The 144,179-nt window shown below is 39.5% G+C and overlaps 4 protein-coding genes and 1 long non-coding RNA gene across 7 annotated transcripts; 3 read left to right on the top strand and 2 right to left on the bottom strand.

Annotated features, from left to right (window-relative positions):
• The first annotated feature begins 47,676 nt into the window (after positions 1-47,676).
• Positions 47,677-64,964, top strand: LOC584771 (serine/threonine-protein phosphatase 6 regulatory ankyrin repeat subunit A). 2 transcript variants are annotated; one of them, XM_030974182.1, is made up of 9 exons: positions 47,677-47,821; positions 56,347-56,504; positions 56,956-57,157; positions 57,716-57,880; positions 58,432-58,613; positions 59,480-59,552; positions 60,385-60,549; positions 62,544-62,688; positions 63,841-64,964. In XM_030974182.1, exons 2-9 carry the CDS (start codon positions 56,355-56,357, stop codon positions 63,950-63,952), a joined length of 1,194 nt encoding a protein of 397 aa, XP_030830042.1. In that variant the 5' UTR covers positions 47,677-47,821; positions 56,347-56,354; the 3' UTR covers positions 63,953-64,964. The 2 variants fall into 2 exon arrangements, with proteins under 2 accessions (XP_030830042.1, XP_789713.2); XM_784620.4 differs by lacking the exon at positions 47,677-47,821 and adding an exon at positions 55,489-55,770.
• Positions 64,965-80,631: 15,667 nt separating this feature from the next.
• On the top strand, positions 80,632-101,604 carry LOC584747 (MFS-type transporter SLC18B1). Its single transcript, XM_011664493.2, has 13 exons — positions 80,632-81,142; positions 88,787-89,242; positions 89,819-89,914; positions 90,299-90,372; positions 91,193-91,340; positions 94,628-94,696; positions 95,537-95,630; positions 96,848-97,083; positions 97,467-97,558; positions 98,099-98,194; positions 98,565-98,639; positions 99,384-99,530; positions 100,433-101,604. Exons 2-13 carry the CDS (start codon positions 88,808-88,810, stop codon positions 100,551-100,553), a joined length of 1,683 nt encoding a protein of 560 aa, XP_011662795.2. The 5' UTR covers positions 80,632-81,142; positions 88,787-88,807; the 3' UTR covers positions 100,554-101,604.
• A 1,729-nt stretch (positions 101,605-103,333) lies between these two features.
• On the bottom strand, positions 103,334-121,661 carry LOC584724 (short transient receptor potential channel 3). 2 transcript variants are annotated; one of them, XM_784576.5, is made up of 13 exons: positions 120,933-121,661; positions 119,029-119,369; positions 117,979-118,156; positions 116,839-117,059; positions 115,051-115,269; positions 113,460-113,624; positions 112,558-112,822; positions 111,720-111,959; positions 110,398-110,653; positions 108,647-108,857; positions 107,972-108,172; positions 106,621-106,741; positions 103,334-105,725 (listed from the first exon to the last, which is right to left on the bottom strand). In XM_784576.5, the coding sequence occupies exons 2-13, from the start codon at positions 119,353-119,355 to the stop codon at positions 105,433-105,435; spliced, it is 2,697 nt and encodes an 898-aa protein (XP_789669.4). In that variant the 5' UTR covers positions 119,356-119,369; positions 120,933-121,661; the 3' UTR covers positions 103,334-105,432. The 2 variants fall into 2 exon arrangements, with proteins under 2 accessions (XP_789669.4, XP_011662796.2); XM_011664494.2 differs by having other exon boundaries at positions 121,164-121,661.
• A 3,218-nt stretch (positions 121,662-124,879) lies between these two features.
• Positions 124,880-129,859, bottom strand: LOC105437649. The gene is made up of 3 exons (XM_030974896.1): positions 129,518-129,859; positions 128,143-128,348; positions 124,880-125,520 (listed from the first exon to the last, which is right to left on the bottom strand). Exons 1-3 carry the CDS (start codon positions 129,787-129,789, stop codon positions 125,075-125,077), a joined length of 924 nt encoding a protein of 307 aa, XP_030830756.1. The 5' UTR covers positions 129,790-129,859; the 3' UTR covers positions 124,880-125,074.
• Positions 129,860-132,825: 2,966 nt separating this feature from the next.
• Positions 132,826-143,689, top strand: LOC576324. Its single transcript, XR_970671.2, has 4 exons — positions 132,826-133,016; positions 140,025-140,096; positions 141,517-141,586; positions 142,380-143,689. It is a non-coding gene; the product is annotated as a ubiquinol-cytochrome-c reductase complex assembly factor 2 (long non-coding RNA).
• Positions 143,690-144,179: the final 490 nt, after the last annotated feature.

Raw genomic sequence — 144,179 nt, 5'->3', positions numbered from 1 at the left:
CTCGGGAGGATAGTCCCCAAAGTCTAAGACATTTTTTGGCCCGATCTGAATTGTTCAAGCCATCCGTAGAGCAGCCCTTCCTCAGGCATTGTGATCGAGTTTAGTTTTTCAAAACATCAATTATTCTGTTTATTACCGTTAATTAGGGAATGCCCTTTCGCGTCGTCAGTTTCCTGACCAGTGAGTCGTCATCTGGCCCTGAAATTTCTACTTAATGCTCGGGAGGATAGCCCCCACAGTCTAAGACAACTTTTGGCCCGATCTGAATTGTTCAAGCCATCCGTAGAGCAGCCCTTCTTAAGGCATTCTGATCGAGTTTCGTTTTTCAAAATATCAATTATTCTGTTTATTACAGTTAATTAGGGAATGCCCCTTCGCGGCGTCAGTTTCCTGGTCAGTGAGTAGTCATTTTGCCCTGAAATTTCTAACTTATGCTCGGGAGGATAGCTCCCACAGTCTCAGACAACTTTTGGCCCGATCTGAATTGTTCAAGCCATCCGTAGAGTAGACCTTCCTAAAGCATTCCGATCGAATAACGTTTTTTCAAAAACTCAATATGCTGATTAGTACAATTAATTGGGGAATGCCCCTACGCGGCGTCAACTTTCCTTGGCCAGTGAGAAGTCATCTGGCCCTGAAATTTCTACCTTATGCTCGGGAGGATAGTCCCTAAAGTCTAAGACAACTTTTGGCCCGATCTGAATTGTTCAAGCCATCCGTAGAGCAGCCCTCCCTAAGGCATTCCGATCGAGTTACGTTTTTTTCAAAAACTCAAATCTTCTGATTAGTACAATTAATAATTAGGGAATGCCCCTACGTGGCGTCAGTTTCCTGGCCATCTTGCCCTGAAATTTCTACCTTATGCTCGGAAGGATATCCCAAAAGTCTAAGACAACTTTTGGCCCGATCTGAATTGTTCACGCCATCGGTAGAGCAGCCCTTCTTAAGGCATTCTGATCGAGTTTAGTTTTTCAAAATATCAATTATTCTGTTTATTACAGTTAATTAGGGAATGCCCCTTCGCGGCGTCAGTTTCCTGGTCAGAGAGTAGTCATTTGGCTCTGAAATTTCTAACTTATGCTCGGGAGGATAGCTCCCACAGTCTAAGACATTTTTTGGCCCGATCTGAATTGTTCAAGCCATCCGTAGAGCAGCCTTTCCTCAGGCATTCTGATCGAGTTAAGTTTTTCAAAACATCAATTATTCTGATTATTACAATTAATTAGGGAATGCCCCTTCGCGGCGTCAGTTTCCTGGTCAGTGAGTAGTCATTTTGCCCTGAAATTTCTACCTTATGCTCGGGAGGATAGTCCCCAAAGTCTATGACAACTTTTGGCCCTATCTGAATTGTTCGAGCCATCCCTAGCGCCCCTCTTACAATTGCATTCCGATCGAGTTTCGTTTTTTCAAAAGATCAATTATTCTGATTAGTACAATTAATAATTAGGCAATGCCCCTACGCGGCTCAGTTTCCTCGCCATTGAGTAGTCATCTGGCCCTGAAATTTCTACCTTATACTCGGGAGGATAGTCCCCAAAGTCAAAGACATTTTTTGGCCCGATCTGAATTGTTCAAGCCATCCGTAGAGCAGCCCTTCCTCAGGCATTGTGATCGAGTTTAGTTTTTCAAAACATCAATTATTCTGCTTATTACAGTTAATTAGGGAATGCCCTTTCGCGTCGTCAGTTTCCTGACCAGTGAGTAGTCATCTGGCCCTGAAATTTCTACTTAATGCTCGGGAGGATAGCTCCCACAGTCTAAGACAACTTTTGGCCCGATCTGAATTGTTCAAGCCATCCGTAGAGCAGCCATTCCTAAGGCATTCTGATCGAGTTTCGTTTTTTCAAAATATCAATTATTCTGTTTATTACAATTAATTAGGGAATGCCCCTTCGCGGCGTCAGTTTCCTGGTCAGTGAGTAGTCATTTTGTCCTGAATTTTCTAACTTATGCTCGGGAGGATAGTCCCAAAAGTCTAAGACAACTTTTGGCCCGATCTGAATTGTTCAAGCCATCCCTAGAGCAGACCTTCCTAAGGCATTCCGATCGAGTTACGTTTTTACAAAAACTAAATTATTCTGATTAGTACATTTAATAATTAGGCAATGCCCCTACGCGGCCTCAGTTTCCTGGCCATTGAGTAGTCATCTGGCCCTGAAAATTCTACCTTATGCTCGGGAGGATAGTCCCCAAAGTCTAAGACAACTTTTGGCACGATCTGAATTGTTCAAGCCATCTGTAGAGCAGCCCTTCCTAAGGACATTCCGATCGAGTTACATTATTTCAAAAACTCAATATGCTGATTAGTACAATTAATTGGGGAATGCCCCTACGCGGCGTCAATTTTCCTTGGCCAGTGAGTCGTCATCTGGCCCTGAAATTTCTACCTCATGCTCAGGAGGATAGCCCCCACAGTCTAAGACAACTTTCTGCCCGATTTGAATTGTTCAAGTCATCCGTAGAGCAGCCCTTCCAAAGGCATTCCGATCGAGTAACTTTTTTTCAAAAGATCAATTATTCTGATTAGTACAATTAATAATTAGGGAATGCCCCTACGCGGCGTCAGTTTCCTGACCATTGAGTAGTCATCTGGCCCTGAAATTTCTACCTTATGCTCGGGAGGATAGCCCCCAAAGTCTATAACAACTATTGGCCCGATCTGAATTGTTCGAGCCATCCCTAGCGCCGCCCTTACAATTGCATTCCGATCGAGTTTCGTTTTTTTCAAAAGATCAATCATTCTGATTAGTACAATTAATAATTAGGGAATGCCCCTACGCGGCGTCAGTTTCCTGGCCATTGAGTAGTCATCTGGCCCTGAAATTTCTACCTTATGCTCGGGAGGATAGTCCCCAAAGTCTAAGACATTTTTTGGCCCGATCTGAATTGTTCAAGCCATCCGTAGAGCAGCCCTTCCTCAGGCATTGTGATCGAGTTTAGTTTTTCAAAACATCAATTATTCTGTTTATTACCGTTAATTAGGGAATGCCCTTTCGCGTCGTCAGTTTCCTGACCAGTGAGTCGTCATCTGGCCCTGAAATTTCTACTTAATGCTCGGGAGGATAGCCCCCACAGTCTAAGACAACTTTTGGCCCGATCTGAATTGTTCACGCCATCCATAGAGCAGCCCTTCTTAAGGCATTCTGATCGAGTTTCGTTTTTCAAAATATCAATTATTCTGTTTATTACAGTTAATTAGGGAATGCCCCTTCGCGGCGTCAGTTTCCTGGTCAGTGAGTAGTCATTTTGCCCTGAAATTTCTAACTTATGCTGGGAGGATAGCTCCCACAGTCTCAAACAACTTTTGGCCCGATCTGAATTGTTCAAGCCATCCGTAGAGTAAACCTTCCTAAAGCATTCCGATCGAATAACGTTTTTTCAAAAACTCAATTTGCTGATTAGTACAATTAATTGGGGAATGCCCCTACGCGGCGTCAACTTTCCTTGGCCAGTGAGAAGTCATCTGGCCCTCAAATTTCTACCTTATGCTCGGGAGGATAGTCCCTAAAGTCTAAGACAACTTTTGGCCTGATCTGAATTGTTCAAGCCATCCCTAGAGCAGACCTTCCTAAGGCATTCCGATCGAGTTACGTTTTTACAAAAACTAAATTATTCTGATTAGTACATTTAATAATTAGGCAATGCCCCTACGCGGCCTCAGTTTCCTGGCCATTGAGTAGTCATCTGGCCCTGAAAATTCTACCTTATGCTCGGGAGGATAGTCCCCAATGTCTAAGACAACTTTTGGCCCGATCTGAATTGTTCAAGCCATCTGTAGAGCAGCCCTTCCTAAGGACATTCCGATCGAGTTACATTTTTTCAAAAACTCAATATGCTGATTAGTACAATTAATTGGGGAATGCCCCTACGCGGCGTCAATTTTCCTTGGCCAGTGAGTCGTCATCTGGCCCTGAAATTTCTACCTCATGCTCAGGAGGATAGCCCCCACAGTCTAAGACAATTTTCGGCCCGATTTGAATTGTTCAAGTCATCCGTAGAGCAGCCCTTCCAAAGGCATTCCGATCGAGTAACTTTTTTTCAAAAGATCAATTATTCTGATTAGTACAATTAATAATTAGGGAATGCCCCTACGCGGCGTCAGTTTCCTGACCATTGAGTAGTCATCTGGCCCTGAAATTTCTACCTTATGCTCGGGAGGATAGCCCCCAAAGTCTATAACAACTATTGGCCCGATCTGAATTGTTCGAGCCATCCCTAGCGCCGCCCTTACAATTGCATTCCGATCGAGTTTCGTTTTTTCAAAAGATCAATCATTCTGATTAGTACAATTAATAATTAGGGAATGCCCCTACGCGGCGTCAGTTTCCTGGCCATTGAGTAGTCATCTGGCCCTGAAATTTCTACCTTATGCTCGGGAGGATAGTCCCCAAAGTCTAAGACATTTTTTGGCCCGATCTGAATTGTTCAAGCCATCCGTAGAGCAGCCCTTCCTCAGGCATTGTGATCGAGTTTAGTTTTTCAAAACATCAATTATTCTGTTTATTACCGTTAATTAGGGAATGCCCTTTCGCGTCGTCAGTTTCCTGACCAGTGAGTCGTCATCTGGCCCTGAAATTTCTACTCAATGCTCGGGAGGATAGCCCCCACAGTCTAAGACAACTTTTGGCCCGATCTGAATTGTTCACGCCATCCATAGAGCAGCCCTTCTTAAGGCATTCTGATCGAGTTTCGTTTTTCAAAATATCAATTATTCTGTTTATTACAGTTAATTAGGGAATGCCCCTTCGCGGCGTCAGTTTCCTGGTCAGTGAGTAGTCATTTTGCCCTGAAATTTCTAACTTATGCTGGGAGGATAGCTCCCACAGTCTCAAACAACTTTTGGCCCGATCTGAATTGTTCAAGCCATCCGTAGAGTAAACCTTCCTAAAGCATTCCGATCGAATAACGTTTTTTCAAAAACTCAATTTGCTGATTAGTACAATTAATTGGGGAATGCCCCTACGCGGCGTCAACTTTCCTTGGCCAGTGAGAAGTCATCTGGCCCTCAAATTTCTACCTTATGCTCGGGAGGATAGTCCCTAAAGTCTAAGACAACTTTTGGCCTGATCTGAATTGTTCAAGCCATCCCTAGAGCAGACCTTCCTAAGGCATTCCGATCGAGTTACGTTTTTACAAAAACTAAATTATTCTGATTAGTACATTTAATAATTAGGCAATGCCCCTACGCGGCCTCAGTTTCCTGGCCATTGAGTAGTCATCTGGCCCTGAAAATTCTACCTTATGCTCGGGAGGATAGTCCCCAATGTCTAAGACAACTTTTGGCCCGATCTGAATTGTTCAAGCCATCTGTAGAGCAGCCCTTCCTAAGGACATTCCGATCGAGTTACATTATTTCAAAAACTCAATATGCTGATTAGTACAATTAATTGGGGAATGCCCCTACGCGGCGTCAATTTTCCTTGGCCAGTGAGTCGTCATCTGGCCCTGAAATTTCTACCTCATGCTCAGGAGGATAGCCCCCACAGTCTAAGACAATTTTCGGCCCGATTTGAATTGTTCAAGTCATCCGTAGAGCAGCCCTTCCAAAGGCATTCCGATCGAGTAACTTTTTTTCAAAAGATCAATTATTCTGATTAGTACAATTAATAATTAGGGAATGCCCCTACGCGGCGTCAGTTTCCTGACCATTGAGTAGTCATCTGGCCCTGAAATTTCTACCTTATGCTCGGGAGGATAGCCCCCAAAGTCTATAACAACTATTGGCCCGATCTGAATTGTTCGAGCCATCCCTAGCGCCGCCCTTACAATTGCATTCCGATCGAGTTTCGTTTTTTCAAAAGATCAATCATTCTGATTAGTACAATTAATAATTAGGGAATGCCCCTACGCGGCGTCAGTTTCCTGGCCATTGAGTAGTCATCTGGCCCTGAAATTTCTACCTTATGCTCGGGAGGATAGTCCCCAAAGTCTAAGACATTTTTTGGCCCGATCTGAATTGTTCAAGCCATCCGTAGAGCAGCCCTTCCTCAGGCATTGTGATCGAGTTTAGTTTTTCAAAACATCAATTATTCTGTTTATTACCGTTAATTAGGGAATGCCCTTTCGCGTCGTCAGTTTCCTGACCAGTGAGTCGTCATCTGGCCCTGAAATTTCTACTTAATGCTCGGGAGGATAGCCCCCACAGTCTAAGACAACTTTTGGCCCGATCTGAATTGTTCACGCCATCCGTAGAGCAGCCCTTCTTAAGGCATTCTGATCGAGTTTCGTTTTTCAAAATATCAATTATTCTGTTTATTACAGTTAATTAGGGAATGCCCCTTCGCGGCGTCAGTTTCCTGGTCAGTGAGTAGTCATTTTGCCCTGAAATTTCTAACTTATGCTCGGGAGGATAGCTCCCACAGTCTCAGACAACTTTTGGCCCGATCTGAATTGTTCAAGCCATCCGTAGAGTAGACCTTCCTAAAGCATTCCGATCGAATAACGTTTTTTCAAAAACTCAATATGCTGATTAGTACAATTAATTGGGGAATGCCCCTACGCGGCGTCAACTTTCCTTGGCCAGTGAGAAGTCATCTGGCCCTGAAATTTCTACCTTATGCTCGGGAGGATAGTCCCTAAAGTCTAAGACAACTTTTGGCCCGATCTGAATTGTTCAAGCCATCCGTAGAGCAGCCCTCCCTAAGGCATTCCGATCGAGTTACGTTTTTTTCAAAAACTCAAATCTTCTGATTAGTACAATTAATAATTAGGGAATGCCCCTACGTGGCGTCAGTTTCCTGGCCATCTTGCCCTGAAATTTCTACCTTATGCTCGGAAGGATATCCCAAAAGTCTAAGACAACTTTTGGCCCGATCTGAATTGTTCACGCCATCGGTAGAGCAGCCCTTCTTAAGGCATTCTGATCGAGTTTAGTTTTTCAAAATATCAATTATTCTGTTTATTACAGTTAATTAGGGAATGCCCCTTCGCGGCGTCAGTTTCCTGGTCAGAGAGTAGTCATTTGGCTCTGAAATTTTTAACTTATGCTCGGGAGGATAGCTCCCACAGTCTCAGACAACTTTTGGCCCGATCTGAATTGTTCAAGCCATCCGTAGAGTAGACCTTCCTAAAGCATTCCGATCGAGTTACGTTTTTACAAAAACTAAATTATTCTGATTAGTACAATTAATAATTAGGCAATGCCCCTACGCGGCCTCAGTTTCCTGGCCATTGAGTAGTCATCTGGCCCTGAAAATTCTACCTGATGCTCGGGAGGATAGTCCCCTAAGTCTATGCCAACTTTTGGCCCGATCTGAATTGTTCAAGCCATCCGTAGAGCATCCCTTCCTAAGGACATTCCGATCGAGTAATGTTTTTTCAAAAACTCAATATGCTGATTAGTACAATTAATTGGGGAATGCCCCTACGCGGCGTCAATTTTTCTTGGCCAGTGAGAAGTCATCTGGCCCTGAAATTTCTACCTCATGCTCAGGAGGATAGCCCCCACAGTCTAAGACAACTTTCGGCCCGATTTGAATTGTTCAAGTCATCCTTAGCGCCGCCCTTCCAAAGGCATTCCGATCGAGTTACGTTTTTTCAAAAACTCAAATATTCTGATTAGTACAATTACTAATTAGGGAATGCCCCTACGCGGCGTCAGTTTCCAGGCCATTGAGTAGTCATCTTCTGAATTTTCTACCTTATGCTCGGGAGGATAGTCCCCAAAGTCTATGACAACTTTTGGCCCGATCTGAATTGTTCGAGCCATTCCTAGCGCCGCCCTTACAATTGCATTCCGATCGAGTTTCGTTTTTTCAAAAGATCAATCATTTTGATTAGTACAATTAATTGGGGAATGCCCCTACGCGGCGTCAGTTTCCTGGCCATTGAGTAGTCATCTGGCCCTTAAATTTCTACCTTATGCTCGGGAGGATAGTCCCCAAAGTCTAAGACATTTTTTGGCCCGATCTGAATTGTTCAAGCCATCCGTAGAGCAGCCCTTCCTCAGGCATTCTGATCGAGTTAAGTTTTTCAAAACATCAATTATTCTGCTTATTACAGTTAATTAGGGAATGCCCTTTCGCGTCGTCAGTTTCCTGACCAGTGAGTCGTCATCTGGCCCTGAAATTTCTACTTAATGCTCGGGAGGATAGCCCCCACAGTCTAAGACATTTTTTAGCCCGATCTGAATTGTTCAAGCCATCCGTAGAGCAGCCTTTCCTCAGGCATTCTGATCGAGTTAAGTTTTTCAAAACATCAATTATTCTGCTTATTACAATTAATTAGGGAATGCCCCTTCGCGGCGTCAGTTTCCTGGTCAGTGAGTAGTCATTTTGCCCTGAAATTTCTACCTTATGCTCGGGAGGATAGTCCCCAAAGTCTATGACAACTTTTGGCCCTATCTGAATTGTTCGAGCCATCCCTAGCGCCCCTCTTACAATTGCATTCCGATCGAGTTTCGTTTTTTCAAAAGATCAATCATTCTGATTAGTACAATTAATAATTAGGCAATGCCCCTACGCGGCCTCAGTTTCCTGGCCATTGAGTAGTCATCTGGCCCTGAAATTTCTACCTTATACTCGGGAGGATAGTCCCCAAAGTCTAAGACATTTTTTGGCCCGATCTGAATTGTTCAAGCCATCCGTAGAGCAGCCCTTCCTCAGGCATTCTGATCGAGTTTAGTTTTTCAAAACATCAATTATTCTGCTTATTACAGTTAATTAGGGAATGCCCTTTCGCGTCGTCAGTTTCCTGACCAGTGAGTAGTCATCTGGCCCTGAAATTTCTACTTAATGCTTGGGAGGATAGCTCCCACAGTCTAAGACAACTTTTGGCCCGATCTGAATTGTTCAAGCCATCCGTAGAGCAGCCCTTCCTAAGGCATTCTGATCGAGTTTCGTTTTTCAAAATATCAATTATTCTGTTTGTTACAATTTATTAGGGAATGCCCCTTCGCGGCGTCAGTTTCCTGGTCAGTGAGTAGTCATTTTGTCCTGAAATTTCTACCTTATACTCGGGAGGATAGTCCCCAAAGTCTAAGACATTTTTTGCCCGATCTGAATTGTTCACGCCATCCGTAGAGCAGCCCTTCCTCAGGCATTCTGATCGAGTTTAGTTTTTCAAAACATCAATTATTCTGCTTATTACAATTAATTAGGGAATGCCCCTTCGCGGCGTCAGTTTCCTGGTCAGTGAGTAGTCATTTGCCCTGAAATTTCTACCTCATGCTCGGGAGGATAGTCCCCAAAGTCTATGACAACTTTTGGCCCTATCTGAATTGTTCGAGCCATCCCTAGCGCCCCTCTTACAATTGCATTCCGATCGAGTTTCGTTTTTTCAAAAGATCAATCATTCTGATTAGTACAATTAATAATTAGGCAATGCCCCTACGCGGCCTCAGTTTCCTGGCCATTGAGTAGTCATCTGGCCCTGAAATTTCTACCTTATGCTCGGGAGGATAGTCCCCAAAGTCTAAGACATTTTTTGGCCCGATCTGAATTGTTCAAGCCATCCGTAGAGCAGCCCTTCCTCAGGCATTGTGATCGAGTTTAGTTTTTCAAAACATCAATTATTCTGCTTATTACAGTTAATTAGGGAATGCCCTTTCGCGTCGTCAGTTTCCTGACCAGTGAGTAGTCATCTGGCCCTGAAATTTCTACTTAATGCTTGGGAGGATAGCTCCCACAGTCTAAGACAACTTTTGGCCCGATCTGAATTGTTCAAGCCATCCGTAGAGCAGCCCTTCCTAAGGCATTCTGATCGAGTTTCGTTTTTTCAAAATATCAATTATTCTGTTTGTTACAATTTATTAGGGAATGCCCCTTCGCGGCGTCAGTTTCCTGGTCAGTGAGTAGTCATTTTGTCCTGAAATTTCTACCTTATACTCGGGAGGATAGTCCCCAAAGTCTAAGACATTTTTTGCCCGATCTGAATTGTTCAAGCCATCCGTAGAGCAGCCCTTCCTCAGGCATTCTGATCGAGTTTAGTTTTTCAAAACATCAATTATTCTGCTTATTACAGTTAATTAGGGAATGCCCTTTCGCGTCGTCAGTTTCCTGACCAGTGAGTAGTCATCTGGCCCTGAAATTTCTACTTAATGCTTGGGAGGATAGCTCCCACAGTCTAAGACAACTTTCGGCCCGATCTGAATTGTTCAAGCCATCCGTAGAGCAGCCCTTCGTAAGGCATTCTGATCGAGTTTAGTTTTTCAAAATATCAATTATTCTGTTTATTACAGTTAATTAGGGAATGCCCCTTCGCGGCGTCAGTTTCCTGGTCAGAGAGTAGTCATTTGGCTCTGAAATTTCTAACTTATGCTCGGGAGGATAGCTCCCACAGTCTCAGACAACTTTTGGCCCGATCTGAATTGTTCAAGCCATCCGTAGAGTAGACCTTCCTAAAGCATTCCGATCGAGTTACGTTTTTACAAAAACTAAATTATTCTGATTAGTACAATTAATAATTAGGCAATGCCCCTACGCGGCCTCAGTTTCCTGGCCATTGAGTAGTCATCTGGCCCTGAAAATTCTACCTGATGCTCGGGAGGATAGTCCCCTAAGTCTATGCCAACTTTTGGCCCGATCTGAATTGTTCAAGCCATCCGTAGAGCATCCCTTCCTAAGGACATTCCGATCGAGTAATGTTTTTTCAAAAACTCAATATGCTGATTAGTACAATTAATTGGGGAATGCCCCTACGCGGCGTCAATTTTTCTTGGCCAGTGAGAAGTCATCTGGCCCTGAAATTTCTACCTCATGCTCAGGAGGATAGCCCCCACAGTCTAAGACAACTTTCGGCCCGATTTGAATTGTTCAAGTCATCCTTAGCGCCGCCCTTCCAAAGGCATTCCGATCGAGTTACGTTTTTTCAAAAACTCAAATATTCTGATTAGTACAATTACTAATTAGGGAATGCCCCTACGCGGCGTCAGTTTCCAGGCCATTGAGTAGTCATCTTCTGAATTTTCTACCTTATGCTCGGGAGGATAGTCCCCAAAGTCTATGACAACTTTTGGCCCGATCTGAATTGTTCGAGCCATTCCTAGCGCCGCCCTTACAATTGCATTCCGATCGAGTTTCGTTTTTTCAAAAGATCAATCATTTTGATTAGTACAATTAATTGGGGAATGCCCCTACGCGGCGTCAGTTTCCTGGCCATTGAGTAGTCATCTGGCCCTTAAATTTCTACCTTATGCTCGGGAGGATAGTCCCCAAAGTCTAAGACATTTTTTGGCCCGATCTGAATTGTTCAAGCCATCCGTAGAGCAGCCCTTCCTCAGGCATTCTGATCGAGTTAAGTTTTTCAAAACATCAATTATTCTGCTTATTACAGTTAATTAGGGAATGCCCTTTCGCGTCGTCAGTTTCCTGACCAGTGAGTCGTCATCTGGCCCTGAAATTTCTACTTAATGCTCGGGAGGATAGCCCCCACAGTCTAAGACATTTTTTAGCCCGATCTGAATTGTTCAAGCCATCCGTAGAGCAGCCTTTCCTCAGGCATTCTGATCGAGTTAAGTTTTTCAAAACATCAATTATTCTGCTTATTACAATTAATTAGGGAATGCCCCTTCGCGGCGTCAGTTTCCTGGTCAGTGAGTAGTCATTTTGCCCTGAAATTTCTACCTTATGCTCGGGAGGATAGTCCCCAAAGTCTATGACAACTTTTGGCCCTATCTGAATTGTTCGAGCCATCCCTAGCGCCCCTCTTACAATTGCATTCCGATCGAGTTTCGTTTTTTCAAAAGATCAATCATTCTGATTAGTACAATTAATAATTAGGCAATGCCCCTACGCGGCCTCAGTTTCCTGGCCATTGAGTAGTCATCTGGCCCTGAAATTTCTACCTTATACTCGGGAGGATAGTCCCCAAAGTCTAAGACATTTTTTGGCCCGATCTGAATTGTTCAAGCCATCCGTAGAGCAGCCCTTCCTCAGGCATTGTGATCGAGTTTAGTTTTTCAAAACATCAATTATTCTGCTTATTACAGTTAATTAGGGAATGCCCTTTCGCGTCGTCAGTTTCCTGACCAGTAGTAGTCATCTGGCCCTGAAATTTCTACTTAATGCTTGGGAGGATAGCTCCCACAGTCTAAGACAACTTTTGGCCCGATCTGAATTGTTCAAGCCATCCGTAGAGCAGCCCTTCCTAAGGCATTCTGATCGAGTTTCGTTTTTCAAAATATCAATTATTCTGTTTGTTACAATTTATTAGGGAATGCCCCTTCGCGGCGTCAGTTTCCTGGTCAGTGAGTAGTCATTTTGTCCTGAAATTTCTACCTTATACTCGGGAGGATAGTCCCCAAAGTCTAAGACATTTTTTGCCCGATCTGAATTGTTCACGCCATCCGTAGAGCAGCCCTTCCTCAGGCATTCTGATCGAGTTTAGTTTTTCAAAACATCAATTATTCTGCTTATTACAGTTAATTAGGGAATGCCCTTTCGCGTCGTCAGTTTCCTGACCAGTGAGTAGTCATCTGGCCCTGAAATTTCTACTTAATGCTTGGGAGGATAGCTCCCACAGTCTAAGACAACTTTCGGCCCGATCTGAATTGTTCAAGCCATCCGTAGAGCAGCCCTTCGTAAGGCATTCTGATCGAGTTTCGTTTTTCAAAATATCAATTATTCTGCTTATTACAATTAATTAGGGAATGCCCCTTCGCGGCGTCAGTTTCCTGGTCAGTGAGTAGTCATTTTGTCCTGAAATTTCTAACTTTTGCTCGGGAGGATAGTCCCAAAAATCTAAGACAACTTTTGGCCCGATCTGAATTGTTCAAGCCATCCCTAGAGCAGACCTTCCTAAGGCATTCCGATCGAGTTACGTTTTTACAAAAACTAAATTATTCTGATTAGTACATTTAATAATTAGGCAATGCCCCTACGCGGCCTCAGTTTCCTGGCCATTGAGTAGTCATCTGGCCCTGAAAATTCTACCTTATACTCGGGAGGATAGTCCCCAAAGTCTAAGACATTTTTTGGCCCGATCTGAATTGTTCAAGCCATCCGTAGAGCAGCCCTTCCTCAGGCATTGTGATCGAGTTTAGTTTTTCAAAACATCAATTATTCTGCTTATTACAGTTAATTAGGGAATGCCCTTTCGCGTCGTCAGTTTCCTGACCAGTGAGTAGTCATCTGGCCCTGAAATTTCTACTTAATGCTTGGGAGGATAGCTCCCACAGTCTAAGACAACTTTTGGCCCGATCTGAATTGTTCAAGCCATCCGTAGAGCAGCCATTCCTAAGGCATTCTGATCGAGTTTCGTTTTTCAAAATATCAATTATTCTGTTTATTACAATTAATTAGGGAATGCCCCTTCGCGGCGTCAGTTTCCTGGTCAGTGAGTAGTCATTTTGTCCTGAATTTTCTAACTTATGCTCGGGAGGATAGTCCCAAAAATCTAAGACAACTTTTGGCCCGATCTGAATTGTTCAAGCCATCCCTAGAGCAGACCTTCCTAAGGCATTCCGATCGAGTTACGTTTTTACAAAAACTAAATTATTCTGATTAGTACATTAATAATTAGGCAATGCCCCTACGCGGCCTCAGTTTCCTGGCCATTGAGTAGTCATCTGGCCCTGAAAATTCTACCTTATGCTCGGGAGGATAGTCCCCAAAGTCTAAGACAACTTTTGGCCCGATCTGAATTGTTCAAGCCATCTGTAGAGCAGCCCTTCCTAAGGACATTCCGATCGAGTTACATTATTTCAAAAACTCAATATGCTGATTAGTACAATTAATTGGGGAATGCCCCTACGCGGCGTCAATTTTCCTGGCCAGTGAGTCGTCATCTGGCCCTGAAATTTCTACCTCATGCTCAGGAGGATAGCCCCCACAGTCTAAGACAACTTTCTGCCCGATCTGAATTGTTCAAGCCATCCGTAGAGCAGCCCTTCCAAAGGCATTCCGATCGAGTAACTTTTTTTCAAAAGATCAATTATTCTGATTAGTACAATAATAATTAGGGAATGCCCCTACGCGGCGTCAGTTTCCTGACCATTGAGTAGTCATCTGGCCCTGAAATTTCTACCTTATGCTCGGGAGGATAGCCCCAAAGTCTATAACAACTTTTGGCCCGATCTGAATTGTTCGAGCCATCCCTAGCGCCGCCCTTACAATTGCATTCCGATCGAGTTTCGTTTTTTCAAAAGATCAATCATTCTGATTAGTACAATTAATAATTAGGGAATGCCCCTACGCGGCGTCAGTTTCCTGGCCATTGAGTAGTCATCTGGCCCTGAAATTTCTACCTTATGCTCGGGAGGATAGTCCCCAAAGTCTAAGACATTTTTTGGCCCGATCTGAATTGTTCAAGCCATCCGTAGAGCAGCCCTTCCTCAGGCATTGTGATCGAGTTTAGTTTTTCAAAACATCAATTATTCTGTTTATTACCGTTAATTAGGGAATGCCCTTTCGCGTCGTCAGTTTCCTGACCAGTGAGTCGTCATCTGGCCCTGAAATTTCTACTTAATGCTCGGGAGGATAGCCCCCACAGTCTAAGACAACTTTTGGCCCGATCTGAATTGTTCAAGCCATCCGTAGAGCAGCCCTTCCTAAGGCATTCTGATCGAGTTTCGTTTTTCAAAATATCAATTATTCTGTTTATTACAGTTAATTAGGGAATGCCCCTTCGCGGCGTCAGTTTCCTGGTCAGTGAGTAGTCATTTTGCCCTGAAATTTCTAACTTATGCTCGGGAGGATAGTCCCAAAGTCTAAGACAACTTTTGGCCCGATCTGAATTGTTCAAGCCATCCCTAGAGCAGACCTTCCTAAGGCATTCCGATCGAGTTACGTTTTTTCAAAAACTCAATTATTCTGATTAGTACATTTAATAATTAGGCAATGCCCCTACGCGGCCTCAGTTTCCTGGCCATTGAGTAGTCATCTGGCCCTGAAATTTCTACCTTATGCTCGGGAGGATAGTCCCCAAGTCTAAGACAACTTTTGGCCCGATCTGAATTGTTCAAGCCATCCGTAGAGCAGCCCTTCCTAAGGCATTCCGATCGAGTTACATTTTTCAAAACTCAATATTCTGATTAGTACAATTAATTGGGGAATGCCCCTACGCGGCGTCAGTTTCCTGGCCAGTGAGTCGTCATCTGGCCCTGAAATTTCTACCTCATGCTCAGGAGGATAGCCCCCACAGTCTAAGACAACTTTTGGCCCGATCTGAATTGTTCAAGCCATCCGTAGAGCAGCCCTTCCAAAGGCATTCCGATCGAGTAACTTTTTTTCAAAAGATCAATTATTCTGATTAGTACAATTAATAATTAGGGAATGCCCCTACGCGGCGTCAGTTTCCTGACCATTGAGTAGTCATCTGGCCCTGAAATTTCTACCTTATGCTCGGGAGGATAGCCCCCAAAGTCTATAACAACTTTGGCCCGATCTGAATTGTTCGAGCCATCCCTAGCGCCGCCCTTACAATTGCATTCCGATCGAGTTTCGTTTTTTCAAAAGATCAATCATTCTGATTAGTACAATTAATAATTAGGGAATGCCCCTACGCGGCGTCAGTTTCCTGGCCATTGAGTAGTCATCTGGCCCTGAAATTTCTACCTTATGCTCGGGAGGATAGTCCCCAAAGTCTAAGACATTTTTTGGCCCGATCTGAATTGTTCAAGCCATCCGTAGAGCAGCCCTTCCTCAGGCATTGTGATCGAGTTTAGTTTTTCAAAACATCAATTATTCTGTTTATTACCGTTAATTAGGGAATGCCCTTTCGCGGCGTCAGTTTCCTGACCAGTGAGTCGTCATCTGGCCCTGAAATTTCTACTTAATGCTCGGGAGGATAGCCCCCACAGTCTAAGACAACTTTTGGCCCGATCTGAATTGTTCACGCCATCCGTAGAGCAGCCCTTCTTAAGGCATTCTGATCGAGTTTCGTTTTTCAAAATATCAATTATTCTGTTTATTACAGTTAATTAGGGAATGCCCCTTCGCGGCGTCAGTTTCCTGGTCAGTGAGTAGTCATTTTGCCCTGAAATTTCTAACTTATGCTGGGGAGGATAGCTCCCACAGTCTCAAACAACTTTTGGCCCGATCTGAATTGTTCAAGCCATCCGTAGAGCAAACCTTCCTAAAGCATTCCGATCGAATAACGTTTTTTCAAAAACTCAATTTGCTGATTAGTACAATTAATTGGGGAATGCCCCTACGCGGCGTCAACTTTCCTGGCCAGTGAGAAGTCATCTGGCCCTGAAATTTCTACCTTATGCTCGGGAGGATAGTCCCTAAAGTCTAAGACAACTTTTGGCCCGATCTGAATTGTTCAAGCCATCCCTAGAGCAGACCTTCCTAAGGCATTCCGATCGAGTTACGTTTTTCAAAAACTAAATTATTCTGATTAGTACATTTAATAATTAGGCAATGCCCCTACGCGGCCTCAGTTTCCTGGCCATTGAGTAGTCATCTGGCCCTGAAATTTCTACCTTATGCTCGGGAGGATAGTCCCCAAGTCTAAGACAACTTTTGGCCCGATCTGAATTGTTCAAGCCATCTGTAGAGCAGCCCTTCCTAAGGACATTCCGATCGAGTTACATTTTTCAAAAACTCAATATGCTGATTAGTACAATTAATTGGGGAATGCCCCTACGCGGCGTCAATTTTCCTTGGCCAGTGAGTCGTCATCTGGCCCTGAAATTTCTACCTCATGCTCAGGAGGATAGCCCCCACAGTCTAAGACAATTTTCGGCCCGATTTGAATTGTTCAAGTCATCCGTAGAGCAGCCCTTCCAAAGGCATTCCGATCGAGTAACTTTTTTTCAAAAGATCAATTATTCTGATTAGTACAATTAATAATTAGGGAATGCCCCTACGCGGCGTCAGTTTCCTGACCATTGAGTAGTCATCTGGCCCTGAAATTTCTACCTTATGCTCGGGAGGATAGCCCCCAAAGTCTATAACAACTTTTGGCCCGATCTGAATTGTTCGAGCCATCCCTAGCGCCGCCCTTACAATTGCATTCCGATCGAGTTTCGTTTTTTCAAAAGATCAATCATTCTGATTAGTACAATTAATAATTAGGGAATGCCCCTACGCGGCGTCAGTTTCCTGGCCATTGAGTAGTCATCTGGCCCTGAAATTTCTACCTTATGCTCGGGAGGATAGTCCCCAAAGTCTAAGACATTTTTTGGCCCGATCTGAATTGTTCAAGCCATCCGTAGAGCAGCCCTTCCTCAGGCATTGTGATCGAGTTTAGTTTTTCAAAACATCAATTATTCTGTTTATTACCGTTAATTAGGGAATGCCCTTTCGCGTCGTCAGTTTCCTGACCAGTGAGTCGTCATCTGGCCCTGAAATTTCTACTTAATGCTCGGGAGGATAGCCCCCACAGTCTAAGACAACTTTTGGCCCGATCTGAATTGTTCAAGCCATCCGTAGAGCAGCCCTTCTTAAGGCATTCTGATCGAGTTTCGTTTTTCAAAATATCAATTATTCTGTTTATTACAGTTAATTAGGGAATGCCCCTTCGCGGCGTCAGTTTCCTGGTCAGTGAGTAGTCATTTTGCCCTGAAATTTCTAACTTATGCTGGGAGGATAGCTCCCACAGTCTAAACAACTTTTGGCCCGATCTGAATTGTTCAAGCCATCCGTAGAGTAAACCTTCCTAAAGCATTCCGATCGAGTAACGTTTTTTCAAAAACTCAATTTGCTGATTAGTACAATTAATTGGGGAATGCCCCTACGCGGCGTCAGTTTCCTGGCCAGTGAGTAGTCATCTGGCCCTGAAATTTCTACCTTATGCTCGGGAGGATAGTCCCCAAAGTCTAAGACAACTTTTGGCCCGATCTGAATTGTTCAAGCCATCCCTAGAGCAGACCTTCCTAAGGCATTCCGATCGAGTTACGTTTTTCAAAAACTAAATTATTCTGATTAGTACATTTAATAATTAGGGAATGCCCCTACGCGGCTCAGTTTCCTGGCCATTGAGTAGTCATCTGGCCCTGAAATTTCTACCTTATGCTCGGGAGGATAGTCCCCAATGTCTAAGACAACTTTTGGCCCGATCTGAATTGTTCAAGCCATCCGTAGAGCAGCCCTTCCTAAGGCATTCCGATCGAGTTACGTTTTTCAAAAACTCAATATTCTGATTAGTACAATTAATTGGGGAATGCCCCTACGCGGCGTCAGTTTTCCTGGCCAGTGAGTCGTCATCTGGCCCTGAAATTTCTACCTCATGCTCAGGAGGATAGCCCCCACAGTCTAAGACAATTTTCGGCCCGATTTGAATTGTTCAAGCCATCCGTAGAGCAGCCCTTCCAAAGGCATTCCGATCGAGTAACTTTTTTTCAAAAGATCAATTATTCTGATTAGTACAATTAATAATTAGGGAATGCCCCTACGCGGCGTCAGTTTCCTGACCATTGAGTAGTCATCTGGCCCTGAAATTTCTACCTTATGCTCGGGAGGATAGCCCCCAAAGTCTATAACAACTTTTGGCCCGATCTGAATTGTTCAAGCCATCCCTAGCGCCGCCCTTACAATTGCATTCCGATCGAGTTTCGTTTTTTCAAAAGATCAATCATTCTGATTAGTACAATTAATAATTAGGGAATGCCCCTACGCGGCGTCAGTTTCCTGGCCATTGAGTAGTCATCTGGCCCTGAAATTTCTACCTTATGCTCGGGAGGATAGTCCCCAAAGTCTAAGACATTTTTGGCCCGATCTGAATTGTTCAAGCCATCCGTAGAGCAGCCCTTCCTCAGGCATTCTGATCGAGTTTAGTTTTTCAAAACATCAATTATTCTGTTTATTACAGTTAATTAGGGAATGCCCTTCGCGTCGTCAGTTTCCTGACCAGTGAGTAGTCATCTGGCCCTGAAATTTCTACTTATGCTCGGGAGGATAGCCCCCACAGTCTAAGACAACTTTTGGCCCGATCTGAATTGTTCACGCCATCCGTAGAGCAGCCCTTCTTAAGGCATTCTGATCGAGTTTCGTTTTTCAAAATATCAATTATTCTGTTTATTACAGTTAATTAGGGAATGCCCCTTCGCGGCGTCAGTTTCCTGGTCAGTGAGTAGTCATTTTGCCCTGAAATTTCTAACTTATGCTCGGGAGGATAGCTCCCACAGTCTAAGACAACTTTTGGCCCGATCTGAATTGTTCAAGCCATCCGTAGAGCAACCTTCCTAAAGCATTCCGATCGAATAACGTTTTTTCAAAAACTCAATTTGCTGATTAGTACAATTAATTGGGGAATGCCCCTACGCGGCGTCAACTTTCCTGGCCAGTGAGAAGTCATCTGGCCCTGAAATTTCTACCTTATGCTCGGGAGGATAGTCCCCAAAGTCTAAGACAACTTTTGGCCCGATCTGAATTGTTCAAGCCATCCGTAGAGCAGCCCTTCCTAAGGCATTCCGATCGAGTTACGTTTTTTCAAAAACTCAAATTATTCTGATTAGTACATTTAATAATTAGGGAATGCCCCTACGCGGCGTCAGTTTCCTGGCCATTGAGTAGTCATCTGGCCCTGAAATTTCTACCTTATGCTCGGGAGGATAGTCCCCAAAGTCTAAGACAACTTTTGGCCCGATCTGAATTGTTCAAGCCATCCGTAGAGCAGCCCTTCCTAAGGCATTCCGATCGAGTTACGTTTTTCAAAAATCAATATTCTGATTAGTACAATTAATTAGGGAATGCCCCTACGCGGCGTCAGTTTCCTGGTCAGTGAGTAGTCATCTGGCCCTGAAATTTCTACCTTATGCTCGGGAGGATAGCCCCCACAGTCTAAGACAACTTTTGGCCCGATCTGAATTGTTCAAGCCATCCGTAGAGCAGCCCTTCCAAAGGCATTCCGATCGAGTTACGTTTTTTCAAAAACTCAATTATTCTGATTAGTACAATTAATAATTAGGGAATGCCCCTACGCGGCGTCAGTTTCCTGGCCATTGAGTAGTCATCTGGCCCTGAAATTTCTACCTTATGCTCGGGAGGATAGTCCCCAAAGTCTAAACAACTTTTGGCCCGATCTGAATTGTTCAAGCCATCCGTAGAGCAGCCCTTCCTAAGGCATTCCGATCGAGTTTCGTTTTTTCAAAAATCAATATTCTGATTAGTACAATTAATTAGGGAATGCCCCTACGCGGCGTCAGTTTCCTGGCCAGTGAGTAGTCATCTGGCCCTGAAATTTCTACCTTATGCTCGGGAGGATAGTCCCCAAAGTCTAAGACAACTTTTGGCCCGATCTGAATTGTTCAAGCCATCCGTAGAGCAGCCCTTCCAAAGGCATTCTGATCGAGTTAGTTTTTCAAAACATCAATTATTCTGTTTATTACAATTTAATTAGGGAATGCCCCTACGCGGCGTCAGTTTCCTGACCATTGAGTAGTCATCTGGCCCTGAAATTTCTACCTTATGCTCGGGAGGATAGCCCCCACAGTCTAAGACAACTTTTGGCCCGATCTGAATTGTTCAAGCCATCCGTAGAGCAGCCCTTCAAGGCATTCCGATCGAGTTTCGTTTTTTCAAAAGATCAATTATTCTGATTAGTACAATTAATTAGGGAATGCCCCTACGCGGCGTCAGTTTCCTGGCCATTGAGTAGTCATCTGGCCCTGAAATTTCTAACTTATGCTCGGGAGGATAGTCCCCAAAGTCTAAGACAACTTTTGGCCCGATCTGAATTGTTCAAGCCATCCGTAGAGCAGCCCTTCCTAAGCATTCCGATCGAGTAACGTTTTTTCAAAAACTCAATATTCTGATTAGTACAATTAATTAGGGAATGCCCCTACGCGGCGTCAGTTTCCTGGCCAGTGAGAAGTCATCTGGCCCTGAAATTTCTACCTTATGCTCGGGAGGATAGCCCCCAAGTCTAAGACAACTTTTGGCCCGATCTGAATTGTTCAAGCCATCCGTAGAGCAGCCCTTCCTAAGGCATTCCGATCGAGTTACGTTTTTTTCAAAACTCAAATATTCTGATTAGTACAATTAATAATTAGGGAATGCCCCTACGCGGCGTCAGTTTCCTGGCCATCTTGCCCTGAAATTTCTACCTTATGCTCGGGAGGATATCCCAAAGTCTAAGACAACTTTTGGCCCGATCTGAATTGTTCAAGCCATCCGTAGAGCAGCCCTTCTTAAGGCATTCTGATCGAGTTTAGTTTTTCAAAATATCAATTATTCTGTTTATTACAGTTAATTAGGGAATGCCCCTTCGCGGCGTCAGTTTCCTGGTCAGTGAGTAGTCATTTGGCTCTGAAATTTCTAACTTATGCTCGGGAGGATAGTCCCACAGTCTAAGACAACTTTTGGCCCGATCTGAATTGTTCAAGCCATCCGTAGAGCAGACCTTCCTAAGCATTCCGATCGAGTTACGTTTTTACAAAAACTAAATTATTCTGATTAGTACAATTAATAATTAGGCAATGCCCCTACGCGGCCTCAGTTTCCTGGCCATTGAGTAGTCATCTGGCCCTGAAAATTCTACCTTATGCTCGGGAGGATAGTCCCCAAGTCTAAGACAACTTTTGGCCCGATCTGAATTGTTCAAGCCATCCGTAGAGCAGCCCTTCCTAAGGACATTCCGATCGAGTAATGTTTTTTCAAAAACTCAATATGCTGATTAGTACAATTAATTGGGGAATGCCCCTACGCGGCGTCAATTTTTCTTGGCCAGTGAGAGTCATCTGGCCCTGAAATTTCTACCTCATGCTCAGGAGGATAGCCCCCACAGTCTAAGACAACTTTCGGCCCGATTTGAATTGTTCAAGTCATCCTTAGCGCCGCCCTTCCAAAGGCATTCCGATCGAGTTACGTTTTTTCAAAAACTCAAATATTCTGATTAGTACAATTACTAATTAGGGAATGCCCCTACGCGGCGTCAGTTTCCTGGCCATTGAGTAGTCATCTGGCCCTGAATTTTCTACCTTATGCTCGGGAGGATAGTCCCCAAAGTCTATGACAACTTTTGGCCCGATCTGAATTGTTCGAGCCATCCTAGCGCCGCCCTTACAATTGCATTCCGATCGAGTTTCGTTTTTTCAAAAGATCAATCATTCTGATTAGTACAATTAATTGGGGAATGCCCCTACGCGGCGTCAGTTTCCTGGCCATTGAGTAGTCATCTGGCCCTGAAATTTCTACCTTATGCTCGGGAGGATAGTCCCCAAAGTCTAAGACATTTTTTGGCCCGATCTGAATTGTTCAAGCCATCCGTAGAGCAGCCCTTCCTCAGGCATTCTGATCGAGTTAAGTTTTTCAAAACATCAATTATTCTGCTTATTACAGTTAATTAGGGAATGCCCTTTCGCGTCGTCAGTTTCCTGACCAGTGAGTCGTCATCTGGCCCTGAAATTTCTACTTAATGCTCGGGAGGATAGCCCCCACAGTCTAAGACAACTTTTGGCCCGATCTGAATTGTTCACGCCATCCATAGAGCAGCCCTTCTTAAGGCATTCTGATCGAGTTTCGTTTTTCAAAATATCAATTATTCTGTTTATTACAGTTAATTAGGGAATGCCCCTTCGCGGCGTCAGTTTCCTGGTCAGTGAGTAGTCATTTTGCCCTGAAATTTCTAACTTATGCTGGGGAGGATAGCTCCCACAGTCTCAAACAACTTTTGGCCCGATCTGAATTGTTCAAGCCATCCGTAGAGTAAACCTTCCTAAAGCATTCCGATCGAATAACGTTTTTTCAAAAACTCAATTTGCTGATTAGTACAATTAATTGGGGAATGCCCCTACGCGGCGTCAACTTTCCTTGGCCAGTGAGAAGTCATCTGGCCCTCAAATTTCTACCTTATGCTCGGGAGGATAGTCCCTAAAGTCTAAGACAACTTTTGGCCTGATCTGAATTGTTCAAGCCATCCCTAGAGCAGACCTTCCTAAGGCATTCCGATCGAGTTACGTTTTTACAAAAACTAAATTATTCTGATTAGTACATTTAATAATTAGGCAATGCCCCTACGCGGCTCAGTTTCCTGGCCATTGAGTAGTCATCTGGCCCTGAAAATTCTACCTTATGCTCGGGAGGATAGTCCCCAATGTCTAAGACAACTTTTGGCCCGATCTGAATTGTTCAAGCCATCTGTAGAGCAGCCCTTCCTAAGGACATTCCGATCGAGTTACATTATTTCAAAAACTCAATATGCTGATTAGTACAATTAATTGGGGAATGCCCCTACGCGGCGTCAATTTTCCTTGGCCAGTGAGTCGTCATCTGGCCCTGAAATTTCTACCTCATGCTCAGGAGGATAGCCCCCACAGTCTAAGACAATTTTCGGCCCGATTTGAATTGTTCAAGTCATCCGTAGAGCAGCCCTTCCAAAGGCATTCCGATCGAGTAACTTTTTTTCAAAAGATCAATTATTCTGATTAGTACAATTAATAATTAGGGAATGCCCCTACGCGGCGTCAGTTTCCTGACCATTGAGTAGTCATCTGGCCCTGAAATTTCTACCTTATGCTCGGGAGGATAGCCCCCAAAGTCTATAACAACTATTGGCCCGATCTGAATTGTTCGAGCCATCCCTAGCGCCGCCCTTACAATTGCATTCCGATCGAGTTTCGTTTTTTCAAAAGATCAATCATTCTGATTAGTACAATTAATAATTAGGGAATGCCCCTACGCGGCGTCAGTTTCCTGGCCATTGAGTAGTCATCTGGCCCTGAAATTTCTACCTTATGCTCGGGAGGATAGTCCCCAAAGTCTAAGACATTTTTTGGCCCGATCTGAATTGTTCAAGCCATCCGTAGAGCAGCCCTTCCTCAGGCATTGTGATCGAGTTTAGTTTTTCAAAACATCAATTATTCTGTTTATTACCGTTAATTAGGGAATGCCCTTTCGCGTCGTCAGTTTCCTGACCAGTGAGTCGTCATCTGGCCCTGAAATTTCTACTTAATGCTCGGGAGGATAGCCCCCACAGTCTAAGACAACTTTTGGCCCGATCTGAATTGTTCACGCCATCCGTAGAGCAGCCCTTCTTAAGGCATTCTGATCGAGTTTCGTTTTTCAAAATATCAATTATTCTGTTTATTACAGTTAATTAGGGAATGCCCCTTCGCGGCGTCAGTTTCCTGGTCAGTGAGTAGTCATTTTGCCCTGAAATTTCTAACTTATGCTCGGGAGGATAGCTCCCACAGTCTCAGACAACTTTTGGCCCGATCTGAATTGTTCAAGCCATCCGTAGAGTAGACCTTCCTAAAGCATTCCGATCGAATAACGTTTTTTCAAAAACTCAATATGCTGATTAGTACAATTAATTGGGGAATGCCCCTACGCGGCGTCAACTTTCCTTGGCCAGTGAGAAGTCATCTGGCCCTGAAATTTCTACCTTATGCTCGGGAGGATAGTCCCTAAAGTCTAAGACAACTTTTGGCCCGATCTGAATTGTTCAAGCCATCCGTAGAGCAGCCCTCCCTAAGGCATTCCGATCGAGTTACGTTTTTTTCAAAAACTCAAATCTTCTGATTAGTACAATTAATAATTAGGGAATGCCCCTACGTGGCGTCAGTTTCCTGGCCATCTTGCCCTGAAATTTCTACCTTATGCTCGGAAGGATATCCCCAAAGTCTAAGACAACTTTTGGCCCGATCTGAATTGTTCACGCCATCGGTAGAGCAGCCCTTCTTAAGGCATTCTGATCGAGTTTAGTTTTTCAAAATATCAATTATTCTGTTTATTACAGTTAATTAGGGAATGCCCCTTCGCGGCGTCAGTTTCCTGGTCAGAGAGTAGTCATTTGGCTCTGAAATTTTAACTTATGCTCGGGAGGATAGCTCCCACAGTCTCAGACAACTTTTGGCCCGATCTGAATTGTTCAAGCCATCCGTAGAGTAGACCTTCCTAAAGCATTCCGATCGAGTTACGTTTTTACAAAAACTAAATTATTCTGATTAGTACAATTAATAATTAGGCAATGCCCCTACGCGGCCTCAGTTTCCTGGCCATTGAGTAGTCATCTGGCCCTGAAAATTCTACCTGATGCTCGGGAGGATAGTCCCCTAAGTCTATGCCAACTTTTGGCCCGATCTGAATTGTTCAAGCCATCCGTAGAGCATCCCTTCCTAAGGACATTCCGATCGAGTAATGTTTTTTCAAAAACTCAATATGCTGATTAGTACAATTAATTGGGAATGCCCCTACGCGGCGTCAATTTTTCTTGGCCAGTGAGAAGTCATCTGGCCCTGAAATTTCTACCTCATGCTCAGGAGGATAGCCCCCACAGTCTAAGACAACTTTCGGCCCGATTTGAATTGTTCAAGTCATCCTTAGCGCCGCCCTTCCAAAGGCATTCCGATCGAGTTACGTTTTTTCAAAAACTCAAATATTCTGATTAGTACAATTACTAATTAGGGAATGCCCCTACGCGGCGTCAGTTTCCAGGCCATTGAGTAGTCATCTTCTGAATTTTCTACCTTATGCTCGGGAGGATAGTCCCCAAAGTCTATGACAACTTTTGGCCCGATCTGAATTGTTCGAGCCATTCCTAGCGCCGCCCTTACAATTGCATTCCGATCGAGTTTCGTTTTTTCAAAAGATCAATCATTTTGATTAGTACAATTAATTGGGGAATGCCCCTACGCGGCGTCAGTTTCCTGGCCATTGAGTAGTCATCTGGCCCTTAAATTTCTACCTTATGCTCGGGAGGATAGTCCCCAAAGTCTAAGACATTTTTTGGCCCGATCTGAATTGTTCAAGCCATCCGTAGAGCAGCCCTTCCTCAGGCATTCTGATCGAGTTAAGTTTTTCAAAACATCAATTATTCTGCTTATTACAGTTAATTAGGGAATGCCCTTTCGCGTCGTCAGTTTCCTGACCAGTGAGTCGTCATCTGGCCCTGAAATTTCTACTTAATGCTCGGGAGGATAGCCCCCACAGTCTAAGACATTTTTTAGCCCGATCTGAATTGTTCAAGCCATCCGTAGAGCAGCCTTTCCTCAGGCATTCTGATCGAGTTAAGTTTTTCAAAACATCAATTATTCTGCTTATTACAATTAATTAGGGAATGCCCCTTCGCGGCGTCAGTTTCCTGGTCAGTGAGTAGTCATTTTGCCCTGAAATTTCTACCTTATGCTCGGGAGGATAGTCCCCAAAGTCTATGACAACTTTTGGCCCTATCTGAATTGTTCGAGCCATCCCTAGCGCCCCTCTTACAATTGCATTCCGATCGAGTTTCGTTTTTTCAAAAGATCAATCATTCTGATTAGTACAATTAATAATTAGGCAATGCCCCTACGCGGCCTCAGTTTCCTGGCCATTGAGTAGTCATCTGGCCCTGAAATTTCTACCTTATACTCGGGAGGATAGTCCCCAAAGTCTAAGACATTTTTTGGCCCGATCTGAATTGTTCAAGCCATCCGTAGAGCAGCCCTTCCTCAGGCATTCTGATCGAGTTTAGTTTTTCAAAACATCAATTATTCTGCTTATTACAGTTAATTAGGGAATGCCCTTTCGCGTCGTCAGTTTCCTGACCAGTGAGTAGTCATCTGGCCCTGAAATTTCTACTTAATGCTTGGGAGGATAGCTCCCACAGTCTAAGACAACTTTTGGCCCGATCTGAATTGTTCAAGCCATCCGTAGAGCAGCCCTTCCTAAGGCATTCTGATCGAGTTTCGTTTTTCAAAATATCAATTATTCTGTTTGTTACAATTTATTAGGGAATGCCCCTTCGCGGCGTCAGTTTCCTGGTCAGTGAGTAGTCATTTTGTCCTGAAATTTCTACCTTATACTCGGGAGGATAGTCCCCAAAGTCTAAGACATTTTTTGCCCGATCTGAATTGTTCACGCCATCCGTAGAGCAGCCCTTCCTCAGGCATTCTGATCGAGTTTAGTTTTTCAAAACATCAATTATTCTGCTTATTACAATTAATTAGGGAATGCCCCTTCGCGGCGTCAGTTTCCTGGTCAGTGAGTAGTCATTTTGCCCTGAAATTTCTACCTCATGCTCGGGAGGATAGTCCCCAAAGTCTATGACAACTTTTGGCCCGATCTGAATTGTTCGAGCCATCCCTAGCGCCCCTCTTACAATTGCATTCCGATCGAGTTTCGTTTTTTCAAAAGATCAATCATTCTGATTAGTACAATTAATAATTAGGCAATGCCCCTACGCGGCCTCAGTTTCCTGGCCATTGAGTAGTCATCTGGCCCTGAAATTTCTACCTTATACTCGGGAGGATAGTCCCCAAAGTCTAAGACATTTTTTGGCCCGATCTGAATTGTTCAAGCCATCCGTAGAGCAGCCCTTCCTCAGGCATTGTGATCGAGTTTAGTTTTTCAAAACATCAATTATTCTGCTTATTACAGTTAATTAGGGAATGCCCTTTCGCGTCGTCAGTTTCCTGACCAGTGAGTAGTCATCTGGCCCTGAAATTTCTACTTAATGCTGGGAGGATAGCTCCCACAGTCTAAGACAACTTTTGGCCCGATCTGAATTGTTCAAGCCATCCGTAGAGCAGCCCTTCCTAAGGCATTCTGATCGAGTTTCGTTTTTCAAAATATCAATTATTCTGTTTGTTACAATTTATTAGGGAATGCCCCTTCGCGGCGTCAGTTTCCTGGTCAGTGAGTAGTCATTTTGTCCTGAAATTTCTACCTTATGCTCGGGAGGATAGTCCCCAAAGTCTAAGACATTTTTTGCCCGATCTGAATTGTTCACGCCATCCGTAGAGCAGCCCTTCCTCAGGCATTCTGATCGAGTTTAGTTTTTCAAAACATCAATTATTCTGCTTATTACAGTTAATTAGGGAATGCCCTTTCGCGTCGTCAGTTTCCTGACCAGTGAGTAGTCATCTGGCCCTGAAATTTCTACTTAATGCTTGGGAGGATAGCTCCCACAGTCTAAGACAACTTTCGGCCCGATCTGAATTGTTCAAGCCATCCGTAGAGCAGCCCTTCGTAAGGCATTCTGATCGAGTTTAGTTTTTCAAAATATCAATTATTCTGTTTATTACAGTTAATTAGGGAATGCCCCTTCGCGGCGTCAGTTTCCTGGTCAGAGAGTAGTCATTTGGCTCTGAAATTTCTAACTTATGCTCGGGAGGATAGCTCCCACAGTCTCAGACAACTTTTGGCCCGATCTGAATTGTTCAAGCCATCCGTAGAGTAGACCTTCCTAAAGCATTCCGATCGAGTTACGTTTTTACAAAAACTAAATTATTCTGATTAGTACAATTAATAATTAGGCAATGCCCCTACGCGGCCTCAGTTTCCTGGCCATTGAGTAGTCATCTGGCCCTGAAAATTCTACCTGATGCTCGGGAGGATAGTCCCCTAAGTCTATGCCAACTTTTGGCCCGATCTGAATTGTTCAAGCCATCCGTAGAGCATCCCTTCCTAAGGACATTCCGATCGAGTAATGTTTTTTCAAAAACTCAATATGCTGATTAGTACAATTAATTGGGGAATGCCCCTACGCGGCGTCAATTTTTCTTGGCCAGTGAGAAGTCATCTGGCCCTGAAATTTCTACCTCATGCTCAGGAGGATAGCCCCCACAGTCTAAGACAACTTTCGGCCCGATTTGAATTGTTCAAGTCATCCTTAGCGCCGCCCTTCCAAAGGCATTCCGATCGAGTTACGTTTTTTCAAAAACTCAAATATTCTGATTAGTACAATTACTAATTAGGGAATGCCCCTACGCGGCGTCAGTTTCCAGGCCATTGAGTAGTCATCTTCTGAATTTTCTACCTTATGCTCGGGAGGATAGTCCCCAAAGTCTATGACAACTTTTGGCCCGATCTGAATTGTTCGAGCCATTCCTAGCGCCGCCCTTACAATTGCATTCCGATCGAGTTTCGTTTTTTCAAAAGATCAATCATTTTGATTAGTACAATTAATTGGGGAATGCCCCTACGCGGCGTCAGTTTCCTGGCCATTGAGTAGTCATCTGGCCCTTAAATTTCTACCTTATGCTCGGGAGGATAGTCCCCAAAGTCTAAGACATTTTTTGGCCCGATCTGAATTGTTCAAGCCATCCGTAGAGCAGCCCTTCCTCAGGCATTCTGATCGAGTTAAGTTTTTCAAAACATCAATTATTCTGCTTATTACAGTTAATTAGGGAATGCCCTTTCGCGTCGTCAGTTTCCTGACCAGTGAGTCGTCATCTGGCCCTGAAATTTCTACTTAATGCTCGGGAGGATAGCCCCCACAGTCTAAGACATTTTTTAGCCCGATCTGAATTGTTCAAGCCATCCGTAGAGCAGCCTTTCCTCAGGCATTCTGATCGAGTTAAGTTTTTCAAAACATCAATTATTCTGCTTATTACAATTAATTAGGGAATGCCCCTTCGCGGCGTCAGTTTCCTGGTCAGTGAGTAGTCATTTTGCCCTGAAATTTCTACCTTATGCTCGGGAGGATAGTCCCCAAAGTCTATGACAACTTTTGGCCCTATCTGAATTGTTCGAGCCATCCCTAGCGCCCCTCTTACAATTGCATTCCGATCGAGTTTCGTTTTTTCAAAAGATCAATCATTCTGATTAGTACAATTAATAATTAGGCAATGCCCCTACGCGGCCTCAGTTTCCTGGCCATTGAGTAGTCATCTGGCCCTGAAATTTCTACCTTATACTCGGGAGGATAGTCCCCAAAGTCTAAGACATTTTTTGGCCCGATCTGAATTGTTCAAGCCATCCGTAGAGCAGCCCTTCCTCAGGCATTGTGATCGAGTTTAGTTTTTCAAAACATCAATTATTCTGCTTATTACAGTTAATTAGGGAATGCCCTTTCGCGTCGTCAGTTTCCTGACCAGTAGGTAGTCATCTGGCCCTGAAATTTCTACTTAATGCTTGGGAGGATAGCTCCCACAGTCTAAGACAACTTTTGGCCCGATCTGAATTGTTCAAGCCATCCGTAGAGCAGCCCTTCCTAAGGCATTCTGATCGAGTTTCGTTTTTCAAAATATCAATTATTCTGTTTGTTACAATTTATTAGGGAATGCCCCTTCGCGGCGTCAGTTTCCTGGTCAGTGAGTAGTCATTTTGTCCTGAAATTTCTACCTTATACTCGGGAGGATAGTCCCCAAAGTCTAAGACATTTTTTGCCCGATCTGAATTGTTCACGCCATCCGTAGAGCAGCCCTTCCTCAGGCATTCTGATCGAGTTTAGTTTTTCAAAACATCAATTATTCTGCTTATTACAGTTAATTAGGGAATGCCCTTTCGCGTCGTCAGTTTCCTGACCAGTGAGTCGTCATCTGGCCCTGAAATTTCTACTTAATGCTTGGGAGGATAGCTCCCACAGTCTAAGACAACTTTCGGCCCGATCTGAATTGTTCAAGCCATCCGTAGAGCAGCCCTTCGTAAGGCATTCTGATCGAGTTTAGTTTTTCAAATATCAATTATTCTGTTTATTACAATTAATTAGGGAATGCCCCTTCGCGGCGTCAGTTTCCTGGTCAGAGAGTAGTCATTTGGCTCTGAAATTTCTAACTTATGCTCGGGAGGATAGCTCCCACAGTCTCAGACAACTTTTGGCCCGATCTGAATTGTTCAAGCCATCCGTAGAGTAGACCTTCCTAAAGCATTCCGATCGAGTTACGTTTTTACAAAAACTAAATTATTCTGATTAGTACAATTAATAATTAGGCAATGCCCCTACGCGGCCTCAGTTTCCTGGCCATTGAGTAGTCATCTGGCCCTGAAAATTCTACCTTATGCTCGGGAGGATAGTCCCCTAAGTCTAAGACAACTTTTGGCCCGATCTGAATTGTTCAAGCCATCCGTAGAGCATCCCTTCCTAAGGCATTCCGATCGAGTAATGTTTTTTCAAAAACTCAATATTCTGATTAGTACAATTAATTGGGAATGCCCCTACGCGGCGTCAATTTTTCTTGGCCAGTGAGAAGTCATCTGGCCCTGAAATTTCTACCTCATGCTCAGGAGGATAGCCCCCACAGTCTAAGACAACTTTCGGCCCGATTGAATTGTTCAAGTCATCCTTAGCGCCGCCCTTCCAAAGGCATTCCGATCGAGTTACGTTTTTTCAAAAACTCAAATATTCTGATTAGTACAATTACTAATTAGGGAATGCCCCTACGCGGCGTCAGTTTCCTGGCCATTGAGTAGTCATCTTCTGAATTTTCTACCTTATGCTCGGGAGGATAGTCCCCAAAGTCTATGACAACTTTTGGCCCGATCTGAATTGTTCGAGCCATTCCTAGCGCCGCCCTTACAATTGCATTCCGATCGAGTTTCGTTTTTTCAAAAGATCAATCATTTTGATTAGTACAATTAATTGGGGAATGCCCCTACGCGGCGTCAGTTTCCTGGCCATTGAGTAGTCATCTGGCCCTTAAATTTCTACCTTATGCTCGGGAGGATAGTCCCCAAAGTCTAAGACATTTTTTGGCCCGATCTGAATTGTTCAAGCCATCCGTAGAGCAGCCCTTCCTCAGGCATTCTGATCGAGTTAAGTTTTTCAAAACATCAATTATTCTGCTTATTACAGTTAATTAGGGAATGCCCTTTCGCGTCGTCAGTTTCCTGACCAGTGAGTCGTCATCTGGCCCTGAAATTTCTACTTAATGCTCGGGAGGATAGCCCCCACAGTCTAAGACATTTTTTGGCCCGATCTGAATTGTTCAAGCCATCCGTAGAGCAGCCTTTCCTCAGGCATTCTGATCGAGTTAAGTTTTTCAAAACATCAATTATTCTGCTTATTACAATTAATTAGGGAATGCCCCTTCGCGGCGTCAGTTTCCTGGTCAGTGAGTAGTCATTTTGCCCTGAAATTTCTACCTTATGCTCGGGAGGATAGTCCCCAAAGTCTATGACAACTTTTGGCCCGATCTGAATTGTTCGAGCCATCCCTAGCGCCCCTCTTACAATTGCATTCCGATCGAGTTTCGTTTTTTCAAAAGATCAATCATTCTGATTAGTACAATTAATAATTAGGCAATGCCCCTACGCGGCGTCAGTTTCCTGGCCATTGAGTAGTCATCTGGCCCTGAAATTTCTACCTTATGCTCGGGAGGATAGTCCCCAAAGTCTAAGACATTTTTTGGCCCGATCTGAATTGTTCAAGCCATCCGTAGAGCAGCCCTTCCTCAGGCATTGTGATCGAGTTTAGTTTTTCAAAACATCAATTATTCTGCTTATTACAGTTAATTAGGGAATGCCCTTTCGCGTCGTCAGTTTCCTGACCAGTGAGTAGTCATCTGGCCCTGAAATTTCTACTTAATGCTCGGGAGGATAGCTCCCACAGTCTAAGACAACTTTTGGCCCGATCTGAATTGTTCAAGCCATCCGTAGAGCAGCCCTTCCTAAGGCATTCTGATCGAGTTTCGTTTTTCAAAATATCAATTATTCTGTTTGTTACAATTTATTAGGGAATGCCCCTTCGCGGCGTCAGTTTCCTGGTCAGTGAGTAGTCATTTTGTCCTGAAATTTCTACCTTATGCTCGGGAGGATAGTCCCCAAAGTCTAAGACATTTTTTGCCCGATCTGAATTGTTCAAGCCATCCGTAGAGCAGCCCTTCCTCAGGCATTCTGATCGAGTTTAGTTTTTCAAAACATCAATTATTCTGCTTATTACAGTTAATTAGGGAATGCCCTTTCGCGTCGTCAGTTTCCTGACCAGTGAGTCGTCATCTGGCCCTGAAATTTCTACTTAATGCTCGGGAGGATAGCTCCCACAGTCTAAGACAACTTTCGGCCCGATCTGAATTGTTCAAGCCATCCGTAGAGCAGCCCTTCGTAAGGCATTCTGATCGAGTTTCGTTTTTCAAAATATCAATTATTCTGCTTATTACAATTAATTAGGGAATGCCCCTTCGCGGCGTCAGTTTCCTGGTCAGTGAGTAGTCATTTTGTCCTGAAATTTCTAACTTTTGCTCGGGAGGATAGTCCCAAAATCTAAGACAACTTTTGGCCCGATCTGAATTGTTCAAGCCATCCCTAGAGCAGACCTTCCTAAGGCATTCCGATCGAGTTACGTTTTTACAAAAACTAAATTATTCTGATTAGTACATTTAATAATTAGGCAATGCCCCTACGCGGCCTCAGTTTCCTGGCCATTGAGTAGTCATCTGGCCCTGAAAATTCTACCTTATGCTCGGGAGGATAGTCCCCAAAGTCTAAGACATTTTTTGGCCCGATCTGAATTGTTCAAGCCATCCGTAGAGCAGCCCTTCCTCAGGCATTGTGATCGAGTTTAGTTTTTCAAAACATCAATTATTCTGATTATTACAGTTAATTAGGGAATGCCCTTTCGCGTCGTCAGTTTCCTGACCAGTGAGTAGTCATCTGGCCCTGAAATTTCTACTTAATGCTCGGGAGGATAGCTCCCACAGTCTAAGACAACTTTTGGCCCGATCTGAATTGTTCAAGCCATCCGTAGAGCAGCCCTTCCTAAGGCATTCTGATCGAGTTTCGTTTTTCAAAATATCAATTATTCTGTTTATTACAATTAATTAGGGAATGCCCCTTCGCGGCGTCAGTTTCCTGGTCAGTGAGTAGTCATTTTGTCCTGAAATTTCTAACTTTTGCTCGGGAGGATAGTCCCAAAATCTAAGACAACTTTTTGCCCGATCTGAATTGTTCAAGCCATCCCTAGAGCAGACCTTCCTAAGGCATTCCGATCGAGTTACGTTTTTACAAAAACTAAATTATTCTGATTAGTACATTTAATAATTAGGCAATGCCCCTACGCGGCCTCAGTTTCCTGGCCATTGAGTAGTCATCTGGCCCTGAAAATTCTACCTTATGCTCGGGAGGATAGTCCCCAAAGTCTAAGACAACTTTTGGCCCGATCTGAATTGTTCAAGCCATGTAGAGCAGCCCTTCCTAAGGACATTCCGATCGAGTTACATTTTTCAAAAACTCAATATTCTGATTAGTACAATTAATTGGGGAATGCCCCTACGCGGCGTCAATTTTCCTTGGCCAGTGAGTCGTCATCTGGCCCTGAAATTTCTACCTCATGCTCAGGAGGATAGCCCCCACAGTCTAAGACAACTTTTGGCCCGATCTGAATTGTTTAAGCCATCCGTAGAGCAGCCCTTCCAAAGGCATTCCGATCGAGTAACTTTTTTTCAAAAGATCAATTATTCTGATTAGTACAATTAATAATTAGGGAATGCCCCTACGCGGCGTCAGTTTCCTGACCATTGAGTAGTCATCTGGCCCTGAAATTTCTACCTTATGCTCGGGAGGATAGCCCCCAAAGTCTAAGACAATCTTGGCACGATCTGAATTGTTCGAGCCATCCCTAGCGCCTCCCTTACAAAGGCATTCCGATCGAGTTTCGTTTTTTCAAAACATCAATTATTCTGCTTATTACAGTTAATTAGGGAATGCCCCTACGCGGCGTCAGTTTCCAGGCCATTGAGTAGTCATCTTCTGAATTTTCTACCTTATGCTCGGGAGGATAGTCCCCAAAGTCTATGACAACTTTTGGCCCGATCTGAATTGTTCGAGCCATTCCTAGCGCCGCCCTTACAATTGCATTCCGATCGAGTTTCGTTTTTTCAAAAGATCAATCATTTTGATTAGTACAATTAATTGGGGAATGCCCCTACGCGGCGTCAGTTTCCTGGCCATTGAGTAGTCATCTGGCCCTTAAATTTCTACCTTATGCTCGGGAGGATAGTCCCCAAAGTCTAAGACATTTTTTGGCCCGATCTGAATTGTTCAAGCCATCCGTAGAGCAGCCCTTCCTCAGGCATTCTGATCGAGTTAAGTTTTTCAAAACATCAATTATTCTGCTTATTACAGTTAATTAGGGAATGCCCTTTCGCGTCGTCAGTTTCCTGACCAGTGAGTCGTCATCTGGCCCTGAAATTTCTACTTAATGCTCGGGAGGATAGCCCCCACAGTCTAAGACATTTTTTAGCCCGATCTGAATTGTTCAAGCCATCCGTAGAGCAGCCTTTCCTCAGGCATTCTGATCGAGTTAAGTTTTTCAAAACATCAATTATTCTGCTTATTACAATTAATTAGGGAATGCCCCTTCGCGGCGTCAGTTTCCTGGTCAGTGAGTAGTCATTTTGCCCTGAAATTTCTACCTTATGCTCGGGAGGATAGTCCCCAAAGTCTATGACAACTTTTGGCCCTATCTGAATTGTTCGAGCCATCCCTAGCGCCCCTCTTACAATTGCATTCCGATCGAGTTTCGTTTTTTCAAAAGATCAATCATTCTGATTAGTACAATTAATAATTAGGCAATGCCCCTACGCGGCCTCAGTTTCCTGGCCATTGAGTAGTCATCTGGCCCTGAAATTTCTACCTTATACTCGGGAGGATAGTCCCCAAAGTCTAAGACATTTTTTGGCCCGATCTGAATTGTTCAAGCCATCCGTAGAGCAGCCCTTCCTCAGGCATTGTGATCGAGTTTAGTTTTTCAAAACATCAATTATTCTGCTTATTACAGTTAATTAGGGAATGCCCTTTCGCGTCGTCAGTTTCCTGACCAGTAGGTAGTCATCTGGCCCTGAAATTTCTACTTAATGCTTGGGAGGATAGCTCCCACAGTCTAAGACAACTTTTGGCCCGATCTGAATTGTTCAAGCCATCCGTAGAGCAGCCCTTCCTAAGGCATTCTGATCGAGTTTCGTTTTTCAAAATATCAATTATTCTGTTTGTTACAATTTATTAGGGAATGCCCCTTCGCGGCGTCAGTTTCCTGGTCAGTGAGTAGTCATTTTGTCCTGAAATTTCTACCTTATACTCGGGAGGATAGTCCCCAAAGTCTAAGACATTTTTTGCCCGATCTGAATTGTTCACGCCATCCTTAGAGCAGCCCTTCCTCAGGCATTCTGATCGAGTTTAGTTTTTCAAAACATCAATTATTCTGCTTATTACAGTTAATTAGGGAATGCCCTTTCGCGTCGTCAGTTTCCTGACCAGTGAGTCGTCATCTGGCCCTGAAATTTCTACTTAATGCTTGGGAGGATAGCTCCCACAGTCTAAGACAACTTTCGGCCCGATCTGAATTGTTCAAGCCATCCGTAGAGCAGCCCTTCGTAAGGCATTCTGATCGAGTTTCGTTTTTCAAAATATCAATTATTCTGCTTATTACAATTAATTAGGGAATGCCCCTTCGCGGCGTCAGTTTCCTGGTCAGTGAGTAGTCATTTTGTCCTGAAATTTCTAACTTTTGCTCGGGAGGATAGTCCCAAAAATCTAAGACAACTTTTGGCCCGATCTGAATTGTTCAAGCCATCCCTAGAGCAGACCTTCCTAAGGCATTCCGATCGAGTTACGTTTTTACAAAAACTAAATTATTCTGATTAGTACATTTAATAATTAGGCAATGCCCCTACGCGGCCTCAGTTTCCTGGCCATTGAGTAGTCATCTGGCCCTGAAAATTCTACCTTATACTCGGGAGGATAGTCCCCAAAGTCTAAGACATTTTTTGGCCCGATCTGAATTGTTCAAGCCATCCGTAGAGCAGCCCTTCCTCAGGCATTGTGATCGAGTTTAGTTTTTCAAAACATCAATTATTCTGCTTATTACAGTTAATTAGGGAATGCCCTTTCGCGTCGTCAGTTTCCTGACCAGTGAGTAGTCATCTGGCCCTGAAATTTCTACTTAATGCTTGGGAGGATAGCTCCCACAGTCTAAGACAACTTTTGGCCCGATCTGAATTGTTCAAGCCATCCGTAGAGCAGCCATTCCTAAGGCATTCTGATCGAGTTTCGTTTTTCAAAATATCAATTATTCTGTTTATTACAATTAATTAGGGAATGCCCCTTCGCGGCGTCAGTTTCCTGGTCAGTGAGTAGTCATTTTGTCCTGAAATTTCTAACTTTTGCTCGGGAGGATAGTCCCAAAAATCTAAGACAACTTTTTGCCCGATCTGAATTGTTCAAGCCATCCCTAGAGCAGACCTTCCTAAGGCATTCCGATCGAGTTACGTTTTTACAAAAACTAAATTATTCTGATTAGTACATTTAATAATTAGGCAATGCCCCTACGCGGCCTCAGTTTCCTGGCCATTGAGTAGTCATCTGGCCCTGAAAATTCTACCTTATGCTCGGGAGGATAGTCCCCAAAGTCTAAGACAACTTTTGGCCCGATCTGAATTGTTCAAGCCATCTGTAGAGCAGCCCTTCCTAAGGACATTCCGATCGAGTTACATTATTTCAAAAACTCAATATGCTGATTAGTACAATTAATTGGGGAATGCCCCTACGCGGCGTCAATTTTCCTTGCCAGTGAGTCGTCATCTGGCCCTGAAATTTCTACCTCATGCTCAGGAGGATAGCCCCCACAGTCTAAGACAACTTTCGGCCCGATTTGAATTGTTTAAGTCATCCGTAGAGCAGCCCTTCCAAAGGCATTCCGATCGAGTAACTTTTTTTCAAAAGATCAATTATTCTGATTAGTACAATTAATAATTAGGGAATGCCCCTACGCGGCGTCAGTTTCCTGACCATTGAGTAGTCATCTGGCCCTGAAATTTCTACCTTATGCTCGGGAGGATAGCCCCCAAAGTCTAAGACTAATCTTGGCACGAACTGAATTGTTCGAGCCATCCCTAGCGCCTCCCTTACAAAGGCATTCCGATCGAGTTTCGTTTTTTCAAAACATCAATTATTCTGCTTATTACAGTTAATTAGGGAATGCCCTTTCGCGTCGTCAGTTTCCTGACCAGTGAGTAGTCATCTGGCCCTGAAATTTCTACTTAATGCTTGGGAGGATAGCTCCCACAGTCTAAGACAACTTTTGGCCCGATCTGAATTGTTCAAGCCATCCGTAGAGCAGCCATTCCTAAGGCATTCTGATCGAGTTTCGTTTTTCAAAATATTAATTATTCTGTTTATTACAATTAATTAGGGAATGCCCCTTCGCGGCGTCAGTTTCCTGGTCAGTGAGTAGTCATTTTGTCCTGAAATTTCTAACTTTTGCTCGGGAGGATAGTCCCAAAAATCTAAGACAACTTTTGGCCCGATCTGAATTGTTCAAGCCATCCCTAGAGCAGACCTTCCTAAGGCATTCCGATCGAGTTACGTTTTTACAAAAACTAAATTATTCTGATTAGTACATTTAATTATTAGGCAATGCCCCTACGCGGCCTCAGTTTCCTGGCCATTGAGTAGTCATCTGGCCCTGAAATTTCTACCTTATGCTCGGGAGGATAGTCCCCAAAGTCTAAGACAACTTTTGGCCCGATCTGAATTGTTCAAGCCATCTGTAGAGCAGCCCTTCCTAAGGACATTCCGATCGAGTTACATTATTTCAAAAACTCAATATGCTGATTAGTACAATTAATTGGGGAATGCCCCTACGCGGCGTCAATTTTCCTTGGCCAGTGAGTCGTCATCTGGCCCTGAAATTTCTACCTCATGCTCAGGAGGATAGCCCCCACAGTCTAAGACAACTTTCGGCCCGATTTGAATTGTTCAAGTCATCCGTAGAGCAGCCCTTCCAAAGGCATTCCGATCGAGTAACTTTTTTTCAAAAGATCAATTATTCTGATTAGTACAATTAATAATTAGGGAATGCCCCTACGCGGCGTCAGTTTCCTGACCATTGAGTAGTCATCTGGCCCTGAAATTTCTACCTTATGCTCGGGAGGATAGCCCCCAAAGTCTAAGACTAATCTTGGCACGAACTGAATTGTTCGAGCCATCCCTAGCGCCTCCCTTACAAAGGCATTCCGATCGAGTTTCGTTTTTTAAAAAAATCAATCATTCTGATTAGTACAATTAATTGGGGAATGCCCCTACGCGGCGTCATTTTTCCTTGGCCAGTGAGTAGTCATCTGGCCCTGAAATTTCTACTTAATGCTTGGGAGGATAGCTCTCACAATCTAAGACAACTGTTGGCCCGATCTGAATTGTTCAAGCCATCCGTAGAGCAGCCCTTCCAAAGGCATTCCGATCAAGTTATGTTTTTTTCAAAAACTCTAGTATTCTGGTTAGTACAATTAATAATTAGGCAATGCCCCTACGCGGCGTCAATTTCCTGGCCATTGAGTAGTCATCTGGCCCTCAAATTTCTACCTTATGCTCGGGAGGATATCCCCAAAGTCTAAGACAACTTTTGGCCCGATCTGAATTGTTCACGCCATCCTTAGCGCAGCCCTTCCTAAGGCATTCTGATCGAGTTTCGTTTTTCAAAATATCAATTATTCTGTTTATTACAGTTAATTAGGGAATGCCCCTTCGCGGTGTCAGTTTCCTGGTCAGTGAGTAGTCATTTTCCCCTGAAATTTCTAACTTATGCTCGGGAGGATAGTCCCCAAAGTCTAAGACAACTTTTGGCCCGATCTGAATTGTTCAAGCTGTGGGACGCGTGTTCCACGGTTCAAATCATAGCCAACGAAAACGAAGAAGTTGAGACGCCATGGTGAAGTGCAATGAAGTTTATTTCGTTTATAAATAAAAACGGAAAACCCCTGCATTGTACAGAAAAATACAACAAAAGCATCATAAGTACCATAATCACATTTTAAAAATCATGCAAGTCATCATATGGATTGTGATTAAATTTCTGTAGACAAATGCAGTACAGTTCAGTTCAGTTCATATACATTGAAATGCAATTAAGAAACCAAGAAATAAAATACATAGTATTCAATATATCTGTAAATGCATGTATAGATATCAAATAGTCTTGACTACAATAAATTGCATACACAACTTAAATAATCCTACGCAACTCACCCTAGACTAAAATAATGTCACACGGGTAAGAAAAATCATACGTCATCGTCAATTGTAGCTTTGTAGCGTGGTGGTGATAAAGCAACCTCAACTTACGCCTCAGCGGCTAAAGTAGGAAAAAACATGAAACGTCAATTATATACTATGGACTTTTACATTTAAATCAGTATTTGTTGTAAAAATCCCCATGATAAATAAACCGAGTCTGATACTTACAGACTACTCATCAATCCCGTAAATAACAGAAGAATACATTTAACATGCCTCGGTACGTTTCTACCGTACAGTGAATAAAACATCTCATTACATAATATACAATTAATGAACAGACTCTTATATTACGGCATCATAAACACTGGTAGCAAAGTAAAACTCAATAGCATCAAATATATTCAATTATCTCTACATACCTGTTTAAATGGTGCAACACAAACAGGCTACATTGACGGCAAAGCTTAAGCGTGTCGGAGTAAAATGGAGACAACCAGCTTCGCTTAAAGCAAGTGAACGAATGTCCGCTATATAAAATACCCATCAGGGCCTTGCCTGACATAGCGCGCATTCGTAAGGACTACTTTTCGAGCATGAATGCACATCCTTCTGAACTAAGTATAATAATCAAGTTTAGGATAGAACAATAACACATACATGAGAAAATATCATAATTTCATTACGGTCCACTTAACTTTACCTACAAACAATTTATAGATAAATAATCAAGGGACTACTTTGTCCTTAACGTAAGTACACAGACCCACGTGACCATTAAAGTAATGAGGCTTCGGGTCTGACACGTATGTTTTAAATCAGACACACCCAATATGCTGTACGGTGTTCTTAAATAAAAAAAAAAAACAAGTTTTGAAATGGTAAGAACGAGTTTGGTCACTACAAAGCCATCCGTAGAGCAGACCTTCCTAAGGCATTCCGATCGAGTTACGTTTTTACAAAAACTAAATTATTCTGATTAGTACAATCAATAATTAGGCAATGCCCCTACGCGGCCTCAGTTTCCTGGCCATTGAGTAGTCATCTGGCCCTGAAAATTCTACCTTATGCTTGGGAGGATAGTGCCCAAAGTCTAAGACAACTTTTGGCCCGATCTGAATTGTTCAAGCCATCCGTAGAGCAGCCCTTCCTAAGGACATTCCGATCGAGTAACGTTTTTTTCAAAAACTCAATATGCTGATTAGTACAATTAATTGGGGAATGCCCCTACGCGGCGTCAATTTTCCTTGGCCAGTGAGAAGTCATCTGGCCCTGAAATTTTTACCTCATGCTCAGGAGGATAGCCCCCACAGTCTAAGACAACTTTCGGCCCGATTTGAATTGTTCAAGTCATCCGTAGGGCAACCCTTCCTAAGGCATTCTGATCGAGTTTAGTTTTTCAAAACATCAATTATTCCGTTTATTACAGTTAATTAGGGAATGCCCTTTCGCGTCGTCAGTTTCCTGACCAGTGAGTCGTCATCTGGCCCTGACATTTCTACTTAATGCTCGGGAGGATAGCCCCCCTACAGTCTAAGACAACTTTTGGCCCGATCTGAATTGTTCAAGCCATCCGCAGCGCCGCCCTTCCTAAGGACATTCCGATGGAGTAACTTTTATTCAAAAGATCAATTATTCTGATAAGTACAATTAATTAGGGAATGCCCCTACGCGGCGTCAGTTTCCTGTTTAGTGAGTAGTCATTTGGCCCTGAAATTTCTCCCTTATGCTCGGGAGGATAGCCCCCACAGTCTAAGACAAATTTTGGCACGATCTGAATTGTTCGAGCCATCCCTAGCGCCGCCTTTCCAAAGGCATTCCGATCGAGTTTCGTTTTTTCAAAAGATCAATCATTCTGAGTAGTACAATTAATTGGGTAATGCCCCCTACGCGGCGTCAGTTTCCTGGCCATTGAGTAGTCATCTGGCCCTGAAATTTCTACCTTATGCTCGGGAGGATATCCCAAAAGTCTAAGACAACTTTTGGCCCGATCTGAATTGTTCACGCCATCCGTAGAGCAGCCCTTCGTAAGGCATTCTGATCGAGTTTCGTTTTTCAAAATATCAATTATTCTGTTTATTACAGTTAATTAGGGAATGCCCCTTCGCGGCGTCAGTTTCCTGGTCAGTGAGTAGTCATTTTGCCCTGAAATTTCTACCTTATGCTCGGGAGGATAGTCCCCAAAGTCTATGACAACTTTTGGCCCGATCTGAATTGTTCGAGCCATCCCTAGCGCCGCTCTTACAATTGCATTCCGATCGAGTTTCGTTTTTTCAAAAGATCAATCATTCTGATTAGTACAATTAATAATTAGGCAATGCCCCTACGCGGCCTCAGTTTCCTGGCCATTGAGTAGTCATCTGGCCCTGAAATTTCTACCTTATGCTCGGGAGGATAGTCCCCAAAGTCTAAGACAACTTTTGGCCCGATCTGAACTGTTCAAGCCATACGTAGAGCAGCCCTTCCTGAGGCATTCTGATCGAGTTTATTTTTTCAAAACATCAATTATTCTGTTTATTACAGTTAATTAGGGAATGCCCCTTCGCGTCGTCAGTTTCCTGACCAGTGAGTCGTCATCTGGCCCTGAAATGTCTACTTAATGCTCGGGAGGATAGCCCCCACAGTCTAAGACAACTTTTGGCCCGATCTGAATTGTTCAAGCCATCCGCAGCGCCGCCCTTCCTAAAGACATTCCGATGGAGTAACTTTTATTCAAAAGATCAATTATGAGGTATATAATAATCTACATTTCATGTGAGTTTAAGCGCATTTAAGGCAAACGGGAATTAACAGCGAATGTATTAAAGCCCTACCCCTTTCTATATACTCTAGACGTTATATGCCCGAAACGTTTAGGTTTGTTCTGGACATTGGTTGATATGCACTCAAATAAGACCTTTTTAACGTCGGCTGCTTAAAAAATTTGGACCCTGTATTCGATCAGGTATATAATAAATCTACATTTCATGTTAGTTTCAGCGAATTTAAGGCAAATTGGAATTAGCGGCGAATGTATTAAAGCCCGAAACCCCATTCACCGATATGTTCTCCACGTTATTCGCTATGAACGAAAATATTTGTTCTGAACGTTGGTTGATTTGCGCTCAAATAAAACCTTTTTAATGTCGGCTGCTAGAATTTTTGCACGCCGTTTTCGATGAGGTATATAATAATATACATTTCATGTGAGTTTAAGCACATTTAAAGCAAATGGGTATTAGCAACGAATGTATTAACCCCCAACCCCTTCTATATACTGTAGACGTTATATGCGCCAAACGTTTAGGTTTGTTCTGGACATTGGTTGATTTGCGCTCAAATAAAACCTTTTAAATGTCGGCTGCTAGAAATTTTGCACCCCGTATTCGATGAGGTATATAATAATCTACATTTCAGATGAGTTTCAGCACATTTAAAGCAAATTGGAATTAACAACGAATGTATTAACCCCCAACCCCTTTTATATACTGTAGACGTTATATGCGCCAAACGTTTAGGTTTGTTCTGGACATTGGTTGATTTGCGCTCAAATAAAACCCTTTTCAATGTCGGCTGCTAGAATTTGTGCTCCCCGTATTTGATGAGGTATATTATAATCTACATTTCATGTGAGTTTAAGCACATTTAAAGCAAATGGGAAATTAGCAATGCATGTATTAACCTCCCACCTCCTTCTATATATTCTAGATGTTATATGCGCCAAACGTTTAGGTTTGTTCTGGACATTGGTTGATATGCACTCAAATAAGACCTTTTTACTGTCGGCTGCTAGAATATTTGCACCCCGTATTCGATGAGGTATATAAAAATCTACATTTCATGTGATTTTCAGCAAAATTAAGGCAAATGGGAATTAACAACGAATGTATTACAGCCCTAACCCCTTCTATATACTCTAGACGTTATATGCGCCAAACGTTTAGGTTTGTTCTGGACATTGGTTGATATGCACTCAAATAAGACCTTTTTAACGTTAGTTGCTTGAAAATTTGGACCCCGTATTCTATGAGGTACATAATAATCTACATTTCAGATGCGTGTCAGCACATTTAAAGCAAATAAGAAATTAGTAACGAATGTTCTAACCCCCTACCCCCCTTTATATACTCTAGACCTTATATGCGCCAAACGTTTAGGTTTGTTCTGGACGTTGGTTGATATGCGCTCAAATAAGACGTTTTTTTATGTCGGCACCTAGAATTTGTGCACCCCGTATTCGATGAGGTATGTTATAATCTACATTTCATGGGCATTGAAGCACATTTAAAGCAAGTTGGAATTATCGGCGTATGTATTAAAGCCCGAAACCCAATTCACCGATCTACTCTCCACGTTATTCGCTAAGAACGAAAATATTTTTTCTGAACAGTGGTTGATATGCGCTCAAATAAAACTTTTTCAGTGTCGGCTGCTAAAATTTGTGCACCCCGTATTCGATGAGGTATATAATAATCTACATTTCATGTGAGTTTAAGCGCATTTAAAGCAAATGGGAAATTAGCAACGAATATATTAACCCCCCACCCCTTTCTACACTGTATATACTCTAGACGTTATATGCGCGAAACGTTTAGGTTTGTTCTGGACATTGGTTGATATGAACTCAAATAAGACCTTTTTAACGTCAGCTGCTTAAAAAATTTGGACCCTGTATTCGATCAGGTATATAATAAATTTACATTTCATGTGAGTTTCAGCACATTTAAAGCAAATGGGAATTAGCAAAGAATGTATTAACCTCCACCCCCTTCTTTATACTCTAGACGTTATATGCGCCAAACGTTTAGGTTTGTTCTGGACATTGGTTGATATGCGCTCAAAAAAAAACCCTTTTTAACGTCGGCTGCTAGAATATTTGCACCCCGTATTCGATGAGGTATATAATAATCTACATTTCATGTGATTTTCAGCGAATTTAAGGCAAATTGGAATTAGCGGCGAATGTATTAAAGCCCGAAACCCCATTCACCGATATGCTCTCCACGTTATTCGCTATGAACGAAAATATTAGTTCTGGACAGTGGTTGATTATTATGCGCTCAAATAAAACCTTTTTCAATGTCGGCTGCTAGAATTTGTGCTCCCCGTATTCGATGAGGTATATAATAATCTACATTTCATGTGAGTTTAAGCACATTTAAAGCAAATGGGAAATTAGCAACGCATGTATTAACCCCCACCTCCTTCTATATACTCTAGACGTTATAGGCGCCAAACGTTTAGGTTTGTTCTGGACATTGGTTGATTTGCGCTCAAATAAACCTTTTTAATGTCGGCTGCTAGAAATTTTGCACCCCGCATTCGATGAGGTATATAATAATCTACATTTCAGATGAGTTTCAGCACATTTAAAGCTAATGGGAAATCAGCAACGAATGTATTAACCCCCACCCCCTTCTTTATACTCTAGACGTTATATGCGCCAAACTTTTAGGTTTGTTCTGGCATTGGTTGATATGCACTCAAATAAGACCTTTTTAATGTCGGCTGCTAGAATATTTGCACCCCGTATTCGATCAGATATATAATAATCTACATTTCATGAGATTTTCAGCAAAATTAAGGCAAATGGGAATTAACAGCGAATGTATTAAAAGACCAAAACCCCATGAACTCCACGTCTCGGTTTTTACTTGCACGTCCACCGTTTTATTGTAAATAATAGACATCATTCACAGTTTTGAATTACTTCATGCACTGTCACTATGCAAGCACGTTGCACGGACATCCCAGTTTAGCTGTATGATAGCTGCCATCGGGATTATCTCTACAAGTAACAAGTAATATCAACCATTATATACCTCACTTAAGAAATCCAGCCATCTGATTGGTCGAATTGCATTCATAAACTTCAACTGTTCCTGTAAAATTCCCGGTAACCATGCATAAAACATTTAATATTTTTAATAACCATGGTTATTAAAAAAATAGGTCAGCCTCCATGGTTACCCCATAGGTTTACATGTTAAAAAATGGTTTGAGCGATCGAGGATACCGTATGTGTGCGAAGGATTGGTCGGTAATTTCAATACAATTGAATCTCGATCGATCTTACCGACAATTTTATCTTGCATTGTTGACATGAAGACGAAAATAAACTTCCAAAAAACAAAAACAACATCTGCCGATAGATCTTGATCTAAGTTCGTGCCAATATGCATTGCAAAAGTAAAAGAAGGGTGCTTTTGCGAAGCATTCATCACGCCGAAGCCGGTTTCAATCCATTTTAATGTATATATTGTACAAAACTGCCAAGCCTGTGAACAGTGCGCGATGGCCGAGTGGTGTAAGGCGTTGGTGTAAGAATCATCACTCATTGTACGCAAGAGTTCGACTCTCACCTTCGACAAAAAAAAAAGTATTTTTTATTTTTTATTTTTTAGTCTATTTTTTTTCGGCATATAAAAGTATTAATGACTGCTTTAATATTCGAGAAATAGTTGTTTTCATACGCTCTCGGGAAGGTTACAATTGGGCTATTCCCCTCGGCAAGCCTCGGGGAATAGCACAATTCTAACCTTCCCTTGAGCGTAATAAAACAACTATTTCTCTCAAAGCAGTCATTAATACTATAATGTCCAGAACAAACCTTAACGAATAGCGCATACACCTTTCAGAGTATAGGGGGGGGGGGGGGTAATACATTCGCCGGCAATTCCCATTTGTTTTAAATGAGCTGAAACTCACATAAAATGTAGATCATTATAATACCTCATCGAATGCGGGGTGCACAAATTGTAGCAGCCGACGTTAAAAAGGTCTAATTTTAGCGAATATCAACCAATGTCCAGAACAAACCTTAACGAAAAGCGCACATATATATTTCAAAGTATATAAGGAGGGGGGGGGGGGGGTAATACATTCGCCGCCAATTCCTATTTGCTTTAAATGAACTGAAACTCACATGAAATGTAGATTATTATATACCTCATCGAATGCGAGGTGCACAAATGGAAGCAGCCGACATTAAAAAGGTTTAATTTGAGCGAATACTGGGCCATTGTCAAGAACAAAACTGAGCATAACGCATACTTCGTAGGTTAGGCTATTTGGTGTGCATATTTTTGTGTGTATGTGTGTGTGTCTAGGAGGGGTTGACCAATAAAATATAAATTTTAATTTTAATGATAAACATAATTATAAAGATAATAATAAGCAGAAGGGTAATATATTTCTAAATTTTGTTAATTTGGACCTTTCTTATGCTTTTTTCTCACTTTAATGTTGTGATAATTTGCATAGTTTTGATTTAATGGTTTGAAATAATCATTTTATCCATCTTAATTCTCAAAATAATAAATTGTTATCACTTAAAATTTAAGGAGAAAAACAATGACTAGACCGAAGACTACTCCTATCCGTGTCTCCTTGCAGAGACTACGGTTAGCAGCCAAACGGGGTGCGTTCATATTGTTCAACACAGCGTCCGTATGCGATATCGATATCAGTTTGGCTGCTCAATAAAGGAAGTCTGGGGGAAATGTGGAGATAGACTTAATTTACCAATTCTGAAGAAATTATCCTGGAAAGAAATTCATATAGGAATAGATGAAACTACTTTTAAAACAGAGCAATTATTGAACCACATTTTAATTTTGATTAAATATATGATTTTCCACAGTAGAGAGAAGGGAAACCCTCCAAAAGCAAAAGAAATAGAATATAGATTGTTGGAAAATAGAAATGAAGAGAAAAACTTTCAATGGAAAGAGACACACTTTCAATTCATTTAAGGAAATGGGAAGCTTTGGAAAGTTTAGAATAAATGTTTTCAGTTTTTTTTCTCTCAATATACAACTTTCTGACCCTCCTCCCTTCTCTCTTTTTGTTTGTTTTTTTTTTGTTGTTGTTGTTGTCCCCTCTACTTTTGTTTGTTTGTTCGTTCTATGTTAGTGTGTGTTTTGTATACTGTTGTACATGTTATGTGTTTAAATGTTGTGTGGGGTGGGGGGGGGTAGTAGGTGTTTTGTAGCTTTTTCTCTTTTTGTATATATATATATATAATTTTTTTGTCTCCAAAGGAAAATGAAGAGGTGTATCTTTTGTATGTAAATGTGAAAGATCATTGGTAAATTTATAAAGACCTATGTTAAATTATTTTTGTTATTTTGTATCCAATGTTATAAATGTACAATTTTGCTTTGAGAGAAATGAATAAAAACCTATGAAAAAAAAAAAAAAGGGCTCCTAGCTTCTGCTTGGTAACGTACCCTGACCTTTTAGTGGTCGCGAACTAGCGGTCGCCAAATTCAGCGCAGCGGAAACGCGTACGTAACAACAACGCAACAAGTTTTGTTGCAATTAACTGGACACTTAAAGATGCGATTTTTGAATAAGAGATAGTTCCTAAAGCGGTAAGTGTACCCAATATAAATGCGTGTAATAAGTAGATTGTGAAGCATAAGGTAGTTATTACAGTTAGATACGAATCAGTTGGTTTCACAGCCGTCTCTCACTTCGTCTTCAGACTTCAGTCGTGTCAGCTCAGCTCAGTCCCAAGTATGAACTATGATGTTAGTTAAACTTACTCATCCTCCCCCATCATGATCATAACCCAGGGGGGTCACTCCCAACATGACTGGCTACGCACCAGCGTCCAGAAAAAGCTGCGAAAGGGTGTCTTTTTCAGCTATACGGCGGCGTCAACGTTTTCCTTAAAAAGGGGTGTTTTTCAAATACTGATAGTAGACTACAAAAAAAAAAAAGGGGGGGGGGCGCTTGTTCAGAAACCTATCCAAAATTTGACCCGTAACTCCGGCGTGGAGATAAAATATAGACTCTAGGTCTACCCAAAATGAAGCAAATATTCATTAAAATAAATGTCCAAATAAAGATCATGAGTTAAAAGCTGTTATGTTTGTTACCTGTTTCGTGTCAATTTTCTTTTTATTTTTGGAGTATTTTTCGTAACCCTGTAAGTTGGGGCTCTGATCGGATCGGAAGATCGGAGCAACACCCTCGCACCTTTGATCGGTACAAAAAAAATCAGTGATTTTTTTTTTTTTTATGACGAAAATTTTGCCTCTGCATGTTTTGCCTCTGCTCTTAGAGTTAGACCAATATTATTAATTTCAAAGTCATGAAAAGGCACTAAATTTCAACAAACATGGTCTAGACCATCTACAACAACTCTAAATGACAAAATAATCCCAGCCATGAATTTTTTTGAGCATTTGATAGCCAAAAACTTGAAAATTTTCGGCATTAAAAAAAAAAAATAAAAAAAATATCTGCCAATTTTTTTTTCCGATCATTTTAATTGATCGGCGATCGGAAATTATTATCCGATCACCCCTGATCGGATCGGTATCGGCGGCCGATCCGATGATGATAGTTTACAGGGTTAATTTTTCGGAAAAACAATGATATTAGTGTACACTTTTTCACAGGTTTCATGGCAAACCGCTGCACAATACAAGTATGATGGTGGGTTGCAGGGGCGGGCGCCTGTGTGAAGTTCTACCGTAATGTCTAAGATCCTCATTATGGTAGATAACTTCACACAGGGACGCGCGCGCCCGCAACCCACCATCGGCATGCACTTGTATTGTACAGTGGTTTGCCGTGAAACGTGAGAAAAAGAGTATACTAATATCATCATTTTTCCGAAAAATACTCCAAAAATAACGAGAAAACTGACACGAGACAGGTAATAAACATAACAAATTTTATCTCATGATCTTTATTCGGACATTTAATGAATATTTACTTCATTTTGGGTAGGTCTATGTACTTTTAGTAGGGTATCTCAACGCCGGAATTACAGGTCAAATTTTGGATAGGTTTCTGAACAAGCGCCAAAAAGGGTACCTTTTCAGGAACACAGGTTTCGGCGTTTTCTTTAAAAAGGGTAGATCAGTTCAGAAAAAGTGTGATACGCCATTAGGGTCCATTTCAGATGTTGATGGACACAGGTGGGTAGCATTTATGTATGGGAGTGACCCCCCTGGGGATCATAATAGGGTTTTTTTCCACACACTTATCCAGCAGCCCTATTCTACATGTAAGTTCAAGAAGCTCCTCACCAAATATGTCCAGACGTTGTGTGTCCGGACAGGTTGTGTATCTCGACTGTTGTTTAAAACAGCAATTTGAAGAAGTTTACAAGCAATATCAAACTAAGATTCTTATGATGGTAATCATTCAGTGTTAATAAGACTAAGACTAGACTAGAGTAAGATACAGGGAAAAAATACACAGGGGCTCGGGGCGAATTAGCCCTCGAAATGCCAAAAAGAGCCCCCGAAAGTCATACAAGAGCCCCAAAAAATTTGCATAGAGTTCAATGCAAAACTAATTAAAGAGTGTTATTTTCATGCAAGCAAGCTTGTAAAGTAGCCCCCAAAATTTGTAAAGTATTTTTTCCCTGGTAAGATAAGAGATTGAGAATACGTTGGAGTCCTTGGACAATATATTTATATTATAGCATTGTCAAAAAAGCCTTCTCTTTTGCCTTCGATCAGACTCGGAGTGAACAAACATGAATCAAATGGTACTAACCAATAACCATCATGAAGATTTGTCCTAACATAAAGGACAAATATTCAGTGCTAATTGAATATGTTTCTGTTTAACCTGAAAGCAAAAGAGAAGGTTTTATTTTATTTGTGTTAAGTGTTCAGACATCCGACCCCATCATTTAATCTACCACCCCCCCCCCCCCATTACATTAGGCCTAGGGTCTAGACCAGGGCTCAAATTAATTTTTTGTCCACGGGGGCTCTTCCCCCCAAAAAAGAGCCCCCGTGAGAAGGCTCACGGGGGCTCTTTTTTTATACAAATATCCATTGAATTGGTACCTATGATACTCCTCAATTATTTGCTATTTCATCATTATCATTTCAATCAGCATTTTCCCTCTTACAAATTTACAAGCTACATAGCTGTTACTGGCCTGTGTATATAATATATACGCATACAACACTGATCTTTATGATGTCTTTAACGTGACATATCTTCTTCTCCCCTGGCAAACGAGAAAGAAAACAAGGTCATTAAAAGTGATTAGGCGACAAATAATGATTGTGATTCAAATTGATGCGAATATTTGTTTGAATAAGCACTGCTATTCACCCGAATCTTCTTTGTAAAAACAACTTTTACAAATCTCAGCCATGCTTACTGAGTTGAGACGTTCCATTCAATGTAAAATACTCAATAAAGAATACACTTCTCCTAATCTGAAAGTGATCTTACAACACAGTGGCAGATTTGCATGGCTGAGATTTGTAAAAGTCGTTTTTACAAAGAAGATTCTGGTGAAAAGCATTGCTCATTCAAAAAAATCCTTGCATAAATTTGAATTACAATGATTATTTGTCGCTTGATCCTTTTATTAAATAACCTTCTTTTCTTTTTTGTTTGCAGGGGGAAAAGAAGCAATGTCACGTTAAGAAATCATAAAGATCAGTTGTATTATGCGTATATACATTATGATACCAGAACAAATATTGATTATCAGAATGTCATTTTGGAATACCTCTACACAAATACCACATTGTCTTTTAGCCCGTATCAGTATTAGTATGATCCAATATAAAGCTATTATTCTTTATTTAATTCAGTATAATGCTTTTCCTCAAAAATAGTTTTGCCATTTTGTTAGGGTTGAGACGCTAAGAAATGGTTTCAAATGTACATTACATGAACCCTGAACCATTGCAAAATGATGGTGGTTCTCTCTCTCTCTCTCTCTCTTTACTTTAATCATGCATTATCATTTATCAACTACATATAAAGCAGCAACCAAAAACTTAGGGTTATCTGAGATAGGTGAAAGTAAGAGTTAAAAAGAAAGTCATGCTAAAACGGCACTTCACTTGCCCCCCCCCCCCCCATGAAAAAAATTAAAATAGATTAGTAGTCCTCCTCTCCAGCATCCCCCCCCCCCTCCCGCTTTAATATCACATTTTCACTTGGCAGCCCAAGGGGGCCGGGTGGGAGGAGGGGGTTAAACCCCTAAACCCCCCCCCCCCCCCCCCCCCCCCGTAGATCTGCCCATGTTACCATATCATTCCAGGACATCTTCGTCTTCCTCTTCTTCTCAATAGGGACTTTTAGATTTGCGTGGACGTGGACGTGTTACGTCCTTTTAAGGCACTGGCAGTCACATGTGACGTCCTTATAAGCACTGTATGGCACTGCCTTAAAAGGAGGTCACACGTTTCAGTCCACGTTCCCATCGTGCAAATCTAAAAGTCCCTAATATTGATTTACTGGTCAAGGTTCATTATTTGCTAGTCATTTGAAATCACCAGATTTCAGCGGGTTAACACTTTCACAACGAAAAACTTCTCCATGACCATGTTTCTGCCCTTGCGCGATCGCCTCCAGCTCCAGCAGACATAGCGCGGCAGCGTGCACACGTACCGCTACTAAGGGCGCAGTAGGCCTATAACCACTGCTGACGGCGGCATTGCACTGTGAACTGAATCGGTAATAATAGGCCTACTCATCAAACAAGTAATCTTGCACGCTAATCTAAGTTCCATTTCATTTGAAAATTGAAACTCAATATTGTGTTAAAGTTATAACAGAAAAGATAATCTTTATTTTATAATTCCACCCGGCGATTTTTAATTTTGCAATCGCCCCCGTGAGCAACCTGACGGGGGCGATTATGTAGCTCACGGGGGCGAATCGCCCACCGCCCCCGTGTATTTTGAGCGCTGGTCTAAGACCTTGTTTTAAATCTCAAATACTGGAAGAAAGCTGAGTTAGCAGTTGAGCTTCCAGGCTGCTGCCCTACAACATGCAACATTTGGAAGAAATTGGTTAAGAACAAAAATTAGTCTACAACAAAATTATGGATTCTACACTTAAACAGATCTCTGCCAAGTGGAGGAATTCATTAAGAAGAAGTAGAGGATGGAGTGGAGGGTTGTGTATTTTGCCAAAGGAGATCTATCTACAAAAGGGGTATCGCAATGGGTGCAATAATTGTACTATAGGTACAGAGTTTATGAACTTGCACTTCATTATTATTATTATTTTTTTTTTTTTGGGGGGGGGGGGGGGTAGAAAAATCAAAATCAAATTTTCAATGAATTTTACTAATTGTACCCGGCACTGGAATTCACATGATTACGCAGTAAATGGTTTAAAATCTTGAAAATCTTTTGCAACCTATTCAAAATATTTATTCACTGCATCAATACATCTACATGTATGCCATGGATATGAAGCCAAAATACTTTCCCTGGCAATGTTTCTTCAAATATACACAATCTGATGCATTTTAAAGAAGGACATGTCTATCATCATCGTCACTATATAACAATATTAAACCAGCAATGTCAGATTGATTTGTTCATGAGAGTAGAATCTATTGACGAACAAACTGAATTCCTGGAACATGTCTTTGCTTCCATTTTGTTTTTGTCTTTCAGTCCTTTGGTCCTGTCCATCACATAAATATTCATTTCTTCTTTATTCAAACTTCTCTTAATATTACACATCTAAAACTGTTTGTATTGAATGCATGATAATATCATAGCATAATTGATATCATATGAAACTTTAAGTGGAAGAATTGATCTTTGACAATTCACATGAATAACAGTAATTTACTTTGGCAGGATCAATTAGTGAGTTATTAATGGGAAAGTTCAGGATTTGAATTTTTTCCTTTAAACAAAAACAAGTTAATATATTTAAGTACTATTTAACATTTGTAAATGTATAAGAAGCAAAAAGTACAAAGAGAAGAAGAAAAAAAGAAGAAACACAAAAAAGTAGAAGAAGAAAATTATTTGCATGCTGTTTTGAAAGCTATTGTAATTTTTCTTGAATGTAATCAATTTTTTTCTATTATTATTTATTGATAATTTCATGAATTTCCGAGGATGTTTTATCTCACATTTTAAGCCAAAAAATACATAGATTACTTTCACCACCATGTCAAATGTTAAGTGGTACCTTTGAGTTATCTTATATCATGTAATGAAGAAAAAAAAAGAGAAACACACACAAACAATCCCCTAAAACAAAATAAATCAGTACAGTATATTATAGAGTATTTGTACTGAGGTATCATTTACTGGCAAAAGTAAAGAAGAAAAAAAGTAAAATAAAGAAACTAGAAACTTTTAAAACTTTGATCTGCAAAAAAATATATTGTATTTATTATGTACATATAGGAGATAAGGAAATTTATGACATGTCTAGGTGCCTGGATTTGAAAAAAAAACCCAAGTTCAGGTGATGAGAAAGATGCACTAATTTTCTTACTTTACACACCCAGTGTCAATCAGTACAGCTGTTGAAACAACAATGTAACAGGAAACTTCTCTATGACAACTATTTCTTTTTTTAAAGTTTGATTTTGATTACAAATCTTTGTTTTCTGCTGAAAAATGAAATACAAAAACTACTCACAAGACCAATGCAGAACACCCCACCATCAGCTAGACAGAAAGTAGAAGTGAACAAAATGGTTTACAAACTTTCTAAAATGCCTAGAACTCATACAAATGTCCTGATTATTCAGAGCATTTGTTGACATGTCTATGCTCTGCTCTCTCCAGCTTGCTCCACTGATTTGAGAATCCAAATCAAGGCTGACTTTTAAGGATTCCTGTTCAAGTTCACTCGACCATGCCAGGGACCTGCGTTCCCACCCTTTTGTTGCCAAACTGGGTTGCCATGACATCATAGTAAGCTATCTCCATATCTGTAGGTCCTCCATAATAAGGGAAATGAGCCATCTTTTGAAGTACAGTCAACTGACTTCAAAAGAGGTGAGATCTCTAGAGAAGATAAGAAGTGTTTTGTTTGACTGGTGGCTTAAATTGAGTTTGTCCTCGTGTATATACCTGTTGCTGAGGGACTTCCATACTTGTCTGCTATTTATTAGCCAGAGCGTTTCATATGTTGTAGAATCCAACCAGCAAATATTGATTTTTGTGATGATGAACAATACCTTCATGGTTTACTGGACTTGTGGTAGATTCTTAAAACAAAGGAGCAACATTTGATTGTCTTGATATAATCAATAATGTAGCTGGAACAGACAGGACAGGACTTCTGGTTGATAGAACAAGAGGACTGTAAAAGATCCCTTCCGCTTCAAGGAGAAAAAGGGAATAGTGACGATGACAGTATTTGGGGATGACAGGACCTGGTTTAACTTCCATCTTGCATGCATGATTACCTGTTGACACATTTAGTTGGATTGTTTTGAGCAAGAGTAATGTTCCACGGAAGGATTCCGTAATGATCACCTATACATGTATGAACTGATAGCAACCAACCGCAGCAATTAATGGATGGATATTTAGTTGAGATCTGACCTTGTTTCAGTTCCAGTTGCAGTTCATTGACAGTTGCTTGATTGAAGATGAATTTGATTGGCAAGCTTTATTGTTTATCGTTCATTATCTTCAATTTAGATATTCTATGTATATAGCTTTAACTTTGTGAGAAAAGTGACAAAGGGATAGTTGGCTACTTTACAGCATCAACAGTTATAATATATCACGCTTCATGTACCGGGTATTGCATTTCCAAAACAAAAACGATACCTCTATCTAAACTGTCATAAATTTTATGGTGCCAGCAGTGCAGGGTTCAATTTTTATTACTGAATTCAGAAATGCTTTATCTACAAAATCTGATATGGAAATTTGAATAACAGTTCAGGCTTCCACATAGGCAATTACCTACATGCTTGACTTACCCTTCATTGGATTGGGGCGAGATTACATACCTTTGTGTTTTGTAATCACTTTGCTCATCCCATGAACAGACAGTGTTGTGATCCAGGATATATGTGCTGCTATAGTATAGACCAGATTCTGGTCGTTTTGAATATTTTACCTTTGAGTGCTTGCCTGCACTCACCCAACGAATGGATATAGTGCTACCAGGGAACAGAGAATTTTTATTCAGAATTCAAAAAGGGAACTCTTCAAGGTACTTATGTGCAACATACACGGATTGAGCTTTTAATAGACCAATTCTGTGAACAACACAAACAAATTGGAATTTGTTAAAGAAGGGATCAGTCTCTTAATTGTCACAGTGATGGAAAAAAAGAGGTTGTCGAAAGTCCAGTCTTTCCTGGAGCGAGAAAAGACGATGACCTATCACGAAAAGATGACCCTCCTGGAAACCTCGCGGGTGTCTTCTTCAGAGGTCATAGATCATCGACCTTTTGGTCTTAACAGTGGCTTAATGGTGCACGTAAAAGCCAATGTGTCATTCAGTAATGATGTCCAAGATCAAGCTCCAGTGAGGACAAGAACAATGACCCAGGGGTCAAAGTTCACAACTTCTAGTCTTGATGCTCATGCTTCTGTCGCAGGTCAGTTTTCTCAAGGATAGATGGAGCTAAACAGAAGAGAGAGAGAGAGAGAGAGAGAGAGAGAGAGAGAGAGAGGCACAGAGATTAAGACAGATTTGAAGGGAAAAAATGATAAAGGGAGAAAAAGTTTTTTTTTTTGAAAGACAAGATATGAAAGTTGAGAGAGAGATAGATCAATAGATCAAGAAAGAGAGAGGGGTTCATGGAAGAGAGGGGAGAGATTAAGAAAGGAATGTCCAGAAACTGTCTTATTATTAAACATAAGCATAATTGTCTAAACGTCCATTGAAAGAAAGAGGAAAGAAATGTGGAGAAAAAAATAAAAGGGGACAAACCCAGGTCTACATTGTTCACTGGGTGTTGTTCTAACTTCACATATGCAGTCTTAGGTCTTTGGAGCCAATAATAATTCATTTCAAAGTAAAAGTATGAACACCCATAAAGTACTTTAATCGACTCGTTTATCTCATTCCCATAGGAATTAATACAGGGACCAACGCTTCCCCGTAGACAATGGGATAACTTTTAAACACATGTACAGAATGTCTTGATTGCAAACTGAATTATCAATTTCAGATACAACAATGGATTTGGTAGAGGCAGCTGCTAAAGGTGACACTGAGATGGTTCGGAAGGCTGTATCCAAGAATCCTTATGGGTCAAAGGGCAATGACCAGGCAATGCAGAAAGCTGTGCAGTACGGCCAGACTGAAGCTCTCCAAGAGCTCCTTAATGTAAGTCTTAAAGACAGCATGATTGGTAATGATAGCATGATGATGGAAATATTGAAAATAGATGTAAATCTTGTGTGAATGACTTCAATAGGTGTATTAAAAAAAGAAAATAATGATTACACAAATGATAATGATCATCCAGGTGATATATATTGTCCATACAATGAACGTGTAGGTAAGTATATATCTTTGACTTAAATCTTTTTCATATTCCTCTTATCATGCCTGTACATATGTTCCTTAATAATGGGGTGGGAGGGGGGGGGGGTCTTTGCTCATTTAACAAAATATATTTATGTCCCTTGTAAAGGTATAAGTTATTCTATGATGAAAATGTCAAGTCTTGTCATCAATACCTTATTATTTCATATGTATTTTGTGATATTGAATGGAATTCCATAATAAAGCTGCTTAAAGCCATCCTTACTTATTTTAAAATATATTGATGCAGGCCGGAGTAGACCCAGACATCAAAGTTCAAGGGGGACGCACCATGCTCCATGAGGCCTGTGTAGGAGGGCACAATGAAGTCCTGAAGCTCTTGCTGATCCATGTAACAGACATGGATGCCACAAACAGCCTCGGCCAGACGGCTTGTCATACAGCTGCTTACCATGGGGAACTGGGCTGTATGAAAGTCTTGGAAGAAGCAGGTAAAATAATAATATGCAAAATGTTTATTTATGATTAGTGTGAGATGGGGTGAGGAAACAACGGATTTGTGTACATTTTCAACTTCTTAGAAAAGAAAGGCCGGATTTTAACCAAACTTGGTAGGGATCATCCTTAGGCAAGGGAGATTGAAAGTTGTTCAAATGGGGCATATGTCCTACAAGGGGGCATGGAGGCAGCCTGGGGGCAGTGCTCCCCTCAGTGGCAGTAATTGCACAGTTTCCTATTCTTTTTGAAAAACCATGGCTGTATTGATCTAACCAAAATTTGTAGGATCACCTGCAGGAAAGGGAGATCTAAAGTTATCTAAAGCCTTCAAAATCCAACATTCAAACAGCAATGCGACCAAGGCAAACTAAAAAATGTGCGGACGCGAGAATCTTGAAACTGTCAAAATTGTAAAAATACTGTGCACATGAAAAAGGTCTGTGTGTTGTGTTATTAATAATGACTGCATATCTTTAGCAACAGAATGTGTCCTCCAGTAACCATCAAGACATAAGAAATCCTTATTTTACCTCCTGTCACTTTGTGATTAGGAGCTGACTGTAGCTTGCAGGACAGTAAGGGGTGCTCTCCGTGCCATCTAGCAGCCCAGCACAATCACCCCTCCATCCTCAACTTCCTGCTCTCCAAAGGAATGGACATAGAGGGCGCTGATGATAACGGACGCAGGCCACAGCATGTAGCAGCTAGACATGGAGGTAAGGATTGAATCAAACTGTTGCAATGTTAGGGGTATCTGGGGTATTTTTTTACTTTCAGCAGATGATTTGGTAATTGATTGAAGCAGTAAAGAAGAAAATCAACAGCTATTAATTGCTAAAGATATTTTAAAGTTTAAGAGCTTGGCATTTATCACCACAGTGAATCCATGCAACATAGCGTTGGTCCTTTTTTCACATCTTTGTGGTGGTTATCTCTTAATTTTGCAATGCGCTGCCAAGCCATGGAATCATAACATATTAGAAGTCAATTCACATGTACGAGGCATTGTTAAACTGCACTATTTAACATTATTCAAATGAAAATGAATACATGAAAAATATTTGAATAAGTTTGAAGCAGAGACATTATCTATAGCTGTACGTCCCATGGAAAATTTAAGGACAAGAATATGGCCAATGGACTTCTGCACATTTCATTTTTTGAGGGAAATATTTACTTTCCCTTTGTTTCCTTCACTTTAGAACTGCCAATCACACATTAGGTTGATCATAGTCTCTACATGAAAACTTTTCTTTCTTTATATTAGCATTGGAATGCCTGGTGCTGTTTCTTCAAAGTGACTGTGATACGACGGTAGAGGATGGGTCAGGCTTCACGGCGGGTCACCATGCTGCTGCCAAAGATCATCTTGATTGCCTGAGGTTTCTTGTAAAGCATGGTAGCGACAAAGAGGTCAGAGAGAACCATGGAAGAACATTAGCTCATCTGGTATATATCTTTGGATTCTTCTCTTTGGATGGGTATCACAGTATCCTACTCACATTAAAGATAAAGACCAGTTATGGTCATGCGATTGCATTGTGAAAGAAACGTTGTGGAATCGATCAGAAAAGGTTGATCATCTAAGTATTGGTGTGTACTGCAAGGTTCTGGAATCATCAAAATGATAAGAAATTTGGCCCAGTTTTCGTAAAGTTACAAGCACTGTACACAGAAAGATGTATATGGGACTACGCACACATGCGCGACACGTGCATTTATCTCTCACAGTCCAATAGATAAACTAATTTATTAAATATATCAATTAGTAGGCAGTTTCCCGGCAAAATTGTTATCATCATCTATTAGTCAAAACATATTCTTTCACATGATTGGTAATAAAGAGCTTCCATTTCATTTTTTTAAATTGGGGCGTTTCCAATACTGGTCTTTACCTTTGAACCCTGGCAATCATTACATTTGCTTTGGGCAAGATCAAAGATAAGATTAACATAGCTGGAGCTTAATCATTGATCTGAATTGATGTATTGTGAAGCTTGAATAAGACTGAGCTTAACTCCAGTATTTGATTTAAATTATAAGTCAAAGAAAGGTGGAGGCTTGAAACTAAATGTAAGAACCAAACCTATTAGTTTGCCTGTTGATTAAATTTATTCAAATTTCATTTATGTACATTTTTTAAAGAAATATTTATACAGGGCCCCTCTTTATAAGCTTTGCTTTCTTATGGGTCCTTCCAATATATTTTTTGTATGTATTTATTACATATTTATTGGGTTGTTAATGGAAAAATATATTGCAAAATATTGAAATTATTTAATTTTGAATAAATTCTTTCTTTTGTCATTGTGCAGGCAGCAGCCAGTGGGTCTATGACATGTCTTCACTGGCTTTTAGAGAAAGGCAGTGATGTCAATGTTCAAGATAGTAAGTAACATCTGGGCCTTGTTTCGTGAAACTTGTTAAATATCAGTAACAAGACACAATAACTGTTATAAGCTACAGAAATCCTTCCATTTGGTGGCTACAAGCAGATTTGTCATAGATCTGTTGCAGATGTAATTGATGACAAGTTTTTATGAAACGGGCCACAGGACTCTCCCCAATCTGTTGTGATGTTGGTTCATATCAGTGGTTTTATCATAATGGCATTAATGTCAGTTCTATAAAAATGCACACACACACATGCACACAAATTCTATATTTGAATGTACATCTTATATTATGCCTCGATCCACCCAGTGCCTGAGGCATTAGTATTTCATATAAAAAAAGTCACATTGCAACAAATTGCATGTACATTTATTTGTCTGTCATTGTCATTTGTTTGCATTTACAACGGAATGGCAATTAGACTAGCAGCTGTTTGAATATTTCAAAAAGTTCTTTTACTTTTGATGATACATGTATATAAAACCGATTCCAGAGAAATCATTATTATTGTATGTTTGGATTGTTCTTTGACATTCATGCACAGTTTACGTTAATGCTTAAGTAGATGTGATGATTTCCCCCAAATTGACCTCATGAGGAGGCGCGATAGCTCAGTTGGTAGAGCAGTGGTCTCGTAATCTGGCAAACCGGGTTCGAAACCAAGGCGATGTGCTAGTGCCCTTTGGTCAGGCATTAATCCTCATTACCAGGTCCCTCTGAGAGTACCTAAAGCCGTCAGCCGTCTGGTTGCTTACTAACGAGCATTCATGCTTTCTTAGCAGTCAGATAAAATAACCACCACTACTACTATTATTTATCCACCTAGAACTTGGCAGCACCCCCGTTCACCTTGCAGCTGCCGGGGGACATCACCTCTGCTTCAACTGTTGCCTTCAGCATGGAGGTAATCTCAACATCTTGAATGATAAGAAGGAGACTCCCATAGACACAGCCAGAAGGTTTGGACATCCAGTCAAGATGAACCAAGCAGGTAGGATCATGCATGGAAGAAGGACAATTACTGGTTTCATAAGTACCTCAAGCCTTTGAGATGAAAAAAGTACTTCTTCTCACAAAATGTATTATTACAACTTTGCTTGCCATATAGGTCGATATAAACTCATTTCCACTGGGATTTCTAGCTTTCTTCCCTTGGAGAATTGAATTGAGTTTATTAAACCATATTAAATGTAAAAGCAAAACATACATTAGAAAATAGAATACATAAAACATACAAAATCAAATTTACAATTTCTCAGACAATGTTTAATTATATTCCGTTCTTGTATAGCACACAACACACTATGATATAACATCCCTATGCGCTTCCAAAGAGCTTTGGAAATTATTAAACTAGGTTTAGCTCCGGCAGCAGTTATCAATGCACAGTGCATTTCAAGGTATTATCCTACCAGTCATCCATTTACCACACTTGGATGGAGTGGGGCAAATGTAGATTAACGTCTTGCCAAAGGACTAAGATATGTCTTAGAACGTGTCTTATTAGAGCAATTACCAAATTTGTTAACTGATGACTTCAAGGAAGTATGCCGAGTGTATCTCACTCTTCTCTATCCTTTTCCTTTCCTAATTCTCTCCATTACAGCGCATAGGGATATATTTGGGATATGCACTATATAAGTATGGTACATTATTAGGTGGTCTGTTGTCAACAGACCACCTATTGATTTCGTCAGAATTTTCTTTCTTTATTTCTTTATTTCTTTATTCTTTATTTTTATTTATTTCTTCACTTTTTTGTGACCAGGATAATTCAAGATCAGTTTAGTCAATTTCTTTAAATTTTGGCACAGTCATAGATTATTGTCATGAGACGTGACAGTAACATTTTCAAGGTCATCAAGTCTTCATGACGTCATTCAGGCGCCATTTTGTGAAATCACATTATCCATCATATCTCTATGATGCATCAGCAAAGGTCATTCATATTCATATCACATTTACTTCAGTTTAAGGGTCAACAGGTCATGTCATCAAAGGTCACATAAAGGTCATGACGCGCGGGTACGCGTGCGTTAAAATTTAAAAATGCTCAAAATCACTTAACTATTAAACGAATCAGGTCATTTTAAGCATTTGAAAAATTTGCTCTCGCGCAGTTTTGCTTGCGCGTTTGGCATTTTGCAACATAGAATCGCCGAATTTTTTTCTGTCATCATATTTGGCACATTTTTCCAAGCATTTTGATACCTTCTTCACCTTTTTCTGACCATTAATAACGGAATGAGAGTCCGTTTAAGATACATGTCCGTGCGTGCGAGCTCTTGTAATACATACCATATATGGGCAAAAACATGCCTATACAAAATCCATTGTAGCTCTTTAAGATGCCCGTTGGCCCCTAATTTTATTTTCATATTTGGATAGAGTATGAATCGTAGATATGACTTCATGTCTCATTTGACCCTCAATGAACTCGTCACCATCACCATTACTATCATGATCATCATCATGTTCATCATGATCATCATCATCATCATGTTCATCATGATCATGATCATCATCATGTTCATCATGATCATGATCATCATGATGATCATTGTTTACATGTCTATATAACTTCTCCCATTCTCAAATCTATCATAAGAAGTGAAGACAGACCACCTAATACGTCCCCATGACGAATTAAATTTCTAGTTATTATTATTATTATTATTATTATTTAGAATTAGTTCTATTCCCTGAGCTTGTTCTCCTCCCACCTCAAGCCATCTCAGCCAGCCATTCATCATTAGTTCTCTTCTCCTTCATCTCCTTCTCTTTCCCTCAATATTTCCTGTCAGTGCAAGAGAAGACAGTCATCTCTAATTTCATGTAGAGCCTTCTTACAATGCAGAAAAGTAGCATTTCTCCTAATAGAAATCTCCTGAATGATAGGTTCATGTAAAATCAAATGAATTGAGGATATATGTGAATGCATGTATGAAACTATTTCCTTTTCACCTTCATTTTTACACATTCCAGTGAACAATGAGATCCGCTGTACCCACTGTAATGATAACTATGAGCTCTCATGTTGGGAGGAATCTCACCAACCAAACGTCGTTCAGAGAGCCATCAATTCCTCCAAGACCGCCATCTTCTCCTCTCCTATGCCAAACAACAAGAAGTAAGTATGGCCTTTGGACCTTTGCGCCATCAACCTTTCTTATTTTGCATAGTGTACTTAAATGTTAATCAATGTAGAGGTATTGTAGTCTAGTGGTAAGGTCACCGAACTGTGGATCAGTGGTTCGAGTCCTGCTGCAGCACTAATGTCCCTTGGCAAGGGATTAATCTACGTTTGCCACTCTCGACCCATGGGATGTAAATGTGTACCTGACATTAATAATTTCCTTGAAATACTAGAGTGCCATAATGGCAGCTATGCTAAAGCTAGTGAAAACAATTATGAAGCGACAGGAGTGTTAAGTCTGACAGACATGAGCACTATACAAGACTCCCACTATTATTATTATTATTATTTTAACCTGCTGTGCCAGGTAACAGTTAAATATAAGGATGACCTTTGACCTGTCTTGAATTGTAAATTTCCTTGAAATGCTAGAGCGCCATAATGGCAGCTATGCGAAAGCTAGTGGAAACAATTATGAAGCGACAGGAGTGTTAAGTCTGACAGACATGAGCACTATACAAGACTCCCACTATTATTATTATTATTATTTTAACCTGCTGTGCCAGCTAACAGTTAAAATGTAAGTATGACCTTTGACCTGTCTTGAATTGTATATTCTCCTGAAGTCATAATCTCTTCATATTTCCTGTGCCAATTAAATAGCAATAGGTGATTATATTTGTCACATTAATTTTTTTCATCTCTTGTGACCATTTACAAGAAAAAATATGACCCTTACTTTTTTTGCCCAATGGTATCAGTTCTGATTTGTTTCATTCTAAACAGCTTCATCAGGATAAATGTACACTAATGAGTAAAAGTGAGATGTATTTATACACAAGGCTTTTGGAGTACTCTAATTAACCATTAAAACAAATTTGAGTTCTATTGATATAACCTAGCCGCCTTTCACATTTTATTAAAACATCATCAGATGATATTTCTTAAATACGGATCACAACGTTCATCTTTAACATTGAAGTGTGCAAGATTAATGTACATAGCTACTATTTCTGATCTTTGTTTGCTAAATGTCAGATTACCTTTTGGTCATCATACATTTCAGCATGCAAATGTTACAATGTTCTTTTCTTTCTGTCCATTTCTTGAAATGTCTTTTCTCTCTGTGTTCTATTAATTTTCCAGGAAAGAGACAAAGAAAGTTACCCCAAGAAAGGAACCCACCGTTCCTGGAAGGGGGAAACTCCCTAATCGAGATCTGGCTGTCAGGTACTTTGGGAGAGAGGAAGGAACCTAGCTCAAACCCACTCATTTTGTGCACAGGTCTGGACAGAATACTTCAAACTAGTCACAGAATGTTTGAGTGTGGCTTTGTACTAGTTCTGAGCAATATTTGTGCTGGTAATTGTCTTTACATATTGAATTGAGGTACATGGAACTTAGCGACATTTTGTGGCTCATAAAACCTTCTTTTAAATAAAAGGATGCATCTAGCCATTGAACACTTATTCATGTATTTGGATCTACATGTAACTAGTCTTGGCAGGCATTTATTTGATAATATGATGCAAACGCCAGTTAACCCATTGGCTACTGGATTATTTCATTCCCATAGGCTTAATACAGGGACTTCTTGGTTTCAGTAGGAAATGGGTTAATGACTGCTCTGTTTAGAAAGTCAGAAACAGAGAGAAGATGAATGTTAATGTGCCAGATGCATTCCTTTGCTTAAAAATCCAGTTTGATGAGCCTTTTACTTTGCTATGCAACCTAAAGAAAACTTCACCTTGAAAATGCAAACCACCATATCTTTTTGACAGTTTCAGTATTATATAGCCTAACTTGAGGAAGCAGGGATATAAATTAGTTCTAGATATTTAGATCATCTTAGTTCTGCCTCAACAATATTATTTTGATTTTTAACACATCTAAGCATTCTTGGTGCATCGGTTTGTGGACATCACTTGGCAAAGCTACCTTGGGTCATGGAAGAACAATTTTCTTTGTTGATATATTATCTCACATGCCGTGAACAGTTATAAAAATAAGCTAAATCTGTCGAACAAGTAAAAAACAAAAAGAACAAAAGAACAAAATAACACAGTATTCCTCACGACCATACCAGTGATGCATCACTAATATTTGATGTGCTTGGTTGTATAAGATGATATTGATAGTTTGTAGGAATAAACTTCATGTAGGAGAGTTGAATAATCAGATGAGCTAAATAACAAAACTATCCCCAGTATTACTTTTCAATCATTGAGTTTCTGGTTGGGTCTCAAAGCAAGTCAAGAATCACGAAAAAACATTGAAAAAAAAACATTGTGATCAGTTTCTATGAGGTTGGGTATGTATTCAACAAAAAGGCATATTTCCAACATTCTAAGTGCTATATATGAAGAAGGCACTAATGTCCTTTCCCAAGACATTAATATACATTTGCCACACTCAACCCAGGTAATGTAAATGGGTACCTGGCAGGAATTATATCCTTGAAATGCTAGAGCGCCGCAATGGCAGCCAGGGTAATAATTGTGGAGCACCAGGATTCCTGTCAAGTCTGACAGATATGAGCGCTATACAAAAACCCACTACTATTATTATTAAGAGAAAAAAACTATAGAACAAAACTACACACTATCCATTGTGGCCTTACAAGTGATACTATTTTTTGGAAGGGAGCAGTTTTATTAATTCATATTTGGACATGATAGTTTATGAAATATATGGTTTTTGATACAACTTTAAACAAAAAGTTGTACCACCTATATTTTTATGTATTCATACTTGTACTTTCATCTTGGGAGGTGGAAGGACCAAAGCTTGACATGTCCTGTAACTGTTGAACATCTTGATTCACAACCTCAATAAGAAAGTTTAAGATCATAGTTATAATGCATGTATATAGAAAGAAAGGAAATAAAATAAATATATTTTATGTATGTAAATAAAGAAATAAAATTAAATGTATGGGTGAAAGAGAGAGTGACTCATTTTTATTTGTCTGCAAGATGTAAAAAATAATGAAGGTACATGGATGAGCGTTACTGTGATTACACAAATGAAATAGGGATGAGATGAGAGAAGAGAGAGAGAGAGGGGAGGGGATGGGCAGAAGGGGGGCATTAACATATATATTTAGAACCATGAAACGGACAACCTATCACATGTATTGTACAATAGTTTAAAACTACATAGAAATATACAAGTTGAAATCTGATCAAGATATGAAAACACCAGAAAGTGATATAAAAATCCTTCCAAACAAACCATCTGTAAGTTTGATAGATATGTTAATATTGTGCAGAGTGGAGTGAAATGTAAAACATTCTTCAACAACGGTAAATGTAAAGAATACATCGTGTAATGTTTCCCAGTAACTCACCTTTTCTCAATAAACAAGCGAACAGATACAGGCTTAAAATGATTCTAGACTCGGTAAGGTATTTATAACGTATTGACATATTCACTATTCTCAAAGACTCCAGGTACCTACTCTACCTCCATAATACTAATCATGATGGAGAGTGGTTTAATAAGTATAAATGGATCTACTGCTTCATGCGAAAAAGCTCGATCGCCATTAATGTGTTCATATCAGTATAAGCGTGACAGATAAGAGTTTGTGCATGTAGACTATATTCATGTAGGCCATTTATATTAGGCTGCATGCACACTGTAGAGATGTCTATCTAAAGGCCCGTTTTTTTAAACTGAAATTTAAACCCGTCGCTGGGTTTAGGATTTTGTTCAAATCAGGGTTAACAAAGGAGGTTAGTCTGAAGTCAAAGTTTTCCTTTTGTAAAATGTGATTTTAGATCAAAGGATAAACGGAATAGGCCATTTTCAAAAAGTAATCAAATTCAATGCATTTTTTTTTGTTAAGTGCCTCGTTATAAATTACTTTGTTCACCTGTCGTGAATAAGTGTATTTCAAAAGTCAGAATGCGAATTGCATACATTACGAGTTGTTAGGTAGGACAAGCCATCAGGGGCGTACGCAGGGGGGGGGGGGGGGGGTTTTGGGGGTTCAAACCCCCCCCCTTTGGTTTTTATGCCTCCGCCACCGAAGGTGGTGCCGGAGGCATCATGTTTTCGGGTTGTCCGTCCGTACGTCCGTCCGTCCGTACGTCCGTCCCGTTTGACTGTTATCACAATATCTCAAGAACCATTTAAGATTTAAACTTAAGACTCGGGAATAGTATTTATCACCATAGGAAGACGATCTGATTAGATTTTGGAGTACGTAGGTCAAAGGTCACAGGTCACAGAGGTCAACTTATGAAATTCCTTGTATTGAGTTTGTTAGCGCGATATCTCAAGAACCATTTGAGATTTAAACTTCAAACTTAAGGATAGTATGTATCACCATAGGAAGACGATCTGATTAGATTTTGGAGCACGTATGTCAAAGGTCAAGGGTCACAGAGGTCAACTTATGAAATTCCATACATTGAGATTGTTATGATGATATCTCAAGAACCACTGGAGATTTAAACTTCAAACTTAGTGATAGTGTGTATCACTATAGGAAAACAATCTGATTAGATTTTGGAGCACGTATGTCAAAGGTCAAGGGTCACAGAGGTCAACTTATGAAATTCCATACATTGAGATTGTTATCATGATATCTCAAGAACCACTGGAGATTTAAACTTCAAACTTAGTGATAGTGTGTATCACTATAGGAAAACAATCTGATTAGATTTTGGAGCACGTAGGTCAAAGGTCAAGGGTCACAGAGGTCAACTTATGAAATTCCATACATTGAGATCGTTATCGCGATATCTCAAGAACCACTGGAGAATTTTCACTTCAAACTTAATGATAGTATGTATCACCATATCATAATATCTCAAGAACCACTGGAGATTTAAACTTCAAACTTAATGATAGTGTGTATCACCATAGGAAGACAATCTGATTAGATTTTGGAGCACGTAGGTCAAAGGTCAAGGGTCACAGAGGTCAACTTATGAAATTCCATACATTGAGATTGTTATCATGATATCTCAAGAACCACTGGAGATTTAAACTCCAAACTTGTTTAAATTGCTCTATGGCGGAGGCATCATTTTCGACTGCGCGCAGTCAAAATTCCATCTAGTTTTTTTATTTTTTTATTTTTTTATTATTATTTAAAAAAAAAAAAAAAATTATACCCACGGCTAACCTAAATAAGGTGACCTTACCCCCCCCCCCCCCCAACGACAAAAAATGTCAAATTTTGAAATTTCGAGACCCCCCCCCCAAAAAAAATGGGTCCGCTTACCCCCCCCCCCCCCCCCCCCCCCCCCCCCCCCCCCCCCCCCCCCACTGAGCGACTTTTCGGCCGGCGCGATTTTCAAATTTTCGGGAGCAAAATATTTTAAAACCCCCCCCCCCTTGGAAAAATCCTGCGTACGCCCCTGCAAGCCATAATGTTTGTCCTACCTAGCAACAGTTAATGTATGCAATTTACATTCTGACTATTGAAATACACTTATTTGTAACAGGTGGATGAAATAAATTGTAACGTGGCACTTTCATAACAAAGATTTATGCATTGAATTTGATTACATTTCAAAAATGGTCTAGAACTGAAGTAAAAACACGGACCATGAAATAAAATTGACATTCACAAATAGCACTTAAGAAATGTTTAAAGGCTTCTATTTTATCCCCATATTCCCTATCTCACTTTCTCTCTGTCTTCGGTCTCTATGTGTTCGTCTTCCCTTCTCCGTTTTGGCTCCTGTCTGTCTATATGTATTTCTGTATCTGTTTCACCTCCCTCTCTTTTCTTTCCCCTCTCTCTCACTCCAGTCTATTTTCTCTGTAAATTATTTAATGAGAATGTGATTTTCTGGGTAGGCGGGTGTTCGTTTTCTTTATTGATGGAACCGAGAAGGCTGATAAATAGTTATTCATCCATGGTGTATCCAAACAAAATAATTAGCTGCCCGCATCGAGGCACATCAGCGATAGAGTACGGTCCTTAACAGATATGATTAAATTTATTTTGCGACAACCTAACCAGCCATTCATAATAAAGTAGTGTTTACCTACATACCGCGGTGGGGGCGTACGCCGCCTCGGTCCTCTACTGGATAATACGCTACTAGTAATAATACATAAGTGCGTGATGAGAGGAAAGGTATACGTGTTTATCATCGCCATTACTCGTGACTGAGCCCCCGCACGATAACGTATGGGGGCAGTCAATAGACGAGTGGACCATTTGCGATCATTTACTTGTTTACCTGGAGCGATAAATGCCGACAAAAAGAGCAATTTCTTTTGAAAAAGAGCTAGAATGGTAAATTTAAAGGTAATACTAAGTTTTGGAAATTTAGAAAATTGGGTGGATAGTGATTCTTTACAATTTTGATATATTTGGATGCCCCTGTGGATATATTATAAGCACTAGAAAATTTAGCCCCTAAAACACTTCTGCTTTCGAGAAAAATTGAATAGCGCCTACGGCCGTACAATGGTAGCTGCGACCATGAAGATCTTAGAATATGTAGTCGTGATATATAATTTCCAAACTAGAATAGCTAATCGGTCGATTTTAGTCAAGAAACATTGTTTTATAGTGTGTGTGTGTGTGTGTAATTGGGTTTTTACAGACGTGTATCAATCAGATATGATTATTTACGTCTGGGGACCGACTTTTAACGTCACCATCCGAAAGACGTGACTCAGTTTCGAACCTGCGTCCTCGGCTGAATCAGTTTGTAACTTCCACTGAATCAGTTTGTAACTCGGCTGAATCAGTTTGTAACTTCCACTGTTAGCTGGATTACAGGCGCACGCCACAGCGCCTAGTTATATGTGTGTGTGTGTGTGTGTGTATTGGGTTTTTACAGACGTGTATCAATCAGATATGATTATTTACGTCTGGGACCGACCTTTATACGTCACCATCCGAAAGACGTGACTCAGTTTCGAACCTGCGTCCTCGGCTGAATCAGTTTGTAACTTCCACTTTTTAGCTGGATTACAGGCGCACGCCACAACGCCTAGTTATAGGTTAATTAAAATCTTGGCCTTGAGAGGGAGCTATACAACATAAACAGTTTATTATTAACAATTTCATAACTTTAAGCCCCAGTCCCATATAAAGCCGGACCAGCACGGACGAGCACGGACCACTCCGGACCATCCCGGACCATGGTCTGGGGTGATCCGGGATGGTCCGGGATGTTTTGTTCAAAAAAAGTGTGATGCTTTTAAGCTACAGTCCCATATACGTCCCGGACCGTCCCGGACCATCCCGGACTCCATCCGGGGTGATCCGGGATTCGGTCCGTGTTGACACCGTGTTGGCACCGGGGTGGTCCTGGATGGTCCTGGATGGTCCTGGGCGGTCCTGGATGGTCCTGGGCGGTCAATAACTCACTCCCGGACTGCCACGGATCAACACAGACCGCCCCGGCGCCACTACGGATGACCCCGGACCCAGCACGGTGGCTACACGGATCACCCCGGATCAAACTATTGTCCCGGACCGTCCCGGACCACCCCGGCAGTTTTTGACCGTCAAAACATCCGGGGTCGACTCCCGGACCGCCCAGGACCATCCAGGACCATCCAGGACCATCCAGGACCGGGGTGGGGTGATCCGGGATGGTCCGGGATGTTTTGTTCAAAAAAGTGTGATGCTTTTAAGCTACAGTCCCATATACGTCCCGGACCGTCCCGGACCATCCCGGACCCCATCCGGGGTGATCCGGGATTCGGTCCGTGTTGACACCGTGTTGGCACCGGGGTGGTCCTGGATGGTCCTGGATGGTCCTGGATGGTCCTGGATGGTCCTGGGCGGTCCGGGAGTCGACCCCAGATGTTTTTGACGGTCAAAAACTGCCGGGGTGGTCCGGGACGGTCCGGGACAATAGTTTGATCCGGGGTGATCCGTGTAGCCACCGTGCTGGGTCCGGGGTCATCCGTAGTGGCGCCGGGGCGGTCCGTGTTGATCCGTGGCAGTCCGGGAGTGAGTTGTTGACCGCCCAGGACCATCCAGGACCATCCAGGACCATCCAGGACCACCCCGGTGCCAACACGGTGTCAACACGGACCGAATCCCGGATCACCCCGGATGGGGTCCGGGATGGTCCGGGACGGTCCGGGACGTATATGGGACTGTAGCTTAAAAGCATCACACTTTTTTGAACAAAACATCCCGGACCATCCCGGATCACCCCAGACCATGGTCCGGGATGGTCCGGAGTGGTCCGTGCTCGTCCGTGCTGGTCCGGCTTTATATGGGACTGGGGCTTTAGACTCGATTTCAACCAACACAACGATCACTGAATATTGTAGGATCGCATATGCTTCCAATATGTTCATTTGAACCAAATTCATGACCCCATACCAACACTTTGTATTACCTTTAAAGTCCCACTGCACTACTTGTAGCTACTTGCGCCCTCTATATAACAAACAATGCCTAATCGGTGACCATTGGTCCCCCATGATCCTCTTTTTCTTATGTTAACTGAGAGCTGAGTTGATGAGATAACCACCTGTCCAGTGACCTTGCAGGGCAGTCTAATCCCTCCTGTAAACTACGCCAGATAAGCTTTAAGATTCCCAGAAATTATTCAAAGTTAAAGGGGAAGTCCACCCTGAAATTAAGTTAGTTTTAATAGGAGTAGAAAAATGAGAGAAACAAGTCAGTGAAAGTTTGAGCAAATTCCGATTAAAAATAAGGAAGTTAGGATTTTTGAAGTTGTGATCAATCAAACACAAATTGGCAACTCTATGACGTATCATGCGAGCTCAACTTCCATTTGCTCAGTACTAAAAAAATCTAAAATTTTCATTTTCCCTCAAGAAAAATTTCAACCATACATGCACCCTAAATATAATAATTGCAAATATGTTTCTATACTCCCCCTGCAAGGAACAAATATATTCCGTCATCAATAACGAAGAAAACATGATTTTATGGAATATTATGCACAAAGCAAATGAAGGAGAGCTCGTTTAATAAGTCACAGAGTTGCCAATTTGTATTTGATTGATCACAACTTCAATAATTCATAACTTTCTTATTTTCATTCAGAATTTGCTCAAACTTTCACTCACCTGATTTTCTTATTATTCTGCCTCTATCGAAACAAACTTATTTTGGGGGTGGACTTTTCCTTTAACATACTCAAGTGATTAAGTAGGCATACTAGTGCATGCTTCCCACAATTTTATCTTTATACCTTATCATTGATTTGTGGTGGTTCTGAAATAGCACGAATGGATTCTATAAAATGAAAAATTGATTCATTTTAACTATCTTGATCACCTTTCAAAGTTTTTGGAGATAAAAATCTCACTCATTATTATAGAGTCATCAACTCGGCCACTAACGATTACATTTGTTCATTATATCTGTTTTTATTTGAGCAAAGGAAATCACATAATCTACTGACAACCTGGTAACCAGAAGAAGTTCTAGAAGAATACTTTTTTTTGGGGGGGGTGGGCCCGTGGGGGGTTCGCAGTGTGCTTGAACATTTTTTTTAAATATTTAAAGAAAAAAATCTGTGAAGGTCCCCTCTCCGTCTCCTTATGGGATCTTTTCACTTTCAATTCAAATTATTTCATAAGGTAATTCTTGGTCTAACTCTATCCACATTTTCGTCTTATTCTTTCTTAGAGCGCGTAGAGACATATTGTGATAATTATGCGCTATATAAGTACGGTGTATTAATTAATTAATAAATGAGATTCGAAAGAGTCATCGAGACTTCTTGTCCTAACTCGGGTATAATGGATTTTTCGTATAGTTGTTCGGTGGGGACATAATATTACTCGGAAACAGCATACACATCCCCTTCCCAGCATCTACGCCCCTAAGTGGACGTATACTAATCGAGAACAGGTCAATCGTTACTGATTGGGTCTCCAAACACGGATTTTCACGTCATTATAATGGATCATTCCACTTTACACGCTACATATATTACTACAAGACAACATGCCCATCGGTCTTATATACGTGGTAAACACTTTATGTACGTACGTCATTGATGACGTATCCACACTACAATCTCCTAGAATTGAATATTATGCTAGATTTTTGTTTTATCTTTAGAAGAACACACGGCAAATTGCTAAGCGAAATGGTAATGATTTATAGTTTGTTGGAAATTATTTGGTTCTAAGAAAAGATTTTGTGAGATCTAGTACTCAGTGTTATGTTCTATTTTTGTTTTGTACTATTGCTTGTTTGTTAGGCTTCCCTTTTCTTGATATAAAAACCGTTCTTGGCTTAATATGTTGATGTCATTGAAAATGTTTAGTATTGTATAATATACCAACTTATAAAAGATTGTGATACGTCTATATGCGGTTTTGCCCGGCCTTATCCGTCTTAATATAGAACGTAAAGATTAAAATAGGTATAGAGGCACTAAAACTAATACTAAATGGCTCAGTCAGTAGAGCGTCCGCCTCACAACCGGGAGGTCGTGGGTTCGAACCCAGGCCGCGTCATACCAAAAGACGCTAAAAGATGGGAGTTGTTGCTACCTTGTTTGGCGTTCAACAATAAGGGATAGAGCAACGTCGATCTGGCGCTGCTCAGTGGCTGCCGGGCTCACGATCAATTGGGCAAAATAAATTTCCGTTTCGGTTTAATAAATTTTGGAGTGGACCATTAAGAATTATTATTATATTATTATTATTATTAAACTATATACAGGAAAATATTAGGCAAATACTTTTTCCTGATTTTAAAGTTTATATTGATGACTCATTAACGTCTCCTGATCTCTCTATTAGAGCGGATTAATATTTAAAACCAACGTGGCTCAATTTAGACGTTTAGACGAGGCGCTTTTGCTCTTTGTGCAAACACACCCGTACATTCGGTGATTAGAGTAATGGGGGTAGCACGAGATAGTAATTAGATGAAGCCATTACGATGCCGGTATAGATGAATGGATAACGACATCGTAAAAGAAAGATTCATTGAAACAAAGGCACTTCCATAAATTATCTCCGCGCTACCGGCCGTTGACGAGCGCAGAAAACCGATCGCGAAGAATACTGAAAAAAAATAGCGGGAAAGCAAAACTAGGGTCTTTGAGAATAATACGCGGTAACACATCTATATTACTCCCTATCATAGCATCTTCCGGTATAACAGAAATCGAGATTTTAATTGTACCTAAAGCAGCAGAGAAATAGATTCCTTCAAAATCATTAAAGGAATCATCAAAGGTCGGGTGAAATCCAAATATAAGTTGATTCATGTTGATGTACAGGGCTTCATACAACTCATATTTTGCTATTCAAACATCTAAATATATTTTAAATACTTTCTCAGACGTGCTAATATAAGCTCCACCCAAAATACATGCTTCAGATATCATTCCTAAATGACATCATCTTTCAGTCATTAGTGAGCTAACAAGAGGCAGTGGTATGTAACTTCCCCCAGCTCAGCACATGCTCACACAAAAACTGCATGCTTTCATACAATACCTCCACATCACCTTTATTTTCCTGGTGATGTTACAGCACGTCTGACATAGCAACTCCTATGTTGGTATTGTATGGTCTATTGTAAACAGGTGGTCAGCTCTGGGGACCACCTGTTTGAATAACAAAAGTATGAGTTTTATGCAGCCCTGCACATCAACAGGAATCATCTTATATTGGATTTCACCAGACCTTTAAATAATACTCGTAGTTTGCAAATTGACAGATTCACCATATTCGAATAAGCAATTTAATCAACAAATAAGAGTTTTATATCAGATTTGTTTTAAAAAAGGAATAAGCATTTTTTATATCTTTCTATACCAACTTTTTAAAAATACAAACGAAAAGTCTTTTGCTGTTAGACGAATAATCGTTTTCTATACCAACTTCTTATTACGAATGAAAAAGCATTTATGTAAACGAATAAGAGTTTTTTGTATCAACCTCTTTGTTACAAACGAATAAAGCATTTTTTAATTCAAATTTATATCACAGGGAAACATGGGTGTCGATCCCGGGGGGGGGGGGGATGGGGGGATATATCCCCACAATATTTCAGGTGGGGGGATGGCCTGTACAATCATCCCCCCCCCCCCCAATAATTCACCATAAAAAAAAAATAATAAAGAGAAAAATTAATGATAAGAGCCCGATGAGAGTAGTTAATGGTTATTACTCGCAAGATGACCATCAATATACACATTTTGCTATCTCATTTGCATAATATATACATATATACGAAATATGGGGGGAAACCTGATTCAAACAAGGACACGATACAACGAATCATCTTCCTTCTCTAATAATTTAATGAAAGGTGAAAGCATCCGCGCTTCGCGCGGGATGGGCGAAAATGAATATAGACAAGGATTAAGAGTAATAATTTAATAAACCGTCAAAGCTTCCGCGCTTCGCACGGTAGGGGGGGGGGAACTGAATTAAGACAAGGACACGATACAACGAACCGTCTTCTTTCTCTAATAATGTAATGAAATGTGGAAGCTTCCGCGCTCCGCGCAGGAATGGGCGACAATGAATTCAGACAAGGATTAAGAGTAATAATTAAATGGAACGTCAAAGCCCCCGCGCTTTGCGCGGGAGGGCCGGGGGGGGGGGATTGCACTCAGACAAGGACACGATACAACGAATCGTCTTCTTTCTCTAATAATTTAATGAAACGTGAGAGCTTCTGCGCTTCGCGCGGGATGGGCGAAAATGAATTCAGACAAGGATTAAGAGTAATGATTTATTGAACCGTCAAGGCTTCCGCGCTTCGCGCGGATGGGGGGGGGGGGGGGGAGGAACTGAATTCAGACAAGTACACGATACAACGAATCGTCTTCTTTCTCTAATAATCTAATGAAACGTCAGAGCTTCCCCGCTACGCGCGAAGGAAGGGGAACTTGATTCAAACAAGGATTTAGAGTCGAGCACGTTCCAACGAATCGTCTTCTTTCTCTAATAATCTAATGAAACGTCAAAGCTTCCGCGCTTTTCGGGGGAGGGGGGAAACTCCTCCCTCCCTGCACCCAACCCCCTAGGGAGCATGCTACGCGCTTGGGGATGGGGTGCAACCTGCTACACGCTTCTACCTCTTGGTTGCTTTGATCCATTGCCGAAAATATTTTGGCACCTATCATCCCCCCCAACCACGGATACAAATCGACACCCTTGCAGGGACATCAGTTATGAATAGATACACCTATCAATTTGTCTCGTTCTTACCTCATTGAAATAAAATAATAACCACGCAGTGTTTCTGGAAATTGCCTTCGATATTGGGGTCCCCTGGAAAGACAGGTCCCTAATTAAAGTTTCTTTATGCACGTAGTATGATATATTGTCTTTGAATTTCAAACACGTAGCAAATCAGAATTGTATATTCGATCGATCACAATCTGAAAGCCACCTCTCAACGTTGTCAACTTCCACCAAAATGACCAATGATAATGATAGTTCGCGTTTAGTCTTTCATTACAGAATACGTGTAATGGTTAAGAATTTGATGATGGCCAGTGGCTTATTATATGAGTTTTGTGTCCGAAATATCTGAGAGGCAACATTTAGCAAAGTTTAGCAATCAGTCTGTAGGTTCGATAATACATAAAGCACAGGAACATACCACTTAGCTTTTCATTTTAATAAAACGATCACGTCTCTCTTACTCGTTATCTCAAAGAACATAATGAAGGCATGGTCCCTGCAGAAGGAAAAATAGAATGCTTGTTGTTTGCTTGCACTCTTACTAATTATTTATTAATTCATTTGATTATATTTTTAACATTCTTATTTAATAACATACATTGATTATGAATACTCTTGAGAAAGGATAGCCCATTTCACCATTCACTAAATATAATAGTGTGGGTGGGTGTGGGACAAAATGCCCTTGCCTCCCCCCGCCCCGCTAAAAAAAAAGAGAGAAAGAAGGAAAAGGAAAAAAGGGAGCTAAAAGGGACCGGGAAAAAAAGGTGAAAAGGAGGGGAAATAGATCATTTGCAGTTAATCCCACCAACAACGTGTGGAAGGTGGGGTCCGAAATGACCTTGCCCCCCCCCCCCCCCCTTCCCATCAAACCTTAAAGAGAGAGAAGGAAGGGAAGGGGAATGGAAAGAGGAGAGAAAGGGAAAGAAAAAAAGAGAAATAAGAAAGGTAGGGGAGATCAGTTGCGATTTTCCGCCAACAAAGTGTAGATCGGGGGGGGGGGGGGGCACTGGCGTATTGATCGGGGAGGGGGCTCGGGGGAAATAAAATTTAAACGTGGTTTATTTCTAATTCCATAACGGTGGTTTACACATAATGCTGAAATGACATAATTTCCCGAGATTTTTCCTCATTCTTTAGTAAATTATACTTTTTTATGCGTTTGTAAATTAACAGCCAGGCAAGAAATATGCTTCTTGAGATGCCTACATCTCAGGGCCCGCGGAACGGCGAGGATCGGGAGCCTCCAGCTCCCACCCCCCCCCCCCCAATGTTTTTTGGAAAAAAGCATTTTAAAGAGAAATAGAAAGAAAGAGAGCAAGAAAGAAAGAATAGTTAACTACCAGTGTCACAACAAAATAAGGTATCAAAAGCTGCTCATCTGACCGTAATTAAACGCCTAAAACCCCCTGAGCTTCGGTGGCTCTGCCCCCGGGACCCAACCACGTGCCCTTGGGCAGGCCCCTTGATACTCATCTGACCGCAATTTAGTGCCTAAAACCCTTGATCTTCTGGGGGCTCCGCCCGCTGGACCTCACGCCAATCAGTGTCCTGCCAGTGTCACAAATAAGGTATAAAATATGTTTATCAGACCGTAATCAAATACCTGAAACCTGAGATTCAGGGGTTTCCGGCCGCACCCTCGACCCCACCAGGGGCCCTGAGGCGGGCCCCTGAATGCTTATCTGACCGTAATTTGCCTTTAACCTATGAGTTTCCAGGGGCGGACAAGGTATCAAAAGATGTTCATCTGACCGCAGGCGCGTAGCCAGGGGGGCAGTGGGGGCGCCCCACCCCCCCCCCCCAAAAAAAGGGAGGAGAGAAAAGGAAAAGAACGTATGAAGAAAAAGGAGCAGACAAAAAGCATTTTTGAAATTTAGACAAGGATTAAGAGTCGAAAACGATACAACGAATCGTCTTCTTTCTCTAATGATTTAATGAAACGTAAAAGCTGCCAAACTTTGCGCGGGAGGGGGAAGGGATGAATTTAGACGAGGATTATGAGTCAAAAACGGTACAACGAATCTAATGATTAAATGAAACGTACAAGCTTCTGAGCTTTGGGCGGGAAGGGCAGAAGGGAAAACTGAATTCAGACGAGGATTAAGGGTCGAGAACGGTACAACGAATCGTCTTTTTTCTCTAATGATTTAATGAAACGTAAGAGCTGCCGAGCTTTGCGCGGGAGGGGGAGGGGATGAATTTAGACGAGGATTATAAGTCAACGGTACAACGAATCTAATGATTAAATGAAACGTAAAAGCTTCCGCGCTTTGCGCGGGCGGGGGATAACTGTATTCAAACGAGGATTATTTTCAAGAACGGTACAACGAATCGTCTTGTTTCTCTAATAATTAAATTAAATGTCAAAGCTTCCGCGCTTCGTGAAGGAGGTGGGGTAACTGAATTTAGACAAGGATTAAGAGTCGAGAACGGTACAACGAATCGTCTTCATTCTCTAATGATTTAATGAAACGTTAATGCTTCCGCGCTTCCTCGCGCGCACGGATTGGAGGGGGAGGGGGAACTGAATTCAGGCGAGGATTAAGAGTCGAGAACGGTACAACGAATCGTCTTCTTTCTCTAATGATTTAATGAAACGTACAAGCTTCCGCGCTTTGCGCGGGAGGGGGGGGGGGGAAGGGGAAAACTGAATTCAGACGAGGATTAAGAGTCGAGAACGGTACAACGAATCGTCTTCTTTCTCTAACGATTTAATGAAACGTACAAGCTTCCGTGCTTCGCGCGGGAGGGGGGGGGGGAAACTGAATTCAGACGAGGATTAAGAGTAAAAAACGGTACAACGAATCGTCTTCTTTCTCTAATGATTTAATGTAACGTAAAAGCTTCCGCGCTTCGCGCGGGAGGGGGAAAACTGTATTCAGACGAGCAGGCGCGTACGCAGGGGGGGGGGGGGGGTTGAAACCCCCCCTTCGCTTTTTTTTTTATGTGTGTATCTTGGAGCAAACCCCCCCCACTTTTGTGATGTTTTTTTGTTTTTTGTTTTTTTTCTAATTTAAAAAAAAAAAAAAAAAAAAAATATGCCAATGGCTGACCTAAAAAAAGTGACCTCCCCCCCCAACGGAACAAAATGTCAAATTTTCAAATTTCGAGATAAAAAAATAAAAAAAGGGTCCTCTCACCCCCCCCCCCCCCCCCCATGCATACCTGCATTTGTTGCAACATATAGGCCATTTTCGTAATGAAAAAAAATTAATGCATACGTTTTTCTGAAGTGCCTCCATACAAATTATTTCATTCACCTGATAAGAATAATAGTATTTCAATAGACAGAATTCGAACTGCATACATTAGTTGTTGCCAGATAGGACAAACATTATGGCTTGACCTACCTAGCAACACTTAATATATGCAGTTTGCATTCTGACAATTGAAATACTACTATTTTTATCAGGTGAATGAAATAATTTGTATTAAGGCACTTCACAAAGACTTATGCATTAAATTTGGTTACATAACGAAAATGGTCTATTACATTATGTTTCTTTAATTAGTCTCTTCTCTGTATGCATATTCATTTCACATCATTTACTGACTCATTTCGTATTCATTTACTTGACCGAATAAACCGGTTTACTAACATATTCAAATTGATGCATACTGTTAAAACAAAGGTTGTTCTTGCCATGCTAAAGCTTGCCCGACATAGCAACAAATAACGTTTGCATACTGGATTCCAAGTATTGTAGTTCATTCATCAATAACAGGTTAATGAAATACCTCGTCACTGTAGCTCCCCGAGAAAGAAACATTGACAAATTTGAATATGTTAATAAACCGGTCTATTACAATTTGTTACGTTAGTCTCTTCTCCCTATACATATTCACTTCACTTCATTTGCTTAATAATTTTGTATTCATTTACATATTCATTTAATTCAATCACTCAACCTAATAGGTCATTTTCGTAATGTACCAAATGTAATGCATACGTCTTTGTGAAGTGCCTCAATACATATTATTTCATTCATCTGAAAAGAAATATAGTATTTCAAAAGACAGAATCCGAACTGCATACATTAGTTGTTGCCAGGTTGGGCAAACATTATGGCTTGACCTACCTAGCAACACTTAATGCAGTTTGCATTCTGACTATTGAAATACTATTATTCTTACCAGGTGAATGATATAATTTTTATTGAGGCACTTCACAAAGACTTGTGTATTAAATGTGGTTACATTACGAAAATGGCCTATTCTCTCTTCCATTTATCTCCCCACTGCATACCAAAGCCTTCCAGCTCACATGGTATTTTCTACTTCTTCGATTCTTATTCATTATTCATGGTGCATTAGGCACCTCAATCTCACTTTTTATTGGTTCTCTTATCATTCTTATCCATTTTCCTTTTGAACATTCAACCTTACTTTTAAATGATGTTGCATACATAGACCGGCCTGCACTGTACTTCATCTGAGATCTGAGTTGGTTCCATTTATTGAGTGCTCTGTCTATGTTAGTAAATTGGAGACTTAGGAGAGTGGATCGATTTGAGTCTGGTAGTGATTTTCGGGTGATTGGTTTGTTAATTTATTTTGGTTATAGATGAATTATAATTACTTTACAGTACAAAGACTCTCTCTCTCTCTCTCTCTCTCTCTCTCTCTCTCTCTTTCTCTCCCTCTCTCCCCCTCTCTCTCTCTCTCTCTCTCTCTCCCTCTCTCGCACTCAGAAACGCATTGCTTGATTGAAACGTTGTCTGCGCCTCATACGAGCCCGTATAAAGCCTACGCAATCTGGGGCCATTAACCGAGGTGAATTCATTACGTCGTATCATGGTCTTTTTCCTCGCCTTTTTTGTATTTACTACTAACGTGCTTTCATTTTCGAAGCGTGAATTCATCACTCAAAGTGATATGCATGAGTGAACGTAGGGTAACAATCGTTGATTGTTAGAGGTACATATTCCTGCGCCGAGAACATCATGCGGAAACAAATCATTTGAGATTGGACAGCCTTATAAACCTGACAACAACAACAATCATGCCACGAAGTTCTATTTTTGACATTGAAGTGTGCTGATGGAGGGTGTGATCCAGTTTCTTGAAATGAAACTCATTTATTTTCGTTCTTTGATTTGAAGGGTAAAGCGTCATTTTGAAAGGTCACCACACCTGTTATAAACTAAAGATATCGGCTGCGGATTTTGGAGTTGTATTTCAGACTGGGCAAACTATAGCGTTGAGTTTGTAACGTGTATACGGAATCTCGTCAATGTTCGTGTCTCAATGTGTTCAGTACCCTTCAGCACTTGTGGCACTTTTCGATACTCTGAAGAACAAATTCATGGTAAGATTGTCTTGATTTTACATTGAATTACCTCTATCATTAATAATATTTTTGTTAAAGCGTGCGCGTGTGAGTGTTTAATGCATGTTTTTGGACGGGGCGGGGTGCGTAATTGATATGATAGTTTTCTGTACCTTTACCTTTTAATACCGCAAATACTGGAAGAATGCTGAGACAGCAGTCAAGCTTCCATGCAGGTCTATCATCTTGGTCTATCTCCATGCACTCATTCTCTTTAATAATCATTCTCATTATATACAAGTCAGGGAGGCAGAGGAACTGGACAATGTATCATGTACAATGTCCCATGAGCAAAGAAATCAAAAGAATCAATAAGAGTATTGGGAGATATAACACTGTTCCTTCCATCAACGATCAAGCCTGGTTTTGAAGGCGTCTATATGGTGGGAGCCTGAACTACTACTTCGGGCTTCTTATAGCTAAGGCCATTAAAAAAACAAAACATGTTTAGCGTCCCCGCCCGCTCCTTTTTTGGATTTTTTTGAATTTTTTTTTTTAAAGAAAAAAAACATGAAAAACACTGCTAAAATGGATCTATTTCTGACTTTAAAAATAATGTTTGCGGCTATCTTGAAAAATAGCCCGACTGTCAGGGAAAATGTACCGAGCGGCCATTTTGAGCGGCCATTTTGAAGAAAAAAAAAAGGGCCTCCTTCTTCCTATTTTTCAATAAAACAGGACGCTAAACATGTATTTTTTTTTATTTGGCCCTAGGTTGACTGCTTGTACTGTACTTCTTCACTGGTAGGCCTCTAACTACAATGTCTCCATTCTCGAAAAATTACCGTGAAAAAAAATCCTGATAATAAAACTACAACAAAATCAGCCGTTTACATCGGTACTTTGGTATGTGGTATTGGCAAGTATGACTACTACTCCACTGCCTACTAGTATCAGGCGCGTACGCAGGATTTTTTTAAGGGGGGGGGGGGTTTTAACATTTATAAATCGGGCCGAAAATTTCGCAACGACTCAGCCAGCCGCTGAATAAGCGTGGGGGGGGGGGGGGGGGGGGTAAGAGGTCATTTTTTTTTTTTTTTTGGTCCCAAAAAAATCGCAACGACTCAGCCGACCGCTGAATAAGCGGGGGATAAGAGGACACATTTTTTTTTTTTTGGGGGGGGGGGGGGGGTCTCGAAATTTGAAAATTTGACATTTTGCTCCGTTGGGGGGGGGTAAGGTCAGCTTTTTTAGGTCAACCATGGGATTTTTTTTTTTTTTTTTTTTTTTTTAAATAAAAAAAAAAAAAAAATCCAAAAGGGGGGGGGGGGTTTACACAAAAAAAATTACCAAAGGGGGGGGGGGTTAACCCCAAACCCCCCCCCCCCTGTGTACGCGCCTGACTAGTATTGTAATCCTTTCTCGACATGTCATAGAGAAGGAAGTCGTAATCCGTTTATTATGAATGGTGCACTATATTGTACCAAGTGGGTCAATATTGACAGACGTATTGAAATACTTTGCTTTGTCCAATAAGTTTGCATTCATTTCTTGAAGTTCAGCCTTGTAAAGCGGTCAAAGTTCACCAAATCCACCGGGCTAGAAAAATGGTTGGAAAAGAAATGAGGGGAAGCGAGGGAGATTTACGAATATTAACATAATTATAGACATTTTCATTGAAACAGTAATAAGCTGCACTCTACTCAAATTGGGGCCTTCAAACTTGCCAAATGCGGACAGGCCGCATGGTCCCCGTACAGACTAGGAGAACAGAGGATGTTGGAAAGCGTACAAAGACGTGCAACAAAGATTATTCCTGGCCTTAGGAATTTATCTTACCAGGAGCGCTTGACCAAACTCAAATTACCAACTCTTGTTCACAGGCGTAGAAGGGGGGGACATGATCGATGTGTACAAGTACTTGAATGGCTTGTACAATGTGCAAGAGATTCCCTTTAAGTTGAGTACAGAAGATAGAACTCGCGAGTTCACTCTGGAAAACTTGAAAAGAAATATTCAAGACTATAAAATTATATATATGAAAAAATAATTTTTTAGCAATAGAGTCGCGGAGCTGTGGAACGGTCTCCCAGAAAGCGTTGTGGCAGCTGGGTCAGTCAACTAATTTAAGAATAGACTGGATAGTCACTGGTCAAAGAATGCTAGCCTTCTGTATGAGCCGGTCTAGGTGTTGTCTGTTGTTTCATGTTATTAGACAACCTCCTCCCTCCACAAATCGCAGTTACCATGGAAGAATCCTGGATCGATGAACGGGCTTAGACCTACAACATCGTGTATTAAAGTAAAGTAAGTAAGTAAATGCATAAAATGAGATTATGCAATGAGACAATACATCTATGTGTGTGTGTATTGGGTTTTTACAGACGTGTATCAATCAGATATATTTACGTCTGGGGACCGACCTTTAAACGTCACCATCCGAAAGACGTCACTCAGTTTCGAACCTGCGCCTTTGGCTGAATCGGTTTGTAACTTCCACTGTTAGCTAGAATACAGACGCACGCCACAACGCCTAGCTATTGTGTGCAGTGAATCGCTTTTTCTAAAATAAAGACACTTCATAATCTTGTGGAGAATGTATGAAATCTTTATTATTCAACCGAATTGGTGTCTACAGTCCGTCAGGGTTTAAAGACGGTATTGTAAAAATACTAATAATCACATAAGTCCCTGTGGTATTCTCTTGACGGATTAATGATACTCCAGCAGAACCACAGGCTCTGGTACCCACTTCCGAATCACTGAATAACTGATGATACCATCATCATCATCGGAGCTTTTACCTGCTAGGCTGCTACAGAATAAATCACATTACTTCGTGGAACGGACAGGCTATTAGAGTAATTACACGTTTATAATAATAATAATTAGGCTTATCGCAACGTGGGTTGTGTATGGAACGAGCTCTGACTCACAGCGCAAAATACGTGATTTCTAATTATTGATGAAATCCACACTTCGCTTGGAAGAATATGGCGTTCTTTGTTTGGGTCTAACGTAATGGTTAAGGAGTTAATCAACTTGATGCATCTAATTACAATTATCAGGTAACGGAGGTAGTTTATTGTGGAAATGACATGTCACACCTTCATGAAAACGTTTACATTATTATACGGATTATGCGGATTATTTCTTATATACATTATCTTCTAAAACCATGCTGAATAATTCGAACATAGAATGAAATGCTAGTTATCATTAGATTTCCTATCAATGAATTGTTTCCAATAAGGTATCGGTGATTTTTGCTTTATAAAAGTAGAAAATAAGAAATGAACTTGTTTTATCCCCTTCAAATTAATGTAAATTCTTTCTAACGTGGTATATGAATGGAATATACACTGTTGATATGTTGTTGTAACAGGGATAACGCTGTGAATAACAAAGTGTATGTTTGAGTTATTTTCGCATGTTTACCCCCACACCAATGCAGTATTGTCAACCATTTATAAAGAAGTGTCTTCATTTTTGAAAAAGCGGTTCACTGCACACAGTAGCTATGATACTTGACCTAGCTATGTACGGAGTTGAAATATGCCATATTATTGTTGTTAAAGAATAGAGATCGCAAAAAGAAAAGGAAAACAGACGGCCCATATACTAGTATTTGTAAAACGTCGATAATAATACCGTAAGAATTGTTAGTCACATTTTTTGTGAGGTAGGTTTTCTACACCTTTTTCTCCATCTGTCCCCCCCCCTCTCTCTCTCTCTCTCTCTCTCTCTCTCTCTCTCTCTCTCTCCCTATCTCCCTCTCTCCCTATCTTTGTGTAGTTTCTTTTTGCATACAGCCATTACTAACATTCCACAAACCGAATGTTTGTGTGGGTATTCTAAGCACGTGCAAATATAACGGCTGATTCACAAACATTTCCTACTAAGATGTTCATGCTCTGTACTTAAAATGGTAGTAATGTAACTCTGACCATCATTTTACTGAGAAAAGATCGTTATGTTTATAACTATTGCAATCACTTAACTATCAGATGAACAAAATATATTCATAAGTGGTGGTGAGTATATGTTTTTCTCAACTGTATGTCTTTGTAGGTTATAGATCACAGAGGCCTACATTGAGTGAGAGAGAGAGAGGTAGAGAGAGAGAGAGAGAGAGAGAAAAAAAAAAGCATGGATGTGTGTGAGGGAGTGGGCTTATTTAGTATTTAAACTTTATTTAAAGTGGGTATACTTTGATAAAATTGCGTATAAATAAAGTTTGAAGTCTTCAATTCTCAAGAGTATTAATTTGTTTTAAAACAAATCGTATATATCAACACAAGTTACATAACACAATTTAGTTCATATAGCTTTGTAAAGCTGATCCTAAATTGGGCATTGGAGTTGACAATAAACTGGTCTTTTAACATATAAGTTAACGGATGTTTCTTTCCTGAGGACCTAGTGACGAGTTATTCCATAAACCTGTTATCAATGAATGATCTACAATACTAGGAATTCAGTCTGCTTACATCACTCGTTGCTAAGTCGGGCTAGCCTTGGGCAAGCCTTAAGATTGCCAAGAAACCTTTAAAAAAATACGCATACCATTTAAAAAAGTTAGTAAACTGGTCTATTGGATTGAGAAATACTGGCTCAAAGTAATTCTAAATTGTTTATTATGCAGTAGATTGGTTGTTTCAATAGATCGGTTTACTCACATACATTTTATTCAAATTCATGGATGTTTATTTCCACCTACAAATTCAGAAAAAAAAAAAAGTTTTGAAGAAATCAGAAGACATAATGTCCGCTACACACGACTTGTTCCGACTGCGTTGTTACCTCCGCCAATCGAGCGTGTGAATTGTACTAGTTATTTTTTCCCCATTCCCTTTGTGTTACTTTGTGTACGATATTACGCTCACAGGGTGCGTCAAAGACCGTGCCACTCGCTGACGCATGCCTACGTCATGGGCCTACGTCAGAAAATGATACCATACATCAGCGACTGGAACGGATTATGACGAACCATGTGAAAGTGATATCATATAAAACGTGAATCCCAAATGAACATTGGTAACATTGCGTTGAATAACTGGCACATGCGCTGATTTTCGTTGTAGACTCGATTAACGTAGGAAATAACGCAGGCATATTGGGGCAATAAAAACAAAGTGTGTGTGTAATTGTGCAGGTCAGGCGCCGGTAACGGTGCCTCCACGCGTATTTGTGCGTGGGCATGGTGGGGGGGGGGGGGGGCGCAAGCTGAGGGCAATGAAATGTACCGAGCCGTAGAACATGCTTCTCAGTTTTGGGACAGAGGATTCGACTATTATTATTATTATTATTTATTCGACCATAAAAACACATTCAGCATGTACAGTGTATATAGGTGTATACAGAGTGAAATAGGAAAAATACAAGGTAAGATAAAGAAGGAATAGCATGTGGGTCAGGGTGCACAAAAGCGAAATTCTTCCCTGTTGCCCGGGGGCTGGGTAGAGACCCCCTTTTACTCTCTCCCCTTGTGCCGCCACTGAAACAAAAGGCGTGTAGTTGTCATAACTGCCCTCTTGAAATGATAATGATCACCTGAAGAACTTCATTGATATAATCATCCGTACACAGTTTCCAGTACATACAGAACTTGGTATACTTAAACTTATCGTCCAACCCACATATAGATACCAATAGCACAACTGTTGGGAAATCAACCTTTTTTATTTGTTACATTATTCAATTGACGTGATTTATGGTTTACCCGCGCAAAATACAACATCATGAATCATTTTCTCCTATAGCATGTTGGGAAATTAATCCTTTTCTATTTGTTATATTTTTCAATTGACGTGATTAATGGATTTACCCGCGCAAAATACAACATCATGAATCATTTTATTACACTGAGAAGTCCTTTCTGAGAAGCCATTATAGGTCAAGGAAGACATTCGAAAAAGATGATTTATATAGCTTTTCCACACTCTAATTTTTTTATTTTCAGTTTTGTGCACAGTCGTATTTTATATGTTAGCCTTAATTAAACATGATAAATATACTTTTTTTAATCTTTAATAATTAAATTGGTTATTTCAAGTTTGAAATTGTAACTTTAAAGCGGATTGAAAATGATTTAGAAACGTCAAATGCATCATAAAACCCACATCTGAATACTTCACTTTTCTTAAAGAAGCCATAATTATCATGAAACGTCTGTGTCCTGCTTTGTTCTCTTCCGAGGAAAAGGTCTTTCCCACTCTGATAATCTATCAATCGATATCGATGGATACCCTCCTTGAGGCATTCCAAACTCACTCGTTGTTTTGAAGGATTTTGATAAGAATTAATGTGTCATTTATTAAACGACGTTACCCTGAGTTTTTTATGGCTCCCAATAGCGAGACCAGTCTTAATCAATATTCGAGAGAAACAAAGATGCACGTGTATGAACTAACCGTATTCTGTGTTTCATTTATGCACTTTAATAGTGTGCCGAAAAATGTAGATTCTGTGCGTTAGTGATTACAACTTTGGAATACTATGGCGTAAGATTCAGATGCCATGAAGAAAGAGAGAGAGGGGAGGAAAAGAGAGATAGAGAGAGAGAGGATGGGATAGAAAGAGAGTGAGAGGAGGAGGAGGAGGAGGAGGATGGATAGAACAAATTATCTGTCTTTGAATCGTAGCGGGGTCAAATCGTTGAGGGGACCCTGGGCGAGGGCGGAGGGGGGGGGGGGGGGAGAAGGGGAATACACCATATTAACATAAGTTTATGCATGTGTGATGTGATATGCAACACCATGCATATACTTTGTTTTAAAATCAAGCTAACGTTTAATGAGCATAACGTCTGCTTAACTTTTGACATTAAACAAATGGGTAAAAAGATATGAAATCAAAGAAAAGAAACGTAATCCAAAAAATAGGGCAAAGTGGAGAAGGAAGGGAAAACAAAAAGTTGGAGCAAAGGGGATAAAATCAGAGATCAATCAGGGGCCGTGAAGAAGGTATCAATGAGTGAGTAAGCATGATGTACATGCACTGCATGAGGATGGCGTAATGGTTGCATCACGCTGAGTGTATATGACATTGATCTAGTTCACGTGCTGAAGGGAAAGACGTGAACGTGTAGTGAGGAATACAGAATGCAATGACTACTGACTTGGGAAAAACTTAAGGAAAATAGAGCATCATCCTGGAGACTATATCGTTCGAGCTTCACATAAGAAATTAATCACGTGCAGATTAAACCTGATTCCGATTTACGTTGCAGATAATGTCCTAATTTAGTAAATTCACCAAGGAATTTTTATGTATGATTTTCAACAAATGACTGATAACTGACTTAGTTATAAATTGTTGTACACGTGGATGACATATTGAAACTTTTGGATAACGTGTTGTCGATATGTCGAGAACCTTTACGAACTTAGTGAATACAAGTAACCACTTTTCAACTAGAATACAAATACAATTGGAATTATAAAAAAAGCGGTTTATTGGTCATTTAGGAATTCGGAATTAAAAACAAATATGCGTAGGGCATTGTAACAGTGTTTTTTAGCGTCTTCGATTCGACCCGAATAAGACGGTGATTGTAAGAATTTTCTATCAAGTTAAAGAAGTTTGTTTTTATGGGTCAATATAATCAAAGTTGGAATGGTTTCAGAAATAAAAAGTGAAAAACAATTTTTCCAATCATGTTTCCCGTTCTTTTGGTCACAGGTGTAATCATGTGCAGACGTCATGCCGGGAAATAGAAGTAAATGTGTTTCCTTTAAGACCAATGAAGGCAGTTTTGATTATGAAAAGATGTCGTCATCTGCAACAGACCTATCAGAAGCGAGTTTGAAGACTTCCAGCCCATCACATTCAAGATCCGGGTTACTTGAAGATATGAATTCGAGCGAACGAAGCCTGGACAGTAACGATCGCGATTTTGAAACGCCTGACAATGCAAAGACATTAAGTGAATACTTGCTAAGAAAAGATGAAATCAAAGGTTGCTTTGAGGAGGAGGATGATAACGGCTCTGATGACGATGACGAGCCTTTTGATGATGACAGTTGTGGCAAATATAAAATAACAAAGTCGGATATAATCACTTTTCTCTGCCTTGTTGTGTCAACTTTCATAAGCTGGCTGGCATTTTCGATAATGGCACCCTTCTTCCCAAACGAAGTGAGTCATAGGTCAAAGCATCGATTGTTTTAAGTGCTCTTAAATTAAACCAACATTTTTTCAAGATTAAAATAGTGGGTTTCATGGAATGATACAAAACAAAACATTAGGCCAAAGGAATAAAGCGAGTACAAATAATGGTCCAAGATTATAGGGCGTACATCGTCACTTTGGTCATGTTCATTCAATACAACGATCTCTTTGCCATGTTTGCCCACGTTTTTGAAATAATAAAAAAAAAGGGAAATAATTAACAAAATCGTACATTTCAGTTTTAAAAGGTAGTCTACTTTGGGCTTCAAAGTTGAATGGGAAAATAAGTTTTACCTCTTTTTAGTTGAAAAGGTTACTGTATCCAATGTTTAGTTTCAACTGAGTCTTTTATTAAAGATGATACTCTCTTTTGTCAGAACATTCATAAGACAAATCGGCAACTTCTATTTTCCCACTTACATGGTTTGATATAACTCCATGAAACCTTTTCGCAAATCGAAATGACAAATACCAGGTAAAGAATGATGACCATTTCCCCTTCTATCTAAACAAGTTATTTAATCTTGTCTCTTTCTTCTTCAGGCTCATCGTCGAGGACTTATGGATATTGAAGTCGGGATCATCTTCAGCTTACAAGCTCTTACATCTACCATCGTATCTCCAATAGTTGGCAAATTTGTGAGTTTGAAAGAGAAATTTGGAGAGAGAGAGAGAAAAAAAAAAGGTAGAAAATGAGGTGGTTGGCTTGGAGAAGGAAAAGGAGGGTGGAGGGGGGGGGGGGCAGATGGATAATAGCATCTTCCGTTTTGACCCAAATAATTCAATATTATTTCTTTACCGAATGAAAGATCCAGTTCAGATTCCACTTTTACCCTTTGATTTATTCTGGGGGTCAAGACTTTGAATATTAGGGTCTGTGTGACCAGAACGCTGGCTTGTTAACTTTTACCGCGTTCAGTTTAAATATGACTTATATTAAGCCCTGCTTTCCTGCAGCTCCGAAGCAAAACTATGCCCTTATTCTATTTTGAACACCTTATTCTTCATGTCCTGAAAACATAGATACCCCTTATTGGTGCGAAGGTGACGCTGGTGACAGGTCTATTCTTAGAAGCCACAGGGAATATACTATTTGGGTAAGTGATGACCATCTTATCTACCACAGTTTCATCCCCTTTGTTCCTAACCTGCCATGATGCCAGTAAACCTATAACAACTATTGAGCAACTACTTTCGGAACATGATTTATATTGTACAAACAATAATAACCGGAATGCCGCGGCACCCTGCCTCAAGACATCCCTAGGAGTGCCGCGAGAGAAATTAAGTTGTATCAAAAATGATTGTGTAATAAGGTAAATTTCGAGAAAATTAGAAAAAACGCCATGTATTTTCATGAGGAAATAACTTTTTAAGGACAAAAAATGTCGTTCATCCTCGCTCGCTTTGCTCACTCACAACATTTACTAAAAAGGGGGCGATTTCAGGCAGCGCAGCGCCTGATTACTTCCATATTTGGGCATCGAAGCGTCCGAGTTTTTCTTTCATTTGACAGCAAGATGCCCGACTATATCGTCAGCAAGGAGCCCGGATATATCTTGTATTCTTCTTATCAAAGTTACATTTCACCACGCTTCTTCGCTTCACTTGATCGCAATCAACATTCAAGTGCCTCGATACAATTTATTTCATCCACCTGTTACAAACAATAATTGTATCTCAATAGTCAGAATACGAATTGCATATAGAATTTGTAAATCGCAAGTTAGGTCAAACATTATGGCTTTCTCTACCTAACAACACATAATACATACATGCAGTTTGACTTTTGACTTTTGACTTTTGAAATACAATTATTCTTCAAAGGTGAATGAAATGATTTGTATTGAGGCACTTCACAATGACATATGTAATGAATTTGGTTCCATTACGAAGATGGCCTATTTTCCTTTCCAGGTATTGTGTCAAGCTTCACTCTAAGACGGCATTCATCGCATTTGCTTACATCACTCGTATTCTGGTTGGTCTAGGTGTGGGGACATCAGTCACGGCTACTATGACAATCAATGCAAAGACATTCCCAAACCACATCGCTCGGACTATGGTGAGTGTACAGCATTCCCCCTTTATCTATCTATCTATCAGGCTATAGTTCATCCAGACGTTGGACAAAGCCCTCCTCATGAAATTTCCATTCTCTTCTGTCTCTAGCTGTCCTAGTCCAAACGGCCGTTCCCATGTATGATGTTAGGTCATCTCTCCATCTTCTCTTCTGCCTTCCTCTTCTTCTCTTTCCCACCCTTGGTTGCCATTCTGTTAAACGATTTGTCCATCTATTGTCCTGAAGTCTTGCTACATGCCCAGCCCATCTCCACTTTGATTCTCTGACTTTCTCCATGATATCTTTAACCCTTGTTTTCTGGCGTATGACTTTGTGGTTGATTTTGTCTCGCAGAGATAAATGTGACATCTTTCTCTCCATAGCTCGTTGAGTAGTCACAAGCTTCTGTTCTAGATCCTTTGTCAATGACCATGTTTCTGATCCATATGTCATAGTTGTTAGAATGCATTGGTTGAACATTCTTCTTCTTAGTGACATGGGTATGTTTTTATCGGTCAACATGTCTTTGTATCTTCCAAAGTTCATACATCCTGCTTTTAGTCTCATCATAACTTCTTCTTTTGTGGTGTCCTCCATTTTCAAAGTTTGTCCCAGATACTTGTAACTGCTTACTCTCTCTAACGTTCGACCTTCTATCTCGATGTTTTCATCTGTGTCATAGTTAGTCATATATTTAGTTTTCTCTTTGTGCATAGTTAGGCCAATACGTTTGCTCTCCTTCTAACCCCTTTCTAACCCCTTCCCCTCCCCCTCCCCCCTCCTCATTGCCCCGCCTTCTTCTTGCACCCTCTTGTTCCTTCCCAGCCCCTCTCCCCCATTCGCTCTTACCCCGTCTCTCTCCCGTTTTCGTCCCTGTCCCTCTTTATATTGTTGGTAAACTCATTATGGAATCGGGGGAAGGCCTGGAGGGGTTCAGGAACTACCTTTATGATAGAAAACATCATTTAAGCATAGGAGTTGGAATATACACGGATAATTATTATACACTTCCCTTTTTAATTGTCCTGCCAATATCTTTCTACCCCTTTTATTCTCCTTTTACTACTATTACCCAAGTAGTAGTAGTTTTCCTACTACTACTACTACTACTACTACTACTACTACTACTACTACTACTACTACTACTACTTCTACTTCTACTACTACTACTACTTCTACTTCTACTACTATTACTATTACTACTTCTTCTTCTTCTTCTTCCCCCTTTTATTTATTTCTTTCCTTTACTCGGGAGGTTAATCTGTTCACCTTGTACGTTTCTTAAATTTGATACTACCTTACCATTTCGTCTCTTACTGAATAATCAGACCTTTTAATACAACTCCCCACAGAAGCCCGACCTTGTACAAACTTTTCTTGTTATTAAGGCTCCTCACATTGTTTTTAAAGGAAAATAATACATGGTCTCATATCTACAAATTACTTGAAACACCTTGCTATTTACCGTATATTATACTTCATGTACGTTATCTTACGTAGAACGTGGAGACAATTTAGCTGGCTTTCATTGCCATTTCTCCAGACTGTACAACAATAGTCAAAGATTGGTTGAATTAACAATTTATACAAAAGGAGAGCAGTACTTCTCGGCACATGAAATCGAATGCGCTTTAAAGTGTAAAATGTTTTTAAAACCTTTTTCCTAACAATTTGGAGAGTCATGTTAGACAGTTATTTATTATCACGCCAAGATATTTACAATGTGTTACTCTCTGTAATTTTGAATTTTGATTTTTACATTTTCAAAAATCCGGAGTTTTGCTTTAGAGCCTAGTAACATGAATTGACATTTATAAAGATTGATCAACAATTCATTATTTGAAATCCATCTAGAAATTTACTTTAAATCTCTGCTTATAGTTTTTTTTTAAAATCTGTTGGCTCTTTTGATGCAAAATGAATACACTTATCATCTGCATATAAGGAAAGAGAACATTTTTCGAAATCGTTCAGTGTAAGGATAACAAGAAGGGGGCCCGAAATACTCCCCTGGGGCACCCCGCTTTCCACCATACGAAAACTTGACATGTAACCATTAACAACCGTTGATTGCTACCTACCACAGATATAGTCACGGAATCAGTTTATTGCACCTTCGTCAAACCAAAAGTAGGATGATTTCTTCAATAACATGTTAGACGAAATCAAACCAAATGCAAGTAAAAGGGGGATGTTTAACAATGTCACAATTTAGATCCCCAAGATAATGAAATCTTTAGACAATGATTCTATAGGCTGAAGTACGCTATCAAGCAAGTAAATACTGCACTTAATGAGTTTGGTGGTCTATACCAGGCAATACACAATAAGAAAGGGTTTCTGTTTTTTTAATGCATATCCCAACACACATTAATTTTAAGCCGTCAAGAGTCAAATCATGCTTTATCTTAAACAAAATATTTTCTTTAATATATATCAAAATTCCACCTCCATTTAGGTTTCTATCTGTTCTAATAGCTCTAAATATTTCAACATCAATCTCACTATCAGACACAGAAAAGTTTAACCTTGTTTCACATAAACACAAGCTTTTGATATTTTGCTTGCACAACATATTGCGCACTTCGTCAATATTTTTCAACAATGAACATTGTTAAGGTGAGATGATGCCAGAAAACGAATTGATCTTCGTGAAAATATCGTCATAATACTGTGATAATTATACATAGCAGATTCACTTTGTTGTGGTAAACCAAACTCAATATCAATTTCAAAATCAATACATGCATTTGTTGGCAGTTCATCGAATAGACATGGGACACATGCCCAGTTCGTATCAGAGATAAAAGTTTCATGAGTCGCCCTTGAACATACAAAGTGGGCCCATCGTTTGCAAGATGCGCACAATAGAGCATTTTGATTGGTTTTAACTTCTTTCGAACAAGACAAACCTGGATATTTCAGTAGGCTGCACGTGAATGTAAAACATATACAGAATTTCCTGCAGATATTACAGTAAGATAAGCAATGACTTAAAAACCTACGTAGAAAAGAAAAGAAACTATGATTTTGCACTTTCAAGATCTTGGATGCTCCTCACCGTGCGCTTAGCATGTCGGCAGTCAACACACAGATTTTTTCATCCTGACTCTCTTTAGCGAGTCATGTCTTACCAGTTAATATTCATCCATCTCATTTTTCTCTTAATACGTTATTTCTTATTGCTTTATACTCTAGTTCCAATCCAGTCATCCCGTTTCCAGTCCATTCGTATTTTTTTCCCTCTTTTAAAAGCAAGTTTGTAAATCTTTCCATCCTTTCTCATGCAGGGTTTGCTTGAGACAACAGCTGGTCTTGGTCTCTTACTGGGCCCTGTCTTTGGTGGCCTCCTGTACCAGGTAAATACATCCTTTCTCTTCATCTGTATTCATTCTCCATAGAAACTAAATAAAGGAATGGTCCATGGACTTGATTGATTGATTCTAATTTATTCCATTTCATATATCAATTGTTTGCACAATAAAGAACATAGTTGACAAAGTAAGTTCAAAATTATGAAATGAAACAGGAACCTACTGGAGCTTGTTTTTAGGTTCCTAAGAAAAAATATAATATGAACATTATATAAGTTCATGGTCCATCTTTGCACCTGAAATTATTCATTAATATATAGTACTTTCGAGATAACGAAAGTAGATACCGGCCCATAAATCCTTGCAATTGCCGATTGTATGATGTCATACGATAACAACTTGCAATAATTATTCAAGACCATCTCCTCGAGGCTCTCTATTTTAATAATTATATCCGTCCTCCTCTTCGCCCTTTGCATATACAACCAGCCCCTGGCGGGTCATAATTCACGCACCAATTGTATACTTGAAGGTCATTTATACAGTATCCCCCTTTCTAAGATCAATTAGATGAGTGAATTGTATCCTGTTTTGATATGTCCATATTATGATGGATTGCGTTTATTCCATATATTGCGTTATGCATGACGTTATCTCATGCCGCCGGAGGCGCCAATCCATTTTTGGATGGAGGTGCATGGCCGCGGCGAACAAAGTGAACGGAAAGATATACTGCATAATTATGATAATCCTGTAATCATGTGAGGAGGAGGCATGACTGTGTTCTCAAGCCCCATCTTCACTCGAACGTTGCACTTGTGGGCTGCTGCATGGTTTTAATCGTGATTAATGTTTACTTTATTATTTTCTTCTGACCTTATTTAGCTTGGAGGATCAAGTTACTTGCTACCCTTTGTTGTGATTGGTGGTTTGGACATGGGTTCTATGCTCTTTTCTCTTTACTTCCTACCATCACCAAGTAAGTCATTTTTTCAGCACAACATAATCATGTTACTTTTAATATGACCCTCCGTTTGAAAACTAGTTTTCCTTTATAGCGCAACAAAATGATATTAGAATTAAAACAAGGGAAAGAAGGAAATTAGATGTTTACTTTATCCAGTCAGGATATCCTTTAAAGGTGTATTGATTATGTGGACATTCCACAAACAAATTGCCTACAAATTACAAAAACTAAACGCATTATCCGAGTCTGGCTGATGCCTACTTAATAAGGGAGAACCATCCCGTTATCCTTTAAGACCTAATTTCACACGAACCATTATTATGTTCGTTTGGTCGAGTTTATCAGAGTAAAAATGCATCTGGGAAATGTAAGAAACTTTAATATTGTTTCCTATAAATTCGTCCACACATGTAATCCCCTTTTTAAAAATTCTAGATCCACCCCGAGTCACACCTTGAAATATGATACTTATTTTTGATTGATTTGATTTTTCGGATTTGTAACCCCCCTCCCCTTCCCTGAAAATCCAGGATCCACTAAGGTAATTTGAACATGGAGGGAGGTAAAACAATCTATTTCAATCGGCGTTAGTGTTTTATTATGAAAGACCCCATCAAACATAATAGGTGTATTAAAATTGCAATTGAATCTGCAAAACATACATCTCACTCTAACTCAATACGAACAACATGTGTTTTACAACTTGTATAACGTCTAGACTGGTCACATTTAGGTTACCAAATTCTTGTCAATTTTATCAGCAAATAATGCATTAAATCATGACATGGCCATATTCATTTGATGTTGTAAGTTTCTTGAGATACCAATGCAAATGAAAACACAAATGGTTAGCTTAACAATTTTAGATCGAATTGACAGGAAGAATTACCATGTACACTATTTTGGCCACGGTACATATACCATGGTACTAACATGGTAGTAACCTAGTACCGTTACAATATTATGGTGAACTAAATATATAGAGGCATGTTAGTACTGTCTTTATCATGATGGTAACGTGGAAGTATTGTTCCATTTTTTTGTAAGGGACACTCGACCCAGGTAAAGACGTGTTTATTGAGGACGCCACGAACATCACGTCTGACAGAAATAGACATACACGAACCTTCTATTATTATTATCATTATAAAATTGTCATTATCGGCAACGGCCTTGTCAATGTTGGTATAACATATTTGCTACTTTCCCTGCTTTGATATTCGTTTCAGAATGTAAAGCTGTAGAGTCTGGTTCGGTTTCCGAACTTCTCCGAATCCCTTGGGTGTGGCCGATCGCGATGGCGGCTTTCCTTGGCAGTGCATGTCTAAGTTTCCTAGAACCCACTTTCTCCGTTCATGCAACCAACTTTACCGACAACGCCTTCTACATTGGTCTCCTCTTCATGCTCATCAGTGGTTCCTATGCCGGTAGCTCTCCATTATGGGGCTGGATAGGGGACACATTCGTAAGTAACTCCAGCAATTCCACACTTGAAAATTCTGTAGAAAATTTCAAGTAAATTTTATGTGCATATCATGTTTACACCAACAAGATCATAGCAAAATCCCCTCATCATTTTCCCTATTTTAAACAGATTTTCATTTCTCTCTGTGTCTCCCCATCTTTTTTGCTCTACCCTCCCCAATTTGTCTCCTTGTACTTTCTTCTCTCTGTTTCTCCATCATTTTTCATTTTCTTAATCTATCAATATTCCTCCCCCTCCTTTTGTCTTCTCTTTCTCTATCTATTTATCTTCTTTTCCTCTCACCCTCTCTCACCCTCTCTCACCCTCTCCCACCCTCTCTCACCCTCTCCCTCCCTCCCCTCTCCTTTTCTCTTTCTTTCCAGGCTATGACGCGAGTCTGTTTGATAATAGGCCTTATCTTGGATAGCATTGGATTTCTTCTGATTGGACCTTCACCAGTATTGCATCTTCCAAGGTAACCATGACAACCATTTTATCTTGTATTCTCTTGTATTTTCTTAAGAGCAGCCTGTATACTCTACCATAGCTCATTCACACCAACGAGACCGACGCAAGACCGACTCTAGACTGACTCTAGACTAACTCCAGACCAACAACATCCAGACAACGGACTGAACTTAAAAATACATTTCCCCGAACGGTGTGGAGCAAGTCTGGTGTGGTTATACCTCAGTCACACCGCCAGACCCCCCCCCCCCCCGAACAGACCCCTCCGAACAGACCCCTCCGAACAGACCCCTCCGAACAGATAAACAGTCTAGTTCTTTTAATTCTTTTTTTTTTATTTCGTTTATTGTCGGTCGGGGTCAGTGTCTTCCGTGTGTCTGATGTACTATTAGAACATGGTTATATGTGAATAAAATATCAATGAAAAAATTCTTCAAACAATTTGGGGAACACTGTTAGACGTCAAGGGTACCATAAACTTCATGTCATTATATTAAGCAGATGTCAGATCTTGCCTAAATTTCTAAATTCATAATTTTTTTCGCAGTCGTTTGTGGATCATTTGCATCGGGTTGATTCTATTTGGTGTCGGTGATGGCGCTGTTATAGTTTCTGCAATCGGCGACATGTTTAAAATAGCAGTGTAAGTTTGTGTTTGTACGTTTTTACTATTTATATAGCATTTTCGACTCTATTATATAAAATTACACCACGTCCTTCATTGTAACCACCAAATCAACGATATTTTATAAATGAATTTAAAAAATATAAAAAGTAACACAAAGAAAGATTAATACAGAACTACAGCCCATTCATTTATACTTTTATTATCTTAGTAACTTTTCATAAGATAATAAGTACACAGTGGTTATTTTGGCAAACGAGGATGCAGACAAATGTACATCAAGAAAAAAAATGTCATCACGTCAAAAACTGATGTCCTTATCATATTCTGAAACTCTGGTTAGACAGGAATGACAATGATTATAATCTATTTCAAACACAATTTTCAGAAAATACAAATTACCGGAGGACATCCGAACATACGGCGTAGTATCAGGTGTATTCAACGGTGCCTATTCATTAGGGTAAGTCTACACAATACTACTTCCATGACTTATTTTCTAAGATCTATTCAGAATAGTTTAACTTGTATTGAACATAGAGCTCCGATTTCCCCTGTCCAAGGTACAGACATGAAAGGTAATGGTAATCAATTACAAGCTAAATTAAACAGATATTTCTTAACATTGTTTTTTAACAATTTATAATATGTCTATTTTTACTGTATGTTCGTCCGTATGTCTGTCTGCTTGTCTCATCGCAAGCAATTTTGCATAAATATCACAACACTGCATTTTAATTCCAGTCATATTAAGGCTATTTGATAAGATATGATTGTTGGCATCATAATGTAAGGATTTATTTTCTGTATAATATAAAAAAGGTAGCTATAAAAGCCGTATTACCCACCATTCAGAATTGTCTAAATTTGTTCATGATATATCTTCTAATGTTTGGATTTCATTTTCGTTTTCCTCTTCATTCAATTTATGACCATTGACATCGTACCAATCATCGTCATCATCATCATCATCGTCGTCGTCGTCGTCGTCGTCATCACAATCACGATCTTCTTTATTTTAATGATCGTCATCTTCAACACCACTAATCTGATAATAAACCATAATGATCGCAATCGCAACCTCCATAACCACCACCACTGCCACCACTACGCAAACAACTTAAAACATCAATCGCCGTTGACGTCACCATCGTCGTCATTATCATCGCCATCATCGTCGTCTTCATCACCAACACCACCACTACAGGACGGTTTTCGGGCCTTGGGTAGCGGGTGGGTTACTCTATCAGGAATATGGTTTTAATAACACATCACAGATCATGTCACTACTGCTTCTATCCATGGCGTTCATCATCTGTGTATCATCGGTAGTTGAACACCACTGGAGAAAGAGGTTTGCTCATTTTATTGCTAAATTCTAATAATATCAAACCTAAAGATAAGAGAAAGTATCTTAACCAACAAAAAAGAGAAGTAATTTACAATGTGTATCCCCTCTACGTTGTCGCACAGAGGGTTATATGGCTTTGTTTCATGTTGTCATACACCCTCGTGACAGCCTATTTGTTCAATAATTTTGACCTGAAACACGTCAATTTGACTAGAATTCACGTCACTTTTAATACCGTATAGGTTCTATTCAATATTATTGTAATAGATCCTCATAAGTGTCCGTCGTAACTAGTTTTCTATTTAGATTTGAATGTATTCATATTTGAACGGATATTTTTTAAAGTATAAAGAGTTGTGTTTAAATTTATTTTTTACGATTCATTTGAGCCTTGCCAACATGACTATAAACACAGCGAATATGACAGAATATGAATATCACTGTCTAAACGGTGTGATACAAAGTAAACAAGATTCAAATCCAGATAGTTCGCTATCAATGAAATAGGTCAGTGTGTTGCAGAGGGCAATGTAACATACCTCGGTACGTCAATCCCAGCTTGACGTATATGATATTCAGATTTAAAAAAGGATCCACAAAATGTACATACTTCAATAATGCCTTTCTTTTGTTAGCACTGAATAATCAAAATAATTGAAACTTGCAAATAGATTAATGGTATATTTACGCTAAGTAAAACAGAACACATTATCCAATTCTTTTATATGTATAAGACGTAAAGAGAAAGCGTATTTAATTTGTGGAATTACAAATGAATGTTAACCCAAAATGGAACGGACAGTTTATTTTAAGTCAAATATTATGAAGTAAAATCATTCATTTATCAATCATTAACTTAGTAACATCATTGTTTTCTTTTTCTTTCATGTCCATAATCCACCTAGACAAAATCGACTGGGTAAACGAGTAAAGGATCTGTATAACGTCCAGACTGACAACGCAATCCCTGAGACGGTGCCGCTATTCCAGCAACCGAAGGGTAAAAAACCATCTCAAGAAAGCTGACATCTGATGATCCAAACAGATTGATGAAGTCAAACCCACCGATCATCATTCACTCCTTGCGCTGGTGCTAGCTACAACAAAATGCGAACAAGCTTTGAGATTTTTGTAAGTGTATTGCAGTTACTTTGTGCATTTTCCACTAGCGCTCCTGCTTAAAATCAGGCTGCCCATGCATTGCGTGCTCTAGTGGCCTTGATTTGATTTTCAAGTCGAAATCATTAATTATTTCATCAGATTATTATCAAATTAGGAGATGACTACTGAAGACAACGACAAATTGTGTGAATTTCAATTGATGATCCATGTACTAGTACGAGGGTGGCGAGTTCAACCATCGAGAAACACTGTATCGTACGAGGTTTAAAGTTAAAACCTGATTGGTCAAAAGTTAGTATCAGCGGTGGTTTGTAACCTGCGGTAGACTACTGGCAACAGAATCGAAACGCTTTGAATTTCACAAACTATGGAACTGAATATATCCAGAGGATTTTTTGTTCTTCTTTCTCCTGCTTAAAACAGCGGAGTGTTCTTGAGAGAAAGGAGTTATATTTCTTTCTTTCATAACATGTCAAATGAAGTATTATACCAATAAACATTCAAACAATAGTATGTTAAGCCTACCTGCCTACTAAACCCCTCAAACTCAAGTATAATGTATTATATCTTTCTTGTCATGGCATAATCTTCGATATATTAAGTATGAATATAAAGTAGATTTATTCCTTGTTAAGATGATACCCTATTTGTTATGATCTTCGAGTGATGGAATGTGCAGAAGATTCAATATAATGGGCAAAGACAGAAGTGAAAAATGTCGAATTGCACTGCTCTTGTTCGACTGTGCATTCAAATTGCGCCATTACCCAGGCCTTTTCAAAAGTCGTTAACGTAAGCATGATGATAGTGGCGGATCCGGGGGGCGGGCCCCCACCCCTGGGGAAAAAACGTTAATATTTCCTCTCTCTTTTGGAGATGGGCTCCCTCCCCTGGCGTTCAAGGAAGGGGGTGGGATTTTTCAAATTTTCGAGGGCCCCCTCAAAAAAATAGTGCTCATTACCCCCCCCCCCCCCCACTGAGCGAATTATCGGCCGGCTATTTCGCCGCTAAATATTTTCTCACGAATTGGGCCCCCCTCCCCTGCCGCCGGCTGGATCCACCCCTGCATAATGCTGCACGAGGTTGATGACCAGACAAGAGCGAATATGCCTGACGTGTCGCCATAGTGCATGAATTCTAATTTCAGATTTTTAGAGTTTGGCATTCATGGATGACCAGTTATAGGAACAATAGCCCCAATGTCATTTACAAAAATCACTTTCAGAAGTTACGATAATCTCTGTCAAATCCGGACAGGCCTGATTATTTCCAGTTGCATTATGTTGGCTGAAACAGTGTATTCTAAAGGTAAAGTGCACTCTTTTATTTGAGTATTTATATTATTTAAAAACAAATGTATACTGCGATTTAGAATCATGAGAGAAACGATGATACATAAATAACTTAAATATGAAAATTAGACCATCGTCTTGAATTTTTTTTCAGTTTCATTTACGGATCTATCCTGCTCCTCGTTGATAGTCCACAGCAAATGTCGTTGTGATAGCATTCTTTGGTCTACATGCTTACAATGTTTTCTCAAATTCAATTCGAATTGTTGATTTTGGGCGGTTAGTCATTTTTTGGAAAACATCTCGAAGTGAGCTACTGACTAAAAAAAAGAGGGGGGGGGAACATGAGACTGTCAGTGGCAGGTTTAGGGGGGGGGGTGGATGCTCCAAATGGGTACGTCCCACCACTTTTTTGTTTGTTTTATTTTTGTTGTCATTACGTTATTCTACTCTTGGCACTAAGCCACTCCAAGGACGTTAATATATGCAACAAATATTATTTATTTTAATGTCCTTGGTAATTGTTTTGTGCTTCTTTCAATTTGCAAATTTGATTTCCGGAAACCAAAGTGTTTTTGGGGGTGTACTTTATACGCTAAAAAACTATAATTATGTTCTGTCGCAAATTGCTATAGCTTTATTCATGTTATCATCGTGTTTGTCACAAAATAAAAATACACGATATTTGAAAAATTGTGTGATGTTGGTTTTGATAATTGGCGTAAGTAAACTTGCTAGAGAAAGAGAGAGGAAGAGAGAGAGAGAGATGAAGAGGAAGAGAGAGGAAGAGAGAAAGGAAGAGAGAGAGAGAGAGAGAGAGAGAGAGGAAGAGAGAGAGAGAGAGAGAGAGAGAGGAAGAGCGAGAGAGAGGGAGAGGGAGAGAGAGAGAGAGAGAGAGAGAGAGAGAGAGAGAGAGAGCGAAAGAGACAAAAATAGACTTTCTTTGATTTGAATAATACAAGAACAAATGTTGGAAAGTAAAGAGGAACAAAATTGGCAGAAGAACGTTGCACTTTAGTATTTAATTTCCGAAAATGGGACGATTGTACAGAGAACAGAGACACATTAATCAGACTATACTGAATTATTACTAAAATGTATATATTTTTGTATTTACTGGGTGTAAGTTACAAATATATTTAGATAAAATGCATATTGTTTAGTAGGAATATTTGATATCAAACTCCTGTTAAAATAGAAGTATCTAATATGCGACCATATACATTGACAGAGAACTATTTTAATATTTCTTAAAGGGGCCATGACATCAAAATACAGGTTAGCTCATTAATGGCTGACAGATGATGTCACAAGGGAAATGAGATCTGGAGGTTTTGGAGGTGGAGCTTAGCAAGTTTGAAAAACAAATATTAAAACAAATATTAAAAAATCTATGAAACAAATTCAGAAGTTTACATATCAAAATATGAGATGTATGCAGGACTGCACACCAACAGGAATACACTTGTATTTCGATGTCATGGGCCCTTTAAGGTAGTACTATATCCTGCTACATATACTTATGTAGATACAGAGGGAATATTTACATGTCATCAAAGGTATACAATGTTTGATGAATCATGCACTTTTACCTCAAGAAATTGTATTATGTTTTTGTTTTTCATTCTGAAAATTTCTTTGACACTTTGTATCATACAATAAAACATATTAATCTAATTGTCATCTTCTGTCTGTGCATTTCACAGTCCAAGTAAATATATAGCAAGTTCGTTCGTTCGTGTCTCCTTAGATCAAGATTAATGTTAAGTTCCTAAATTATATTATATTAGATTAGATTAAATTAAATAAGTTATTCCATAGCCCGATAGCAAGCAATAAATGCACATATCAGATATCCATGTATACTTGCCGTTTTGCTTTTTATTTTTAGGGGGAGGGTCTAAATTCAAAGCAAAAATGGTGACCATCACCAGGCACGTAAGCAGGGGGAGGAGGGGGGGGGGGTAGTGTTTTGGGGGTTACCCCTTTCATTTTTTTTTTAATGAGCGAAATCTCGGTCGGCGCGATTTTCCAATTTTCGAACACCCTCCTTGACAAAATCCTGCATAGCCTACGCCAATGACCATCACTACATCATTCAATTAACCTGATAGGATTTCAGGCAACATTTTCTTATAATATAATGTACAAGTCAAGATAGATGTATAATAAAATGACATTTTATCAAAAATATATCGAATAATATATACGTACAAGTCTCAATTCAACTAACAGGCAGTTTCGTCTACCAGTTCTATACCTAGCTCCCAATGTCTTAATGTGATGAGCTTCCGAGCAAAGGCGCTACATCCCTTCCAGCAAATTTAGAGTAAATAAAGACTTTTTAGTTTACACATGTTCCTTTTTTTTAGTTGTCAATTTCCTAGATAGTATATGATAGAACTATCACTTCAGATCACAAATACAGTAATGAACAAAATCCTACATATATTTTGTTTTGGATTTAGCGCCCTTTGAGAGGAAAACAATGGTTTAGTGCCTTTTGTAAGAAAGATCATGAGGGTCCACGGCAACGTTCAAATGAGATACTTTATATTGATACTCAAATACTATCATTGTTTTGTAACTAGAAACGAGAATATAAATGTGTGCAGCAACAGTCCTCTAACCCCCTCTCCACCCAATCACTAATTAAAACTGGCAGTTAATATCACATAATTGCAAAGCCTGTCTAATAATAATAATACAATATTTATAAAGCGCATAATAAACCTAAGTTTCTCTATGCGCTGTACAAGCATAATGACGAGAAATATAATCACATAAAGGAATCAACTCTAAAGCTTCCGTACCGCGCCATGTTAAAACCGTTACATGTAGATACAAATTCGAACAGTATAGTAACGTTCATGTACCTAAAATATATTATAACAATACAAATTTAAAACCAAATTTTTATGTAGGCTTACAAATTTACCCATTGTGAAGTAAGCTTTCTGTCTCTGTTCTGCTTTCTAATTGGTCAAGGCACTCCAAGCTGGGATGCTTGGCCCAACAAGAACAAATAATAAAGATAACATGGAAATAGCGGGTTTTTCATGGTAAATATTTTGGATTTAGTGCCTTTTGAAAGAAAACATATTGATGATTTTTAAAAACATTTCCTGCAACATTTTGAGGTGAAATTGCGTGATTTGGATGCTCATCTATGATGTGTTATAAACGGTGTATAGAAACATTGTAAGCGGGTGAAAATGGATTTAGCGCCTTTTGCATGTCAGCTCTTCATGTGGCGAAACCCTGTTAACTTTGAATTGAGCGAAACAACAAAATAATAAGACATTTATGATTCATATTTGTCAAAATGTTCTCTCTTCTTTCCTCGGATGTCATCATCAGCTCATTCTTTCCCTGACGATCGACTAGCTAAATTGCGTGTCGATAACGATATTATTCCGTTATACAGTGAGTCGCCGAGGTTTGAATTGTTAAAACGTCTCATGACCGAAGGACTCCGATGATCTGTGTTATTATGCCTTCGATTCTGACTGGCTTTTCTGGAACATCTCAGAGAACCGGTCTTGCATTATTGTCATCATGTCTGACAGGACATTAAGCTTTTCGTTGATCCCATCAGCGACTTTTTCCAAGTCATCTAAATTGTTTGTCTTACCGAGCCCGCCCTGTCCCTGCTCCTGATATCCGTTGCTCATGTTGGAGTTTCCAGGCTTCTGGGCGTCGACCTTTGAAGATAGATTGCCGAGCATTCCCAGCACATCAAATCGGAAGCTAGATATGTCATTCTTGATTTCTTCAAGTTCTCCTAAAGTCATACAAGAAAATTGTAAACAAAAAATGCTTAAAGGCATTGAATAACAATGTTTACAGTTTACAAATCTGACATGCATGGCTCTACGTGTTATCAGTGTCTGGGATATCGGATATGGTGTAAAGTTGAAGCCCTTAACATGCGCTTCAAAATGATCATGAAGTGCCTCAAAAAAGTAAAAATCTTTGAGTGACCAGTTTTACCATACTCATTTTCCCCAGTAGACTGTGGTGTTAGTGTTATAAAAAACCGTTGGGAAAACGATTTTTGAAATTTCGAATTCAAGTTCAAGTTCAAGTTCAGTTTATTCCAATCATAAATATCTTGATAATCAGACAGGCGATCGGCTTGTACAAAACATGGGATTTCTGACTAATCTAAAGGTATATACTTATGATTGCAGCACGAGCTAAATCCAAGGTTTTGTTTTGAATCTGTGGCAAAGACACCCAATCCCTTTGACCAAAGCTTAGCAGACAAATGTCATTAAACGGCTCTTGTGAACAATCTGTTTAAAAAAATGCTTAGTGCAAACTGTTTGGTGCGAACTCTATCCATACGTGAGAATTTTGGGTAGAAAGGAATCCGGAAAGGAATAGCAATCTGGAGTATTCTAGTAAGTAGTAACGCCTTCCGGACATGTTGAAAGTCATTTTTTTCTTGTTTTATCCGTATAGCCCAAGGTAAAGCAAAGCAACTCAGTCACTCATATTGTCTTGGAAGATTATTAAAGGATGTAATAATCGGTCGAATACAAATCAATTTTCACGTCGATCACACATTAGATGACAATGTTTCCTCACTCTATCCTCGCGTATTGCTCTCTATACCTCAGACAGTCAGACTTACTTTGATCTTTAATATAAGGAAAAAAGAAGCAAATGTTTACCTTCATCGACCTCATCGGTGTCCTTTGATCGTTGTAACTTGAAGAGAAACCTCTTGACGACATTCTTCATAAGATCGTCATGACTCGTTACATTCCGTCGCAAAGCCCTCCGCAGGTTACTCTATAACATTCAAAAGAGAGATCAGAGCACGAGAGATTCTCGTTAGAATGAAGACATAGATGACGGTAATGAATATGTAATTAATCTAAGTTGATTTCCATAGCACACAATGTATATATATTAAAGAAAGATGAGGATACCTTTATTGAAGCACAGCACAAGTTTACCATAATTCTTAAAATCTTGAGAAAAGCCTAGCTTTATCAGTCTCTTAATGGGTCTTGCTGGGTCAATCAGGTAAAGTACAAAGCCTGTGCAGTTTTCCGTCATCATAGTCTCATAGTACAGACCATGTTACGCACAGTGACTGACAAGGCCAGGGTTTGTGCCTGCACATTTATGACTACCATGACTCCAAAATTGTTAATCCGGTCTCTATAATTTATTTATTTATTTATTTATTTATTTCTGATATTTATACAGGGTGGCACATATCACCAATTTGGTGGCCTTCCATGAGGCCCTATTTGGTAGTAATGAAACAAATAACAGCATCGAAAACAAAATAGATAAATCGGCCTGGTGTCAGTTTGATCGGCATGACTGAGGTCACTCTGCAACCAAGTCTTGCCCTTCAGTTTGCTGGATATGCCACTGTATATACAGGCCTAAATTTAATGTGTAACAATTTAATGTCTAAAAATTCTCTGCGTCTGGATTTATGATAATGTATTGCATATGCATTAGAATGTTATAATTTTTCGTGAAAAATATCAAATCGGGCTGATTTGTGCATTAAGTCATGTTGAATAGCTCATTTCGTAATAAGTAATAACGAAATCACAATTCATATCTTCCTTTAGAAAACAATATAAAATCTTACTACTAAATAATTATTAATCAGCACAGTTGTTGATTTTTTTTAATTATCTGAACCCCTTTTATTGTTGTTTTGTTTTGTTTTCTTTCTTTTCCCCTTTATATATTTTTTCTTTCTCTCTAATTCACTTTCTCTTGTCTTATAGATAGTTGAAGTGTTTGTACTTTGCTTATTTTACTTAATTTATTGTTGTGTGCTTATAATATTTTGTATTTCTTTTTGTTTGTTTTTCATTCTGTAATGGGCGATCCAACGTCACAGTTTTTCATAACCTTCATGGAAAGCCCCGCATATAACCTTAGTAAACATAGTTAGAATTTACAGTTACTTTGTATATTTCGATTTTTACATTGCGAAATAAAATTGAATTGAATTGAATTTCGAAATTTTGTAAAAAATCAAAAGTATACCTGAGAAGTTATTCTGTGAGTTGCGATGTTCCGTTGACGTGAGTTCTTTTTGATCAGTTGATAGCCGGCCACAATGATATTGTTGAAGATAGACTTGGGTGAAGGTATGAGATTGAACGGAACAGGTAATGTGGCCCCTTTCTCGAAATATGACAGCCAGAGTTTGGAACGAGAAAACTTCCACTCCACATCTTCGTCATTCTATAACATTTATAATAACGGACAACAAAACGTTAACAGGAAGAAAGGTGTTCAAATCGTTAAAATAGTTTACATGATAGTTTACTTTAGAGACCATAATAATTATGTACTAAATTATTGATTTGAGCGACGTCTAGACGACCTTCCTGTAGGTTATTCTGACACTGCATGCATAACTGTTAGACAAACTTTGTATGAAGGGGAACATACTTCCCGTGATTACAAACCAAAAACACAGAATCATTGCAACATTACATAGTTGTTAATACGATTGGGTTTGATAACAGCAAACCTAAGTTGTCCTCAACACAGCAAAGCAAAGCAATGACATTTTTGTAAGATTATATATTGATGTGATTTTAAGTTTAACCCACAGAAATAGTGATAGAGACAAAATGATGAATCAGAATGATAAATCAAACTCTGAAACTGACGAGAGAGAAAGAGAATGATAAATTCGATAATGAAACTGACATTGATCGCATCGAAGGACGAAGACATCATGGCGATGAGCATGTTCAGCATAACAATGACCATGATACCCATGTAGGAACTGTAGAGCAGAATTCCAAAGGCTTCGGTAGAGGTATGGCCGCAGTCTGAATCAGTATCAGGGCACGATAGGTCAGAAGGGTCGCCAAGACCGAACAAAGCCCACATTAGTGTCCGGATAGCGTTCAACAGCCTGTTCATTTGAAGAGAAAGGAAAGTGTGACACTCAAATATACTCATATTGTGCATATTTTATAGGTCATGGCTTTGATCTTTCAAATCCCCCCCCCCCCCCCCCTAAAAAAAAAAAAAAAAAAAAAAAAATATTTACAACAACAGTGAATAGAAGAAAAAAAAATTGTAGCAAAAGATTCATTTTCCCTAAAAAAAGTAGTAGTTTTAATAATAATAATAATAATAATATCGAATATTTAGGAGCGCTGAAAACAATAAGTACCATAGCGCTTACAAATACAAATATATGTAAAGAGGACAAGAAAGTACAGTACAGGAAGTATATCACATAGATCATTGGGGGAATAGGTGAGTTTTGAGGGATCTTTTGAAGGTGGCAAGACAGGTAATTTCTCTTATGGAAAGAGGGATTCTGTTCCATGTCTTTGATGCAGCTACTGCAAAGCGTTTTTCAGTTGCTGAGAGTCTAGATTTGGGAATGTTAAGTTTACATGTGTCGGTTGCTGAACGAAGATTACGAGTTGGTGTATATATTTGGAGGGTGTCATTAAGATATTCAGGTGCCAGATGATTGAGTATTTTAAAAGCATACAGACAGAATTTAAACAGAACACGTTGGTGGAGAGGTAACCAGTGGAGCTCCTTAAGTAAAAGTGAAATAATCGCAGTAATTCTTATATCTTAAAGCCCCTCTCAATTAGTGTTGGGAGCCCAAAAATTGATGGCAAAATTTCACTTATTTGTTATGATTATGTGAAAGAGGATGTCATTTAAGACACATTTCTGCAAGGATTTTTTAAACATATGTGTTGAAAGTCGAATATTGATGAAAAATACAAAATGTTGGTTTTCTGAGAACACAACAGAAAACCCAAATTAAGTATTCTTTAATCAATATTTATCTTCAAACATATTTTCGGGGGAGAAATCTTGGCAGGCGTGTGTCTTAAATGACATCCTCTTTCACATTATGATATATTTTGAGAGAAATTTTGCCATCAAATTTTTGGCGAATTCGGGGCTCCCAAGAAGCCGCAAGAAATTTATAACCCAGTTTTGTTAGCGACGTAAAACTGGTGGTGGTGCTGGTTGCAGTAGTAGTAGTAGTAGTAGTAGTAGTAAAATGAGAGAAGTAATACTAGTGGTAAAGTTGCTAGTGATTGTAGAATAAGTAGCAGTAGCCGGAGCAGCAGCAGCAATAGAAGTATAATTTGGTGTCGTAATGGTCAGTAAGTATAAAGAATACCACTCTCAAATACAGCTAACACTGCTACGATGATGCTAAAGACATCAACTGCTGTTAGCATCTGCAACGATAGAAGATGTACGACACATGCTCCTGCAACCACTGCTCTAGCTGCGGTCAATTTCCTACACTAACCAAATTCCTAATTTCCACCCTTGACTTAACCCTAACCCAATACTCTGAACCTAACCCTAACGCTAACCTTGCTATACCACATCATTTTAACGAATCAATGTCACAGCAATTATCACTGGATCTCCTCCAACTGCTTCTGTCTGGTTAGTATACTCACGATCCAAAGGCGCTTTCATTGGGATAGTACCAATACAGATTACACATGGCGCACAAGAAGGCTATGAAGACCACGGTGAACATGGCGGCGAATCGCATGATATCACCCATCATCCTTCCAAGGGAGATCTGGAGCGGTCCAAGGAATTCACTGACAGGGAGGATGAATGAGAGACGAGAGAAGCTCAGAACATTGGCCATAGCGAACAGGCCTTCCCCTATCAGGTTCGGGTCGTTGTTTTCCCAGGCCCTCCGATCTGCAAACGAGGACGACAATGACAATAGTTTGGCCAGGACGGATTAGACCACACAGCGAGGTCACTGACAGGTGACTATCTCATCAACTCAGCCCTCAAATAACATAAGAAATAGAGGATAATGGGGGACCAACAGGCACCGATTGGGGAAGTTTTCTATACAGAGGGAGCAAGTAGCTACAAGTAGGACAGTGGGGCTTTAAATCAAAATGTAACTGATAATACACAACCAATAATGATACATGAAATGATCATGCGTACTTCTATTATTATCACAAGTACGACATATCGGTGGCCTAGCTGCACGATCCCACATCCTACACTAATTAATAATTCGTCTCGGTAATTTCCATTTCATTCATCTGGTGAAACCGTTGCCCCATTTGATGGTAGTGCCCATCATAATTTTGATTCAAGCTACGCCACTCCAGGACATTCTAGATGTGTATATCTTTCATTTTAAGACGTTATAATGGGAGAGGCATTGGGGCATTTGCTGTCAATAACTTCGATAGTCAACACAGACGATGTGTTATTATTAAGGTGTCCGTTTGTATCTTATCCATCTTATTTACGCATCGAAGTTACAGGTTTCATATTGCAATGTCAGTATGTCCTAAATAATAAAACTGAAGAAAATCTTACTCCAACCTAACTGTAACTTCATGGAATTTCATAGCCCTGTTACATGTACAGTTCTTAACTAAAATTCCTTTTCTGCACACAATTTCCACTTTAATTATAACATGGAAAAGTATATATGCAAAAAAAATCTGGGAAAAAAAAGAAATTTATGAAAAAGTGGTAACTTTTTGCAAAGTGTTTCTGATTGTGTATTACTTCTAAAAATCATTTCCCCAAGTAAATCTGTTATTTAACAAAAGTGAACTTCAATTTGTAACTGATTTCTATAAATGTATGTTCTTATCATATTTTGAATGGCCAAGAATATTATTTTGAAATTCTGCATGTAAAAATAAATTCTTGTATACATAGGTGAACGATATTATTTAATAAAGGATCCCTGTGGAAGGGGGAAAAATCACTTTAATGACATTCAACTTACCACCGGATAGGAAATAAAATTGCCGCTGGGCCTTGGCTTCATTGTTAATGAGAGCCTTGCAGTTCCCCTCGGTTTGGAAGAATTGTTCGGCCTTGTTGGTCAATTCAGTAGTCATGAACACAATCACAAGTGAACTCAGGAGAAGGTTTAACATAGCTAAATCAATCCAGTTCCAGATAGATCTAACATAGGTATGCACGCCTTCTCGCCATATCTGCTTAACCTCCTGCCAAATCATCCCTGAAAGGAATGATAGAATGAGACGATTAAAGTCTATTCATATTAGACCTACGATGGTGTTAAACGGGCGGGTGGGAAAAACAACATTCATACTACTGAATATTCTTTTTCAGCAAAAATTTCAAATTGTTGGGAAATAACGAGATCGAAGAACCTTAAAAACTGTTTTTTTCTTCTTCATTTATTAAGGTGACATGGGTGAGGTGGATATATTTCCCGCCAAACATCTTGACACTTTCAAATTCGCATGCAAATTTCATATGTCGGCAAATTTGAACAAAATCTTTGAAACTTCGAGGGAATCGGTAGAAGTTTTCGGCAAAAGTGACGTGACATCCCACCCATTCAAAATGTTCTAGTAATATCTACACGTAGTGCTTTTCATGTATGCAATAATCTGCATTTTTTCAATTACTAAATATTTTGTTCCCCTTTCCATTCACATAATCTACGAAAAAGAATACAGTGGTTACTGGTTAGTTTATTCAAACTTTACCAATTCTAACATCACCTTCAATCGTGAACATTTTATTTTCCTCTTTGAGCTGGATAAAACCAAGGCAATAGCAGGCCCTAAGAACAAAAGGCTCTGACTCACCCATGACGAAAATAAAAAGAATGAACTCGATGATGCTGCTAGCTTCTCTGATATTGGCCTTGATGTTATGGTAGCTACCAATTTGATCTATGTAAGGTCGACATGAGTTTGATGACTGGAAAATACTCTCAATGGTGATATCATTACGTCTGAAGATTCCAGACGACTCCATGACCGACTCCATGAACATGAGAAGTAAGAAGACCAAGTACATCACCGACTGATTGATGAACTTGATGATGGGACTTCGCATGAAGTTTCCAAACTAAATAAAGATAATTGGATTCTTATCGTTATATATGAAAGTCTGCTCATATTTATAGGGTTTCTTTCTGTCCTTTCTGTCTGATACATAATTATAAAACAGTACGATGTGACATGTTTCTCTCTCCAGAACCCCTCATACAGCATTGTAAGTTAGGAGATATCTACTTTTGATATGAACATCAGGGACGTAGCCAGAGTTTGATGTTTGGGGTAGGGTGGGGGGGGGGGGGGGCACATACATGTAATCGATCGACGTCCTGGGGAGGGGTCTAAAAAAGTTCAACCGATCTTGATCTTGTTTTTTTTTGGGGGGGGGGGCACGTGCCCCCCCCCCCCCCCGTGCCCCCCCCCCCCCCGTGGCTACGTGCATGATGAACATACCTTGTAAACACTACAGCAACAAAAGCAAAACACAACAACACCAAAACAATGTTGAAAACAAATAAACAAAAGACATTTCAACATTCAACATTACAAACAAATGTATACAGGTCTTCCTCGATGATTTCCAAGATCAACATCTATGTGTCATTTTGGTTATTGTATGCACCCTGAGCATTGTAATTACATCTAATATTTTTAAACCTGTAAGTATTTCAACAAATGGTTGGAAATGATGAATTAATGATTCTTACATTTCCTTTGGGATAGATGAGATAAATAATGACTGCGAATGGTACAAGGGGTAGGAAGAGAGATAACATGACCATTCTCCTCCATGTGTTCATCAGTCTGATTTTCGGAAGACCCTGGTACCACAGCGTAGAAAGATGGTGCTGGCAATGAGGATGAGCTACAAACTATAATAAGATGAGAGAGACAGAGAGAGAGAGAGAGAGAGAGAGAAAGAGAGAGAGAGAGAGAAAGAGAAAGAAAGAGAAAGAGAGAAAGCGACAGAGTGAGACAGACCAAGAGAGGGAGACAGAGAAACAGAGGGGAGATAAAAAGAGAAACAACTTATGTTTGTATATATTTTAATGTTTGTATGTATTTTTTCTTCAATTGGAGAATATAAAGACTGACCTAAACTAACAGAACTGAAATTTAATGAGATAAGGAGAGAGAGAGAGGGGGGGGGGGGGTGAAAGAGAAAGATATTTGTGGATTAACCTGGTTAAAGAGTAAATATTCGAGTGGCTTATATCGTTTTCAATAAACTACTGCCCCTTTACAATTTTGGACATAAAATCAGAATCATCATTATAAATGTCAGAGCTAAAGGAGCCTCAATGCTTAATGCCCGCGTTACACTGTCCACAAATTGACACCAGATGGACACACGATAATTTATTAAAAGGAAATGTTCCAGTGCGGCTCTGATCGTAAAGACATCGGGCCATGGCGTATGGGCATTTAAAAATGCGTATGACCGCCGATGGATTTCTCAGGCTCCGGCAGCAACTTCATTTTTAAAGCAGTTGTTAAAACATCGACTTAACCCTAATCAGGCCGGGGGCCATTATGCCCCCCCCCCCCTCCACGATTTTTCCGATTGCTCGGGAACGCATATGGATGGCGCCCCACCGCTCGCTGATTTTTTTTCTTTCGAGTCTTGCGCATCTTTCAAAAAAAAAAATGAAAATCGGACCATCAATTACAAGGTCACGTGACCTTTTGTCTTTGCATGTCAGCCCGAAAATCGCTCATTTTTGTGATTTGTGTACAAAACATATGTAAATGTCATTTTTCCTAAAACTTGGTTATTGGGTCTTGTTTAAAGTTTAGGTGGTTGTTTTAGAGTCAAAATAGTTGAATTGAAGTAAGAAATGAAATAAAACAACAAAAACAATAAAATACATAAGTTAAAAAAACAATGAAATACATAAGAAATTATAAAAAAAACAAGAGATAACATAAGGAATAAGCTAGCTCTTCCGAATTTTGTTTGTCCTATTTTATTCCAATTGGTCTGATAAAGATATATAGTGAAAACGAATGCTTAAATATGAATAATATATGATTTATGGGCAAAAATGTGATTTTATGACTTTATTTGCATAAATTACCATAAATATGCAAATAAGTAAATTTTTCAAAAAATTGAAATTATCATATTATTCTATACACTTCACTTGACAAGCGTGCAAATTTTCGCGGAGATCGGCCGCTTCACGACCGAGATCTTAAGGGGGCCATAATGCCCCCCCCCCCGGCCGTACTAAGACCTCAAATAGCCCGGCCTTTTTAGGGTTAATATCAGGGTGGACTTCTCCCTAAAAGACATACCTGTTTTTGTTGGTATTCGATGGCCATCTCCAGTCGTGGGAGGGCGTTCTGATCTTCCTTGTCATTCTCAAGAGGATTGTGGCAGGCCTGCTCTTTGACTTCAGTTTCTGAGATCGCCGCCTGTTTCAAGATCGTTTTCACCTCCTCCGTATTTTGACACATATCGAGAAGGTTGGATGCATACATTTTGCATTTCTGTTTCAGTTCCTTGTACTCAGTCTAGAAATTGAAAACAAAAAGGCTAGGACGTCAGTAAAAGGGAATTTATATAAATAAACGGCAAAATAATAATGTGCACACTAAATTATGATCAATATTCCGTCTGCTATGCAAAAGCCAAAACAGTGGTTCTTTCCCCCTGGACAAACACCCCGAGGACAATTACCCCCGGTAAATTACCCCGTAAAATTACCCCCTGAAAACTACCCTTTGGACAATCACTTTCGCCCTCCCCCTCGAGGACAATAACCCCTTATTACCAGGGTAGACTTCCCCTTTAATGAATGAGGGGGGGGGGGGGCGGGGAGGTAATTGCCCTCAAGGTGATTTTCCTCGGTTGTCCTGGGGGGGGGGGAGGGGGTTATGTCCATAGGGGGTAATTTTCAGGGGTCGGGGTAAATGTTTTTGGGGTAGTTTTTCCTTGGTTGTCTCTGGGGAGGTGGTGATTGTATAGGGGGCGATTTTCAGGGTGGGGGGGGGGGATAATTGTCCACGGGGGTAATTTTCGGGGAGGGGGTAACTTTCCTTGGGGTATTTGTCCTCGGGGGTAATTGTCCATAGGGGGGGGGGTAATTTTCCACGGGGTAATTTTTTTTGGGGGGGGGGGGTAATTTTTCTTGGGGTGGTTGTCCTTGAGGGGGGATTTCCCGGGGAGGGTATTGTCCTTGGGTGGTAATTTTCCGGGCAGTAATTTTCCGGGGTGATTGTCCAGGGGGTTATTGTCCTGATACGCAAAATAGTTACTAATTGCGCTTTACTTAGAGTTAACGTCCAGCTGTTTTTTTTTAGGCGATATCACAGGCGTCTGGCACTATTCTCCATTATTATACATCATGACTTTTAACTCTCATGTTTAGTACAGTTTTAATACAATATTGACAGACCGATACATGTTCATGCATTTTGATATTTAGACGTCTGTTAGAATTATAATAATTTATGCACTATTCGATAATGAAATATGATATATGATCATTTCATACTACGAAATCATAACAAGATAGCCACTTCTAAGTACTGTTTTTATGCTGGTAGTTTCCTATAATAAATTCCCTTGTGATATAATGCTAATAATCGTTGTCTCCCTATTAACCTCGCTGTGGGCGTACGGGCAAAGTGTCGCCTCTGGGATGTTCTCCCTTTTCAGAATATTTACTTTTAATTTTCTAACTTTTGACATTTTTAGTAAAGATTACATGTTTTCCTAAAAAAAAAAAGAGAGCACAAATGGACCTGCTTGCTACTGCCAGCTTGGAGAGGTGAAATTTTCTCAAACATCTTAAATGTCATCCCCCTCCTCCCCCCGTCTATGCTTGCTGATCGTATATTTTGGGGGTTATGGGTTACATTTGCAAAACATTTTTTTTTTTTTTTTTTTTTTTTTTAAACTGGAGAAGGGAGAAGAAGTTATTTATTACATTATTAATTAAAAAAAACTTAAACTTTCACAAAGGTGCTTTTTATGATGTCTTTCGTTTTGTTGGAGCTTGCTATCGAGAATATGTCTCTTTAAAAATAAATTAATCATTACAAAAAATAGCTGATGAGATTTTAAGGTGAATTGCTGACCTTGAACTCTTTCTCTGTCCGACAGAGGCCGTCTAGCTCTTTGCTCAAGAGGAAAGCAGTCAAGATAGGATCTTCACTCGTCAATGAGATGTAGGCTTCACTACACAATGCGCGATATGCATTAATGATGGATAGAGAGTGCATGAGAGGATCATACTCCTTCCGGTTCAAACAGGTTGTACATCCACAGAGAGGGTGATGGGGTTTGACAACATCGTCACCTGTTAACGCAATGTCAAAACCCCGGGTCAAAACATCAGCGAGAATCATTATGTACTACAAATAAAAAAAATCAACAAATGGCATAACCTAATGAGTACCAGAATTATTTATGAATAAACCGACCATGAAAGAGTAGAATGACCACTCTCATTAACCCCACATATCTTTACCACTAATTTGTACTCACAAAACATTACGTAAATAAGGTTGTGATTATGTATGGGGCGTGGATGTGTTGGTATCGAGGAAACTCGAACTGTACCTTCACCCCGGACCTTCACTTTGACGACCTCTCGATAAACAAGGACCTCCTCGGCTCGAGAACCCTATCAATTGTTTAAAACTTTGAGGCCCTGACATAGGAGTATATTTACTGAGGTCAGGTCCCATCTCCCTGTTGAGGTGCTCTTCGTGTAGTACGTCCTTCGTTATGCATAAACTTACATATCGTCCTCGTTATGTTATATTCCTACAAACATGTGTGTCCTCGGACAGGTAATGACGTACTGATGTAGATACACAATACACCAGAAACGTATACATATGAGAGGGTGGGTGTGTGAGTGTGTGTTAGTGTAAATGTTGAATGTTAACAAAATTAAGTTGTATCATCTAGATACATGTATCAGGAAAAGGCGAATGAATATCAGTAGGCAACATAATTTGGCACTCGAACAAATGCTAAGGCTTAGTGGGTTCACTCGACTCAAACATATATAAATACATATATATAGACTCTATACACTTTGTGTCACATGTTGCTACAATTTTTCAAAAGATATTAAATTCATCCATTTATCTAGGCCGGAAAACGAGCGAAACATACACCGGCCTCATCATTATCTGTAATGCACCACCGAACAGCAAAATAATGTGTTTTATGATGACAGAAACGAAAACAAAATGAAAGTATTCTACCTCGATCCATGAGTATTCGGAGGATGTCGACTTCATTATACATGGCTGCCATCATGATCGGGGTGACGTCACGGTCGAACTTAGATCGGTAGCTACGATCGTAGAAGGTTTCGTGAGGACCTAATGTTTGCATCGCACGGTTTTTCTTCTCATCGTAGCAAGGATGCCCCAGTAAAACCTGTAAAGAATAATGGCCAGTTTGTATAGGATTGGGACGTGTATTAGTCAAGAAACGACATTAACAAAAATAACAACAGCAACAACAAAAAGTAAACTTCTCATATGCCTCGTATGGTAGAAGGAAGGAAAACATTCAGTTAATAATTGAGAAGATTATCTTACCTAAGACCTATTGAATCATTCCCCTGACAAAAAACAACAAAAAACAAACCAAAAAAAAAGAACAATATATATAATATCAAATAGATAACAAATGAAATAAATAAACAAATTCATGAATAGGTAACAAAAAAAAAAAAAAAAAACACGAAATCTAACATTTTCTGTAAATGCTCTAATAATAACTTCCTCTAAAACTATTCTCAAGCTATATACATATGTAACATGCTAACTCGATGTAAAGAGTGTTATTCCTAAAGTTTCTTTCCCAAAACATGTTTGTTTCTATTCTACCTATCCATTTGTTGTATTCATATGTCACATGAACTTACAGTAAAAGTGGTCGAATCAAACATTTCACTAGTAAATTTCCAAAATATAGTTGTTTCGCTTATTTTCTTGTTGCTACTGAAAGTTCTTTTTTTTCCTACAAAACAATCTTGTTGGCAAGTTCGTGCAGAGCACTATCGTGACACTCCTGTTTATATGCATAGCTGGTGTTAATTTAATATTTTTTTCGGTTTAAACATTCTAGACGCCGTTAAATCCTCACGATTGCAAAATATTCATATTGCTTGATTTAACATTTTATTCAACAGTATAATCTAACAGCTAGAAAGTGTCATTAATAAGTCCGTAGCCCCAATCATTGTTATCTTAACATTATAGACGCTTTTAAGCAAGGGGGAAATGAAGGAATATTTATTTTACCTGCGTAATGTTAACATATCCCTTGGTGATGGCCACCATGAGGCTTTCATGTATCTCATTGAGACTTAGGTGATGATCATGCTCTTCGATGATGAAAAGCACGATCTCAAAGTGTTCGTTCTCCGTTGCGATCTCGAGGGCGGTACGGTCTTTGCTATCCGTCAGATGAAGCATTGTATTGATGGTCGCAATGTCAGCACCGCCACTCAGTGTCGTCTTCACATAGGCCAGGTTACCATTGCAGACGGCAGTCATGAACCTGGCCTCCGCATCGCCCATCGTCCGCGGTAGGCCTGAATTGGACAGGTTACGCTTTTTCGATGGCATCTTTCTTTGATTTTCTGTGAAAAAAATCAACATTCCCAAACAACTTACAACAGGTCTTTCCCTCTAGGCTACTATGCCTGCAATCCTAAATCGTACTGGTACGTCCGACGTCTCTATCGTGAGATGGAAGCTAACCTCGACGTATCTCTAACCCTAAAATAGGTTAGAAGAATCAATGAGGGGAAAAAAAACACTGTGTTGGTCCCACGACTCATAAAGCCGTGAGACCCACGGGATTGGACTAATAAGACGTATGTAATCATGATAACGTAAAGATGCCCCGTAATTGGTCGTCACCAAATGTAACCATCTATTTAAAATCCTCTAAATCTCCCCTTAAAAATGCTACAGTAACTTTTAAAAAGTAGCCTATCAGTAAAAAAAACAAAACAACAATATTACGGGATGATATATATTTGTGTTTTGTTTACTTTTTTTCACAAGAAACGTAACACTTTAAACAAGCAATTAAAAAGAAAGTACTCTACATTCGCGTAATCAAAGGAAACGTCATCTTCCTACCAGGAATGATAAACTATTTCCTTCAATGGTAAGAAGGTAACGAGAGAACTCTGTTCATAATTGTTGAAATCGACAATTATATACACAAATTTTGCGGTAGGAGGGGGAGGGGGGTGGTCATCTGTCGCCAAACTCCCAAGATTGAATAAAGAAATAAACTGCAAACGAGGTAAAGGGAGTGTGCAAAATGAAATGAAGACCGTTTTTGTAAGTGTTACAATAGTGACACCCATTGTAGATACACATGAAGGGAGGCCAGAGTACCGTCTTACAAAGAGTTCCGATTGATTTGAATCAATCGCAACTTGAAATTAATCGCAACTCCTACCTTTTCTTAAGTTCACTGTTGCAATTGATTCGAATCAATTATTATTGCAACTCTTTATAATACAAGGACCGGTTGTCGAGATAGTCTGAAGTATCAAGGGGAGGGGGTCAAGAGGAGGTAGGCTAGCGTTTGATAAATTTCGAATTTCATGTCTTCAAATTATAACATTGTTTTAAGAACATACCATTAACGATGGACAAGGGAGAAACAATTTTTCTTAGACACTTAAAGGGAATTGGTAACATTGTTCAGATGAGAAAAAATGGTGCCAAGATAGTGACTTCAATGCTAGATGTAAAATTAAAGATAAACTGAAAATTTGAGTGAAAACAGACCATTATTAATGATACAAATTGGGAACAACTGATCTAATCGATTCTTTAATTCTCCCAACTATATTATTACAATTTTATTAAATTTTAGGTGACTGTAAATCGTCACAAAGCAATGGACGGGCTCTATTCCAGACATTAAAGTGTTGAAATGTTTTTAAAAGCCCGCCTTATGTCTTATTTTCATTGAAAAACGGTTGGGAAAATTAAAAAATGGCTGGGAGAATTTACTTTTAGAGGGTGTCGCACAGCGACGCCTTCAAAGAAAACCCTAAATATCTTTGTGGTTTCAGAATTTGTTCAGGATTATTTTAATGTAAGAGTTAGTACAGTTACTGTAGAGGGAATATAATAAGTAACATTTCATACAAAAATCACGCAGTTTTTTCACCAACCTTCAACAATGTTACCGAGTCACTTTGAGAGAAGAATGATGAGGTATAGAGGAACACAATTCTGATCCAAATTTAACAATCCGTCCATCTGTCTACTTTCAAACGAAGGAAATGTGTCCCACGCGAGAGTTAATGCATCGACAATCTTTTTTTATATTAGGATAAACGCTCATCTTGAAGTGATAATTTTTGAGTAACCATCAAGTTGAAGAAATACACAGAGTAACTTACAAAATAAACTTGTGCAACTGCAAAACGTCTATTGTGGTTTCCCAAAAATATGTCAATCCTGCACTGGCAAGAGCGGTGTAGAACACAGCGTTACGTTGAAGAAGCGGCATCAGGTAGCACAAACTTACTATATGGTAACTTCAAATCAACTTGTGGAATGGAAAAAAGTATTTCATTGCAATTCCAATCACTTTTTTTTACTTGTAGATGGGATCTGGTATGGCGTTAGTTTTGATGATAAACGTCTGATACGATAATCAGTGAGTATCTCCGAGTTGTGAAGGCACAAGTATACTGCATGTTAGCTCACAATATCAAACAATATCAAACTGCAATTCCAAAGAACCATAATTTGTCACTTTTTCCTTGGCAGGCGACGTACAGTATGAAATAAGTATGACGATAACCAATGTAGGCCTACATCTCTCGGTGTCCATAAATTGAGTTGACCCAAAATTGTTCAGCTCTAATTACAGCTGCACATTTCATACAATGAAGACATAATTATGTGCAAGGACGGGTTTGAGGATGTGAAACTTAATATCCTTGCATTACATTAAGATTCACCTTTTATTAGTGGATTGAAAGTAAGGCTAATTATTCACGTCGCGAGTTAATATTAATAGCCTACCAGCACATCGGGATTAAATTTTGTGTTTATCAGGCCAACTGATGTAGCATAATATTATATAGAAAGTGACGTTGACAGTTTTGACATACGTGTAGATGTGATAGGTCCATATTGGAGCGGAGAAAAAGATCTCAAATTTAGATTTAGATTAAAAAAACTCGGCTTTCTAAGTCTGATAATTGTCATAATTTTAATGACGATAACATTCTGACTGAAGCGCTGACAACATGCAAGGGGTACACGCACAAGTCGATAGATGCCGTTTGGTTACATAAAATGTTTTATTTCTCCAAATAGAAGAAGTACAAGTCAAACAAAGTAAATACAAATTACATAATTCAGAAGTTAAGTAAATATTAATAGCCTACCATCACATCGGGATTAAATTATGTGTTTATCAGGCCAAATGAGGTAGCATAATATTATATAGAAAGTGACGTTGATAGTTTTGACGTACATGTAGATGTGATAGGTCCATATTGTAGCGAAGAAAAAGATCTCAAATTTAGATTTCTATTAAAAAAACTCGGCTTTCTAAGTCTGATAACTGTCATTATTTTAACGACGATAACATTCTGACTGAAGTGTTGACAACAAGCAAGGGATACACGCATAAATTGATACTGAGATGTCTTTTGTTTTATAAAATGTTTTAAATTTTCCAAATATAAGAATTACGAGTCAAAACCAAGTAAATACAAATGACATCATACAGAAGTTAAGTCAGTTACAAGTCAAAACTAAATCCGTACATTTTGTTTGTTATCCAAAACAATATTATAGAAGAATAAGATTTAAAATATATTACACTTAGTCTCTTTTTACATTAAAACAATCACAAACATTTTTTTATTCATGAAATAATAATTATCTTTAATCAAAACATTATTACTACCTCTGCATATAGAGAATTAACCAGAAAAACATTTAAACACTAAATACACACACACACACAAAATATATAAAATAGACGCCCCGTCTTTTCAACCTCACATGCATACACAGTCACACGAACACACAATACCCTCATACACCCCATTCACATTACACTTACTGAAAAAAAATGTTCATAATATGATTCCTCATTATTTTGACAAAATGAACACAGCGGACCCAACTTCACCAAGACGAACATGTGTAAATATTTTTAGTGTAGACAATATTATTCAACATCTTATACAGAAACTCTCGTAGTTTGATATCCAAAGTAGATTTCCTTAATCTGGGATATACCTTTTTAATGTCTTTTTTAGTCAAAGTATCAGCTGCATTGATTAATTAGACGCATATGATATTAAAACTGATATCATGAAAATTACACACTCTTTCTATTTCGTTCGAAAATGTTCTCCCTGTGAATGGTAATGCCTGATATAATTTAGTCAATTTTATTTTCGGTTGCAGTTAAGCCCATGTTCTCAAAGGACCTTCTTGATTTTAAATCATTCCTATCAACCTAATGATGTACTTTTTTTTCCAGGAATAAACCCTGATCGTACAGTGTGCAATCATCAATTAAAATAAATATATAATGGAAGATAATTTCATTCCTCTTTGAAACATCTCCAAGCATATAACATATCCATATAAAAATCCGATAAGTGCAAATTGAAAAATCGAAAACTTAAATACTGCTTCCATTTCATGTTCGGGTCTCCTATAATAAGTTTCCTTAAACACATAATTCTCTGCCCTTTAACAAATAATCGAAAGTCTGTGAGTGTAAGCCCCACTTGATCATAATCTAAAAGGACAGTTTCTCTTCTTAATTTTTCTCTATCATTCCATATTTCATTTCATTTTTCATTTATTTTCCACATTAAAAACCGGAAGAATATACAAGGCAAGAAAATACATTTTTATACATTTGACACAGAGCAAATGAAAAACAGATACATAGGCATAAAAGAACAATGAAAATCTACATCTGTTAACAAACATCAACATTAAAACATAAAAACATAAAAAGGTGAGTAATGTAGATGGGGCTAGAAAAAGCGAAGCTTATCGAGTCTAGCCCCGGTAGCAATGAAGGGGAAGTCCACCCTGAGAATGTGTGTGGCCAAGTAAAGGCGGAGTAAACCCATCCTTAGGATGGACTCTCCCTTCAAATGTCTGGTTTTATAATTAGATTAGATTGACCCGATGATAACATAATTGCGATTTGAAACATAATAATAATTGATTTTAAATTGATATGACTATTTAGAATTGCAAAGATATTGTTTATATTTATACTTAAATTGTCGTAATGATGCAGATTGTTTGAGACTGTCATCTAAAGTAGACCATGTAAGGTAACCCTGATACTTAACACTTCTTTGGCCAGTGGCAGTTCTGTAATAAATGCTATGCAAATTCTTGGAGTTTCGGGTGTTATAACAATGTACATCACTGTTGCATCTAAACCAGTTTTGAAGTGAGTTTGGTAATAGTCCCTTTTCAGACCTGTACATAAATTCTCCCAGTTGTAACCTACCTAATTCATATACAGTCAAAACCCTTAATTGTTTAAAGATATTGTTGGTATGTGCCAAATAAATGGAATCTTCCACATCCCTGAACCACCATTCTGGCATTAACATGTTCTTTTAACTTTTCTCTCTCTCTCTCTCTCCCTCTCTCTCCCCCTCTCTCTCTCTCTCTCTCTATATATATATATATGAATGTATTTCTTTGTATTTTATAATGTACAATTAGTTTCCGATGCATATAATTCTTCGTAAATCGTATACCGGCCGGATTGCTATGGCAGTTCTTCTCACACCGTTATCCCCATTGTTATGCATTGACACCCCGGATTCGTAATATTTGATTACTGGAATTTGACGCAATCCTGGACATTAAGAGACTAGTCTAACGTCATTACATATCACACCAGGAGCGTTTTTCAACGTTGATGGTAGGGGGGGGGGGATAAACAAAAACAAAAGGCACTTACAAAGGGTAACCTAAAAAAAAAGATGATAAAAATATATTTTTTGAGACATACATGAAGGTGTATACCTAAAGGCACTAAGCAAAAAGGACACTTTTCAAAGTTGAAGTTCGATTTCAAAATTATTGAGTTCGAAATCAACCCCCTCCCGCCAAAAAATCCTAGTAACGGGCCTGTAATCTGACATTGTTTTAGAGAACTTTGCTCCAAGCTATATGTTGTCGAAGTGGGGACTTCCTCCCTCCAAAGGTAGGCCTAAACGGTTTTGCATAAACCGTAAATTCAATATTTTAAGGCATTTTCGTACGATGATTGAGATATTTATTTTCGCTCAAAACTGCTCTAGATTTTGAGACGAGTTTTATACATGTCCTCATAATACGTCATGACCTTGTCAGAGCACCTGATGACGTCAGCCGGTAGTTGATCACGTGGTGGCATCTTCTTCGATGGGAGGAAGCAGCTACTCTTCATCGCTGTACCATAGAAATTGACCAAGTCCATCAGGAGATTGTCACCACTAGCTTTCATCCTTGTCAGCACCTTGGGTGACGCGTCCCACTGCAGTAAGCCGTTGCTGTACGGTAACCCGACGGCGGTGCAATAAGCCGAAAGCGTCTCGGCAGGTTTCGACAACAGATCGTTACCATCTATAACGACAGGGTTGGTATCAATATTCTCGTCTTGAATGTAATTCCAGAGGTCGTATGTTTCTTTCGTGCCATAGCCAGAGGGGAAGAAGCGGTCATCGCGTTCCACGTCGTAAGTCTCCTCAGAGGCAGCTTTACCTGTTTGTGAAAAAACAAAATCGTTTCACTACGTTGCATTAGACTTTATTACACCCGTTGTACACGAGGTGTCATTTTGCTGTCTTAGGACTTCTTCACCAACGTCAGCGGTGTTTGACGCGCTCTCCACGTGATCTCAAATAGATTATTTATTAATTTATTCATTCACCAATATTTAAAACAAAAAAATACAAATATACAAATGAAATATAAAATGCAAGTTAACATTATAGTCTAAAACATAAACATTGCATAAATTGTTACAACATAATAATAATAATAATGATAATAATAGTCTTTTAAAGTCCACTCCAAATTTTATTAAGTTAAACCGAAAATGGAAATTCTTTTTTCCCAATTGATCGTGAGCCCGGCAGCCACTGAGCAGCGCCAGATCGACGTTGCTCTATCCCTTATTGTTGAACGCCAAACAAGGTAGCAGCAACTCCTCTCTTTTAACGTCTTTTGGTATGACGCGACCGAGGTTCGAACCCACGACCTTCCGGTTCTGAGACCGAGCCAACAAATACTTAAAATAAATTATACGCTTATCTTCTTCAGGGCTCTGTTTGCATACAATTAAAACTGACCTGTAATAGGTAAAATGAATGGATCCAAGTCAATATTAGAATAAAAAACAACAACTAATAATCAGGGACGATTTGAGAATAATTAAAACATACAAAATAAGATTCAACACGAATTATCAACTTTTTGTTGATTAAAAACCAAGATACTAAAAATATATACAGTATATATATTTTAATGGGTGAATTAAAGATAAAATGGGACAGGTCGTGTAACTACCAGCACATTTTAATCAAAACATTGCATAGTTATTGATATGCTTAAAATACATTAAGCTGGAACAATGGACATATTGGTGGTTGTATTCCAAGGTGGCTGAAATCTAAGACATGAAGGAACATGATTATAGGGGGTTATATATAGCTACGGAGTTATTTCTACATGTGCTTAAGAAGGCATTTGAATGAATTGGGTGTTTTTGAGAATCGTATGTGGTCGGGTAGTTGGCATACAGAATGATTTTTGTTAAAAGCCGTTCGACAGTTTGGTGGTCTCAAAAGAAACTTGCCCGAGTTACGTGTGGTCCTGGTAGAAACATAGTCCACAAATGAAAGTCTCCCATACATGATGGCGGGAGCTAATTTATTTACAAACTTAAAAATCATGAGACAGAACGTCACAGGAGGCTCTATGAAGGATATAGTTTAGTTGGGGCCAGTTTAATTCACGGAAGACAACTTCAGAACGTGTCTCCTATGTACGGTTAGTCGGTTAGATACCATGTACGCTGCCCTTTTATGGAGTCTATTTAGGGTGTCCTTCTGATCTGCCACACCATACATTTGAGCGGGACAATACATCCCCAATACAATATAGTTAGTTGCAACTTATCAAAGAAATGCTTATTTCTACGCATGTCTCTTAAAGTCGAGGCAGTTGTCGATTATCACACCCCCACATCTAAGCATTTAACGTCATCCGCGCATTTCCACGGAGTCAAATTTCACTCTGAATGGCGTCAGCTGGGAGTCAACTCTATTCCTAGTTAAAGTGACACGGAAAAGGAGTCATCTTGACTCTGAATTGAGTCAATTCTCAGCTGATGCCACACAATCCGAGTCAAATTGATTCGGAATCCGTGTCACTTTAACTAGGAATAGAGTTGACTCCCAGCTGACGCCATTTAGAGTGAAATTTGACTCCGTGGAAATAGAGCACGGCCTTGTATACTAATTATTGATAGAACTAAAAACTGATTTTTCACATTGACCCACATTTTATTTATTATCAGATTTGTGGTACTGCAGTGATTTCGTACATTGGTATAGACATAAGTATTCAAGTTGACACCAGCTTAACAATTATTGTGAAGAGTTTCAGGAACGTCATGCGTTGACAAAGGCAACATACCCCACAATATATCATGATATATCATCTAGCTCAGTGAAGTGAGAAGGTCACTAGTTTTGGACAAAAGTACCAGCATACTTGCCCTTTTTCGGCATTCTACAAAATCTTACCTTTGTTTGCACTGATAATTGACCCACTAATAGACAATAAGCATTCCTTAACTCATGCAGAAAACTCGTATTTACATTTAAGAAACACACCAATGTTATGGGAACACCGACATGAATGTTTATTTCCTGTCTTCATATTATGAAGTCATAGTTGTTGATTAGTATTTGCTTTTGTGTTATTCTTACAAATAAAAAAGGATGACTTAATGAATGTCGGTATGCCATGAGATGCATTGTTCCTATACGCATATTCCCTGCATGGGCTCTGTGTTAATAGATACAGTAACAAGTAATGTATCAATTAAACAGTTATATTTAAAGAAAAAAGTAACACCGCGCTTTATATACCGCTTCAGATCTTAACGAGGCTTTACATTGGTGCCTGGCAAGAGTTAAACTCTGCTTCTAGTTAGTTCCTCTTTTCTCGTGCTATTTCTATTATATTGTCGTTTCATTGCGTATCTTTCTGTAATATAATTATTCATTGTATTATGTTTTGCATGAGAAAAAAAATCATTTGAATCACGCATTGGACCCCCCCCCCCACACCACACATACACACCCCACCCTTTACCTTCCAGTAGTCCTAGCTCAGAGAACTGATTGTACATCATCTTGCGGTAGGAGGCTATGGAGCGGACAGGGTGTCGGATGAGAAAGGTGTGTCTGTACCCCTTGGGGAGGTAGGCACGGTACTCCTCCGTCATTGCATTGCCCATGTCCTTTACCATCACGTGTTTGGCGGTAGTGGCTTCAAGACGACGCTTTACAGAACCGTATCTGTATATCAAAAATAAAAGAGGAAACAGCGTATTGTTTATAATCTTGCCCGTTGCCTTGCACACGAGATGCCCCCCTTTTTTAAAATTGGTGTTGTTGTTGTTGCTGCTAACGTATAGACTGCGTCAACGACTTGCGTATTCGATCTTTTTGTCAGATTTCGTTGAAACTTTCACGATACAGTCTACTTCTCTGATTTTTTTTAGCTTTCTTTTAGAGTTGTTTGCTTTCCAGGTTGGATTTCCCTTTGCACTAAACTATTTGAGCATCACTAAGCATCCCTCTGCAGATAACAGCTTTTCACACTCTTAACCCCCGCCCCCCCCCCCCGCCCGGCCCCGCCCCCTCCTTAGGTTCTGTCAACTTGACTGCCTATAATGTAAATATTAAAGGGAAAGTCCACCCCCAAAATAAGTTTGTTTCGATAGAGGCAGAATAATAAGAAAATCAGGTGAGTGAAAGTTTGAGCAAATTCTGAATGAAAATAAGAAAGTTATGAATTATTGAAGTTGTGATCAATCAAATACAAATTGGCAACTCTGTGACTTATTATAGTGTCGACCATTGGAAGATCCCGTGAACAACACTTTGCGCTTTGAGAATCACCAAATTATCTTCCCGTATGATTTGGGGAAAAATAAAGTGTTGCTGTATTCATATCTTTTCATAAAGCTTTATGTTAAAAGAATATCAGAATAGCAAATGCATTTCGAAATAGTCCCTTGGTATAACATTAATCGACTTTTTATCACACTGATCTACCCATGTGAACTAAGAACTAAGAGGGAGGGGGGGGGGGGGTAGTGAGCACCTTTTTTTTTTTTGGTCCTCGAAAATTAAAAAATTAGCACCCCCCCCCCCCCCCCAGAGCGCCAGGGGGGGGGGGGCCCAACCCCCAAAAAGGTAAAAATCACGTGATTTTACATGATTTTTTTTTCTCAAGGGGGGGGGGGCCTGGATCCGCCACTGGTAGTAGTAGTAGTAGTAGTAGTAGTAGTAGTAGTAGTAGTATTAGTAGTAGTAGTAGTAGTATAGTAGTAGTATAGAATTGCAGTAGTAGTAGTAGTAGTGGTAGTAGAAGTAGAAGTAGAAGTATGAGTAGTAGTAGTAGTAGTAGTAGTAGCAGTAGTAGTAGTATAGTAATAGAATAGTATGATGGGATATCTCACGAGAGGCGATCGGGCTCAAAGTGGGTATTTGCCATGCCGTCTAGGGCCTTTTTTACTCTCTGAAAGATCTCCTCATTGCCCTCATAGTCCATGGGTATGTTGAGCTTCGTTTGATGATTATACTCATTGCTGGTGGCGTTGCAGTAGGCATAGGGTTCAAACCACACCTCCGAGGCATCGATGAAGCTGAGACACTTGGCGAGTGCTGTCGAGATGGACCGAGGAACACACCACAGAATGGTCCTGCTACCATCGGTATTCGATGAAGACATTGTCTACTTATATGTTTCCAGTATCTTGTAGGAATGTTCAGAAATAGATCATCAATATAACCTTGATACGAGTAGGCCTATTATTACGTGTGAACGGCGATCAATAATATTGTTGATGAAATGTGTAGACTTTTCTAGCTGTTCTCGATCTTTTTTTGCTGTTTTTTTTTCTAGTAACTTTCTGACTGAACAGCACTTACAGCTCTGTTTCTCTGATGGTTTAATTCAAGTTGGCCATACAGCATTTAAACTTGTGTGTAGATATCCGAAATGTTATTTTCCTGCTGTCGATTTTCTTTTCCCAAAGATTTTCTCTTATTCTAAGACAAGTTGACTCCCACACAAATGATATTCGATTGTAATGTTTATCTTTCAGTCGTGGAAGTCTAGGCCTATATCTGCATTATCCAAGAAGAAGTTGAGCTTATTTCAATCCAGATCCGACATAAAAAAACAAGAAAATGACAACTGGAAGCTAGGAGCAAAATGTTTTATCAGTTGACAGGTGTATTGATATTCTGCTTCATCCAACTATATTATGAAAGAGCAACGCACAAATGAAATCATACTGATATCAATACCATAGTGCTTCCTTTTTGACCTATTTATGACAAAACGTGGATTTTGTACCTACATCATGGAATAAAAGAATGCCCTGTATGCACTTGTATGCCCGGTGTGAAAAGATGAAAGAATTCAGATTCAGATTCAGATTCAGATTCAGATCAGTGACCATATATATATATATATATATATTCAGTGTCGATTTACTAGGTTAAAAAAACAACTTCATAACCTCACTTTGTGCCATTATGTACCATGTACCATATATTTTTTTCCCAAGACATCATAATTATGCCATTATCTGTGAGGGCTTGTCATGAAATTTGACGATTCTCTTAATCAGTCGTTCTCAAAATAAAACCTATGATCGGATTTTTATTTTGAACATAAAAATTATTTTCAGGACATCTTATATATTGTAACGACCACCGCGGCCGTGACTTATATAAAGGCATGACTTATTTTTTTTAAAACTTTGTCATTAAGGTGTTAAAATTAACAAAGCCCTTTCTGAGTAAATAATATTAATCGCATACATAGATAGATCTATTGGTTTCTTAAACTTACTTGATAATTTGGAATCATAAAATTGTCCTCTGCTCTAAGACTTGACTACAGTTCTTTATTTTTAATACTGCTTGACAATAAAAGATTACCGTTGACCACTTCTACTGAGAAATGAAAATGAGTCATCGACTGTTTTCAAGCGCAGCGTTCGTCGACGCGCGAAAACGGTGTAGTGTCGAACTTACATGCAGCTAATCTGCTAAAATGCAAACGAACGCTTGACATTTGGATCATGTGTTGAGACGCTTAAAATGTTAATTTTTCATTATTTCTCAGTATATCTTATGAAATCGAATGAAAACAATTATTCAAGCAATGCAATTAGTTAATATTTAGTGTAACTGATATTCCACCTATAGTCTTGTCTATATGTCATTAGTTGTAGACTAGGAGATTTAATCAAAGCCCCACTGTACTACTTGTAGCTATACTTGCTCCCTCTACTTAGAAAACAATGCCTAACCGGTGACCATTGGTCCCCCATGATCCTCTTTTTCTTACATAAATTGAGAGCTGAGTTGATGAGATAGCCACTTGTCAGTGACCAACCTGGGTGGTCTAATCCCTCCTCGCCAAACTAGTACAGACGGCCTTTAAATGTTTTGCTCTAAATTATAAATGCCTCCTTTAATTCGAAACGTGCCCCGTTTCCTTGCGATAAGTGTCCCCATTAAAAAAAAGTCTATATAATCCCCTTTCCCTTCTCATAAATGCCCCCTTTTCACCCTTGATAAATGTCCTCATTAAAGTCTAATATAGGTACCCTTTTCCAATCTAATTAGTGCCCTTTTCCCTTTTTAATATGTGCCGGTCAAGTTCCTTCTGATTATGCCCCTTTCCCTTTTTAATAAGGGCCCCTACCACTTTTCACAAATGCCCCTATTACCATCTGATAGGGGCCCTCTTTCCTTAAACAAATGCCCCTTTTCCATTCTCATAAGTGCCCCATTTCATCTCTGGGGAGGTCCCCTTTTTCAGGTACGAGAAGTTCCCCATTTTCACCTTGGATAATTGCAGTTTGTAATGAGTGTCCTTTTCTCTTCTATAAGTGCCCCCTTTTCTTTCTCTATAATATGTGCCCATGCATGGTCATGATGTAAGTTAGCGACTTACAGAAACTATTTGGTATAAATGTGTTACTTATATGAAAGGTCCTTCCAGTCTTTCATAATTGGATTGTGCTTGTACGGGCTTAAAGCTTATCTGCCGTAGTTTACAGGGGGGATTAGACCGCTCTGCAAGGTCACTGGACAAGTGGTTATCTCATCAACTCAGCTCTCAGTTAACATAAGAAAAAGAGGATCATGGGGGACCAATGGTCACCGATTAGGCATTGTTTGTTATATAGAGGGCGCAAGTAGCTACCAGTAGTGCAGTGGGCCTTTAAAACCCACCAGGATTTGTTGTTTCCACTCTTTGTAAGGTGTAATTTTTCTCACTCTGAGCTAAAAAATCTTAATTTGTTTTGCTCGCTTGCTTCGCTCGATCGCTCCCAAATGAACATTCAGGCCATCACCCCCAACTGCATATTATGATGCTTAAGCAGTATCTTACCATGTTTACATATACATATTGAAATTTGAAATCTTTCCTGATAATGTGATCATAATTATGACAATGCCAATGGAGACCCCTCTATAAATTGTATATTTTCGCTTTGAGGTTTCGCTTTGTATAGGTGCCCCTTTCTGTTGGTGGTAACATTATTAATATCTTATTACAATTACAAATTATATATCCATATCCATAGTCTACTTGAATTTGCTAATTTCATTGCTTATTTCAATTTTTTTCCTTATTGTTCTATTTATATCAAAGCTTTTTTTCAATTATTATCGCACCAAAATTCTCAAAATGGCAACGCGTATACGTTGACGCGAACTGATCTTCTTGCATAATATATTGCATAACTTTCATAAGTTTGTTTTACTTATGAAATTTACGGCAACGGCGTCAACATGGCTGCATCTCGATACAGGAAGTTTCTTCGTTTGATGGAAGAATGGCCCGCAGATCCGTCGAAAAGGGGTAGAGATTTGGCGGTTACTATTCGGGAAAGAGTGGCACATGGTTTTAGAAGAGGTGAAAACTCTGAGGTTAGTTAATCTGATTTTAAACATGGCCATTTTCGTCCAACTTTACGTCGTGTAGTCCCTTGCGTTGTAATACGTGTGAGTTGTATTTTTCCTCGCAAAATGAGAACGTACAGATGTATGTAGGACGACATGCATGCACTGCTGTCGCGCCACGGCCCACACAGAGCTGCATTTCTATCCTGGCTGTGTATTAAATACTGTTTAGACGATTCTCAACATTTCAAACACCACTGTTCAAAACTCAACTGAGTTCACTCAAAATCGGTACTTTAGTGACAATTGACATGATTGATGATAGACCGAAAGCTTCAGTCTCTATAATTTAATAATCGTCGGTTGTTCCACTGAGACTACGTCTGGCTCCACTAGACCTCCGGTTATAGAGACTGAACGATCGCCTATGCCAGCCTATGTTGAAGATATCACGGCTAGATTTTAGCCGCTAGGCCCCTCCCACAAACATCACAAACTTGCCACGGCCGTATTGTTATGCCCCCAAAATCCCCCAAAATGTCATTTTACCTCGTCTCAGTGGAACAACCGACGATTATAGAGACTGAAGCTTTCGGTCTAGATTGATGACACCTAATTTAAATAGCAGTAAAAAAACTAATACAATCTTTTCAACTTAGTCTAAATAGATCTACCGAGGATGTCAAAAAAGAATACTTTGAAAATTTAAATCGTGAGTCTACTGTCAAACTTGCCGATCAGCCGGTTTGTATTCATTGTGTGCAATTAGTGTGCAATGTGTGTAGTGTGTGCAATTGATGCCTCTCAGTGCTAGAGGTCAATACGCATTTATAGCAAGCTCCTGTTTTGGTCGTTAATTAGAGCTAGCCACAGCTGGAGGTCAATTATCATCATTATTATTTTAGCTTTAGTACGGTTATGTAGGTTTCTTTACCAGGATCTGGGAATTCTAGTGACCACCATGCACCATGACGAGGGACTCTATAAATGCTCTTACTCTTTGGCCTCTCTCTTTCCATTTTGTGATGTTCTAATAGTCGTGTCGTCTGTGCGGCTAGGGTATACAGAAGTATCATGCAGAAGCGGATCTAGAGGGGGGGTTGGGGGGGTTGCAACCCCCCCAAAAAAAAAATCCGGGGACCATTTTTTAAAATCTTATCTTTTTTTTTAAACTTGTAATTTTATTTTATTCTATTTCTATGTATTTATTTCATTTATTATTATTATTATTATTATTATTATTATTATTATTATTATTTCTTTTTGGGGGGAGGGGGGGGGGGGTTGGGCGAACAAATGTCACAGAGTCCCTCCCTTGCCCCCCCCCCCCCCCCCATCAGCTTTTTTGAGGACACGGGCCACCGCCGAAGTGAAAAAAAAAAGAAAGAAAAAAGAACGCACGCTGGAGAGAAACCCTTTCAAGTGCAAATATTGTGAGAAGATTTTCAACTCATCTGGTAACTTAACCAAACACATGATAACTCTGGATATAACTGTGTATTTAACTGTTACTTGATTTAAAAAGACGTTATCATGCACTGCTTTTTATGGTCTCCATTGTGTTAATAGATGCCAGGAAAACATCACTTACGGGGTTCAAATAAACACCCCCAAAAAAATCGGGTCGCCGCTTCGCGGCTCGTGGACGATGCTCCGCATCGTCATTATTTTGGTCAACCCCCCCCCCCCCTTAGCAAAAAGCTAGATCCGCCCCTGTCATGCCATGTTTTTTTGTGTTACACTGAAATGTGAAACCACAAGATTGTAAGTGTGAAACAATATGATTATTCATTTGTTTTTCTGCAAACAAAATGTAACACATATTTTTTAAGCGCCTTGGATTAATTCTCATGTGCGAGAAGCTGCAGCTTTTTAACCAGAGAGCGCATGCATCAAAGCCGATTGGGTTAATCCCGGATGCACGATTTGCCCACGAAAAGCTGCATTGTGTGTGTCCGAAGACTGTCGTTTTCAAGCCAGAAAAACTGCGATTAATTTTCAACCCATTGAAATATTCGTCATACTTGTTTAGCTCCCTCTGCGGCTAAACTAAGTTATTTAGCTTAGCTTGAGTTCGTGTCTAAATAGCACTGTACTCTGTATATTTGGAATGGATCATTATGCACAATAAAAACACCGTTTAAAAGGGTTGTTTACAAGTAATAAGACCTGTTTAAAAAATTCAACAAGTTGTTGTATTGTAATGAACTGTTAGCATTTTAAACAATTACGTTTTATCTGTGTATTAATAACCGAATGAATTTTTAAAAAATAGATTTTTTTCGGGGAGGTAACTTGGAGGTGTCAATCTAGACACACGGGTTATGGGAGCCCCATTCAAATTTAATTCTCCAGCAATTAATAGAAATAAAGACTAGAGGTTTTTTTTTCTCTCTCGCCGGTATAAACAATTGCGTGCTGGCCATAAAACCAATGTGTTGATTCATGAATTCTTGTTTGGAGACTATGCCATTCCATTGTCATTTAACTCATAGAGGCAAAACACATTTTACGTACATGTAAGGTTTTAAATATTATTTTTTTCTTTGAACTTGGTAATAAAGCCCTCTCCAAAGAAAATATTTTCTCTTGCTTCTGTTTATCTCTTTTCCTCCCTCTCTTCTCTTTCTCTCTCCCCACTCTCTCTTTTGTTTCTTCACTGGCCACCCATTATGGGTGCAGTCTGCCTCCCTATCCGCATTCTGCCCAGTGCCCCCCCTCCCCCGTACGCTAGTGTTTCTCCGGCTTATTATTATCATTATAATCATCATCATATTATTATTATTATCATTATTTAGATGGGTGATGAATAATGAAAGGAAAGCAATGAATTATAAAAATTTGTTTATAATCGTTTAAAAATTTGGGTTGGTTTTACTCTTCCATTCAATAAATCTCATTCAAATGTGAAAACTGCACTTATGATACATTTTTTGTCTTCCTCCCTCCCCAAGTATACTAATGTGTCTCCAGCTTTTTGTTTTGTTGTTGTTAGGTGGGGGTAATGGAAGGAAGGTAACAAATCATTGATTGACATTCGTTTAGAAATTTGCGTTAATTTTGCTCACATCACAAACAAAAATCTTATTAGGATAAATCAATACTCTTGCACAAGATTCAAGATTACGATACTTCATTTCTCCAATCGTGCAAAATATAAACTAATATTATCAATTGCTCCTGTTTGTTGTACTTTCACATTATTCATTATAATCGTTTTTTTTTCATAAGCATGTCCATTTTTCTTTCACATGAAATTCTGATACTGCTGGTACTTCATTTGGAGCAGCGTAATCCGCGCTCGCCCTGAAGAAATCTCATGACGGCAAGCACCCTAGTACCTCATAATCCGCCCTTCTATTGTTCGAGTTTATAACCATGACAACGAACTCTACCTTTGACCAAGTTCATTGTTCCTCTTACGTAACATAGATGTACATGTAGATAGGCTTCATACATAACTCTTTTCGTATAATCATTCTATATACCGGTAGTTCTAAAATGCTTTCAAATATTTTGTGTCGTTTTTGTTTGGCTTTGTCAATTTACTTACAAACTATTATTGTCAAAATTTGCCAATACCACCAAACTATAAAGTTTTCCCTATCATCTTCCGCTCTAGAATACTATTTATTTATTTTTATTTGTTCGGTCCTTTTTACATTTTTCTTGTCTCTCTCTCTTCAAGATTTCTTCTGTTTTTGTAAGGGTATTTATGCTGTTAATTTTTTTTCAGTTGCGATTTTTATTTTTTCAACCTGCTGTCCCCAAAATCTTACCAGTTTGTTTTTCTTTGGAGATACATAATATCATTAAGTTTGAAGTTCATATCTTAAGTGGTTCTTGAGATATGGAGATAACGAAAAAGCGGGATAAACGGACATACCCTGTTCATGACACTGTAAATCAAAACAACGTTTAGATACTGTTAATAATAGTTTCCCCTATTTTCAACAGATAGGTGAAATTCAAATTCTAGCATCGCTTCAAATATTCATGTTAACAATAAATTTTAACATGGATATTAGTTTTTTTTCAGGCAGAAAGAAACTCAAAAATAGATCTTGCATTGGCATGTGAGTGTATCATTATAATTATTCATATTGTTTTATCAATTCTTGTGAAATAGTAGGCATTTAAGCTTTTGGAGCTTTGTTGGGAGTATTTGTATGAAAGAAAGTGTTATTAACTAATAATGCACATGATATGTACATGTATGACTTGATATTGATCACGATCACTTTGCCATTCAGTCAAGTAATGAATAATATTATATGAATTCAAGTATTTATTATGTTTTACTGTTCAAGCTTGTATTATAGAAAACAATATAGTATAAAGAAAATACAAATTCAATTCATTATGTCTGTACGATGAACATAGTACAATCATAATCTAGTTCAAGCAAAGCGTGACCGAGGAAAATCATTATATTATTAGTATATCTTATAAATATATATATTTGTGTATATTATTCATGTATATTTATACACGTAAGTGTAAATACTTGAATTTGAATTCAAAACAAATTGTTCATAGTATTCGGCAATAATGGTCATAAACTGACTTGCTAAACAACAACAACAACAGCCCATTCACTGTCCTGTTTGTGTGTGAAGATGGAGCTGGGGGATTATTCCAATGAAAGAAACAATAGCCGGATTATCTGAACTACGGTCTGCCCACATTGCATTCGCTTTGTCATGATCTGCAGTGATCTGCAATGTTTTGTATGCATCCACTGAATACTAGCTTCAGGTGTTTGTATCCCGGAAGGGGGGCACTGTATCCAATGACCGGGTATTTTGTAACGCTTGTACATGTAAGTTGTATTAAAGGGATAGTTGAGTTCTGTTTTCAGACCGCAAATGCCTTCAAAGTGCATGGTTATTGCTCTTATTCTTATCTACATGTATGACATGTATAGTGCCCTGTTAGAACCTAAAATTGCTATGGAGGTAGTTTTAGACCCCAAAATGTGTGAAATTTAGCCAATACGATACCAATCCAGCTACACTTTAAAAAAAAACCACGGCGACCGTTAATTATTTTTCAATTAAATGGGCCAGCTATTCGTAGGTAATAAAAGCAACACGAAAATGCCAACAAGAAGGCCAACATCGGCATTGGCTGAAATACGACGTAAAAGGCGTTATTTCGTTTTTTTCAACGTTTTTTTTTCTTCTCATCTCTCTCTCTCTCTTTCTCTCTGTCTCATCTCTCTCTCTTGCTCTTTCTCTTTCTCTCTCTCTCTCTCTCATCTCTCTCTCTCTTTCTCTCTCTCTCTTTCTCTCTGTCTCTCATCTCTCTCTCTCTCTCTCTCTCTTTCTCTTTCTCTCTCATCTCTCTCTCTCTCTCTCTCTCTCTCTCTCTTTCTCTCTCTGTCTGTCTGTCTATCTCTCTCTTTGTCTGTATCTGCCAATGTCGTTTTTCATATAATTATATATCTTAAAAACAAATATTATTTATATATTATTCATAATATACACGCATATTATGTGAGTGCATATACGTAAATTAGAATTAAAAACAAACTTGTTCATATTATTCGGCAAAAATGGTCATTAACTGACTGACTTTCCTAAATAAAACAACAACGACAGTACATTCACCGGCCTGTTTGCCTGAGAAGATGGAGCTGGTGGATTATTCCAATGATAGAAAACAATAGCCGGATTATCTGAACTACTGTCTGCCCATTTTCATTCCCTTTGTTATGATCTGCAGTGAAAAAGCAGGAAGTCTATTCATGTTTTGGATTTTCGAACTCATCAGCTGCAATGTTTTGTTTGCATCCACTAAATACTAGCTTCTGGTGTTTATATTTCATCAAGAGATTAAGAAACATTCAGAAGAAGCTAAAATGAACGGAGAGAAGAATATTACAGTACAATAATAATTATTAGAAGTAAAACTTTTGAATATAAATCTCTGTTGCATCAAACTGATATGACAAAAAATGTTTATTATGCTAATTTTTCTTAATAAGTTATCCCTTTGAGGAAGGGAATCTGAATTCTGACCCTAAATAGCAGGGGCCGCGGAGCGTTTTTGAGAGTAGGGGGGTGGGGAGGTCTGAGCATGCGAACAATCTATAAACCACTTTTTCGGAGCTTTCATGAAACGTGTCTACTAAAAAAAAAGCCACAGCCACCCGCTTCCGCAGCCCCTGCATAGTTTGAGAGTTAAATGGCCTATAGAGGGCGGTCAACTGGTATCAGTTGAAATCATTATGAGTAAATTGAGTTCTGTTCTGGAGTCGTTGGAGCGTACGCTCTTTTATACGGGATTTTCGCATGCGTTTTTTTAATAGAGGGTTTCGGACGATTGTGGCTTTCACGCAAACTAGCCCGCGTTGCATAAAGCCGCGTGATTACTGCCACTCGAATTGATCCAAGGCGCCTAAATCATTGTGTTTTCTGACCAATAAAACTTATCAAGATAAAAAATATAAATTAATAAACAAATACTCATTTCTCATATGAAACTAAAAAACATTGAAGGGCTTACTTCACACAAATCTGTCCAATTCCGTTTGAGAGCCTGCGAGCTGCAGGTTCTCAGACAGCCTTTTTCTGTTTGACCTCGTGCATTGCATTGTACAAGTGACCCTTATCATGGACACACACACCAAATTTCTGCAAGAATCTTCAAGGTTAACATTTGAAGGAAGCAGACGACACCAAAGAAAGAAAAACATAAAAAAAGAAATCAACACCAAAGCAAAACTGAATTGATCACAAATAGATAGAGTATAGACCTATATAATATTTTGGGGTGAGTAGCCTATGACTTTAATAACATCAAATTGACATTATAAGAGAGGAATGTGTAAATTAGTCTCTTGAGAAATAAGAAGAGGTACAGTATGTGATGGTAATAATATCAAGAGGTGGAATTCTAAAAATCATGATGAATTGTCAAAAAAAAGGAAAATTTATGTTTTGATGTACTGGTTCAGTGATGTATTGGCATACAAAAGTATGGACCTCCTTGATTTTATAATTAGTGTTCCCTTATTATTCAATCTTACAGATAAATGAGAAAGAGTGTGACAGGATGTATGACTCTCTCAACAAGATCCATACAGATTTCTTCAGAGAAAAGGTACGTACATAATATGAAAAACGTTGACTGAAAAATATATTTTAATTTTTGTTGCATTTAAGAAAAATCTAAGCTGAGTATAAAACTTTTTTAAAAGAAAGGAGAAATGAGAGAAGCAGACTGGTTGAAAGTTTGAATGAAATCAGACCACAAATTATGAATTCACTAACCACATTACCAAATTGGGCTTCACATAGATTAAATGATCTGATATTTCAAACATTTTTTAAATTGTCGCCATTCTGTTTCTTTTATGTTTCTTCTTTTATTAAAAATAACTTTTATAAAGGTTAGATGGCCCTTTTATGGCTATTGTAGTCTCTGGGTTGGCTCAGCTGGGTATTAACTACCTTTCAAAACCAAATATGTGTTAAAACCAATTCAGATATCAGTGACAATGGATAAAGTGTTAATTTGTAATCATATACCCGGTTGTCCAAAAGAAATACCAGGGAGGTGAAAGAAAGGAGGCGAAACTCTTGTAATTTATTTGAGGGCATTCGTGATTTCTAAAGCGTAACAATGGGATGTGTAACATTCCACTTGGCTTTGAAGTTCCATGCTCCGAACTGCGCTTCCACTGCGGGGACTTTACATTTTTTTACAAAAGATTAAATTACCTGCAAAATTTCAGTGTAAATCAAAAACTTTATATGGGGATTGTTTTGGGAATAGTGCATCAAACAAATTTTTAAATTTAGTACACCGTCCTTTCTATAATTTGTTTGCCAGAGTCGGTAAAAGAAAAATTACATCCTGACAAAAACTCAATATTTTAGGATAATGCGCTAATTTGTGCATGTTTTAATGTCCCTTTAATCCATGATTTACAATCTTCAATAAAATTAAGTTTGCTGATACGTGTTTTCACATGTTTTTTGTATTTTTTAAGTTAAAAAAAGAATGAAATTACACAAGTTTGTGGTTCGCTTGTTCTACTCTTTACACGTTCAACAATAGATGAGAAATCATTAAAAGGGACAGCGAACAGTTGCTGTGATACCATTTTCTGATGTAGGAATTCTAAATCCTGAAATTTCATGCGCTCTTTTATCTCACCACCTGGTTAACAGTTGCAGAATAGCGCATAACTTTTTGGCGGCTTGGAGCATGGGGTCAAAAGAGAGCAGCTTGATTCCAGTCCTTCTCTATCACGTCCCTGGATATACATAGGTTTTGTGGTAGCTTATCATGTAGCTTTCTTTCTCAAATTTAGAGGGTCATGTGATCATAGACCTCTGTGAACCCTTTGGATACTAAGTCCAAGAAAACATGTGTGTGTTTTTATACACCCTGTATGCGGGAAGTATGACCAAAATTAAATCACATCTAACTGGGATACACTGTAGATGGAATAGTTCAGAAGCGTCCATATTACACAAATGAATATTAAAGGCTGCTATTGTATTCTTACCGACAGTACCCACGGCTCAAAGATTCATCAGCTACAGGAACCTCCATAGAGATTTGCAAGATGGTGATGGCTACAGGTAAGAAAATAATGCAGATACAGGCCCTGGGTATTTCATTCATTTTGTTTCTCCAGGGGTCGTATTTTGAAGCGAAGTTATCTTTTATGCTAGACAGGCCTTAGGGAAAATGCGCAAATGTCTCTTTTAAATTCACACAAACACAGCCAGTTTTACGTAGACGTTAACCAATTACTTGTCCTAATTTTGATTTGTAGTGGGAATTGATATTGGTTTACCATGGTTTACCAACACAAAGATAACGTCTTTTCAGAATACCACCCAGAACTCTTTGAGCTTTCTAATAGGGCTTCTGTAGCTTTTTTTGAGCAATGCAACCTTCCGTTCCTATGTATTTCTTTTATTGTCTGAAAACAAAATAGAAATTGCATGTCCATATACTTTTAGTGCATGTATCATTGAGTTTTGCAATAAGTGTGATGTGGTAATATATAGATTTGGGTCAGTATTATACAGTGCTGGAAATGGTCTGAAATTGTCATTTATTTTTACTTCCAATGCGGCACGATGGCTGAGTGGTAGAGCAGTGGTCTCATAACTGAGAGGTTCCGGGTTCGAAACCAAGTCAATGGGCTAGTGCCCTTTGGTAAGGCATTAATCATCATTACCAAGTCCCTCACAGAGGCCTTAGGAGAGGACTAAAAGCTGTCGGTCTACTGGTTGCACACTTACAAGCATACATATGCTTTCTTAGCAGTCGGGTAAAACAAACAAACATTTTCTTCTTTAGCTTTAGCTTCTAATTGCACCAGTGTTCATTGACATATTTTCATGTGACCCTCTTTGTTTACAGATACCATCACTGAAATGGAGAAGATGAATAAGAGCACCTGGCAGAAGATCAAAGATTCAATACCCTGGAGGTCAGCAGGGCCAGGGGACGACAAGAGCTGAGACAGACAGCAATAGGTCAACCAAGGTCACCAGTTTCGTCCGCTGTGAAAAAGATGAGATGGGCATTTACTAACCGAACTGCCGTTATATTATATGGAGGAAAGCAGACTTAGCCATGGCCTCGTCTTGTGAACAAAATTGTGATTGATCTGAATCTCTTGCAACTCCACTTCAGTTCGATGTCAGTCGCAATGCTGTTCATGAGCAATTGTAACTTTGCAATTGATTTTAGGATTTGCAAAAGATTTGGATTCATTTTGACATTTTTTTTCTGATGGGGCTCAGGACTGTATGTAATATTGACTTTTACCTGTGCTATTGAACTATATTGAATATGTATAAGCAACCAGGGGCCTTATGGTTGTATATTGTGTGATTATTGTCTAGGAGCAGGAGCAAATGTCCATATGGCTGATCTTTTGATCGATTGAATGAAAGATGTTGGATGGTGGATCGATCATAACATGCTCAGGAATAGCAAGGAGGATATTGTCCTATTGATATTGAATGTCATCAGGACTTGTTTAATTTAGATTTGAAACTGTTTTCCATTCTGCCTCATCCTGAATGAAGCTTTGTCCCAACAGTGTTTCAATCTGTAAACAAAATAGTTTAACCGACTTAGTCATGTTGAGGGAAAGAGGGAGGAGAGAGAGAGAGAGAGAGAGAGAGAGATGGGAGGGGGAAAGGAGAGAGAGAGAGATAGAGAGATGGGAGGGGGAGAGAGAGAGAGAGAGAGAGATATGAGTGCATTTTCAGTTTGTGCAATCTCATAAATTTTTGATATGATCATGTGATATATAGTATTACTGAAAAATTGCGAAGAAATTTGATTTAATATGATTTTCCACTGTGCTTTGAGCCATAGTATTCTCATAATGTATAATGAAGAGTTTAAATAAAAAACTGAATTGATATGTCCGGGAAACTGCATACAGAGAAACTTTGCTGCCAATGTTTGGATTTTTAAAAACTCTATAGTTGCATTTGTAGAAGTGTCATTGTCTAGTGGATAGGTCACTAGACTGTGGATCACACGGTTTACAATCGAGTCCTGACGCGGCACTAATGTGGTTGGATTGGCATGTGTGCACCTGTAAATGGCGCCTGGCCGGAATACTTCCCAGGGATCGGAGCTTGTGCACTGTCACGTGTGGGTTAGTAATTTAATCCAATGATCAATAATTACAATGTAAAGCTGCTCTTAAAGATAAAGTTGTGTTCTGGTCATGCTATTGCATTGTGAAAGAAACATTGTGAAAAAAAAATTGTGGAATTGTTCAGAAAAGGTTAGAGCATATATGTATTAGTGTGTACTGCAAGGTTCTGGAGTCATCAAAATGATAAGAAATGTGGCCCAGTCTTGGTAAAGTAACAGACACTGTACACAGAAAGATAAACATGTATATGGAAATACACAAACATGTGGCATAAAAATCGGGCCTCATTTTTAAGATATTCCTTGTCATATTTAGAATTTGAAGGCATTTAAAGAGCTACATGTATGCTTTTCAGGGTACATTTTTTCTCTAATGTTCCTCCACACTTGCCTAATAACAATAATATCGTTCATAAATTATTTTTCACCTCTCCCCAGAACTCGACCTTCTCTTTAAGCACTATGCAAATCTTATTAATTTTATTGAAATAAAGAAAAATAAAGAGAATTATATGGTAACTAAGATTTTGATTCTTGGGA

The sequence above is a fragment of the Strongylocentrotus purpuratus genome, unplaced genomic scaffold, assembly GCF_000002235.5.
Source record: "Strongylocentrotus purpuratus isolate Spur 01 unplaced genomic scaffold, Spur_5.0 spur5_scaffold_7, whole genome shotgun sequence".
Taxonomy (NCBI): Eukaryota; Metazoa; Echinodermata; class Echinoidea; order Camarodonta; family Strongylocentrotidae; genus Strongylocentrotus; species Strongylocentrotus purpuratus.
Note: the sequence above shows the minus strand (reverse complement) of the source record. Positions and strands in the feature narration are given on the sequence as shown.

Excerpts from the sequence above, each read along its gene's own strand:
- LOC105437649 (XM_030974896.1), bottom strand. The coding sequence starts at position 129,789 with ATGTCTTCATCGAATACCGATGGTAGCAGGACCATTCTGTGGTGTGTT. Across the intron at positions 128,349-129,517 it reads TTTGAGCCCGATCGCCTCTC|ATACGGTTCTGTAAAGCGTC; the intron begins GTGAGATATCCC and ends TTTGATATACAG. Across the intron at positions 125,521-128,142 it reads TGAGCTAGGACTACTGGAAG|GTAAAGCTGCCTCTGAGGAG; the intron begins GTAAAGGGTGGG and ends TTTCACAAACAG.
- LOC584747 (XM_011664493.2), top strand. The coding sequence starts at position 88,808 with ATGCCGGGAAATAGAAGTAAATGTGTTTCCTTTAAGACCAATGAAGGC. Across the intron at positions 90,373-91,192 it reads ACAGGGAATATACTATTTGG|GTATTGTGTCAAGCTTCACT; the intron begins GTAAGTGATGAC and ends TTTCCTTTCCAG. Across the intron at positions 97,559-98,098 it reads CCAGTATTGCATCTTCCAAG|TCGTTTGTGGATCATTTGCA; the intron begins GTAACCATGACA and ends TTTTTTTCGCAG.
- LOC584724 (XM_784576.5), bottom strand. The coding sequence starts at position 119,355 with ATGCCATCGAAAAAGCGTAACCTGTCCAATTCAGGCCTACCGCGGACG. Across the intron at positions 108,858-110,397 it reads AATGAAAGCGCCTTTGGATC|GCTGTTGAACGCTATCCGGA; the intron begins GTGAGTATACTA and ends TCAAATGAACAG. Across the intron at positions 105,726-106,620 it reads CACCGATGAGGTCGATGAAG|GAGAACTTGAAGAAATCAAG; the intron begins GTAAACATTTGC and ends GTATGACTTTAG.
- LOC584771 (XM_784620.4), top strand. The coding sequence starts at position 55,491 with ATGGAAAAAAAGAGGTTGTCGAAAGTCCAGTCTTTCCTGGAGCGAGAA. Across the intron at positions 56,505-56,955 it reads CTCTCCAAGAGCTCCTTAAT|GCCGGAGTAGACCCAGACAT; the intron begins GTAAGTCTTAAA and ends ATATTGATGCAG. Across the intron at positions 57,881-58,431 it reads TGTAGCAGCTAGACATGGAG|CATTGGAATGCCTGGTGCTG; the intron begins GTAAGGATTGAA and ends TCTTTATATTAG.